Below are 109863 nucleotides of genomic sequence, written 5' to 3'. Positions count from 1 at the left end.
AGGCAAAGCAGGGTCGATGCGGATTGACAAGCGTCACGGCGAACTCGTGACACCTCACACATCTGTGCGGGGTGACCGAGCCTGACAGATGTCCGGACAGGATTTATCATCCTGGAGCCGGTGAATTGTGCTGTGTGCACTTTGCTGCTAAGCTAAATATTAAAAATGATAGCTTGAGGCAGTTATTTTAATCTAACATAAATATGTTGTCATTTAACATAATTTTAGCATATCTTAACAAATAAACATATACATACATCTGTATGTAAATATGTATGTAAGGGCTTTTATGATTGAGTCATTGCACGTTAAACGTTATCATGAATGAACATGGATTCATCCTGAGTTAGCATAGCATAGATTTCGCTTCAATTAAGATGGAGTTAGCATCAATTGACATCGATTTAATGTAAATCAAGCAATCTTTTGTAAAATAACCAGGATTTATTGTGAAATGAACACCGTACCATTACCATGGATTTAAATTAGATGACTGTTTCCAAGATCAGACGCACGTCCCTTTTCAGCAATCAATGAAAAACGGTTTCACTTCTTTAGCGGAAGTACACAGATACACCTTTATTTTTGAAGCCCACCGTGACGGTGCAAGTGCATCCGGTTCTGCCTTTCTCACCACCAGCTTGACTTCGTCTCACGCCTTCTCTCTCTCCCACTCTCTCGCTCTCTCTCTCTCTCTCTCTCTCTCTCTCTCTCTCTTTCTCTCTCTCTCTCACCCCCTCTCTCTCCCTCTCTCCCCCCGCGCTGGTGAACTCCTCTACCTGACACCACAAAGCGTCCGGCGGCTGAGGGGGCGCGCAAGCAGGCGGGGGTCGCTTGGTCCTCTCTAACTTTACTGCACCCCCCCCCCCCCCCGCCTCACTTCCACCCCTCTGTCTTTTCTTTTCTTTTTTTTAAAGCCAACTTCCTTTGCCCCATTGTGGACTTCCAGACATATTTTTTAAAATTTTAAAACCCAATTTGTTTTGTATCTGTTTTGGAGTGAGCGCCCGTGAGGTTGGGGGGGCTTCATGGAGCACCGCGGCACCCCGAGGAGCTCCGGGCGTGCGGCCGTCCCCCAGTGACCGATGGACGAACGCTGCTCCCCGGTAAGACCCACCGGCAACTTTTCGGTCTAATTGTTGACTTTTTTTCGACTCAGGTTTAACGTTTTCAATGTATTCATCCGCTTTCAATGTATTCATCCGCTGGAATGTCACTTTTGGTGCTACACGTATATGTAAAAAAAATCTTTCAAGTGGTTGTTTTTAACGCTTATTAAATAATAGAAGCTTTCATAGTGTTGGGTGACGCAAATTGATTAATTGTGAGTCAAGTAAAATGGCGTTCAGCATCGCCTTCATCCTGTCTTTGTAATAGATTATTATTATTATTATTATTATGTTCGCCCTGTTTACGGTGCTGCTGCTGATGCCACTGGAAATAATCACATATTCACAGAACAGGCTTTGTTTGACTGCTTTTGTTTTTTGGTTTGTTTTTTTGAGTAAGTCTTACAGTTGAAGGGTGCAGTTGTGGTTTTGCCGTCCTAAACAGTTCACGATTCATTTATCGTTTATTAACGTTTTTTTTTGGTTATATACATGAAACTGGATTTATTGCCGGCATACAAATATGTCTTGTAAATTATGTTGGATTTGTAGTTTTACGTGGTTTTATGACAGATTTGTGAACATCATAAGTTATCCTGGCTTTATCGTAACCGAAGCAATACAATAAAAATAATGTAAATTTAGTGTAAAATTCATCGCAATGTAACATATTTCAGTATTCTGACATAAATGTATCATAAAATAAACTGTTTAAGCGGTTGGACAATGATTTGTCTTAAATTGATACCTTTTGCCACACAATTATCGCAAATTGGCTTTATCGTAACCAACGTAGCTTTTTGAAAAGTACCGATTGTTAATCGTAAATTTGATTTGTTGCGCAGCGATTTGGAGTTAGCATAAATTAACGTGACTCGATTGTCAATTTAACGTGGATCTATCGTGAATTAAAATCGATTCATCGCAAATTCACACGGATTAATCCCAAATTAACAGATTTCCTGTTACATTTACCAAAGTTTTTTGTTTTTAAATCTATGAAAAATATTTTTTTGTAAATAAATAGATCTATTAATTAATAAATTCATACAGATTGATTTTAACAGCTTTATTGTATTTAACGTGGAATTTTTCCTAAAATTATTTGTATTTACCGTGAACTGACTGGATTGTAACTTAAAATCGTGAATTATTTGGGGAGTCAACGTGGATTTATTTGAATCACGTACAGATGATCGAAGTTTTTTAACATGGATTTCTTGGCAACTCATATGGAGCTTTTGTAAACTCACATCGTCAGTCGTGGCTTTCTTGTGACCTTACGTTGTTGGGGGCGGGGTGGGGGGGGGGTTGTGCGTAGATGAACAAGAATTTATTCCTAATTGATATTTAAAAAAAATCACCTGGATTTGCAGCCATTTGACACGGGTTTATGGTATATCAAATGGATCCATTGTCAATTAACATTTTGATGATCAATTCATCGCAGATTGATCGTAACGTGGATATTTTGTAAGCTAGCTTTCCTTCAAATTAGCCCGGAGATATCGTAAGTGAGCATTAACGTTTCCGAAATTGGTTTCCATTAATCGTTCATTAACGCGGCTTTATTGTAACCTACCATAAAGTTTGACTTAAGGTAACCAATTTCGTTTGCCAACCTGGAATTTGCGTAAATTGACATTTTATTGTCAACCAAAAATCAGCGGTCATTTATCGGGAGCTAACACAGATTTAGCGCAAATCCATGCGAATCGAGCCTACGTTGACATGAACCATACAAAGCACTTCTTACAAATTCCCACATATATAATCGCAAATTGAGGTGAAAATTCTGTAAACGTGGATTCGCCGGATATCAATCATGTATCGGCCTCGGTCGCAGCGGCTGTTCTCGGTTTCTGCGATGTCGTCGTTTGCTTGGGTGCCGCCTGGGTGCCATTGTCAGCGCTGTTTTTTCCCCAAGTCATTTGAAAGCATTCCTCGGTATGCTTTTAAATGTGCACCAACATCGCATTCTTGTGCGTGTGTGTGCGCGCGTGCGTGTAATGGCTGACTGATGTCTGCCCAACAGTATGCATCACACCCTACCACTACACCCCCCCCCCCCCAAAAAAAGGGAAAAAGCCTCAAAGTGAATCGGCTCTGGAATCCTCACTGGCTTCCAGGCTCCTTGCCCGCTGCATCATACTAACACACACACACACACACACACAGGGGGGGGGGGTGTGCGTGCTCGAGCACATCTCATTATGTCACTCAGTTTTTTTTTAAGTGCCAGCTTTCCTGCGCTTGAAGTTAACTTGCTAATACACCTCACGATCGGTATATACACGTTATATACTACACTGTATATATTATTACTTATCATGCATACTGTATGTACTCTTCATACTGCATATACAGTCTGCACATACTGTCTCTATCCTCCGTATGTTAATATATTCACCGGAGCTGATATGAAAGGGGATAATTTTGCCGATCTTGCCCGATCGGGAGCTGCACACACACACCTCTCACCGCAGTGTCGCATTTGTGACGGCACAAGCAATCTCGATTAGCTCCTATTCGCCGGTGGAGAGCTAATCGGTGGAATTTTGTTTATGTGCAAATGTAAGCTGTGGAGAGAACCAAAAACAAAAAACAAAACAAAAAAAACCCCGCGACGTGCGAATTTTGCAATCATCGTGCCGATTTCAGTATTCGCATCTAACTCAGTCGAATTTTGTTTCGGTTTGTTCAACAGTTTGATGGACTGTGATTTAACATGAATTTAGAGTTAATTGACAAGCTTTTATGGTCAACCACCATTTTATTTGTAGCTAACATCACATATTTATCCGGCCTCACAAATTAGTAAATAATTAAAATCAAATTAATATATCACCAAGTACAGTATTATTTCGGTTTGCCTACTAACATTATACGAAGCTAGGTCATGTGTCCCCCCCCCCCCCCCCCCCCCCCTCATCAGTTTCTTCTCCCGCCATGGAGCGCCTGCGAAGCTTCTCTGTCTGTTTAGTTTCCTCTCCCAATCCGGTTGTGTTTACGTTCGACGTTAGATTGATGCTTCCTGGCAACAACGCCCCCCCCCCCAAAAAAAAAACCAAACAAACCATTGACCGCTCGAGGCCTCACCCCACGTACCAATCGTACGTCCGTCTTTCCAGGTGGCCCCGGTCATGACGGACCCCCCAGAGCCGGAGCCGGAGCCTCACGACGGGGGCCCCTCGCCGGAACGCGACCGGGAGGGCGGGGTCAGGGTGAACGTGTCTGTGGAAGGGGAGGGCCGACGGAGGAGTGACGATGACGAGGTGGAAGAGGAGGAGGTCAAAGAGGAAGAAGAGGAGTTGCCGTACCCCTCGCTCGCCCCCGTCGTTCTTTTGGCGCTGTCGCAAAACAGCCCGCCCAGGTCGTGGTGCCTACGAGCCGTATGTCACCCATATCCTTCCGCCTTTTGCGAGCAATTCGGTTGAGCCGCGGAGGAACACTCCGTCAGCCCAACTTGGCGAAAAGGATTTTCAACTTTCTCCGGCGGCCGGCGAGTGAACGGATTACAAATTTTTAAAAAAAGCTTCAAACGCGATGACGTTGACGTCACTATCGTACGTAGTTTGAGGCGTGTGACATCTTGCGAAGCCGGGCGACGTCATGTCTTGTCTCTTGGGATGTGTGTGTGTGTGTGTGTTCAGGTATTTCCTCAGATGCGTCAGCCTCGGGGGGGGGGGGGGCGTGGGCTAGGCGGCTGGGGATGGCTAAGACTCCCTGATTGGACGTTTCCATGGCAATCGGCCTTAATGAATATCCAGGGTCACAAAATGAGAGACTTTGTTTGAGTGCGTGTGTGTGTGAGTGTGTGTGTGTGTGTGTGTGTGTGTGTGCTCCCACGTGAAATGTGAGTGTCATAATTGAGTTGTGTTAAATAAATGAAAGCCGAGAAGTACTGTTTGGAAAAAAAATGAAAAGAAATTCAGGAAAGTAGTGACTGCGCTGTAATGCATTTTTTAAAATTCAGTTTCAAAATAAAAGCATTGAATGTTTCCTCGAAGCCCTGATTTGAAACACCTATCTTGGTTTCAAAGTTGAAAATTCTTAAACCATACGAATCTTTGTGTCCTTTATCTGGGCTTGAAAACTTATTTTTGAAGCCCAACCCTTATTTGAAGCCACACTTGGCTGCAAACCTTCATTTGAAACCCTAACCCTAACTTAAAACCCTACATTGAAACCCTAACATGTATTTGAAACATTTTTGAACCCTAACTCCCTTCTTGCAACCCTACTTTGAAACCATCACATTAAGGTGCTTCAAAACCTCATTTCAAACCATGCTCGAAACTCCAATTTTATTTTTTCAAACTCCTAACCTGGCTTGAAACTTGAAATTGTAAACAAGGCTTGAAACCCTATCCCATAATCCTGGCTTCAAACCCCGACCTTGACTTTGAACTGTAATTGAAATTCTTCACTCACCCGAAGCCCTACATGGACATTGAACTGTCAATTACAGCTGTTCAAGTACTTTTGGATGATAACGCGAGTTATTCCCCCTGTGACACACACACAAACACACACACACACACACACACACACACACACACACACACGCGTGGGCAGGGAATCTCCCACGGAGTCTCTCTTCGGAGGAATCACCCGGTCGCCTAGCAACTCTGGCGTGACGGCTTCACTCCTGCTTGCCTGTTTGTGTGCAGCTCAGCCGGCACACACACACAAAATACCGTACACACACACGCGCACTGCATTTTAAACCCGACTGAAACCATTGACTTTATGCCAAACCCGAGTTTGAAAACCCTAACTTGCATTTGAAACCTTACCCAGGCTTGAAACCCAACTTTGAAACGAGTCTTTGCTTCAAGCCCTAATTTGAAACCCTACCTTTTGCTCGCAACTCTAATTTGGAACCTCCATTTGGAAACCCGCTAACCTGTTTGAAACCTTAACACCGGGCTGGAAACTCTATTTTTGAACCACAAAGTCCACTTCAAAGTGGTCTATGAAACCCTGACTTTGGCGTGAAACCCTACTTTGTAACCGAAAACCGTGCTTCAGATTAAAATTTAACTAATTAAACTAATCTAACTTTGGCTTTGTTTGCTGATCTGAAAACCCCACCTAGCGGTTGACACCCTACTTTGAAACCCGATACTTCACTTCAAACCATTATTCGAAACCCGATTTTAAACCATCGTTTTCACTTCAGCCCATAATTTGAAACCCCAACAATGGCCTGAAACTTGGTTGCAAACTATCACTTGAAACCCTAACTTTGTCTCTCAAAACTCGATTTGAAACCCTAACCTCCGCTTCAAACACAGCCTCGAAACAATATACAATGCTCCAACTATCATCCATTTTTTTTTCCTGAGGCGCTGTTTCCTTGCACTGCTCCACACGTGAAACGCACACACACACACACACACACACACACACACACACGCATACACACGTGCGCTGCACACATACGCTAAGTTATTCATCAGGTTATGAAACATTCAGGGTGTTTCCTTTTGTTTATGGGAAAAGCTGATTCTGTCACGGCTTTTTTACTCGTCGTCCCCCCCCCCTCATTTATCTCTCTGTCTCTCTCTCTCCATCCATCCATCCGTCCGTCCGTCCATCCGACTTAATTGGCTCGAGCAGAGCGGATGCCGGTGGTCTTAATGAAAACCCCTCCGTGCCCACGCGGGGTGTCGCTCAAAGTAGGCTAAAGCAGCCAACCCTAGTGTAAACCCCCCTCCCTCATGAACCTCCCCCCAATTAAGGTGATTGCAGCATGTTGCCGTGGTAACCGCTTAACATGGGTGGTGCCCCCGAATGCAGGTTCAAAACCCTAACCCTGGCTTGAAACCGTACTTTGATACTTTAACCCAGATTGAAACCCTATTTTGACAACCTAAAATGTGCTTCACACCCTATTTTGATTCCCTAAGCCTGACATGAAAGTCTAAATTCAAACCCTAACCTTATTCTTGAAACCCTACTCTGTGTATGTGTGTGCTTTTCTGATTTAAAAGTAAAAGTATTTTTTTACTTTTTTATAATGCAATAATCGAATGGTTGTTGCTTGTCCTAAATCATCCCTGCGATACTTGGAAACCGGCTGGGGGATTTCCCACAATGCAATTCTGTCCTCCTATTCATCTCAATTGTCGTAATGTTTTGTTTCTTTGCCCTTGTAATTTTTGGCCAAATAGGTTGTCCATTCGTGAGGGCTTATGCATTTGGAAGAACTCATCAACTGTAACTCACTAAGTTGATCTTGAAGATCATGTGTGGGTGACTGACCAAAATAGTCTCATCAGCTCCCCCCGCAGGTTTGGGGGAAAGATGCAATCCCCGAGGACAATTTGACTTACAACATGAAATTTGTCTATCATGAGGAGACTCACAAAAAAGTATCAAGAGGCCATGCTTGAGTAGACAGGACGACTACCATTTGAGGCTAATTTTGAGGCTAATTTTGTCCTTTTGCTCTGATAATCTCTCATCATCGGACATGCAAAAAAGTCAGAAGAAATCAAAGACACGTGAAGCCTGAGGTTTTGAAGCGGACATTTCTGCTCAGGAGCACCCGGGCCTATTTTGAAAGTTCACTTCACACTAAGGACCGTGACATTTGGTACGCATATCAATCATGAGTAGACTCATCCCCAAAAAAGTCTTGGAAAAAAGAGACAGGAAGTCTGCCATTTTGTTTTGAAGCGGCCATCTTGGCTCGCGAACCCCATCCAATATGTTCCAAAGAATTCACTTCCAGAAGCGAGTTCCAGTGACAAACATACAATTTGTGAGGCGTGTCTATCATGAGCAAACCCACCAAAACAGCCCCCGCCCCCTCAAAAAAACTCACAACAAGTCTGCCATTTTGTTTTAAATTGGCCATTTTGGCTTGGTAGCCCTCTCCAGAATTGATCCAAGAATTCGCTCCCAGAAGCCCGTTCCCCTTAGCAACATACAATTTCATGAGTGGACCCACAAAAAAAGTGTTGAGATGCACCAAAAGGCATATTGGTTCAAAACAGCCATATCCAGTTTGGCTTCAAAATCAAATCTTTCCGACGGATGGCCAACCCCAAATGAGGAAACGTGAGCATTTGTTGTCATCGCGTGTGAGTCGAGTACCGCTGCCAAATTGGATGAGATGACACAAAAACACAAAGCCAAACTGACGCCAAAAGCCTTGCGGAAGACTCTTCCAATTGTCTCCCAATCCGCACTGTATCCGTGCAAAATGGCCGCCGCTCCCTCGATGCTTTCAAGTGAAACGACGGCTTCACATGAAAAGCTCTTCAGCGCGAGGGTTGCAGCGCAAAGATCACAAAGTGATGCGAGCGGGTTTGATTCATCATGTCTGCCTGACCTTTCCCACCCGTGCCGCCGCGGTGGGAGGGCTGGGGGTGGGTGAGGGGGGGGGCGTGGATGAGGGAGGAGGACAAGTTTCACAGCGAGCGTCAGGAGGCTTTGGGTCTGCTCGGCGATCGCTGAATTACAAGGCGGAGACCTTTCGCGTCTGTTTACTCGGCTCGTCTTCCTGGCCGTCTTGACCCACGTTAATCCCTCCGTAACGCAGAGATGCCATTTTCTTACCCCCCCTGGGCCGCCTGTTTCGCCTGCGAGTTTGCTAGCTCATCCGTCCTTCCCTTGTTTGTCCGTATGCTAGGCTGTATGCTAGTGGCGTAGCCATTTCATCTCATTGACTTGTACGTTTGTTAATTTTTTGTCAGACGCCAGGTAGTTCGTCCTTTTTAAAAAAATGTTTTTGTTGGTTCGTTAATTTGTTTGTCAAACAGGTCGTGAGTGAATTCATCCATTGGGTACCATGCACGCATCAAACTCCTATCGTGTGGATTGATCAAATCGATTTGAAGAACGCTTTGACTTCCATTCATTGTTTCAAGTTGGCGGCGCAGAAAAAGCGCAAAATGTCAAAATCAGTTTTGATTTGGTTACGGGTTTGGTCTGGAATATCCGTCAAAAGGCGGTTTTTGTTTGCAAATGTCTTATTTTGAAAAACAAAAACCAGAAACAATAAGTCTGCTTTCACTGCGGACGATAGAGATCGGAGAATATTTCCTGCCTAAGCACCGAGACCGAATTTCCAAAGAAAGTTGAGCAAAATCCTGTCAAAAATAATGATCGATTAATTTGACAATCGATTAGTTGTCAATTTATCAATGAATCTTTGCACTTCTCATTTGACTGGAACGTAATCCCTTTTTTTTTTGCGCATGTCATGAGTACAGAGCAGCAAAATTCACTTCGTGTTTGTCCCACGAGTACTTTGGAGTGAAAAATCGGGCCGATGCTCCACTTCGCGAAGTTGGAAATGAATCAATCAGTCTCATCTCGTGTCTCTGATTCGGCAATTTGGTGGGATCACCCTCTCGCCTCGCCGCACCTCCCCCCCAATCATACTACAGCGCTTCTTCCACCTTTGCCTTTATCGCCATCCCCTTGCCCTCGGGCTCTCTCTCCAGCGCTGTGACGGTTTTAATTATTAAGGAAAGTCACCGTTTATCTGTTGGCTGACACCCGGCTTTGCGATACGGCTCTCTAACCCGCGGCTGGAGTACGGCGAGGTGCGGCGAGTGAGATGTGAGAAGTTGAAGACGGCGGGGGGGAAACTGTATGGCGACAAAAAAAAGAGAAAATGAAAGAGCGGAATGGCGAGGAAAGGAAATAATTGGGCCGATCGAGTAAGAGGAGAGCCTTGGCATGTGTAAAAATGGCGGTGAGAAAGTGCGAGGAGTAGAAGCGGGAGAGGACGTTCCCTGTTGTGATGTTGAGTGATGGTCCCGCTGAGGAAATGAGTCCCCACCACATCCATCACTCGCAGTTTGACCCTGGCTTCTCTTTTGTAGCTGGGCGTGAATCTGTGTGTGTGTGTGTGTGTGTGTGTGTATGTGTACTTATTTAAGGTGTTTTATAGTGACATACCAACTGTATACTGTAAGTAAGTGCCCCGTTTCTTCCACTGTTGACTGCATGCAGCAGCAGACAGCACTCTCGAATGACACGTTTTTATTTTTTATTATTATTATTATTTTTTTTTTTTTATGATGGCCACGATGTGGGAAACTTGAGAAAGTTGATGTCTGGATTTGTTCAAGATAACGTCTTGATCATATCCACCAAGGTGTCACCTTGTTTAACCGTTCTGCTGCCCTGCATCTGATGACTTAGCATCGGCCATCTGTCGAAGACAACTGCTTCCAATTTCCTTGTAGGAATTCGCCAAAGTACAAGAACAGGAATGCACCTGCGACATGGTTGCTCCAAAGCAAAATGGCCGACTCTTTTGTTCAGTTAAAATTTGTGTAGCCTGTTATGATTGGCACGTCTGGGAAAGTTGACAGCAGTTGGTAAAACTGGTTTCTGGAGTTGATTTATTAATTGTTTTTTTTGGGGGGGTGGTCATTTACTCATCGTGAAATTGGTGCATTTGTTGCTCAGTTTCCGGCATGTGGCCTGACAACTTTTTGGTGGATCCTGTTAAGATGAACATGTCCACCCAAATTTCATTTTGACGGGTGACAGGGATTTCAGGGCCTGATTTTGGTCAATCTGCTAGGCCTGAAATTTTTCTGAAATGCCTGCCTCTACCCAAAACGACCAGCTTCCTGTTCATTTCTCATTTTGAGTACCACAGACCTTATTTTTGGTGCATCCTTTTATGAGAGACTTGTCTGCCAAATTGTAAACCCGTCGGTGAACCTTTTTTTCCTAACTGTCGGAAGGCCGCTACAGAGTGAATGCCCACATTGACATCGGGGCACAGGCATTTGAGAAAATTTGGAGTTTTCAGGAATGCGGAGCCCCACCAAAACGGAATCGGAATAAAATGCCTTCATTCCGAGAGACCCTTTTTTGCTTCCTTATCGTGGGCGAATGTCTGTTTGTGTGTGTTGACACGCATCCGTTGTGGCCCAGACGAAGGCGACGGTGAAACTCACAAGTCAGTTCTCACGGTGAGAGATTGGGGGCGGGGGGGGGGGGGTGTTCCCATGGCAACCTGAGCACAGGATGACACTGGATTACCCTCTCTCTCTCTCTCCCATTTGCGCTGTCTCTCGAGCTTCTCTCGCTGTGTCTCAAGGGTGATAAAGGATTGTGCTCTCATTAATTTTTTTTCCCGCCCTCTTGAGAGCAAAGTGTCCACAAAGGCGTGTGTGTGTGTGGGGGGGGGGGGGGGGCAATCCAGTGTGTTCTGCACGTGTCCTTGCGCGTTCTTGTTTTTGGTTGGACTCTTTTGGTTGTTCCCTTTCAGTTGTTGTTTTCCCCTCTTGCGTCGATGACAGTTTGGAGTTGAACTCTCGTCTCCGCTCTGACAGACCCGACTTCAAATGTCCCTGGCACGCTCGCCCCCCCCCCCATCAAACGCCCGGCACGCGCTTCATGCCGGCTGCCTTTGGTAGGCGTGAATATTAAAAAGGTGTCAGAATGTCTCGTCACGAGTCGGAAAAAGTGGGGGTGGGGGGGTTTCCTCATTGGCTTGGATATATGGTTTGGCGACCAATCAAAAAGAGAAAAAAAAACGCTGATGAAGTGAGCAGGGGAAGCTTAATGAATGCAGATGCTCGGGAAGCAGGTCAGAGCGGGTCACGGAAGGCTTTGAGGAGTGTGAATAATAATGTGATGAAGCGTCTTTTGCTAGGAGCCGTCGCCAAAAACGATCGCCTCCGCCGAGGAAATCCGTTTGCCAGCTCAAGCAAAAGAGACTTGGTTGATTGAGGGTCAGGTTTCAATCAAACTTCCTTTTTTGTGTGTCCGCATCCATTTTAGCTCTTTCACCGGGCGGCCATTTTGCCACTTCCTACTTGCTGAAAATGCCCTCACGGGTGCTCAGGGAACGACCAATCATGGCTCACCTCTTTTTTGGCTGCAGCTGTTTGTTAAATTTACAATGTAATTGATTTTATTGCTCATGTTTATCGTCCGGAATTTTTCCTCCATCGCAGAAAAGTAGAAAGCGCTTTCAAACGACTACCCCTGCATGCGAAGTGCATGGAGCAAAAATGTGTCGGACAAGACGATTAGGCCCAAAGAGAAAGACGGGCTTCAGTCATCACGATGTTTTTGTTTTTTGATCAATATTGCGCCGGTTTGTCTTCATCGTTGTGCTTGACGTTGTTGCCGCTTCCCCCATCTTTGTCGTGATCAATACTGTATTGCAATTGTGACCCTTGACCTTTTCGCCACCTGGTTTGAGCGCATCAGCATCTTGGCCATCCTGCTCAACTGCGTGACTCTGGGAATGTTTCAGCCCTGCGATGACACACACTTCCTGTTGCAGGTAACACACATACAAATGCGCGCACACACGCTAGGGCATTAAAAAAAAATAAAAAAATTGGTAGGCATGTCGATCATCCAAAAAGTCTCAGCAAATCCGACATTTTTCTTTTTGAACTTGATTTTCACTCCCCGATGCCATTTGATTTCTGCAACACAAAATTTGTTTGGCGTGAGTAGACCCGCAAAAAAGTCTCAAGAGGCCATGCCCAAAAAGCCATTTTTTGAGTTCCGAGCAGTCCTTTAAAACTTAACTTCTTGGAAAGTTCAGCCCCAAAGGCAATCTGAAATTTGGTTGGCACGTCCATCAGTGGACCCAAGAAAAACTCTGAATTTAGAAGCCACCGGAACTCTGCCATTTTGGTCCGAAGTGGCCATTTTGTTTTCTCCAAATATCCACCCCTAAAAGCCGCCAGGACTACAATATTCAATTTGGTCAGTATGTCTATCATGAGTAGACCCACAAAAAAGTCTCCAGTAAACCTGGCCCAAAAAGCCATTTTTTTAGTTCCGAGCAGTCCTTTAAAACTTAACTTCTTGGAAAGTTCAGCCCCAAAGGCAATCTGAAATTTGGTTGGCACGTCCATCAGTGGACCCAAGAAAAACTCTGAATTTAGAAGCCACCGGAACTCTGCCATTTTGGTCCAAAGTGGCCATTTTGTTTTCTCCAAATATCCACCCCTAAAAGCCGCCAGGACTACAATATTCAATTTGGTCAGTATGTCTATCATGAGTAGACCCACAAAAAAGTCTCCAGTAAACCTGTCCCAAAAAGGCATTTTTTGAATTCCGAGCAGTCCTTTAAAACTTAACTTCTTGGAAAGTTCAGCCCCAAAGGCAATCTGAAATTTGGTTGGCATGTCCATCAGTGGACCCAAGAAAAACTCTGAATTTAGAAGCCACCGGAACTCTGCCATTTTGGTCCGAAGGGGCCATTTTGTTTTCTCCAAATATCCACCCCTAAAAGCCGCCAGGACTACAATATTCAATTTGGTCAGTATGTCTATCGTGAGTAGACCCACAAAAAAGTCTCCAGTAAACCTGGCCCAAAAAGGCATTTTTTGAATTCCGAGCAGTCCTTTAAAACTTAACTTCTTGGAAAGTTCAGCCCCAAAGGCAATCTGAAATTTGGTTGGCATGTCCATCAGTGGACCCAAGAAAAACTCTGAATTTAGAAGCCACCGGAACTCTGCCATTTTGGTCCGAAGGGGCCATTTTGTTTTCTCCAAATATCCACCCCTAAAAGCCGCCAGGACTACAATATTCAATTTGGTCAGTATGTCTATCATGAGTAGACCCACAAAAAAGTCTCCAGTAAACCTGGCCCAAAAAGGCATTTTTTGAATTCCGAGCAGCCCTTTAAAACTTAACTTCTTGGAAAGTTCAGCCCCAACGGCAATCTGAAATTTGGTTGGCACGTCCATCAGTGGACCCAAGAAAAACTCTGAATTTAGAAGCCACCGGAACTCTGCCATTTTGGTCCGAAGTGGCCATTTTGTTTTCTCCAAATATCCACCCCTAAAAGCCAGGACTACAATATTCAATTTGGTCAATATGTCTATCATGAGTAGACCCACAAAAAAGTCTCCAGTAAACCTGGCCCAAAAAGCCATTTTGGCATGAAGTGTCCATTTTGTTTTTGTCATTTTCCAGCAGTCCTTCAGAATCCAGCTTACCACACAGAATTTGTCCAATTCAAACCATGTAGACTCGTCGGGCAAAATCCTGAATTACATTTTCACACTGATCCTTTGCGTGTGTTTTTTGTTGTTGTTTTTGTGTTTTTTGTGTACGCAGGCACTGGACGACGGCATCTTTGTATTTTTTGCCGGGGAGATGCTGGTCAAGATGGTGGCTCTGGGGATCTTCGGCCACAACGGTTACCTCGGAGACACATGGAACCGCCTGGACTTCTTCATTGTCATCGTGGGGTGAGTTTTGGACACTTGCGGACGCGTGCGCCGCTGACATTAAATACGAGCCAAAAATGTGTGTGCATGTGTGCGTGCGGAGACGCTTGTTTAATGCCAGTAAAATGTCAAGCATGCGTGTGTGTGTGTTAGCGTTAGCGTCTGACAGCTTTGCAGAATGGCAATGGGAAACACGGAGTCCTGGGAGGCCTCCGTGATTCCCCGCTTAAAAGCCATTGTGGTATCCCAGAGACAGCACGCCGCCTTCTGTTGCGTTCCCGGTGGACCTGACGGGTCAGGCGCTCTCTTCCTCCCCCCCTCCCTGCAGGATGTTGGAGTACTCGCTGGACGGACACAACATCAGCCTGTCGGCAATTCGCACCGTGCGCGTCCTACGGCCGCTCAGGGCCATCAACAGGGTTCCCAGTGAGTTCTTCAGTTTTTCCTTGCAAGAAGCTTTTTTTTTTTTTTTTTTTTACCATTTGCATGTCAAATATTTGCATCACAGCACTTCAGCGCCAGGCTCCGCCCACACAGTTGGCCTGAAGATTGTTGCTTCAAACAAAATGGCAAAGATTTGCTTATGGTATGGCTTCGGGTTGCTTTTTTTTGGGGTGACCTCGTGATCGATCAGAATTCCAAATTTCATGTTGCTAAATGAAGCTGGCTTTGGGGGATGAATTATTATTTTTTGTTGTTTTTGTTGTTGTTCTGTCAGGTGATACCGAGCCAAAATGTCAGATTCAAACAAAATTTCCACCCTTTGTCTTTTCGGACATGGCTTCTTGAGACCTTTTTGTACATAATGTCACAATAAACATGCCTACCAAATTTCACGTGGCTAAAAGACACTTGCTCTGGGGGCTGAATCAAAACCAACACAAAAAAGGTTTTGATGTTATTGAGCCAATATGGTTGTTTGAACCAAAACTGCAAACTTGCTGTTTTTTTCTGGGCCTGGCTTCTCATCGTTTTTTTTATTTTTTTGTGGGCTGACTCATGATTGCCTTGTTTTCACGTTCTTAAGTCAAGCATTTTTTTGGGGGGGGCGGAGGGGGACAAAATTATTTTCAAAATTCGGGTGGGGGTGTGGGGGGGGGGGGCACAATTCAGCCAAAATAGATACTTTGAGCCAAAAGGGCTAACTTCTTTTTGGGGATCGGTTCCTGAGACTTTTTGGTGGGTTGACTCATCATTGAAATGGCTGCCAAATTTCTGGGAATTTGGTAGGCATTTCATGTCGCTTTGTGAAAGTGGCTTCAAGGGCTGGATTTTATTAAATTTTCCTAAATAACGGGGCAACTACTCTCCCAAATGTAAATTTTCATGTGAAATGACAAAAACAAAACAAAACAAAACACATGAACACATTTTCAAGCTACGCAAAGAGCCTCTTAATCATTTATTAAAAGGGAAATGTTATAAATATGAATAATATGAATAAATATGAAATATTAATGTTCCATGTTCCAATTAGTAGCAGGCGCCATGTAAAGGCCGAAAATCCGTCGCCGACATTGGGACGACAGGAAACCAGCGACAAAGCAATTAGCCGCTGCAAACACAATGTGAAATTCCTATTTTCATTTGGGGATTATTCCCAAACATTCCGAGATGGGAATTTTGGGGCGGGAATTTGCGGCTAACGTTTTCGCCAGCTAGCGGCCATCCAACCACGCAATTCTCAAATGTAAGCATATTTGACAAGACAGATGACCTTGACCTTGACCACGTAGCTCATTGGGTCAGCCCCAGCTTTTGAAGGCACGCACACATCCAACGTCACGGATTGTACGGTGGAGAATGTGAGAGGGAAAAAAAATAATAATTTGGTTGACTTGTTGTGTGTGTGTTGTCAGGCATGCGCATCCTGGTCACCCTGCTGCTGGACACGCTTCCCATGCTGGGCAACGTGTTGGCGCTTTGCTTCTTCGTCTTCTTCATCTTTGGCATCGTTGGCGTGCAGCTTTGGGCGGGGCTCCTGAGGAACCGATGCTTCATGGGGGAGGACGTCAAGACGTGAGTTACCGTGGCGACCGCGACCCATCCACGCCAGCCCCTTATTTGGCTTCGTTCGCTCCTTGCCGTCGTCCGCGTCATCAATAAAGTGTTGAAATGTTCCCCCCGGGGCGCACACCCTGATTAAACGGCGCGCTAATCACCAATCAAAAGTATTGGTCAGCGAAGTGATTGGAATAGTGATTGGGCTTCTTTTTATGATTTTTAAAAAATTGTTTTAATTTTAAAATTTTAATTCTCGCGGAACCCGAACGACTTTTCAACGCCTCGCCACCATGAATGCTTGATTCCTCATCTTTTCTACATGTTGCTCCGGTCTGCCCCCCTTTGTCCAGAAACACGAAACCCACAAAGTCATCCGTCACGGCGGAAGCACTCAGTTATTGCGCGCTCTGCTTTCTTCTTGTTACACCAGTGCGCCATTAATCCCGCTAACAAGTGTTGTGGATGTGGAGTGTGTCTGGCTGTGCGCTTACCATTGTTGTTTCGCTTAAATTCTCTATTTTTAATCCAGCCCGCATGGCAGTGGGGGGGGGGGGGTGGAACACTGCTGACTGTGAACATCCATCTCGGAATAGCGCGGCGAGAAGAGGCAATTTCATGAAGCTTCTTCTTTTTAAAAAAATTTTTTTTAAGAATATCCTTCCAGCTTCCGCACGTTATTTTGGCACTTTTGTGATATGGCGGGTTTCTTGCAAAGGGGCGCACTAGACCTGTTCCCCCCTCGCCACGCCCCCTGCTGCGGCTAGACGAAATGGGCAAACTACGGCCCGCGGGCCGAATAGGTCCCCTTTGTCTTTTTAATCCGGCCCCCCGAAGGTTGGTACACAATTAAGGATCGATGTCAACGACTGCATTAATTTCATTTGGACTCGTAATGACGGGCATTTCAACGCCAGGTGGCGCAGTTACTTGAAGTTGCAGAGCATAGGGAGGAAGGGGGAGACGATACGGAAGCCCGCAGTAGCGCCAAGTCAAGCAAATCCTGTTCGATACGACGGAATAATGTACTCTTAAAGTCTGAAAAACGTGCCAAAAAATACAAAATACTGCTTTTTAAATAAAGAAATCCAATTAATATTATTCATTCATTCATTCATTCATCTTCCGAGCCGCTTGATCCTCACTAGGGTCGCGGGGGGTGCTGGAGCCTATCCCAGCTGTCTTCGGGCAGTAGGGAGGGGACACCCTGAATCGGTTGCCAGCCAATCGCAGGGCACACAGGAACGAACAACCATTCGCACTCACACTCACACCTAGGGACAATTTAGAGTGTTCAATCAGCCTGCCACGCATGTTTTTGGAATGTGGGAGGAAACCGGAGCACCCGGAGAAAACCCGCGCAGGCCTGGGGAGAACATGCAAACTCCACACAGGGAGGCCGGAGCTGGAATCGAACCCGGTACCTCTGCACTGTGAAGCCCACGTGCTAACCACTGGACTACCGGGCCGCCCCAGTGTTACCCCCCCCCTGAAAAAAATATTTTCTTGGATTTTCACAGTAAAAGCAAGGAGCTCATTTTCACTTTTTGGGCCCCACTAGATCTGTGACTACATTTTGTCTGCTCATATATTTTGCCGGTTATTGAATCACGCACCCGAAACACTTTTTTTTAATTTTTTTTTTTTTTTAGGATTTCCACATTTCACTTTGTGAGTTACGCTCAATTCATCTTCCAGGAGGTACAACGTCTCTTTCCTGAGCGTTTACTACCGTCCGGGCGGCACGGAGGACCACCCGTTCATCTGCTCGGCAGAGCGAGACAACGGCATGCTGCGCTGCGCCGACGTGCCCCGCCGGCGCGTTGCCGGGACGTCCTGCTTCCTGGCGGCCGAGGACACCCGTCCCGAGAGGGCGGCGGCGGCGGCGGCGGCGGGAGGAGACGGGACGTCGTGTGTCAACTGGTACCAGTACTACAACGAGTGTCGCGCCGGCGAGTTGAACCCGCACAAGGGAGCGATCAACTTTGATAACATTGGATATGCGTGGATTGCCATTTTTCAGGTGATGATGGGATGCGCTCGTGTCTTATTTGGAATGTGAGCATATTCGCGGACTTTAACCCTTTTCGTGCGCCCTGTAACCTGATAACGTGACGCAAGACATGTTCATTTTCTGGGCATTATAAATGACACATGACTTAAATGTGTGAAAGAAATTAATACTCGGCGTGTTGATAATTTCTGCGTATGTAATGTTAGCAAATTGGCTCAAATTGCTTCATTGGGAGCATGAAAATAATTATTGTCGTCATCGGTTTTGTCGTGTGTCAAATTTTTTTTTTTGGTTGTTTATATCGCTAGCGAGTTGCTTGAAATGATTGTTAAGAGTAAATATCTTTGTTTTCAATTAAAAAAACAAAATCCACCGGTTACTTGAAATACTCTACTTAGTTATTCATTTATTTACTTGAATTCAAAATATATACTGTATATGTTTTTTTTTTTAATCTTTACTCGGCTGCCCCCTAAAATATTAAACAGCTACGATGGCCTATAGTCACATTTCAATGTTATTTTGTTTCGTAATATTGAATTATCAGGCACGAAATATGTTTCTTTGCCCTTCTTAAACATGGACAATCGATTCTACTACTGACGTGCGTGTGTGTGTGTGTGTGTGTGTGTGTGTGTGTGCGCGCGTGCGCTCTGACAGGTAATTACTCTGGAAGGCTGGGTGGACATCATGTATTACGTCATGGATGCCCACTCTTTCTACAACTTCATCTACTTCATCTTCCTCATTATCGTAAGAACACACACACAGACACACACACACACACACTATCTGCAGATCCTTGAGACGTGAAGTATCGGACAAGCTTAACGTGTCGCCGGGATCTACTTTATGCGGCGTAAGCTCATTGCCGCCGCTGCCTGTCACATTAGACAAAGGAAGCTTAGTAATGCGCGACGTGCTTTGATGTCTTATGCCAAAGTCTCGAGCTGTTCCGAGCAGACCCGTGCGATGCGCGACAAGAAATGGAAAAAAAAAAAAAAAAGATGTACGCGGTACCTCAACTTACGACTCTCCATATGAAATGTTCAAGTTACGAACCGCCTCAACAAGGAAATATTGCCTTATTATGAAAAATAATATAGTCATTATTATGAAATATTATTAATTTCATAATATTATTATGAAAAATAATAATGTAAATATTGCTCTTGTTATGAAAAAAAAATGGAAAGGTAAAAATAGCAACTCGGAGTTTCCTGAACGCAACATACTTCCAGCTGCTCTGCCATTGGCTATTACTGAGCGTCATCCTGGCATCCCATTGGCTAAGATAGAACTCTAGGAAATATGTCTGTGCAGCTTCGAGAGAGATAAGATAAGATAAGATATCCTTTATTCGTCCCACACTGGGGAAATTTACAGCCTCCAGCAGCAAGAATGTATGTAGAAAGAAGAAAGGAGAAAGAGAAAAAAAACAACAACAAACATTTTTCAATTAAATACAATATGAACACAAATGGATAAATCGCAGTACTATTTACAATTTTCCTTCACATCATTTAATTATTAATCGATAATAGATGGATATGCGTCTATGGAGCGTCGTCGTCATTGGCCCCTCGGGCAATGAGGCGTTCCGATAGTTTGACATAAACGTGAATCAGCCAGAAAAAGATCGCCAGTCATACAGTCGCGCTCACTATGCTGATGTTTGCCTCGGACATTTTCAAAGGATTGTTCAAAGTCGACAAAAGCAAAAGTACTCGGATCAGTTCTTGACAAAACGGCAGGCAAAAACCTCCTCTGAGACAGAATATGAACTACTGAGCGCAAAAAAATGTAATTAAAAATTAAAAGTTAAAAGACCATATTTTTTTAATAATTTATTCTTTGTTTTTTTTTAATATTATACACAACTCTCATTTATTGTGCAATAATCAAAGTCTAACATGCATTTTTATGCTTCATAAAACATTTGTGTCTGAGTTTTGGGGGCCTTGGAACGGATTAGGGCATTTACATGGTAAACGCGCCTCTACTCACAAAAACCTCTACTTAAGAAATTTCTTACAGAACCAAATCATTTCACTGGATTCCGAATCTTTTTTACCACCTCGGGTCGTTACTGTCTGCTTGCATTTTACTGCTCAGGTGGTGCAATGACCCCCATTCCCCCCCCACCATTAAATTCCTAATTTCTCCACCTAATTATAGTATTTTATTGATTCTGCAGTCGATTAGCAGGATGAAAAAAAAATTTAATCCCAGTCCAGATCCTTCGAGTGCCAACGGGCCATTTGACACAAGCGCAGGACTCGGAAAGTCAGACTTTGCCGCCGGCGTAGCAAAACACTCACCGGCCACGGGGGACAGGCAAACATGCTTCGGGCGCGACGCAATTGTCTCCCAAGTGTACATTTGTCCCTCTCAGGTGGGCTCCTTTTTCATGATCAACCTGTGCCTGGTGGTCATCGCCACCCAGTTCTCGGAGACCAAGCAGCGCGAGCACGCCCTGATGAAGTCGGAGCAGCGCGCCCGCCAACTCCACCAGTCGGCGTCCACGCTAGCCAGCGACAGCCAGCCGGGCAGCTGCTACGAGGAGATTATCCGCTACTTGGCGCACTTGGGCCGCAAGGCGTGCCGCCGCCTGTCCCGGTTGCTGGCCCTGGGCGCCGCCGGCCTGCGCTGCGCCTGCGCCTGCGCCGCGCGCCGCCGGGACCGGGGCGTGACCGAGATGAACGGGCTGGCACACCGGCATTCCGGTCATGTTGCGGGTGATCTGTCGCACCTTTGTGAGATGTATCATCAGCGACACCCTCCGCCGCCACCGCGAGTGGAATGTCGGCTGAGTAACGGAGGTTTTAATTACCCCGTCATATCACCTCTCCACCCTCACCCGGATGCAAAGGGTCCGCATCACAAGAGAGGCGGCGCCGCGGAGGCCGGCAACAGGCTCGTCCTGGAACACGGTGAGATGACTTTGACAATCGGTTGGTCACAGAGCAACAATTCTTCTGTAAGCCTGATATGTTTCATAATCCCGACGTGCGCATTTTTGCAAACAAAAAAAACATCAAAGACAAACGAAAAGTCAAGTCAAGAGTATTTCTCGAGCACTTTCAAACAGCCATCGCTGCATACAAAGTGCTGTACACGGAGCGATTTAACATACACAATAAACAGTAAGACGAATCGGTAATAAAGGCGGTAGAAAGCACCAAGCAGTAAAATCAAGAACAAATCTAAGTCATGCTGAGTCGAACGCAAGGGCTTGTTTCTGTCAAAGCTACGACTGACATTTGTGCTTTTGTGTGCAGGCGGTTGCGCGGCCCACCCGGCGCTACCCTTGCCTGGCGAGGTCCCTGTGGAGTCGCCGCCATGTCCGTACTGCAGCTACTACAACCGAGTGCGTGACCCCCAAATCCAGGCAGTGGACGAGGATCATCGTCATTATCAGGAGCAGCGAGGCCCAGTCAGCAACCCCGCGCCGCCACTGCAGCCCCCTTGCAAGAGCCCCGCCCCCCGCCCGGGCGAGAGACACGCCGCCCGGCCCGTGTGGCGGGCGTGCGCTCGATGCTGGGCGGAATACAGGAGCAAACTGGAGCTCATTGTGGGCAGCAGATACTTCAACAGAGGCATCATGATTGCAATTCTGATCAACACGCTGTCCATGGGAATCGAGTATCACGAACAGGTACGGGCGTGCATGTGATGCCGACGTCTCGGGTCGTTTTCGCCCCAAATCTTTGGCGAACACCATTGTTCCAAGATCTCAATTGGATGACAAAAGAGGCTCAAGAAAATGTGAACAAGTGAAGCGCTAATCTTTTTTTGGCTAATGCTTTTTTTGTATGACTCCGAAATTGGATTTTTTTTCTGGAAACATTTGCTTAAAAACAACCATCTTGAGGGCGGCCCGGTAGTCCAGTGGTTAGCACGTCGGCTTCACAGTGCAAAGGTACCGGGTTCGATTCCAGCTCCGGCCTCCCTGTGTGGAGTCTGCATGTTCTCCCCGGGCCTGCGTGGGTTTTCTCCGGGTGCTCCGGTTTCCTCCCACATTCCAAAAATATGCATGGCAGGCTGATTGAACACTCTAAATTGTCCCTAGGTGTGAGTGTGAGCGTGGTTGGTTGTTCGTCTCTGTGTGCCCTGTGATTGGCTGGCAACCGATTCGGGGTGTCCCCCGCCTGCTGCCCGAAGACAGCTGGGATAGGCTCCAGCACCCCCCGCGACCCTAGTGAGGATCAAGCGGCTCGGAAGATGAATGAATGAACAACCATCTTGAAGGTTTTTGCACCGTGGACTCTGAGTTGTCACAAAAACACACAAAAAAATAATCTCCACAGCTTCTACATCGTGAGCAAAACGTATTCATAACGGATTATGGCCCCAAAAAAACGAAATGTTTCCGGTTTGTTGTTGTCCTTTTATAGAATTCACAATTTATTCTAACATAACATAGGCGATCCACTTCCCCCGATAGGAACGATCGCATGAGCAAATGACGGACGCCTCCCTCGGTCACGCCTTCGGTCTCGACGATCTGCGATTGGCTGGATTTATTCACGCCACGGGGGACACCCCAAAAAAAATGGACGCGCTAATGACGTGTGTGTGTGCGGGATTCGTTGAAACGCGCACGGCAATCAACACTTGCCGCGCGACTCTCACGATCTCTCCGCCGAGTGTGTCTGCCTTGCTGTGTGCAGCTCATAAGACCTGAAGTGTTAATTAAAGTGTGACCCTTGGACAAAAGTGAGCGAGAGAGCGAGCGAGCGAGCGAGAGAAGGAGGCAGACGAGCGAGAATGAGACAGTCGAAGTGGAGCCGGCGAAGGTTTCATGATTTGCCGAGGGAAGATTGCCTTTTTGGCCTATTTACTCGACTGTAAGACACATGGCCGAGTTGTCATCTCATCAGAGGCCGCCAAGGAAATACACACCACTCGGACTGTTTTATTAAGTACCGGCGTGAAAAAAAAGGTCAAAGACGATGCCAAACGGGTTCCGTGTTAATCATTTAATGGCGAAAGGCCCACGAGGTCTCACCTGAGTTTGTGGAGGTTTTCTTTTCGACACGATATCTTTGGTTAACGGCGGTGTTCCGCAGGGCTCTGTATCACTCCACTAAAATAAGATGCATACAAATTATTATTATTATTTTAAAGATGACTTGCTAGGTATGCAAAAACCAAGGAAAGGGCAAAGGCCAAATTCTCTGGGACCCTCCACATCCTGTTCACCACCTCCTGCACCTACTTTCATTCATTCATTCATCTTCCGAGCCGCTTGATCCTCACTAGGGTCGCGGGGGGTGCTGGAGCCTATCCCAGCCGTCTCCGGGCAGTAGGCGGGGGACACCCTGAATCGGTTGCCAGCCAATCGCAGGGCACACATAGACGAACAACCATTCGCACTCACACTCACACCTAGGGACAATTTAGAGTGTTCAATCAGCCTGCCACGCATGTTTTTGGAATGTGGGAGGAAACCGGAGCACCCGGAGAAAACCCACGCAGGCCGAAGGAGAACATGCAAACTCCACACAGGGAGGCCGGAGCTGGAATCGAACCCGGTACCTCTGCACTGTGAAGCCGACGTTCTAACCACTGGACTACCGGGCCGCCCAAGATACATACAAATTATTATTTTTTTTTTTTTAAAAAGATGACTTGCTAGGTATGCAAAAACCAAGGAAAGGGCAAAGGCCAAATTCTCTGGGACCCTCCACATCCTGTTCACCACCTCCTGCACCTCCTTTCATATTTGTGTAAATGTCGCCCGGCAATATTTCCAAGTGCTGAAGGATGTTTCGCTTCAATGCACATGCAAAGCGCCCGAAGAGCCGCGGCGCTCTCCGTATCGTTCGCTCAGCCATCAATGGTCGCTGCTGCAGCAGCACGAATGGCACAATTAGATTCCCTTAAAGACGTCCTCTGTTCCGCATTGCTGTTTGTTGCGCATACTACGGGAGACGGCGGCAGGTCATTGCCGATTACGATATTTCGCACAATACGATTCAGATAACTGGTTAATCAGTTGATTAATCGAATGACCGGATTAATCGAATAAATCGAATAATTTGCTTTGTCGGTCTGGCCCTCGTCTCCAGTTATTGGGACGGTACCTTATTGAACGATTCCTTTTCGTCAACGCAGCTTTGCTGTTTTGACAGCTTCCACGCTGCACTGTACTCCACTCGATTCTACATTTCATCGCACGTGACCTCGCTGTCAGTGTTCCGCTTAGTCCGGAACACAGGCATCTCTGGAGAACATCTGCGCCGCTGCCAGATGTCACACGCGCACACACGTGCGCACTAATAAATAAATGTCACCTCCTTCCATGTTGCGTCTCCCACCTCTAGCGCAACTGTTGTTTCCTTCTCGATAGACTCGATACAGTACACACGATATCTAAGATAAGATAAGAAAACCTTGATTTGTCTCACAATGGAGAAATTCCTCATTTACAGCAGCAAAATTATGAAAAGGGAGAAAGTAGAAGAAACGTCAGGTTAAAGTTAAGAGTTGAAATGTGAAATTTATTTCTGTTGCACAAATTGAAATTATGCAAATGGCATTCTGTCCAGATAAAATTAATTGAATCCCAGCTCCCAGTTAACTCCCAATTAATTCCTCTGCTTGCGCATACCTTCACATGCACCAAATTTATGAATTTGTGTGTATATATATATATATATATATATATATATATAGTATGTGTGTGTGTATACATGTGTGATTAATTTAGAAAATCATATTAATTATTGTTCTTGTGTCCATTTTGACTTCCTTTTTGAAAAATAATTGCCTTCCACAAATTCTGCCCAGCAACAGCCTTGTAAAATGAATCAGACTTTTGTTGATCTGTGCCTTTAAGCCGCTTCAGGATATAAATTAAAAACTACAAAGGATTCTTTTAGTACCAAGCGCTTGGCTAAAATTAATTGACTGTCGGTGATTCAAAAAAATGTTTTAGAATGAATTGCGGTCATCTGCACAGTCCGGTTCTTGATTCGGCGCTGCAAATTCTGCCTAGCAACAAGCGATCACGTCCCGGAAAGTATTTTGTCGATGTTTTCCCGCGCCTCGCTAGCAGTCTCAAGCCGTCTCGCCCTCAGCCGCAGGAGCTGACGGATGTTTTGGAGATCAGCAACATGGTGTTCACGAGTCTGTTCAGCCTGGAGATGCTGCTGAAAGTCGTGGCGCTCGGCCTCTTCGGCTACATCAAGAACCCCTACAATGGCTTCGACAGCATCATCGTCATCATCAGGTGGGGCGACCTCACAACGCACTCACGACGTTTTCGAGCGGATTTTGATGTTCTTTTTCCCTTGAATATTTGATGCCCCCCCCCCTCCACGTGTGTTAGTGTGTGGGAGATTGTGGGCGAGGCGGACGGAGGTTTGTCCGTGCTGCGTACCTTCCGTCTGCTGCGGGTCCTGAAGCTGGTGCGCTTCCTGCCAGCCCTGAGGAGGCAGCTGGTGGTGCTCATGAAGACCATGGACAATGTGGCCACCTTCTGCATGCTGCTCATGCTCTTTATTTTCATCTTCAGGTAAGAGATTCAACAATCTTTGGAGTTCAACTTTCCTGTCAGGTCATGTAAAAAAAACAACAACAAAAAACCTGCAGACAAAATGGCTGATGTTGTTTCCATCATGGCTTCTTGAGAGGTTTTTTTTTGGTATGCTTAATCGACGTGCCAATCAAATTTTTAAATGCCTACCAAATTTTAGGTTGTTTGGTAAAACAGAATTTGGGGGCTGATTTAAAAAAAATAAAAAATCTGGATGCCACCACAGAGGTAAAGGGCTTCTTCAAGCTAAATTGACAGACTTCCCGTGTGTTTCCGATGCGCTTCTTGAGTCTTTTTTTGTGTTTTTTTTTTGCTGCCTACTGATGATAGACAAACCTACAAAAGTTCATGTTGCGGAATTAAACTCTCGGGGTTGAATTTTATTTTGCAGCAAGCCAAATGGTCGTTCAAACCAAAATGGCTGACTTCTTGTGTCTTTTTAGAACGTGGGTTTTGGATACTGTTTTGGTTTTTGTGGCTCCATTCATTATAGACATACCTACCAAATGTCATATTGCTAACCGGGGCCACTTCTAAGCAAAATGGCTGACTTTCTGTTTTTTTTTCTGACATGGATACCTGACATTTTTTTGTGGTTCTCCTTGTGATAGTTAAGTGCACCAAATTTGAACTTGAACAAAAATTGCTAATTAGGCTTACTTATTGACAACCAAAAAAATTCTGAGGGATGGGACTGAACCAAAACGAACCACTACAAATCAAAATGGCAGTATTCCTGTCTTGAGATTTTATTGTGGCGCTACAAAATTTTATGATGCAGAATAAAACTGTCTGAATGATTTTGTAGAACAGCACACTTGCCCAAATTACTCATCCAACCTCAAAGGGCCGATTTGAGGTTCAACCGGCTTCAGACTGAATTCTTCTTCCCGACGGTGCTACTGAGATAAAGGGCCGTTGGTTCTTTCGAGGAACGGGTTCGTGAGATTTTTTGTGGGGCCACTCATGATAGACATATCCACCAAATTCCACATTTCTAACTAAAACCTCCTTCAGAAATTCACTTTTTTTAAATTCTAGGTTTTTGATCATCCCTCGTGGAGGTCGCGTATGGATACGTGTGATCACGTGACTAAATAATGCACTCCTCCGTGTTTTCATTTGTTGTGTGCGCAGTATCCTGGGGATGCATTTGTTTGGCTGCAAATTTGGTTTGCGACAAGATAGCGGAGACACGCTCCCCGACAGAAAGAACTTTGACTCGCTGCTCTGGGCCACCGTCACCGTCTTCCAGGTTTGACGCGCAGCGCACAGACGCCGCGATTTCATTTGAAATGAACGAGTAGGACATCTACACCGAAGCACCCTGCGGTGTCATTGGCAGCAGACCAGATACCTCATCTTGATTATTTTTAATCCAATCGAGAGCGGGCTTACTCTCAGCAACGTTTTCCCCTCCCCAGACACAGAAATGACCAAACGCAAGCCAGTGTCAGAGCAGCCAGATGAAAAAAAAAAAGCATTAAAAACAAAAACAAAAGCAAAGGAGTCCCCAAAAGGCACTCGGCAGGAGTGTGTTTAACGGCGACGAGCGTTATTGCCGTTGAACCCGCAGAGACAGATATTAAATTCTGCCTTAATGTGCCTCTTATTACAGCGGGGTGAGAAAGTCGTTTGTTGTTCTCACACCGTTATGTCGTAAGCAGTTTTTGCGCATCGCTTTCTGGCCGGTACACAAAATTGTCTTTGATGTTTACAAACACATGTAAGTTCTTTGAGTCTTGATCTCATTTTTTTTCCTTCTACCTTTCACCAAAAACATATCATTTCACGAGGGGTGTGTAGACTTTTGTATCCACTGTACATTTTGTACCGGAGAAAGATTTCTTTCACTTTTTACAAGTTTGATGGTCCGAGTCAGAGACAACAACAACAACAACAAAACAGGAGTCGAGACCGCTCTCGAGTGCGACAATAGTGCCGAAAACACACAAGTTCAGTTTTTTGAAGACAAAATGATCTTTGGGCTTTGCAAAAAAAACGACGTTAGGCTCGTTTCGGATTCCAAATTGTCTTTGATGTTTACAAACACATGTACGTTCTTTTTGTCTTGATCTCATTTTTTTTTCTACCTTTTTCACCAAAACATATCATTTCCCGAGGGGTGTGTAGACTTTTGTATCCACTGTACATTTTGTACCGGAGAAAGATTTCTTTCACTTTTTCCAAGTTTGATGGTCCGAGTCAGAGACAACAACAACAAAAACACACAAATTCAGTTTGTTGAAGACAAAATGATCTTTGGGCTTTGCAAAAAAACGACGTTAGGCTCGTTTCGGATTCCAAATTGTCTTTGATCTTTCCATAAGCACTCACGCTCGGTTGCTGAGAGTCCTCTTTGACATTTGGAAAACCGTCACGTTAGTTGTGGATCACCCTGCAAGTGTCACCGTCGACGTTTCTGTCGCCTTACAGATCCTGACGCAGGAAGACTGGAACGCCGTCCTGTACAACGGCATGGCGTCCACCACGCCGCTGGCCGCCCTCTACTTCGTCGCCCTCATGACCTTTGGCAACTACGTCCTCTTCAACCTGCTGGTGGCCATCTTGGTTGAAGGCTTCCAGGCCGAAGTAAGGCCCCACCTTGCGGCTTCGCCGGCGCCGTCGCGCGCGGCCTCGGCTACTCGATTTTGCCGGCTTTGTCGTCACGTCGGCGGCTGCATAGGCGGTCTTAGCCGTGTTGATGTTTTAGCGCTTTTGGCTGTTGCGGCGGCGGAGTCGATGCTCTTGCCGGCGTCGTTGACAAAAGCGCTGGCGCCGGTGAGAGGAAAGCTGCCTTGCGCGGAATAATCTCCACAATCCCGCTTGCATGCCTTTGCGTCGCGCTTGCTCACACACACACACACACACACACACACACGCACCCTACGTACACACACAAAAGCCTCCAGGGCAGGCTTGTGTTTGGTATCGCTCTGTCATTCACAGCTGGTGAGCTTTTGTTGTTTAGATTTTGCTGCTTTATCTCCATCATCAGGCAGTACACACACCGATAATCTCACACTGACACACACACACACACACACACGTAATGATAGACACACACCGGTAGACGCGGCCTTGTTGATGCCCCTCCGCCTCAGCCATCCTTCTCCATATCTCCAGCGAAAATTCTAATTAAATCGGGCAAAGCTTTATTGCCGTGACGACAGGAGATCCGCGGCCCAAAAAAGCCCCCCCCCCCCCCCCCCCCCCGGCTCCACTGCCGCCTCTGACTCACGGTTTTTGCGTATCTGTTGTGCGTCTGTCCGCCAGGGCGATGCCAGCCGATCGGATTCGGACGACGAGGGCCAGTCTCTGTCGTACGACGAGGAGGAGAAGTTGCGGGAGTTGTACGCCGCGGGTAACTCGCCAGCTTGAGAAGCTAACGTCGCGGTCTCGCCGCGTACTCAAAAACTTTTTTCCCGTTCTTCACTCCCGACCGGAAGAGCGCAAGATCCAGGCCATGATCAGCAGCCCCAATGGTCTCCTGAACCCCAGGGCCTCCATGCCGCCACCCCTTTCCCTGCCCGTCATCACTCACACAGCGGCCACGCCCACCGTGACTTATGGCCAATCGCGGCGCACCAGTGCGGCCTCCGCCGTGGACAGCCTCGAGCAACTGAGGTCGCCGGTGAGCCTTAGCGCCGCTAATTTCTGTGGAAAATAAATCAAAATAAAGTCCAAGTCCTCGGCCACTCTGTTTAAAAAAATATATATATATTATAATCAAAATATGGTATTAAAAAAAAAAACTTTGTGTGATGTCATGTTATAGTTGGGATTTTTTTTATTATTTAAATCTGTTATATTTTAATTTTAAATGAAATGAAAACAAGTGATATCTTGTACTCGTGTATTGTCGTAATTAAAAAATGCACAAAAAAGTCCAAAAATAAAAGTTAAAAAAATGGTGGTAACTGGTAACATGCAACATTTCTAAAAATTTAAAAACTTTTTGAATACTGAAATTACCAAAATCATTTTTGGCCTTTTTTTTTTGTGCATTTCAAAATAAAAAGTGACATGGCAACATAACAACGAACCAAAAAATTGTATTATTTATTATGCTATAAAATATTCCCCCCCCCCCTTTAGCAAATCACCTTGCATATTGCAACATTCACCATCATGATTATTATTTTTTTTAAATGATTATTTTTTTGGTGTGGTTTCTCCACAGCCTCCGTGGGACAGCCTCCCGCAGAGCCGTCGCTCCAGCTGGACCAGCCTGGGCCGGGCCCCCAGCCTCCACCGCCGGAGCCAGTCGGGCGAGATGGAATCGCTGCTCTCCGACGGCGGCAGCAGAGAGGCGTCCTTGGACACGCCCGACTACCTGCAGGTGCCCCCCTTGCGCTCGCCCGACTGCAACGGGACCGCCGCCTTCCCCATGCCCGAGCACGCTTACGACGACGCGCTCCAGACGTCGCTTTACCACGCGCAGGCGGAGGACGAGGACGCCGAGGAGGTTGGCAATCTCAACCCGGGATCCCATTGACCAATAAACCAGATTCGTTGGACTTGTAACCGCCATCGAAACCAGAGACAAGTGTCATGTTGAATTTTCAGACTTTGTACCAGAAGCTGAGGAAACTGCTGGAGCCGTACGAGCCTCAGTGGTGCGTGGAGCACGAGGATTGGTCACTCTACGTCTTCGCTCCGCACAACCGGTAAATCCCCTTGCGTGCGGGCGGCGTGTCCAAACACATACGCGCGGTGTTGACAGGAATGTGTGTGTGTGTGTAGCTTCCGGCTGTGGTGCCAGAAAACCATTGGGCACAAGATGTTCGATCACATCATCCTGCTCTTCATCTTCCTTAACTGCATCACCATCGCGCTGGAGAGGCCCGACATTCATCCGCGCAGCATGGTAACGCCCGCGCATGCTAACATGCTAACACACATAACGTACAGTGTGCCAGCTAGCGGGATGCTTCATCATACAGCGTGTGCATCATTTCCTTCGTGTATGCTTGTTAAACGCAAGACGTCTGAAAAACAAAACGAAACAAAACTATGCATTCTAATATGTGTAAATATAAAAAAAATGGGTTAATTTTTATTCAGATTTTTTTTTTTTATGCATTGGGTTGTCTCGGGGCAATGCATTTGATTTGATCGGATTTCTTCCCAAAGAAAATAAGAATGATGATGAGAATAATAAACAATAGCGAATCGTCCCCCGGTGTGGTTGTGAACGCCAATGGTTCTTCCTTGATGCGTGTGTCCCGCGATTGGCGGACAACCATTTCGGGGTGTGCCCCGCCCCCCGCCTACCGCCCGGAAAAAGCGAGGAAGGGCTCTGAGCACGCCCGCGACCCACGTGACGATAAGCACTTCCGAAAATGCATGCATGCGTGGATCTTTGAACTTTTTCATCTACGTTAGCCATTTGGAGGATTTGATCTACTCCCCCCCCCCCCAACCCCCTTTGGGCAACACGTGTAACAGCCAACCCTGATTATCACGAAGGCAACGTCCCGCTATCTTTTTGATTATCCTTTCATCTTCCACAGTGGTAATTGTTTTTTTTTTTTAACTTGGAACGTGACAGCAACTTGAAAGCGGTAATGCGTGACAAAAGTGTGTGTGTGTGTGTGTGTGTGTTATTTTTTACAGGAGCGAGTGTTCCTCAGCGTGTCCAATTACATCTTCACTGTGATCTTTGTCGGCGAAATGATGGTCAAGGTAAGTGTGATCCGCAACCAATTTGCATCGTCACGTTTTTGGAGACACGTTTATGACCTCACCTGAACGTCGCTAATAGCAATTGACTTGTTGAGTTTGTTTTTTTTTTAATCATGAGACAAATTGGACGCTCTTGTTTTAATTCTCTTCTAATGTGACAAAAAAAAACTATGATTTGCGTGTCTTAACCATGATTTATTTACTGCCTAGCTATCGGATTTGAGGGGCATTTATTACATGACCTTGACTTGTCTGCAAACACGTTTTTCATGTGTTGTGGGGACCTCAAACATTGGGGGAAGGGGCAGGGGGGGCATAAATTCCATAACCTTGACAGCCATTGTACTAAAGGTGGAATTGCTTAAGTGAAACTCACCAATCATTAAGAGAATGTGATGTGTGTGTGTGTGTATAAACCCGTCTTAATGTTTCTCAAATCTTTAAGTTGACATGATTTATGAAAATGTAGAATCGCGTGAGTAAAATATTTCGGATTTGAGTGCCGCTCATCACATAATCTTACGCGAATTGGGACTATTTGACTTTATTTTTCTTGCAAGACAACACAAACTATCATTTCATGTTCTTCAAATTTGATCGGAAATACCACTTAACGGGCATCTGTGTTCAATGTTTTCTTCTGATGGTGCTAGCAATCATAAGCTAGGAATCGTAAATCGGATAAACTTAACAGAAATCATACTATCGAAGATCGACTCGTTTAAAATTTGTGACTTAAACCAGAAACGAATATGATTTGTCTTGCAACATGTTTATCCGAGTTGTGGGGACCGGATGGAATTCACACAGCCGCAATCAAGAGGGAGCATTAAATCATGTAGGCTAACGACAAATGCAATTCATTGAGTTGTTCAAACATATTTCCTAATGTTGCAAAAATGAAACCTTCGTAAAAAAAAATGTCCAAGAAGTGGACTTCAGCACAAGTCACAAATCAGGAAAAGAACTTGATAAGTGTGTATGCAGACTTGTCATTGGTGTGGGGTCCGAAATCTGTCACAATTAGTGTTCATAAATCACGTTCCTATTACAAAATCGGAATTCTTAAATAAGATGACCAACGTGATTTATGTGTGTAACCAGTTTCTTTTTCCAGTTTTGTGGGGACCTAAATCTCTCATAATTGGGGTTACGTAATCTTGAAACCTCACTAGAAATGTTCTTGATCTTTCTTGTAGCTTCTTTAAAGTCTTTGACGTGCATGTGTGTGCCTGTAGGTGGTAGCCATGGGCATGTACTTCGGCAAAGGTGTGTATCTGCAGAGTAGCTGGAACATCTTGGATGGGGTCCTGGTGTTGGTGTCCCTGGTGGACATCCTCGTGTCGGTGGCGTCGGCGGGTGGCAATCGAATCCTGGGCATCTTGCGCGTACTGCGGCTGCTGCGCACGCTGCGACCGCTCAGGTGCCAGTCTTCTTGACCTTCTGTCCGACCGACCATTCTCCACTGTCACGGACAATGCGCGATTCCAATTGAATGCAAAAATATGGTTTCTGAACCCACTTTTTGGGGGTCTCATCGCGCTCTGAAACGGCATTTTTGCAGGTGTGTATCCTGGTGAACACCAGTTGTATTTTCATGTCTGAAATTTGATGAGGAAGGCGGCCAAATGAACCGCAATTGGGAGCAGGAAAGTCGCCTCCATCTATCTATTTTTCATGGCGAGTCATCACATTTTTCTGCCATGCATGTCCAAATGCTCTGACAAAAAAACCTGAAATTCTCCTTAGCATTGTTGAGCCATTTGTCTATTATGTGGGTTTCAAATTTGTAAGCAATCACACAAAACCTTGAGATTTTTTTTGGATTTTTTTTTTTTTGTGGGTCGACTTAGGATTTCCAGGTCCAGCGTATTGCGAAATGAAAGTGGCTTCAAGACAACAAAATTAGAGACTGCTTATGAGTGAGAGTCTGGAAACATGTTTTGTAGCTCTCCTCCTGATTGACATTTCGAGTTCGTGTCATGCTGTTCGGTGAAACAGGAGGCAGAGGTTTTTAAACTAAATGATTGAGTGCGCTAAGAATGTCTGTGCCTTTTTTGGTCTTTTTTTTGTGGGTCTACTTGGGTAATTTTTTTATTATTTTTTTTAGCAAATCAGGCTTTCAAAAACATAAAAGGAGGCTTCTAATGAGCTAGAAGGGGCTAATTCAAATCAAAATGTTACACTTTCTATGTCTCTCAGGCATGATTTTTGAATATTTTTTTTGGTGTGTGTGCCTACTCATAATTGACATGAAGTTTAGTTTAAAAAAAAGAGCATGCTATTAAGTCAAAATGATTGCTTCAAACTAAAATGGCTTGGCTTCTTGACACTTTTTTGTGGGTCAAGTCTTGATAGACATGTCTACCAAATTCCACATTGCAAAGTCAACTGCGGTTGAATTTGGAAAGAACTCAAATACCAGAGGTCAGTGATACCCAGATTTGGTGATATTTAGAGCCTGGGAAAACCCAAAAACAACGTTTTTTTTAACCATGACGTTTATCTCACTCGGGCCTTCAGTGAGCCCACAAAAAAAAAATTGTCAGCTGCTACTAAGCGTCGGTGTTGCCGTTCCAGGGTGATCAGCCGAGCCCCCGGGCTAAAACTGGTGGTGGAGACCCTGATCACATCGCTCAGGCCCATCGGCAACATCGTCCTCATCTGCTGTGCCTTCTTCATCGTCTTTGGCATTTTGGGGGTTCAGGTAAACACCCGCCAACCGTCAAGATGCGCATTGCCACGCTTGCTGTCCAGTAGAAGACAAACGAGGTTTGGGATGACAAATGAAATGCGAGCACAAAGTGAAACATGCAAATCAGCTGCTGATGAAGCATCATTTTCGGGGCGCTGTGTGCTTTCTGCAAGATTTGCTATCGATCCGAGGGGAAGGGCTGCTCTCACCGAGAGCGATCATTGTTTTCGTTTTTGTAATCGCGCAGGGGGGGCGGGATCTTATAATTGTTGAATCTGAATGTATCCAAGTTTTTTTTTAAGAAATGCAATTTTTAATGACCATATCTTCACGCCGGTCAACAATGATGCAATCTGGTCTGGACTACGATTCGATGAACTATTCTATGAACGAGTCCCTGGAAGGATGATTCGATTCACTCCAGTTACGACACAAATATGCGAGGCATCGATACGGGCCAATCTTATGATGATCCCGATTTCTTCTGCGACTCAAGTTTATTTCCACTTTTATTATTCACTTCGGGGCGGCCCGGTAGTCCAGTGGTTAGCATGTGGGCTTCACAGTGCAGAGGTACCGGGTTCGATTCCAGCTCCGGCCTCCCTGTGTGGAGTTTGCATGTTCTCCCCGGGCCTGAGTGGGTTTTCTCCGGGTGCTCCGGTTTCCTCCCACATTCCAAAAATATGCATGGCAGGCTGATTGGACACTCTAAATTGTCCCTAGGTGTGAGTGTGAGCGTGGATGGTTGTTCGTCTCTGTGTGCCCTGCGATTGGCTGGCAACCGATTCAGGGTGTCCCCCGCCTGCTGCCCGAAGACTGCTGGGATAGGCTCCAGCACCCCCCCCCCCGCGACCCTCGTGAGGATCAAGCGGCTCGGAAGATGAATGAATGAATGAATTATTCACTTCTATTTGTGATGAAACAGACTTTTAAAACAAATCGCCGTTGAGAGGGAACGGCACCCCCCCACCCCCACCCCAAATTTTATTTATTTATTTATTTTACACACCCGAGCGCTTTTCATTCATTTAAAAAAAAAAAAACTTCCATTTTAACGTGATTATCAAAACTCGACCAGGTGGATGAAAATGATGACAGCGAATTCGATTCACTTTTATAAATCAACCGCCGTACTCCCTTAGAGTGCGGCATGTGGTCGGTGGTCTTTTAAAGGGCTGCACGCCAAAACAAAAATGTTGTTCCAGTTTACCTTCTCTGTGATCTGTGTGTGTGTGTGTGTGCGTGCGCGCGTGCAGTTATTCAAAGGCAAGTTCTTCCACTGTGAGGGCTACAACGTGACCAGCATCACCAACAAGACGCAGTGCTTGGACGCAGGACACCGTTGGATGCGCAGGAAGTACAACTTTGACAACCTGGGACAGGTGTGTGTGACACACGCGCATGAGCGCTGGCGCCCGCGTGCGCGTGCATACACACACGGCGAAGTAAATGAAATGTCCATCTGGCAGGCGCTGATGTCTCTGTTTGTGCTGTCGTGCAAAGACGGCTGGGTCAGCATCATGTACGACGGCCTGGACGCGGTCGGCGTCGACCAGCAGGTGCCACGCCCGCCGTCAATGGCCTTCCTGACTTGATTTTTTTATTTTTTATTTTTTTATTTTGAGGGATGTGTTTGAGTGAATTCGTTTTAAGCACAAAATTTTATTTATATTATTTTAATTTAGTGATTAGAATGAATTGAAATACTTTTATAATTTTTTTAATCCGTTATTTCATTTTTTTAATGCTTTTTTTTCAGAATGTATTAATTCGAATTAATTTGAATATAATTAATTCAGCAATTAATTAATCAAACAAAAGATGCATGTCAAGTGAAACTCTTTTTTAAAAATATATTGTTTAAAGGGAATTAAATTGTGAAATTTTCTAAAAAGGTAAAAGTATAACAAATCAGTCCAGATAAAAGAATATGACAACGATTTTAGGGGCGAAATGGCTAAATTAAATTAAATTAATCCAATAAATAAGTTAATAAAATAAAAATGTTAAATATACAGATAAAGTTGGTTATTTTTGCCAGATATTTTTTATAGTATTAAAAATGTGTTAAAAAATACAATTTTAAAAACTTTTTGAGGAACAAAATGGAATAAATGAATGCAAAACCCTCATTTTAATATGAAATGACTGATTAGTGCTCATATTTCATTTCATCATAAACAATTTAATAAAATTGACATGTTAAATGTACTTCAGTAAAACACTCATTTTTATTATTGTTTAAACATTTCAGTCTGCAATTTCATGAGAAATGCGTTTTGTTTCATGAAAATGTTTGGTGGGCGGGGACACTAAGTTGTCATTAATTATGACGACAAAGTCACTGCAATGCGTTCGTTTCGACAGCGTCGTGTGATCTGATAATAAAGAGAAGCCAAAACAAAAACAGAAAAAGGAAAAGCGAAGACATTTCAGGAGAAGAGAAGGAGGTGGGGCATGGGTGGGGGGTGGTGAGGGCAACTGCGGCTGATGAATCGATGCGCCATGACGGCTGCGCCACTTTGACCACTGACTCGGGTCTCCCCGCCTGTTTTTCCTTGGGCAGCCCGTCCGCAACAACAACCCTTGGATGCTGCTCTTCTTCATCTCCTTCCTGCTCATTGTCAGCTTCTTCGTGCTCAACATGTTCGTGGGCGTGGTGGTGGAGAACTTCCACAAGTGTCGGCAGCAGCAGGAGGAGGAGGAAGCCCGACTCCGCGAGGAGAAGCGGCGCAAGCGCCTGGAGAAGCGCCGGCGCAGTGAGTGCACGAAAAGGAACACGAAAAGTTTGGCCTTAATTGAGTTTTGGGGAAGAAAAATGTGACTGTGATTCTCCAAATGTGGCACGTGGGTTCCCTCTAGTGGTACGCCAAAGAATCACCGCCTAAGTCCAGTTTAGTTGTATTTAACTTTTATGTTTGACGCAGTTGCATAAATTTAGTTTTAAGAACTGCTTGTTTTTTTAAAAACATTTATTTGGAGACAATTTAGTTTTAATTGACATAAACTAGAGTTAATGGGGAGAACATTTTGAGTTAAAATTGCTCCATGTAACGTAAAGCTCAGTGGGATGCGGGCTTAAGGTGCACAAAAAAAAATAATGAAATGAATATAAATCTGGGCGCCCCGTTAGCCAAGTGGTTAGCACGTCGGCTTCACAGTGCGGAGGTACCGGGTTCGATTCCAGCTCCGGCCTCCCTGTGTGGAGTTTGCATGTTCTCCCCGGGCCTGCGTGGGTTTTCTCCGGGTTCTCCGGTTTCCTCCCACATTCCAAAAACATGCGTGGCAGGCTGATTGAACACTCTAAATTGTCCCTAGGTGTGAGTGTGAGTGCGAATGGTTGTTCGTTTCTGTGTGCCCTGCGATTGGCTGGCAACCGATTCAGGGTGTCCCCCGCCTACTGCCCGAAGACAGCTGGGATAGGCTCCAGCGCCCCCCGCGACCCTAGTGAGGATCAAGCGGCTCGGAAGATGAATGAATGAATGAATATAAATCTGCTGAATGATATTTCTTATATTCCCTGCGCACAATCTGACAATGAGATTGCCACTGTAGTGCCACCTACTGTAGTGGATGTGCAATGACACTTTATTCTAGTGCAGCAAAAAAACATGTTCCCTGGGGTTATATAGAAGAAAATTTTGATCTCGCAATCTTTAGAGAATTGATGTACTCAGGGGTATTTATTCCGGGGTGTATTTATTAAATCTACTCAATTCCCCCACCGCACTCGGCCCATGCTGCTTTTCTCTTACAGTCACTCGCAGCTGACAGTTTGGCCCAAAGACACCTTCAAGTGTGTGTGTGTGAAGAGCAAAATTTATGAGGCGGTGCCATTTTTCTGCACACACACAAACGCACTTCATGTCACCTGCTTTCATCAGTGACTTTGCTTCCCATATCATTTTGTGTCCCTCTCTCCGAAGCATTTTATTAGCCGGCGCGTGCGCGCACGCGTGCCTGGTTATTCTGTTTAGTTCCCGTGAATCATTGGGACATAACTCTTGAGCGCGGATAACTTTGTAGATACGCATTCATCTCCGGGGACACCTCGTCTTCTAAGTGCACATTACTCACCCGCCCAGATTTACGACGCCCACGAGCACACCTTTCTCCGCGGGGACACTGACAATTTTAGTACGGCTACATACACTCGGTGCGGACACGTTATATCTGCAAGTCCGCACGAGTCTGTTTGAAGATCGAGGTTGATCGGGTATTGGATGAGCTGCAAATCGAGACGTCCCCACAAAGTTGTGCGTCACCCACGGAAGTGTGTCCTTGGAGAATAATGTGTTCTTTCAAAAACTCGGTGCCATTGTGTGTCCCAAAAAAGTCATATGAACCCACAAAACTTGATGTCTCAGCAGATTTGTGTGTAGCTGCAAAACTAGTGTCCCCTCCCTCCCACACACACACACACACACACATGTCCCCACAAGGTAATGTAAATGTACACATCTCTGTCTCCCCAACCCTAAAGTTGCGTGTCCCCAGAGTTATGCGTACCGGTGTCCCCACGGGAATGGTGTGTCCCTACAAATCCAAACGTGTTCCCCCCCTAGTGAAGCTCACACACTCATGCGGAGACAAAAGCTTGTTCAAAGCGAAATAAACCTTTTGTCCGTGTTTGCGTGCGCACAGAGGCCCTGGAGAAGCCGTACTACGCCGACTACTCGCCGCTACGTCTCTCCATCCACAGCGTGTGCACCAGCCACTACCTGGACCTCTTCATCACTATCATCATCGTCACCAACCTGCTCACCATGAGCATGGAGCATTACAACCAGCCCCAGGTAACCACGGCAACAGCCCCTCTTCCATCACCACACATGACAGGCTTTCATTGTGTGGGTGTGTGTGTGTGTCAAACAGTACCTGGTGGAGATCCTCAAGTACTGCAACTATGTCTTCACGGTGGTGTTTGTCATCGAGGCCATCCTCAAGCTCATCGCGTTTGGCCTTCGTCGCTTTTTTAAAGAAAGGTAGCAACCGTCTCGCATTATAAACATACAAGGAAAAAAAAAAGCAAAACATTTAAGATTTTTTTTTTCAATATTACCAAAAAAAAAATATTTTAAAATATGACGAATACAACTGAATAAGGCGGCCCGGTAGTCCAGTGGTTAGCACGTCGGCTTCACAGTGCAGAGGTACCGGGTTCGATTCCAGCTCCGGCCTCCCTGTGTGGAGTTTGCATGTTCTCCCCGGGCCTGCGTGGGTTTTCTCCGGGTGCTCCGGTTTCCTCCCACATTCCAAAAACATGCGTGGCAGGCTGGTTGAACACTCTAAATTGTCCCTAGGTGTGAGTGTGAGTGTGAATGGTTGTTCGTTTCTGTGTGCCCTGCGATTGGCTGGCAACCGATTCAGGGTGTCCCCTGCCTACTGCCCGAAGACAGCTGGGATAGGCTCCAGCACCCCCCGCGACCCTAATGAGGATCAAGCGGCTCGGAAGATGAATGAATGAATGAACAACTGAATAATATGATCAAAGAGGTCCTGGCAAATCCTGGAAACATCCGTCACTTGAGTCCACGGCCACGGCTGCTTTTAAAAACATTCGGAAGACCACAACAACAATAATGGGTTCAAAAAAATTCCTTTTTACAGTGTCCTCAAAACCACCCAAATCATGTTTGTCCACAACTGAGACCTGTTCTTAGCCCATACAAACTTGAGTCGACTTTCAGCCACCAAATTGTCGCATGGCGGCGACGTCTGAAAGAAAACGCCGTCAGTGCGCATGTTGCATCGACTGATGCTCTAAAAAAAAAAATACAAATTAAAAATAAAATCCTAAAGCTAATATGAAACATTTTTAAAAAAAACTCAAGTAAAATGGTGCATTTTTTGAAAAAACGAGCTAACTGGATTCTTGTTGCCCAGATGGAACCAGTTGGACCTGGCCATCGTGCTGCTCTCCATCATGGGAATCACGCTGGAAGAAATCGACCTGAACGCCTCGTTGCCCATCAATCCCACCATCATACGCATCATGAGGGTGTTGAGGATCACGCGGGGTACGCCACGCGCTTTTCCAACCCACTAGCGTGCAATTTTAGCGCGCCGGCTATTTGGGATCTTAGCAAATCGGGCCCCGAGCTGTAGCGACTTCCTGATGTGCGGTGCCTTGCATGTTGCAGTTCTGAAGCTGTTGAAGATGGCCACGGGAATGCGAGCTCTGCTGGACACGGTCATGCAAGCGCTGCCTCAGGTAAAAAAAAACGCATAGCCAAGGGAAAGCCGCCTTTGAAGATGAATTCCAAAATCGATTTTGCATTTGCAACTAAAGCAATTATTTTGGTCGTCGATGAATCGGTTCGATTATTTTGCGTTCAACGGCTGAATCGGATTAAGAATTTATTTCCATTCATTTGGACGGTTTTGGGGGTAGCCGAACAATTCATCCAGTGTCAGAACAGAAATCCGGATGCATTTGAGCATCGATTATTCGTCGATTAATTTTTGCACAGCTAATGAGGAGAATGGAGTCATGACCTGGACCGGGCATGAAGAGCACAAATCTGTCAATCATCCATGCTTGTTATTAGGGAAAGCGGAGTACTGATATCAACATTGGTATCGGGCCTTATTTGAAGGTATCGGTACTTGCGACAGCAGCTGATTTCAGTTTCGTCAACGAAAGGTTTTTCTGTTTTCACAGCATCTTTTTCTTTTTTTTTTTTTTTTTTCAAGCAACCTTGTCAAGATAAATTATTACAGTATTTTTTTAAGTAAATGGTTGTAATGTTTTGGTTGGTCCTTTCAATATTTTTTTATTTTTATTTATTTAAATCCCCCAAAATATTCATTGTCACTAAAAACTATCCTTGTGCTTTTTTTGATCCCTTTACTGGAAGATAAATTCCAGCGTTTGGAATGATTTTAAATGAAAGGACATTTTGTTTGACTGCGATTGCAAAGAGGCATGAAAAAATCAAGATATAAAAAAATAAAATAATAATTTCTATTAATATTAATTAATTAATATTAATTAAAAATATTAATAAATTAATATTTAAAAAAACATTTCCATCAAGTCATTTTGGAGTGTCGAGAAGAGGCCAAAACGTGTCGAAGAAAGTTCTGTTCCTTTCCTTTGAGCGTCCTTTGCGTCCTTCTTTCATGATGGATGCGTTCCGGCATCGTGCGTCATTGAGTGCTGGATTTTTTTCATTTTATTTTATTTTATTTTTTTCATTTCTTTCACGCTTAAGCAAACAAACACGCTCGCTGGTGTATGGCAAATGAAGTCATTGTACCTTTGCATAATGGCTCCCGTCGCTGCCTATTTGTCATCAAATATGGAGGAAGGACGCTCGTACGAGCGTCGGGTGCCACATCAAAGAGTCGCGTTGATGACGTTTGCCTGCGGAAATGAACAGCATTTGACTAATTTTCCTTCATGAGAAACAAACACTGAAAGCAAGCAGAAATTTCTCTCGGGTGCTTTTATGAAGAGGAGAAAAAAAAACATTGCAGAGTTTGGTGGCTCCTGAGTTTGGAAAAGTTTGGAATTTGGTGAGGGCGAAACATTTTTTTTCATTTCAAAAGTCATCTTTCAAATATCATGAAATCATTCCAAAAAAATTGATGTTTTGAATGGTTCATATTTTTACAATTATATTTGTGATCTCTTTTTTTTAGACATGTAATTGTTTGCGTTTCTTTCGATTTGTTTTGCATTTTATATTCGGACTTTCTCAGCTCATCTCTTGACCTGTCAGTACGGTAGTAATAGTAGTCGTTCCTCGCGGATGATAAAGAATACATGCCTTTCAGCATTGTAGCATCGGCTGTCTTGCGTTGTAGTTGTAGACATTATTTTTATATATTTTTATATATGACATTATTTTTTTTTTAATTACAATTTTATTTGGCTTTTGTTACGTTTTTCCCTTAAAGATTTTTGGGAGATTTTTTTTTTCTTAATTATAATTTCTTATGTAGATGTGTGTGTGTAATGTGAGAGAGAGACATTTTTAAAAAAAAATTTCTTAGCTACTTACATTTGCAGGTGATCTTTGAACGACTCCTAAAACATGCGTTAATGCACGTGACCCGCTAATCAGTATTCGTGCTCCTCCCTTTTTGTTTTCCCAGTCAACTAACTGCGCGCATCTTTTGGGATTTCAAGTTAATTTAGCGCGCTGGCACGCTCCGTCTGCTTTGTGTACGCCTCTCTCTCACTCTCCCTCTCTCATGCTCTCACTCTCGCTCTCTTTCTCTATACTGTCTCTTTGTGTGTGTGTGTGTGTGTGTGTGTGTGTGTGTGTGTGTGTGTCAACGTATCCATGTACTGTATATGTGTGTGTGTGTGCCGTATGTCCGTCTAGGTGGGGAATCTGGGTCTGCTCTTCATGTTGCTGTTCTTCATCTATGCAGCTCTGGGAGTTGAGCTCTTTGGAAAACTGGGTTAGTGCGCGTGGTGCATGCGTACAGTACGCTTGTGCGTGTTATTTTATTTTATTTTATTTTTTTTTGCGTTCCATGCATTAATGATGTCGATTTCAGCCCACCACCACCACCACCACCACCTTCTCCCCGTATGGCCATCCGCCCTTGTTCTAAGGCCTCTCTGGCGATTGCCTTTCAGAATGTTCCGAGGAGAACCCGTGCGAGGGCCTGAGCCGTCACGCCACTTTCGACAACTTCGGCATGGCCTTCCTGACGCTCTTCCGCGTGTCCACCGGCGACAACTGGAACGGGATCATGAAGGTGATTGGTTGGGTTTGAACCCGTCTGGCTTTGAAGTGAGATGGAAGATGGCGGCGTGCGCTAAGCGTACTTTACCTAGACAGGACACAGTCAGAGCGAGGGGACGGGGAGAGGGCGACGAGACAATTGGTTGGCAGGCCTAAGCTCTTTTGCGCCCCCCGATGAAGGAGAGTGGAAGTACAACGTGATGCATTTTAGGTGAAAATTGGCCGAAGGCAAAATGACGTTTGGATTTATTTTTAATTTGTGTGAAATTTGTTTTTTTTTTTTATGTGTAAATTTTTATCGTCATTCTTTTTTTTTTACTTTGTGAACATTTGACAATATTTTTAGCAAAATTTCTTATGAATTTTTCCAGATCTGTTTTGTCATTTTTATACTTTTTTTTTAAAATCATTCCCATTTTTTGTGCTGTTTTTTCCCCCATTAAAGCATTTTAAATACTCCCCCCCCCCCCCCAGAATATTTTACATGCCTCTCCTGTGAGCGTCATGCTAAACTAAGCGGAGGACAGACTAAAATTCTGGTAACAGTCGGAGGGCCAAAAGACAAGCCCTCAGCAGCCTCGAGGTCTTTTGCGCCCCCTGTTGGCGGACATTGGAAGCACAACGCGGTGCCTTAAACGTGACACAATTACTGTACCCGTTTAAGAGTTGAAGACGATGACATTGGCAAAAGTTTTTTTCAGAATTTGAGACATTCATAAGAATATTTTTGTCAAACCTTGCTTGTATTTTTTTATTTTTTTTATATGAGGACACGCTGCGCGACTGCCGACCGGAGGACCGCCACTGCCTCAGCTACCTGCCGCTGATCTCGCCCGTCTACTTCGTCACCTTTGTGCTGACGGCGCAGTTCGTGCTGGTCAACGTGGTGGTGGCCGTCCTTATGAAGCACCTGGAGGAGAGCAACAAGGAGGCGCAGCTGGACGAGATGGAGGAGCGGCGGGAGCGCGAGGAGGCCCTTCGCGGCGCCGCCTTGGCGGGCGGGGAACCCGCCGCCCCCAACGGCGACGCACCTCCGCAGGTATGCCGTCGGTGCCAACTCTATTCGCCACGTCTCGAAGCGACCCAACGGTTCAGACCTAACAAGTTTATTGCATGCACGGGAAAAATCTAAGCTTGTGGAAATCAGACCCGACGACTTAAGTTGCCTAAACGAGCTGCGGTAGAGATGGAAGGAAACCTACTGAAAGTGTCGTTCACCACACACGGATGGCATGAAAGAGATTTTGTGGATGAAGCCCCCCCCACCCCCCGAGTCATGTGACGCTGATTTGCATCCCATGTGAATCGGGCAGGTGCAGGTGGAGGATGAGGAGCGTTGCCGCGGCAACCTGCTGAGCAACGGCCGCATGCTGTCACTGCCCAGCGACGGCTACGGCCAGCAGCCGCTCAGATGTGCGGCGTACCCGTCGGCCGCCGTCGACGCCTACTCGGCCTACGGCTACTCGGGTGAGGTTTCCGCGTGTTTGGCTTTTTTCTTTGGCTTTCTGGGGATGTCCCACTTGTGTCTACAAAGACTTGGTCTTTGTTGTTGTTGTGTTTTGTTTAGTTTTTTTGCCCTTAGGGGCACGACCTAATCTGCCTAGCAACTGAGCGTCTTACTGCCCCTGCCACCTCTCCCTGTCCGGACTCTGCTCTTTGTGGCAGTGAAGGACCATGGCCCTCTTTACGAAAGCAACTGATAGTTATTGTTATTATTATTTTATTATTATTATTTATATTTTTGCCCATGAAGATTCAGACATGCCGTATTTTGTTTTGTTTTTTTGCCCTTAGGGGTACGACCTAATCTGCCTAGCAACTGAGCGTCTTACTGCCTCTGCCACCTCTCCCTGTCCGGACTCTGCTCTTTGTGGCAGTGAAGGACCATGGCCCTCTTTACCAAAGCAACTGATAGTTATTATTATTATTATTATTTATATTTTTTGCCCATGAAGAGTCTTTATTATTATTATTTATATTTTTGCCCATGAAGATTCAGACATGCCGTATTCCTTATGAAAGTTGCCACGGTTGTATATTTTTTTCTTGCGCAGACTCCTAATCTGCCTAGCAACACGTCATTACCGAGCGTCTTACTGCCCCTGCCACCTCTCCCTGTCCGGACTCTGCTCTTTGTGGCAGTGAAGGACCATGGCCCTCTTTACCAAAGCAACTGATAGTTATTATTATTATTATTATTTATATTTTTTGCCCATGAAGAATCTTTCTTAGTATTATTTATATTTTTGCCCATGAAGATTCAGACATGCCGTATTCCCTATGAAAGTTGCCACGGTTGTATTTTTTTTCTTGCGCAGGCTCCTAATCTGCCTAGCAACACGTCATTACTGAGCGTCTTACTGCCCCTGCCACCTCTCCCTGTCCGGACTCTGCTCTTTGTGGCAGTGAAGGACCATGGCCCTTTTTACCAAAGCAACTGATAGTTATTATTATTATTATTATTTATATTTTTTGCCCATGAAGAATCTTTCTTAGTATTATTTATATTTTTGCCCATGAAGATTCAGACATGCCGTATTCCCTATGAAAGTTGCCACGGTTGTATTTTTTTTCTTGCGCAGGCTCCTAATCTGCCTAGCAACACGTCATTACTGAGCATGACGTCATTACACGTCATTTTCCAAAGCAACTGATTAGTTATTATTATTATTATTATTATTATTTTATAATTATTATTTATATTTTTGCCCATGAAGATTCAGACATGCCGTATTCCTTATGAAAGTTGCCACGGTTGTATTTTTTTTTTCTTGCGCAGGCTCCATGTCGTCACTGGGCTCCAGCGGGGGCGGATCCCTGCTGCAGGTCCCGGGCGCCCTCCCCACCATTAGCCACGCCTCTCTGGGCCACGGGCGCAGCAGCCGCCCCGTGATCCGCCTCAGCAGCTCCCAGAGCATCGACAGGGGCTCGCCTCATCGAGGCCCCCCGCCGGACCGGCGCCGGCTGGACTCGGCCCACAGCGTGGACGGCTGTCGGTTCAGCCCCGCCCGGGTGGCCGACCTTCGGCGACTGAGCTCGGCGCAGAGCGTGGACGGATACAGGGTGGGCGGGGAAAGGGCCAAGCTGGTATCTTGCTGCAGTATGGACAGACATCCCTCGCTTAGGCTGAGTCCCCTGCACGGGGGTTCCAGGGGACCCTCTCATTGGCTGAGCCCCGAGGAGAGTTTGGATCGCAACAAGCTAAGTCCCTCATACATCCCAGAGAGTTCCCACCTCAAGAGACCCTCGTCGTTCCGCGCTGCTGGTCGACAGTTGCGCAGACAAGTAAGTGTGTTTTCATTTCGTCTTTGGTGTGTTCGACCTTACGCGTGATTCTTTTCCTTTTTTTTCCAAGTCTTGGGGCATTCAGGATTTTGCCCCGCAAAGTTAATGGCGCAGGTGTGAAGTCAAAGTGATGTGCCTCACACGATTTTGCGCACAAATTTTCTCTTCTCGTCTCCATGAAAGGGCTTTGGGGCACACTTGATTGTGCCCCACAAATGTTGCCTGGCGACAAGTCTTGATCCCACACACACACACACACACATTTTTTTCTTTCATATTCAAGATCATTGATTGGTTCACACCGAAAGTGTTTGGAAAAGAAAAAGGGTCGGTGGGTCACATGGTAATTTGCCTCATACCTTGGCCTAACAACCACTTAAATCTTTTTTTTTTCACAAAGAAACATTTTTAATGGCTTTGTGGCACACGTGACTCATGAACCCTTGCACTCTACCTAGCGACAAGTCTTCAAAATCTTTGTCACATTCTTTTTCCTTGAGATTCAAGCAAACTGATTTGTTCATAGCAAATAAATCACAATGAAAAAAACAAAACAAAGGACTTTAGGGCACATGCAAATTTGCCCGACGACTTTGCAGAACACAGCATCTTTCCCTTTAATTTCGTTTTAACATTTCACCAAGGAAAGACTTTTTAATGGCTTTGGGGCACCCGTAAATTCGCCCCGCAAAGTCTGGCTATCAACCGGTCTTGAGAATATTTTTTTCCTTAACATCCAAGGAAACTGGGGAATATGACTTTGCCCCAAATACTTTGCCTGGCAACGTTTCCGTGTGTGTGTGTGTGTGCGCGTAGGAAGCCGTGCGTTGTGATTCACTGGATCAAAGCGGCTCGGCTGACAACGTGTCGGACGGCCTCCCCCCCGCGCCCGCCGGCACATCTTCCACTTCCACGCCGCCCCGCCAGCGCTCGTCCAGCGTTCACACCTTGAAATACACCCAACCGCAGAGGGTCATCTCATGCCGGAGTCGCGGCGATACGGCCGGATCGCAACCGGGACCCGATCGGGACCTGGCGGGAAAGGACGCAGGGGGGTCGGAGCCCCGGGTGGCGGACGATACTGACGACGAAGTGCGGCGGATCAACGCGCACTCGCACAGACACCTGGCTCCCGATCCCGATGAGGTTCGCGGCCGCCTCAGCCAATCGGCATCGCCGGTGTCGGGCCGGAACAGGAAGGAGCGTGTGAGCCCGCCTCCGGGGGAGGAGCCGGTTACCATGGCGACGCAGTTGATGGACAGCAGTGTGGAGCTCAGGAGGCGGACGCTGTCGTTCGACGCCACCAATCAGCCCGAGTCAGGCTCTGTGGACGACTGACTTTTTATTTTATTTTATTATTTTAAATTATTCTTTTTTTCTTTTTTTTTTGGGAAGCATAGCAGGACACGTCCACCTTCCTTGTCCCGGCCAATCACAGGGTACGTATTTTCAGACTGCCCCCTGCAATGCAGTTTTTGTTAACATTTTTTTTTTTTTTTGCACCCGAGTTGCACAACTTTCAAGTGGTTTAGCCTTGAGTCGATAGTGACTACACGTCAATTTCCCTTTTGCTTGTTCTATACTCCTGCCTTCATCCCAGCTTCTGTTCCCCTTGCGCCTCAAGCCTAGGTCACAGTACCATCGAAACCAAAGGTGTCAAACTCCGGTTGTTGCATCATATATGGTGGTGTTCAGGATTTTTTTGCTCCGTCGCGCAAAATACAAATTCACGTGTAAAAAGAAGTCCGCCATTGTTCTTCGTCAAATAGAATATGAAGAAAACACTCCTTTTAAAAATTACCTGTCACAAAAACAAACCATGTTAAATAACTTTCTTAAGTTGTTGCCTCGCTCGACTAACCCACCACTATTGAGAGCAATTCTAAAATAAAAGCCAAAGAAAAAGTTCTGTATTTTGCGATGCTTTGGCACATTTTTGCACAGTTTTCAATGAAAATCTTGCTGAAATGCAGAATCAAACTATTTTAAAAGATCAATTAATTAATTAATATTACTTTTATGAGTACAATGTTTAAATCAACAAAATGTTCTGTTGATAGCAAGTGAGCTGACACAAACGTAAAAAAAAAAAAAAAAGCAATATTTTGGAGAATCTTTATTTATGATTATTATTTTGCGGGGCATAGCTTTGATAACGCTTATCCTGAAAAATAACCCCAAAGAGAAATCAAAATGTGCCAAGACTGAATGTTTTAATGGTCAGAGAATTTTGTTTTGTTTTTTTCAAGAATTATTTTTCATTTTTTGTACAATTATTTTTTTTTTCCTCCATCATTAATTTTCATCATCAAGAGTTCTTACCACAACTTATATTGTGACAAATGTGTGATAATTCCATCAACATTCCTGCATTCAAATATATTGTTATATTATAAGCTACAATGTATAACATAAGACATTTTGAGAGTTATTATTTTTTTTTTGTGGGACTAGCATTTTAAAACTCATTCATACATCATGCAGAATTCAATCAATGTATGGAATATGTAGTGTGACCTAGGCTTTAGCGGTCTCTACCTCTACCTGTTTGCCCCCCCCCCCCCCCCCCGCACCCCCAACCCCGCCTGCACACACACAATAATCACTATTACCGCCTGATGAGTTTCACTTCCTGTTTTATGGCTTTGTATTCTCAGGGTAGAAGTAGTGTTAGACCCCCCCCCCCCCCCGCTCTCTGAAGTTGGACTTGAATCGCTTTTTAACCCCAAAACACAACAATTTATGCAATATGTATCCTAGGTGTCAGTGTTTGATTTGTTTACTTGAGCCATGCCTGAGATTTAATCAGAAGGCGGCCATTTTGGTTCAAAGTAGCCATTTTGGGTGAATTCAATGGTTTGTAAGTACGTACAGCATTTGCCCAAAAGATCTGAATTTTGGACTTTGAACTTTATAGGCATGCCTGAAAACGTGTAGAATTATTGCTAACGTACATCCTGACAAAAATATTTTCCTATTTTCAAGGCCCTCAGCACAACGTCCAAGAATTCACTCAGTAACCCAGACGTGAAATTTGTCAGGCATGTCACAAGACGCCTCAAATTGCCTCAAGGACCCACAATTGAAATTTAAGGTGGCCATTTTGGTTTGAGGCGGCCATTTTGGGAGAAATCCCTGCTCTTTCTGTGGAATTTGCCAAAACTGAGCTGTATTAACTCCTTTTTTAGAGCGCTTCGAGTCAACATGCCTGAAACTACACCCATTTTTGAAAATATCTGTATCCTGGTTCCCAACGCACCCAAAAATTCAACCATTTATGCCCCATGGAATCAGTCTGAAGTTTGAAGCAAATTGAGTTGGGTAGCGTTAAAATGCCAAGATTTGTCACCTACGCTAAGTGATGCAGTGTCAAAATATGCAATAAGCCAATCTGTAGCGTCACTTGGAAAATTTTCTTTGACAAAATCAGTCCTGGACACCAATTTCCAAAAATGACTTTCACCTTCGGCAATCAATAGTGGCCACGCGCGGTGTCACAAATTTTCAACAATCTCACTCAGCAGCGCCTCTTGATGATCCATGAACCCCCCACCAATGACCAGTGCGTACAATTGAACAGGAAGGCGGCCATTTTGATTCCAAGCGGCCATTTTGAGGCAAATCCGATGCTTTTGTTGCTGATGAACAGGCATGCAGATAAGAAGGGCTTATTCATGGTCAAATAGAGACGACTCTATTTTATTTAAACAGCAGCAGTAGCGGAGACGCGAGGAAGACAACAGGTGAATTTTTAACACTTATGAATGTTACAGGAAGTTTGTTGTCATGATGATGATGATGATGATGGTTTTCAATGTTGCACATGAAATGGTCTGAGATGCACAAAAAGAGGAGCAGGGCTTTGAACGCAGTCCCTGGAATAAAACGACTTCCTGTCTGACTTTTACTCTCATCCGGTTACATTGCGTACGATGTACCTTTAATTTCTCCTAAAAACATTGAAACCAAACAAATTGAACATTTGATAGGAGATGATTAATCACATAGAATCAGAAATGTGTACAGTATAAAGGATTAGTGTGAAGTAGACACAGACAGCCCTCCTTTGATGGTGATGCTAGTTTTATTTCCTTTTTTTTTTTAAGTTCCATTTTTCATCAGACATACACTTGAGCATATCACAATGAAATATTAAATCACATGAATATTTCAAACAGAGCGGAACATTCAGGAAGCTGCTGACTTGCCTTTTTTTTTCTTATATCCCGCAAATCCCGCCCACCTATTGCTGTCTGTCAATCACGCTGTGAGCCAATGAAATGCTTCCACTAAAAATGTCCTTTTCTTAAGATGTCTTCTACACTAAAAGAACATGCTCATGTGTGCCTGTGTGTGTGTGAGAGAGAGAGAGATCGTGCGTGCGTGCGCAAGCACACAAGAGCAAAGAAAGCAGGTTGCCGTGGCAACAAGATCCTGGCCTTAGTTACGGGCGTTAGAAGGCGGGCGCTACGGGTCTGTGCTGCTGCTGCGTGAGCTTCTGCGGGTCCAGGGTCTCGGTGAAGGACGGGGCTTGGTAGGGCTTGGTGGTGACGATGGTGGCGCCGTTGGCGATGGGGTAGGGCGTGGCCCGGGCGTGGCCGGGGGCGGCGTCCAGGTGCTGCCACGTGAACAGGTTGGCGTGCGAGCCCGACAGGAAACGCCGCAGGGCGCTCAGAGTCAGCACCGTCTGTCAGCGGGCACGGGAAGCAGGCAGTGAGTTCAAACGTGCACGGAAAAACGTTAAGTAAAAAAAGTCAAACAATAACAAGTTTGGAACAAAAAAATAACAAGGCCATTATCCAAATTAGCGCATTGCTGCCGCTGTCAATTGAAAAAAGATTTCGTATCACGTAATAATGTCACATAAAGTCCACATTTTATCAGGATAAACTTCACATTATAACATGATCCATTTCATATTATGTGATAAAGTTCACATTTTATCGCCCTAAGTTCTAACACAATAAAATCCACCTTAAATATTTTTTGAAATGTCACGGTTTAAGGTGATATGAACACATGTAACAAATTATGTCACATTAAAAAACGGAAAAAGTGTCAAAAACTAGAAAAAAAATGATATATATTTAAGAATTTAAAATGGAAGGAAAACGGAAAATTAAACTAAAAAATTAAATTAAAATCATGATGCAACCTATTAATTTAATCTACAATTTTAATAGTTAATATTAAACATTTTAATACTATTTAATTTGATGGCATACACACAAATGTAGTGTTGATATATATTTTTAAAAATACAGGGTATTTATATTTATTTTTTAAAACTCTTTGCTATGTGCTTTTTTTAAAAGTTAAAAACGGTTGTCCAAACAAAAGTTTTCAGAGGGATGAAAAAAAAAAATCACAATTTTGAGCATATGAGTCACACTGATTGAAATTGGGGAGCTTTTCTCCCATCTCACTCATTAAACACTCAAATTAGCATGACGACCACAGGTGGCGCTATAGCGTCTTTCTCGCATGCTGTAACACATTCACGCGGAAAAGAAAAGTTGCCAAAATTCAGCCAGTTTTTTTAAAAAAAATTCTTTTATCACTTTTTTGAAAAGGGGTCACGTCGGGTGACGGATCGGGTTCGACTATCTCGGGCACGTCACAGTTACAACTGGAATCGTGTTGCGCTTGCTTGCCACCGACCCATGTGATGATGGAGAAGAAGCAGAAGGCGATGGCGGCTCGGGCGGCGTCAGCGCCCTGCGACAACGGCAGCTCGTCCGGCGACGTCGCCTGCCACTGGTTGGCCAGGAAGCAGAACCCCACGAACCACAGGAAGCTGGCCATGCCTCCAGGAGGCAAAAAGCACAAACGGCAAGATAGGGTTTCAAGATGCGGTTAAGCTTTTTAATCAGAGTTTCAAATGGGGGGGTTAAGTTCACAAAGTAGGGCCTTCAAACCACGGGTAAGGCTTCAAAAGTAGGGTTTCAAGCCTACTTTTGAACGACGGAAGGGCTTTTCCGATAAGGGTTCCGCAGTAGGTTTCCCAACCTGGGGTAGGGTTTTAAATGAGGGTTTCAAGCATTGGTTAGACTCTTCAATTGCCGTTAGGGTTTCAAATTTGGGGGTTTTTGAAAATCAGGGTTTCATTTTAAAACAAGTAACTTTATTACTAAGTAGTGCTTGAAGCTCGGATTAATGTTTCCAATTAGGGTTTCATGAAACGGTTCGAGTTTCATGGTAAGGTTGCCACCAGGGTGAATGTTTTAAATGAGGCTTTGACTTGGTTTGCTTTTTGAATTTGCAAATTAGGGTATTCAAGAAAAGTCTGGGAGGGTTTTAAGACAGGGATAGGATTTCAAACATTGGTTAAGGTTTCAATGGAGGGTTTTAAAGTAGGGTTCCAAGCCAAAGTTGAGATTTAAAAAATGGGGTTTCAAATATTAGTTGGACTTTTAAATGAGGGTTAGGGTTTCACAATAGGGTTTAAAAGAAAGATTAGATTTTCGCGGTAGGGTTTCAACCAATGTCATGGTTTCAAACAAGGGTTAATTTTAAAAAAGTCAGATTTGTAAACGAGGGGTAAGGTTTCAAAGCAGGATTTCAAGCCAGGTTTGGTGTTTAAAAGTTGGGTTCCAAGTCAGCCTTAAAGTTTCAAACTAGGATACAGATTAGGGTTTCAAACAACGGTTACGGTTTTAAGGTAGGTTGTTTTATATTTGAAAGAAGATTTTAAGTTGCTATTGTTTGGCTTCCAAAGTAGGGTTTCAAGTCCATGCCGGGATTCAAATGTTTTTCTTAGTGTTTTTGATTTTTTTAAATTTTTTTTTTTACCTGAGCAGACGAGGTCAAGCAGCACGGCGCGCCGTCTGTCCGCCAGGCTGCTGAAGGACGGGAAGACGGCGTCCAGGAGGAGGAAGAAGGCGCTGGCCAGGAAGCAGGCCACGCCCACCGTCACCCCAAAGTTGCACGCGTCGGCGTTCTTGTTGAACACGCACAGCAGACGCTCGCTGCCGATGTTGACGTAACCCTCGTTGACGATGCAGCTGAATACCACCATGGAGAACACCTGCCGCCATTCATCAAAACAAAACGAAGCGATTCCGGTTCGGCTCGCTGGCACACCCCAATGTGGGTTTGCGCTTCTTCGTTTAAATCTCAAATCACGTTAAAGACTTGGACTTGTTTTAATTGGACCGTTGGTGTCCAGTTTTTGTACAAGGAACTACTTTTTGTGACGTACCCGAAAGTGTTCACGATTGAACAACTAAGTACAAGTGAATACTGTCCAAAAAAATGTACAGAAATGCTCCAATCTAGTTTGTATAAGATACAAATTACTGATTAAAAAATATTAGCTACAAGTTGACATATTTATCACTCTTCTTTTTTTTTTTACATTTTAATTTTGACATAAAATCGAATGCTCTGCATAATACACAGACAAAATGACAAGGACAGCTAAAATATCGGTCTAAACTATTATAAAAGACACATTTAGAATCAATTGTAGGTATAGATTGGATCATTATTGTACGGATTTTCCAAAATGAAAAGGGAAACCATGGTTAGGTAAGATGTCCAAATTGCAGCTCTGGACAAAAGAAGCTTTCAGCTAAATACAGAAATAGATCCAAGACAATTGTTCATGATACCAAATTACGCAATGATAGCTTCAACCTGAACGTCTTCACGAAATATGAGAGAGAAAAAATGCTCACTTAATGTGAGGAGAGAGACAAAGAAATGGATGTACCCCCTCCCCACACTTTTTTTTTTTTTTTGCTGATGCTCACCCACGATAACAGCCTCATGATGGTCCGCGGATGCGTAAAGAAAGCGACCGGGTCGAAGACGACCTTCCCGGCTTTGGCGGCTCCGTAGACAGCCGCTGGCTCCATTGTGGCCGGCGGGACGAGCCCCTGGCCCCCCACACCCGGCTCCAGCCACCCTTTTCGAGCGAAGCGACGACCTCCACCGGCTTAGCGCGGCTCCTTCGCCCTGCCGAGAGAAGCGGACGAGACGGCGACAGAAGCAGCTGTGCGCCGCTGTGCGCAGCCGCCGCAGCAGCCTCCAGCAGCCTGGCGATGACGTCACAGTCAGACTGACGTCAGTTTCGGATTGGCTCGCTTGCGTCCAATCGTCCCAATAATAGGAACGGTCAAACCAGCTGTGACGTCATTTTAGCAAGCGGGACTTTCCATACACTTGTTGCGTCAGCAAGTATGACCAGTATAATAATAATGACGGTAAAATGTTTTTTTATTAATGAATTCAAACGTAAAGTTACAGTATTAACATTGTTGTAGTCGCTGAAAAAAACACGTCATAATTAATTTGTAAAACATAAGGTTTTACAATTCATTATTGCGTTATTGTAATAATTATCATCCAAATGTGACATTCGAAATGGAGTACATGTGAAATCATGACTTTTACTGTACTACGATTAGTTTTATCTTATAACCCAGTCAACAAAATTGGTCTGGTCTAAGTTTGAAATTAACTTTATGGTCAAGTATGAAGTATCCGGTTTGTATTGCAGCCAACGTAATCAAAATTAATTTAATTGTATTTCAGTGCAGAAAGGGTTCTTTTTGGCAGCAACTCTGACTGTTCAATCACCTACATTTTCACAAGTGATTTGTCGGTCACGAACGAGCCGGTACGAAGACCCGGCTCTTTGAAATGAACAATAACTAAAAAAAAACAACAACAACAATGTATAGTAAGGTGTTTTAGCCGAAAAAAAAGACCATGTATAGTAAGAAGTTTTTAGCCCCAAAAAACGACCATGTATAGTAAGGCGTTTTTGGCCGGAAAAAAACGACCATGTATAGTAAGGCATTTTTAGCCGAAAAAAACGACCATGTATAGTAAGGCATTTTTGGACGAAATTTTTAGCCGAAAAAAACGACCATGTATAGTAAGGCATTTGTGGCCGAAAAAAACGACCATGTATAGTAAGGCATTTTTGGCCGAAAAAAACGACCATGTATAATAAGACGTTTTTAGCCCCAAAAAACGACCATGTATAGTAAGGCGTTTTGGCCGAAAAAAAACGACCATGTATAGTAAGACGTTTTTAGCCCCAAAAAACGACTAAGTATACGAAGGCGTTTTTGGCCGAAAAAAAAACGACCATGTATAGTAAGGCATTTTTGGACGAAATTTTTAGCCCCAAAAAACGACCATGTATAGTAAGGCATTTTTGGCCGAAAAAAACGACCATGTATAGTAAGGCGTTTTTAGCTGAAAAAACGACCATGTATAGTAAGGCATTTTTGGCCGAAAAAAACGACCATGTATAGTAAGGCGTTTTTGGCCGGAAAAAATGACCATGTATAGTAAGGCGTTTTGGCCGAAAAAAACGACGACGATGTATAGTAAGGCATTTTTAGCCGAAAAAACCAACCATGTATAATAAGGCATTTTGGACGAAATTTTTAGCCGAAAAAAACGACCATGTATAGTAAGGCATTTGTGGCCGAATAAAACGACCATGTATAGTAAGGCGTTTTGGCCGAAAAAAACGACCATGTATAGTAAGGCGATTTCAGCCGAAAAAACCGACGCTGTATCGTAAGCCGTTTTTCGCCAAAAAAACCCAACCATTTTTTTTCATTTCTGTTATAATGATTGTTATGTCATGGCGGTGGCGAGGGTAACCAGTTCGGATGATTGTTATGATAATGATAACATGGAATAATACAAATAATTGTCAATGGAATGTGGCATATTTGTGCTGCTCCGATTTATTGTCACATCAAAAACAGGATTCAGTTCTTCAATCATACATATATCACTTATACAATTTTGAAGATGGATTCTTTCTTGCTTTGACCTTGTCTTCCACGTCACATTTAGCCAATGGTTAGAGTTCTTCCTTGGTGGCGTTTCTCTCTTTCTTCTCATCTTCTGCTTTCATGGATTCCACATACTTCCTCCTGTCTTCGTTCTCCTTCTCGCCCCAAGCCCCGCCACAATAAAAGCTTTATTTTCAGCCAAACGTTTTATTCACGTGGACAAACAGGACGTTTACCTTCATTCTGTCTTTTGCGGCTTTCTTCATCTCCTGGTGGACAAAAGCAAGCAGGGCCTTCAGCTTCCTGTCGCCGGTGTAAAACACGGCCTGGGGGGGGGGTGAAAAAAAGAGCTTCTTGTTTATCCTGGTTTTATTGTCTTGATCCGAGCCTTTTTTTAACCAGCTTTTTGTGAACAAAAGACCGACTTGACTAATGTCGGGGATTTTAATTTGTTTCACGCTGTCGCTGGATTCATTTTGGAAGGTTTCTACTTCCAGTTTTGGATGCCTTCATGACTCTCAGGCAGTGTTGGAAAGAAGAAGCTTTTTGTGAACAAATTATTTTGATCCAGATCGATTATGGCTACTGTCGTGCATTTAAGTACATTGAGTGCTGTTATTGGTTTTATTTTGGGAGGTTGCTTCTTCCTATTTTTGTTTTCAGCTTTTTGGGAACAAAAGACTGTGACTGACTGGTGTTGGCAATTTGAGTTTGCTTCACATTTTTATTGGTTTTATTTTGGTAGATTTGAACTTCCTGCTTTTGTTGTCTTGCTGTGAGTTTTAAACTGCGTTTTTTTCTGAATAAAAGACTTTGATTTAATGTGACTGGCGTAGAGGGTTTATATTTGTTTCATATTTTTACTGGTTTTATTTTGGAATGTTTCCACTTCCTACTTCTCTTACTTCATCATGTCTCAGACAAAGACGGAAAGAAGTAGCATAACGTGGACAAATTATTTTAACACAGAAACACCTTCCTATACATGGTCGTTGTTTTTTGGCTAAAAACACCTGATCGTACATGGTCGTGTTTTTTTTTTGGCTAAAAAAACGCCTTACTATACAATATATAGAGTCCTCCGAGCCGGCCGGCCTCAACCGGCTTGTTGCGTTCAACTGACTCGAATTTGTGATCTTTTGCGATCATACCCTCTCTGCATAGAGCGCGGGGAAGAGACAGAAGGCTGGATAGGCGCGCTGCACCGACATGTTGATGTCGTTTGCCGACGCGTCGATGCGAGCCACCACCACGTCGTCGCGAGCTTTGAAGGCCTCGGCCAGCTCCTCCCACAAGGTGAACACGGCTCGACACTCTGGACTGTACGGCACGTCTGAAGTACACGCACACAAACGGGCCACTTCATTAGGTACAACTGTACATACACTCAATATACGTGTAAATGTGTGTATCTGTGTCTGTGTGTGTGTGTGTGTGTACTCACAAAACAAAACAAATACAGTCCTGTTGGGGTTGAAGGCAACCGCCTCAAAAGTGCTTCCGACCAGTTCCTTCACCGGACGTTGGTCCCATCCTTCAGGGATGGGCTCGCTCTGCATTTTGGGCTAGTACACACACACACACACACACACACACACACACGTACACTCCCATTGATTTATGTGACACATCGCACACAAAGACAAGGTACTGCGCGTACCTTTGCTTTGCCATCCAGGTAGTCCCGGCAGAAGGCCTCGATGGAGTCGGCGTCCAGCGTGGCCGAGGGCAGCTGGTAGGTCACGTGATCGGTCAGGTTGACCAATCGCACGAGAGGAGCCTCGTAGGCCCGCACGCGGAAATACTCCATCAGGCGGCCATTACGTGGCTCCCACACATCCACCAGTACGAATAAAATCTAAATACACACACACATGAGTTGAGGTCATTGTATGTGTGTGTGTGTGTGTGTGTGTGTGTGTCACCTTCATTCGGAAGATCTCTGCGGCGGTGTTGAATGCGGCGTGAACCGTATGGAAATTGGCGGAGCTTTTGTTGACAAAAAGGAGGGCGTGGCTAAGAACCGGCGACGACAGGATCCGAGTGGCCGTCTGACGAATCAATTGATTTTTCAATTATGTTCCGTGTTTAATTTGTGACAAACTTCCACTTGATTCAAAGCCATTTGTGTTATTTAATTCAATGCGTTTAGCATTTTAAAATAGATTAAAATCAAGTCAAAATGACCTGAGCAAATTTAATATCAATATCACCTACATGTCTTTCTCTTTGTTTTTGTTTTTCAAATTTGTTTGCATGGTGAGGAAGTGAGTAGCCACCACCAGGAACTGAATGACTCATCCTTGGCTACCTTTCCGGAATATTCTGTGACGGCCTCCATCTGGTATACACTGACAAAAGTCACCAAGTCTTCTTTAGAGGTCTGCGGTGTCATCTGGTAAGCCTGAATCAGCTGTGACTGTGGACACACACACACAGCAAACACAAACACACACACACACAGCAAAAATGTAACCTTCTCGTACCTTCAAATCTCAAAAAGGATCAACAAATATAAATATCGACAATTATCAAGGCATTTTTTTCCATATACACAGTTTGAAATCCTCATATGAAGCCTTAACCCTGGTTGAGAACCCAAAATTGAAACCCTAACCCTAGTTGAGAACCCTAATTTGAAACCCTAATATGAAACCCTAACCCTGGTAGACATCCCTAATTTGAAACCCTAACTCTAGTTTCGAACCATAATTTGAAACCCTAACCCTAGTTTGAAATACTAATATGAAACCCTAACCCTAGTAGACATCCCTAATTTGAAACCCTAACTCTAGTTTCGAACCATAATTTGAAACCCTAACCCTAGTTTGAAATACTAATATGAAACCCTAACCCTAGTTGGGAACCCTAATTTGAAACTCATCTGAGTTTGAAATCCTAATATGAAACCCTAACCCTGGTTGAGAACCCTAAATTGAATGCTGAACTCTAGTTGAGACCCTAAACTGAAAACCTAATCCTAGTTTAAAATCCTAATATGAAACCCTAACCCTAGTTGAGAACCCTAAATTGAAAACCTAACCCTAGTTGAGAACCCTAAATTGAAACCCTAACCCTAGTTTGAAATCCTAATATGAAACCCTAACCCTAGTTGGGAACCCTAATTGGAAACTCACCTGAGTTTGAAATCCTAATATGAAACCCTAACCCTGGTTGAGAACCCTAAATTGAAAGCTGAACTCTAGTTGAGACCCTAAACTGAAAACCTAATCCTAGTTTGAAATCCTAATTTGAAACCTTAACTCTAGTTTAAAATCCTAATATGAAACTCTAACCCTAGTTGAGAACCCTAAATTGAAAACCTAACCCTAGTTGAGAACCCGAAATTGAAAACCTAACCCTAGTTGAGAACCCTAAATTGAAAAACTAACCCTAGTTGAGAACCCTAAATTGAAACCCTAACCCTAGTTTGAAAATCGAATACAAAACCCTAACCCTGGTTGAGAACCCTAAATTGAAACCCTAACCCTAGTTTGAAATCCTAATATGAAACCATAACCCTAGTTGAGAAACCTAATTGAAACCCTAACCCTAGTTGAGAACCCTAATTTGAAAACCTAACCCTAGTTGAGAACCCTAAATTGAAACCCTAACCCTAGTTTGAAAATCGAATACAAAACCCTAACCCTGGTTGGTAACCCTAAATTGAAAACCCAACCCTAGTTGAGAACCCTAAATTGAAACCCTAACCCTAGTTTGAAATCCTAATATGAAACCATAACCCTAGTTGAGAACCCGAAATTGAAAACCTAACCCTAGTTGAGAACCCTAATTTGAAAACCTAACCCTAGTTCGGAACCATAAATTGAAACCCTAACACTAGTTGAGAACCCTAAATTGAAAAACTAACCCTAGTTTGAAATCCTAATATGAAACCCTAACCCTAGTTGAGAACCCTAAATTGAAAACCTAACCCTAGTTGAGGACCCTAAATTGAAAACCTAACCCTAGTTGAGAACCCTAAATTGGAAACCTAACCGTAGTTGAGGACCCTAAATTGAAACCATAACCCTAGTTGAGAACCTGAAATTGAAAACCTAACCCTAGTTGAGAACCCTAATTTGAAAACCTAACCTTAGTTCGGAACCATAAATTGAAACCGTAACACTAGTTGAGAACCCTAAATTGAAACCCTAACCCTAGCTTGAAATTCGAATACAAAACCCTAACCCCGGTTGGTAACCCTAATTTCATTCCCTACTTTAAATCTTCTGTCACACATTCTGACAGCATAGGCCTAACCCCAAAACGCATTCGCTTATTTATTAGCTCAACCAATTCCTTTCTCACACAAACCTTCCAAAAACATTTCATAAGATGTTGATTGGTATTTTGTACCCACGTTTTTAAGGAGCAGCACGACATCATGCGTGACATCAAAATTCCTGATGACATCATCATTCTGCGTCACTGCAAACCTGACATCCGGGAGGCTGACTGCGGTCGAATAAAACACTCGAACGTACTCGCTCTCCAGCTCCTAAATTTGCGTGCACACACACGCACACACACGGTAATAATCTTATTGATGAGAAGAGAACAGCGAGGGCCATCTTGACGGCCATCACCTGAAAGAATCCGACCACGCTGAGCTCCTCCTGCGCGCTCTCCAATTGGCTGAGATCGGTAATGAGGTCGGCAGCGGACCCCGCCCTCCTTTTCAACCACGTCACGATGGAAGCTGCGCTCTGAGGAACTTGAATCGCACACCGTCGCCGTGGAAATTGTACATTTTTAGTCGACTAGATTTTTTGGGAGATTTCAACCCACAAGCAGAAAAAGTTGTATTTATGTTTGTTTGTATGCAGAAAACCAACCCCGATATTTTAAATATTGAACAAAAAAGGAAATCTATGCGCTTCAGATTAAGAAATTTAACTCACCAGGGCAGGACACGAAGTTTAGTTTCTCTCCGAAAAGGTAGAGCCTGATTTTTGGTGGTCCTGTCGCGTTCAGTTCTTTGGCTAGCTCTTTGTCTTTCGTCACATCTACCATCGCCAACTTAATGTCCGAGTCCCGCAGCTCGCCGGCGGCTTCTTGAAACACTTCCGACAAATGACGGCCATCTGCGGACAGCGGAGCGTCTGGACGGGGGGACAAACACATCAAAGACGATTTGGAGTCTTCGTTGACCCAAGTTATGTCAAAAACAAGATCATTTGGAATTTAGGAAACCTAAAAAAAATTTTTTTTACAAAAAACATCAAAGACGATTTCAAGGAGCCTAGCGTATTTTCATCAAGATGCGTTTGCTAGCTTGCGCAATTTCAAAACAAGGCAAGGAGGGCCCAAAGATCCTAAACAAATACACAATCTGCAATCAGCGAGTAGTTCCGATGATGTCACTTCGTCCAATCTAAACAGAAGCACGGGGTTGAGTAACTTACAGAAGTGTACCAGTAGCTGCTTGTAGGTCTTCAGCGCGATGTGGAAATTTGTCTTGCTCAGCTGAAAAATGCCATCCTTCTCCGGGAGCGTTTTCGCGTCCTGCCCGCTAGCAACTAGACACAAGACCGCCGCCGCCAGCAGTAGAAACAGCCGTCTCGCCATTGTTGCGAGGCGTCGTGAGTTAAGGACGGGAGTGTCTCAGGGCCGAACGGGGTAGTTGTGAATGTTATCAAATCTGTCTTGTCGCTCATTAACTCGTTGCTATCTGAGCGCCCCGTCGTTGGCGGTTGCTCATATCAAGACAATTGCTAATAGTTGCCTAAAAAAAAACAAGGTCAAAGTGGAGGAAGAAACACTTAATCAATCATTGTGTCCAGGAAGAAAAATACTCCAAAGTAATATTTCTGTTCAAACGTTTAATGCCAAAAATGTCTTTACTGTTATGAGTCCCAAGAAAAACATGTTTTCTGAACATGCTAATTCCGTTTTTGGAGGTATAGTAGTTGTTGTTTTTTTTGGTCCACGTTTAATGTGGTCTTGTTTTCTTTTTAAGTCCCCCCCCCCTCACTCCCAAAAAGAGTTCCTTGATCTGTATACAAAAAGCGTCCAAATAATCCAGAGTGGATCCACGTCAAGATTTATGATGTACGTGTAGATGTTTTCCACACTGAGGACAGTAGTGATGAACATCCCACAGGTCTGGAATCATGAAAGGAATCAGGCAGAAGCCACAAACCAGCCTGGGAAAAATAATAAAAATAAATACAGCAGAAAAATGGTTAGTAAAAAAGTGGCCAGATGCTAACATGTGGCCAGATGCTAACATGCTACGATGCTAATTACCCAGAAAACGACAGGACGCAGCATAAAGTGAAAGCCCTCTTCGAGGGCATTTGTTTGATTTTGGTGACAATGTCGCGGCGGCAGTGCGGGCACCGAACGCTGCCCGGAGAGCCGAGCAGGTTGGACGTCGTTGAAGTCGCTTCGGACCTTGGCTGGGACACCACCGCTACAAATACGGACACGAAGGATATTAGAGTTTGAATTTTTGGGGAGTGAGAGTGGGACATCAAAGTTTAGCCCTGTTTTGATGTTGGTCGGATTCTTCTTGAAGCCCTCAACCAACTTTTTGCCAACCAAGGACATTGACGTACAGTCGATTTTCCGTGACTTGAACTCGGAGGTATTCAGTTGGTCACGTACCCGCCGGTGTTGAACGGGTGACTGGAAAGGTCTGAGGGGCATTGAAGATAGTTGGCATCAAGGCAGGAAACGGATCTGGACACAACAATCGGCGTTTAAAAAGGCTCGCTTATCCTCGAGACTGGATTTGTTCAACCCGAGTCTTACTGGTTTCTTGATAAGGAGGCGGGTTCGAATGCTGGCAAACGGAAGCGTAATAAGAAGGCGGAGGGCAAACTTCAAAGTCTTCCACGGCCACAGCGGAAGGTAGCATTGTGGCTTCGGTGTACGTCGGAGGCTCCATCGAGGTACTGACCAACCCCCCCCAAAAAAAAGCTGACAATGAAGACAAATAATACACAGGTGTCAAAGTCAAGGCCCGGGGGCTGGATCTGGCCCGCCGTATCATTTGATGTGGCCTGCGAAAGCAAATCAAAAATGTTGACTTCTGTGATGCTTACTAAAATGTTGACCGAGACTTCAAATTCTCATATGTCAAATATAAAAGAGCTATTTGAACTTTTCTTGTTGCCAAAACCCTCATTACAGTAACTTAAACTATACTTGAACATCCCATTATTCTTGACTTCCTGATATGGTTTCACAGAAATGAGTTTGGTACCCCTGTAATGCGATAGTTCACGGAAACTGACAAAAATAACCCAAACTAAAATGATGAGATTTCCGTGAACAAAACGGACCGAAATTACATTTTGCATTTATAAAGTACCCCGCCAAAAAACAACAAAAAAACTAGAATGACAGCAAAAATGTCCTCTTCTTTCATGTCTGTCAATGAACATCACTCATGAACTTTCCGAGTTGATTATTAAATGGATTTATTTGGTTTCATTTTAGTTTTGAATGGTCATGTACTACTTTGTAGATTCTATCAAATTTGGAAGGATGACTTAAAATACTGAAAAATGTGCATTGTTACAACCAAAACATTTCCAAACTTCATCCAATCCATCCATTATTTGAACCTCTCCTCCCAATAAAAGTCGTCCATATTTTGTGAACGATCCATCTTCAAGCATTGACCTTGTGTCATTTGGTCACCTCACAAAAAAAAATCACCGCAAGTCCACTTGTTTGAAATGGACGCAAATGCGTCTTTCATATCCGTGCCGTGCGTCCGTCAGGACCGAAAGGAGAGTGTGCCGAGATCCGAGAGCGGCGGTCTTACCTTGGAGAGTCGTGAGCTCGACTGTGACATATGCGACATGTAAGTCGTCGGTAATAGCTGCAAGATCAAAGCCTGTCCAACCAGTTCTTTACTGCAATTACAAAATAGTTACGACATACGGACATCCTATAATTACAGCAGATGTTACCTAAAGTCTATAGGTCATAAGTAGGTTTAAAAAAAAAATCCAAGCTCTGAGTAAAACAAACGAGTTGACGGCTAGCCTTTTTCAACCAACAACACACAAAAATAAAACATTTCTATTTTGTGAATTGAATCACACGAATAAAATTACAGGAGCAAGCGAATCTCTCCGATTACGATACATTTGGCACGAGTTGAATTCGCTCCAATTGCCATATCGTAAAATTCACCCGATGCGATACCATTTGATTAAGTCTAATTTTGATACCATTCGTTAAAATGTTTGATGCCACACAATGGACTGGAATAGCAATGCAATATGATAGCATTCAATTATTCCCAATTAGGATGCGATGTGCGGTTTGGACCAAAGAGCGGCACAGAGGGACGCTCCGAAAAATTGCAAGGAGGAGCGTGGGAAAATCACAATTACTAAATTAAAGTCCCAAAAAGAAGATTTGCTAATTTGTCAAGGTGCCGCAATATTGCGCCATCTACAGCAGAGGAAGACCAATTTAATGTCAGATTATTCTTATTTATTTTTTCTGCTCTATCAGTGGCTGGTATCGGCAGCCTCGGCGAGTCCCCGATACTTTATAAAATAAGCCCGGTATCGGCCCGATACCAATTCCAGTGTTATCCATTTGACTCCAGTCGCAATGCAATATTATATATAATGAAAATTATGCATCATTTTTTTTAACCTCCCCGCCAAATTATTGGAAAAGATGCTAAGGAACCACTTATAAATATTTTCCAATAAAAAATTTCAAAAATTTGAAGATCAACAAAAAAACAACAAAAAACAGTATGTAGTTTTTATGGAACAGTATGTCCCACTTGTACCTGTATCTGTGCATGAATTCTTCGAAACGTGGTTTTCAAGTGTCTGACAATCGAAATGACGTGACCTCTTTTTGACACGACAGGGGCGCGAACGTGACATGACCTACATTACAAATCTGACATTTGGGGAGGTTAAAATAAGTTCACATTCGCGTCAGGAGCAGGCTATGCATAGTCAGTCTATACATTATCCACCAATCCAAATTATTCCCGCATGCTCACACACAATTGATTGTGCTCGCTCGTCAGTTAGCGCTTTTGTTGCAGACTGAAATGCAACTTGTGCAGCTCCAAATATGCCTCCACACGTTCATTATTGCACTTGCGTAACACTCACGGAGCTGTGTTTCATAACATCCAATAATGTCACGAATGACGCTCGAACCCTTTTAGGGGTGCGGCACACGCAGATACAAGAAATATTTAGCTTCAACTTAGAATACAACTTTTAATGGGGACAATAAGAAAGTACATGCAATGGAGACCAAAAAAATATATATTTTTACAGGGTGTTTTCCAGAGCTGGCAGTTGTTTTGAGTAAAGAAAAAACAAACAGTACAATATAACCTAAAACTAATGACATTTTCAAGAAAGCAAGCATTTTCTTTCTCAATGATGAAATAAGAATATCAAATCTGTTACTTAGACTGGAACTCAAGAATAAGCAATTCACAAAAGCCGTGAGATTCAAGCATTTATGAATTATTTGCATGACTATCATTGCTGATGCTGAGAATAATCATAAAAGTGATTGAGTGATAACTGCCAGCCGCATGAAAACTCAAATTTTATAGAAACAGATGTACACATAGAAAGACCCTGATTAAAAAAAAAAATTGGAACATAATTTGATGTTATCATAGCGAAACAGCGGAGCCCAAACGGGGAAATGCACAGAAACACTTTTTTGAAACAATAACAATTATTTGTTATTATTGCGTGCAACAACAATGATATCACAATGCAGTGATTGCACGTGCAAATAAACGCAATCTCTTCTAGTGCCGTCTCCCTATCAGCAGTAACGCCGTGGCACTGCTTCTTCTTCAGCCTCAAAGTATCAAATGTGTCTCCTGGGCGATACCCCAAAGTCCTGGATCCGTCTTCTTATAGGCCCAAGGTTCTGGATGTGCCCCCTTCCTCACTCTAGGCTCCGGATCTTCTCAGCTAAGGTCCTGAATCTGCATCGTTGTTTGGCCAAGACTCACAATCTCCTTCCAAATCAGCCCAAGGTCTCGGGTCTCAGGTCTCACTCCTCATCTAGCTAAGCTTCTGGACTTTCATTTGCCCAAGGCCCTGGATCTCGTCTCGGCAACCATCATAAACATATGTGTAAAATTACAATTACACATAATCATTAAGAATAAAACATACAGTTGAAAACAAGAATATAATTTACATGCAAAAAAACTCAAGCTTTGCATATTTTATACCAGCAATCTGTCCCGTTGCGAGGTGCTGGTGGACCCCAAAAAGTAGGCAGGAGGGAGGAGCAGGTTGTACTAGAGTTGTATTGATAAAATACAGAGAAAACCACTGTAAATCCAAAACAAACAAAGTCCAAAGTATCAAACAAAAAAATCATGACTGAAGCTAAAACATAATAGTGACCGAAACATGACAGAAGGAAACAATGACCCGCGTCAATGAGTGGTCGGGTGGGAGTCCTTTTATACAGCTAATTAGCTAGCGACCCACAGGTGTGCAGCTGCAGCGAGAGCCCAACAGTGCCACCTGTTGGTCACAAGCCGAAACTTGACACAATCAGAAATCATGACACTTGATTTGTTCCTCAGTGGTTTGACAAACTAGCAAAAAGGTCCGCACAGCGGTTGATACCAGTCATTAGCCCACCCGTGAGCCATCGGCTATGGCTCACTGCGCTTCCTAGATGCGTCGAAGATGTTTCCGACAATGAGGACAGAAGTAGTGCGTATTCCAGCATCCGGGAATGAAAAACGGAATCAGACAGCAGCCGCAAAAGAGGCTGAAAGGCAAGCGGAACAAAATGTCAAAAGGGGTGACAATGAACGAACTGAGAATTATTTGGAGGTTTTATGCGGAAGCTTTTACAGTTTAAGGTTGTGTCTTTGTTAGCTTTTAGAGTTTGGGTTAGAGGGGTTCGATTCAAGGTGGATTAGGGGCTTCCGGTGAGGGCTAAACAGTCAGGTTAGGGCTTTGGGTGTTTGTCGTTGACCTACCTATGGGTGTGTCGGCTCCCAAATCTATATCGGTTCTATTTCGGTTCCCATTCTCCAAACATTTTTAGCTTGTCCGAGCCCGGCAAGGAAGCTGTGTTGTTTCGCCTTTTTTTTGTTGTAGGTGGACCGCAATGACATTGTTTTTATTTCACAAATCATCATGTATGTGACTCTGTTTTTTTTTAAAGCTTTATTTGACTGCGCCTCCCCCGTGTTGTGCCTCCCTGATGTAGTAAAAAAGTCATTATGATCCACGAGATGGCCGTTCAAAAAGAGCATCGACAAACTGTAATTTATTGATGACGTCAGAGCGGTTACATTTATAATGACGGACTGACGATGACGAACGGGAGGTCCGGTCTACGGCGAATGACGAATTGGCAACATTTACCTCCGGTAAATGGCATTATATTCCCGACATCAAATAATGAGTGGCACAAGGTGTCACGTTTCGGTTTTGCGGTCTGGCCAGCAGGTGGCATGAGCGGACTTTCTAGCGCACTTGCTGCCAATCTGTAATCTATAGATGCACTGTTTAATTAAAGACGCCACCGTTTTACACCTATTGTGGGATTGTCCATGGCATTGCTGTTTCGCTGGTCCTTGACTAGTTGGCTTTTGACCTTGTCGTGATTTCGCGTTGTATTTCTCGGTACCCATTATAGAGTAAGTACTGTTTTGTTTTGGTGATGTGGCTTTTGTGCGTGTATTGGTGATACATCGTTTTTCGTTTGTATTTAGGGTCTTTATTTTTCCTTCCTTGCTCTTTTTGTGCAAGCGCTTTTTGTTACTCTTTTGGATTATGCCTTTTGGTCCTTATTGTGGACCAGCGCTTTATGTTCTCTCCTTATTCGGGGCGATTGTTGCGTTGATTAAGTCTACCCCACCCCGACTCGGTTTCCCCGAGACATAACACAAGGCAACGTTATCAACAAGCCAGGAGCGTACCATGAGAGGATGGTCATGGTACAGACGAAGATGGCAGCTGATGACGGGCAAAAGACTTTTCTGGGCTTGACTTCCCGCTGACATTTTGAACATCGAATATAACCGTCAGAGTTCGGCGGGTCACTGACGGGAATGGTCGGCTGCGGCTGCGTCACCACCGCTTGCGCTGCGGGCACCGTGCTGACTGAGGGAGAAAAAGACGACGAATGAAACGTACAGTGAAGCGGGCACCCATGATGCCGGGAACGAGATATTAAGTAACAAGTTAAGTACTTCCCTAAGCAAGTACAGAAAGACGTTACTTTGTAAAGTGTACAGATTATTGCACACTAAATGAGAGTTGTGCATCATGTAAAGCATAAATGATGAAAACGATGGTCATTTCACTTTGAACAACCCCCATCGGGGTTTTTTTTTTTTGCCCTCTTTAGTTCACGTTCTCTCTCAGAAGTGGATTTTGCCTGCCGTTTTGGAAGGAACTGATCCGAGGATGTTTGAGCAATCCTTCGAAAATGTCCAAGGCAAACATCAGCATAGTGAGCGATCGCCCGACTGGCTAATGAGCCGAGGGGGCTATTGACACACAACGACAGTTCGGTAGAGGTCCCGCCCATGCAGCAGGAAGATGCTCGGTAGTAGCCAATGACAGAGCAGTTAGAAGTATGTTGCGTTCTGGAAACTCGGAGCTGCGAGTAGCGGCCCACACTGTATTTGGACCTTTCGTATCTTGAAATTGATTTCGTCACTCGAGGCGATATTATGACAAGTAACAAAGGTGACTGTGGCAAAGCAAAAAATAAATAAATAGCCAAAGTCGAAGCAGAAAGGTGAATGTCTGCTTGAATTACAAATTGGTGCGAGGTTTGCAGTATTCCAGGTCCCACTCGGATTTTGTCTGCCCGTGAAGCGACGTCAACATGACAAAAATGATGTAGGTAAGATTGACATACCCGCTGCCAGTTGAGGGACAGAGAATCGCGGTGTCTGGGTGGTCGTGGCGGTGGGCGTCGTCAAGATGGGAAACGGATCCGGCTGGACAGTTCCTGCAAAACAGCCACTCAGATCGATCACAGCCTACTTGAATTTATCGAGAGAAGAGAAATTTTGCCATTGAATTGATATCTTTGCCAGGGGGGGGTTAACTATAATTTTAAAAGTTTAGGCTGGGGTGACTTTGGAATGAAGTCTCCATTTTTGTACAATCGGGTTGAGATTGACATAAGCATACCTGGTTGATCGCAGGTGACTTGCGGTGTGAGGATGGGCGTCTCGGTGGGTGCGCTCAAGATGGAAGTTGGACCCGGCTGCAGAGTTACTGCAAAAAAATTGACTCTTTGAGTACCCATCCTGAACGAGTACCCGATACCTTAAATTTAGGACCGGCCCCAATATTGACGAAAGGAAGTCCACTTGCAATATTGGATGCAAAAAGGGCTTGATGAGTCGTCACTTAACTTGTCTCTTCATAGGACGGCGGAGGCTGTCGTTGGGCTGTCGCCTCTTCATACGAAGGCGGTTCCATCGGCAGATCGTTCGCTCAAGCGGGAAGCTGCGGAGAAAAACGGCCTTCAAACGGGAGGATGTCATTTGGGGGAGAAATTGCGTGCGAAGGCTGAATGACATTTTGTGGAATGATATTGGATGACGCAGGAGAATAGACTGGTGAGCTGGAATGAGCCCAACAGGTTGAAGTCAATTGGGTCTGAAATGGTAAAGGCGTGAAATATTTAATTCATACGGGTACGGAGAGCCGACGACTTCCCGAGTCACGACTCGGTTCGAAAAGAACACGATTGCTCGGCCATTTCACCGAAAAACAAGTGACTTTATCATCAGAAGGTTTCGGTTGTCATGCAATCAGTCGTCACCTTATCCAGGTACAAGAAATCTCTTTGAAAAGCCAGACGTATTTCCATGACCGGAGTCCGAGGTGCAGGGGCTACTTTGCTAATCTTATGTGGAGAAACTCAAATCGACAACATCCCTCAGCGGCAGCTTTTCGACTGCGACAAACTCTCCAAAGCTATGAGGCCGGTTTGCGAATTCAAGAGTGCGAGTGCCGGTCTTACCTTGGACAAAGGAAGAAAACATGTGAATGGAAGAACATCACGACGGATAGTCACATGACGTCGCAACCTGCCGAACTCGTTTTTTGGACAGGAATGTGAAACATTTGATTTAGCGATTGCAAACCCTCCGTGCGCGTAGTTGAATGACGACAATAAAGCAACAGTCGAACAAGGTCAGGACAGATGACGCTTGTCTGGCACTGAAATTACCAAACAGCCATCGCTGCATACAAAGTGCTGTACATGGAGCACAATAAACGGTAAGACAAATCGGTAAGAAAGGCGGTAGAAAGCACCAAACAGTAAAATCAAGAACAAATCCAAGTCATGCCGAGTCGAACGCCAACGAATACAAGTGAGTTTTGAGGAGGGCTTTGAAGATGGGACCAAACAATATCACCTCCAATCAATATCACCTCTGTTTCGTTGAATTTCAAGAAATTTTGTGCCATCCAGGTTTTGATTTCTTCCAGACCGGATGGGAGTGGCCTTAAATGAGAAGGCGTCTTTCTTGCTCAGTGGGACATAGATCTGGCAGTCATCTGCATAGCAGTGGAAGGGAATACCATGTTTCCTTAAGATGGAACGGAATGGGAGCAGATACAGTGAGAACAGCAGAGGCCCCAGAATTGAGCCCTGTGGAACACCACATGACAGGGGAGCAGTGCCGTGACTCAGAGCAGCCATCTGCACAGCAGTGGAAGGGAATACCATGTTTCCTTAAGACGGAACCCAATGGGAGCAGATACAGCGAGAACAGCAGAGGCCCCAGAATTGAGCCCTGTGGAACACCGCATGACAGGGGAGCATTGCGTGACTCAGAGCAGCCATGGCTGACACAAAAGGTCCTGTCAGCTAGATAGGACCTAAACCACTCAAGAGCACTGCCGCCAATGCCCACCAAGTGCTGCAAACGAGTCAGCAGAATACTGTGATCCACTGTCTCAAATGCTGCAGTTAAGTCCAAAAAAACCAGACACACGTGGTCTCCAGAGTCATTTGCCAGGAGGATGTCATTAGAAACTGGCGTTATAATGTGCCGATTTGGTTTTGTCTGTTAAGGTACGTTATAATGAGGTTCGACAGTATCTGTCCGAAAATAAATTATGATTGACTATCATGGTCATGAAACGGTCATCACTAAGAATAGCAATCAATGAAAAATCGATGGCTTCGATTCTCCCGATCAAAGGAGTTTTATTGAGTTAAAATCTCATCAAAGTTCGTCTTTATCAGATGTTGCGTTGGCAGGTGTCTCCAAAGACTCGCCCTCTTTCTGTACAAAAACAAAAAAAAAATACATGATTTATTATCACGATAATTAGGAAGGAATATTCATTTTGGGGTTAGCATGCGAACACAGACTGCTTCATCGTCATCATCTTCATCGTCATCGCCGTCTTCCTTGGGCAAAACTCCTCCGTTGTCCAGAAACCTGGACAATGTTTCCAGATCACGGTTCCCAGAGTACTCCACCGCCTGCGGGACGACAGTGGCGAATGGCGTCTCCGGCGATCGCGTGGTGAAATACGCGCGTCGGTACCTCCTTTCCACCGGCGGGGAAATATTTGAGCGTGGGGAAGCCGTTGATGGTGACGGCCTCCAGCTCATTGGCCGTGGAATCCATCTTGGCGATGATGATGTCATCATGCCCGGCGTACTTTTGGCCCAGCTGGTCCCAGATGGGGGCCAAGTCCTTGCAGTGGCCGCACCAGGGAGCATCTGCAATCGAAATGGTTTTTTCTTCTTCTCCCGTTTAAATTAAATCTCAGTAAGGATCTCACATAGCCATGATGACATCTGAAAAATTTTGAGGAATCTTCACGGAGAACAACGGAACTCACAAAACTCCACAAAGACGTTCTTTGCTGGATCCAGAGCAACAGACTCAAAATTCTTCCCCACCAGGACCTTAACGGGTTCTTTATTCCAGTCCTCTGGCACGTCTTGACTGCGATAGTAAGGCTGCATCACAAATAACAAATGGATGACAATGAGAATACGATAGCATCCAATAATTCATTCATTCATCTTCCAAGCCGCTTGATCCTCACTAGGGTCGCGGGGGGTGCTGGAGCCTATCCCAGCTGTCTTCGGGCAGTAGGCGGGGGACACCCTGAATCGGTTGCCAGCCAATCGCAGGGCACACAGAAACGAACAACCATCCACGCTCACATTCACACCTAGGGACAATTTAGAGCGTCCAATCAGCCTGCCATGCACATTTTTGGAATGTGGGAGGAAACCGGAGCACCCGGAGAAAACCCACGCAGGGCCGGGGAGAACATGCAAACTCCACACAGGGAGGCCGGAGCTGGAATCGAACCCGGTACCTCTGCACTGTGAAGCCGACGTGCTAACCACTGGACTACCGGGCCGCCCAGCATCCAATCATACAGCTAGAAAGTGAGTGAGTGAAAGATTTTTCCACAAGACTTTTCCGTACGCGACTCAAGAGCACAACGGTCGGATACATCCGTACGTATCCGAATGGATGTGCCTGTGAGTTCGCCTGTAAGTATAAGTATGTATTTTACCTTGGCCGTACCATCCAGAACCTTCTGACAAAATGGCGGCAGGTCGGCGGAGAGATCCGCCGTGTCCAATTTGAACTTCTTGCCCGTATCCATGTTGATGATGCGAGCCGTGGGCACGTCGGCCGCCGACACGCCGAAAAATTCAAGCACGAACGACACATCGGCCGACAAATCGATCGTGATGAACAGCATCTGAAGGGAAGCGCAAAAAATGCAAGAGCATTTGGCGTATTGTGTTTCGTCAACACATATATATATATTTTTTGGGGGGGGGCGTTGGAGATATCGAGGGCTACCTTCCCCTTGTAGGCCTTGGCGACGATCCGGACTTGGTCCACGAGTGCCGTGTGGCTCTCCACTGTGGAGTTGATGAAGAGCAGGCAGTGAAGGCGAATGCTGGAGCTGAAGATTTTATCCCCCGTCTACACAAACAACACAAAGCCAATTTTGTGTTGGTATATGTGGGTGCGCACATGTGTGTATGTGGGTGTCTTTACCTCCTTAGTGAAGGGGATGATTAGATCCAAGCTGTTTTCTTGGATAAACTTGGTCAGATTGCTTTTGTCCAGCTTGCTATCGTCGGGCAGAGCGTAATCCACTCTACCGTTGTCAAACTAAAAAACAAAAATCATCCGACATGATCTCGACTCATGAGAGACATCCAACGTACCCAAATTAAGATCAGATAAGAAAACCTTTCATAGTCTCACAATGGAGAAATTGCCACTTCACACTTCACAGCAGCAAAGCTATGAGATTTATGGTTCTAAAATGGCCTAAATTTCATGACGTCACCGGCTGATAATTCTCAGGCATTGCAGCAATAATAAAAAAACGTTTTGATACCTTAATCTTCACAATTTACATATTTTGCACCATAGAGAGCCATTATAATTCATATTTTTGAATGCATCGTAAACCGAATGTGTATACATGCATTTCACGCGATTTTTACGTTAATCGTTTTGTTTTCGCTTGGACAGACGTGTATGCATGCCACATTGTTGGGTTGAGGTCATTCGAATTTTGCAACTTTAGGTGGCGCCAGAGGATCGCAAATGAGTTTGCCTTTTTGCAGGAGGCTTCAAACCGATGCATTTTACACGAACACGTCCGGTCGGGATTGTTAGTAGGGCTTGGTTGGGACCTCCAGACACAATTTTTTTTTTCCTTTTGCAAAAAATAAAGAATAAAAAATCCCAAAGAACGAATAAAAACTATATATGTATGGATAGCACAGATGCCTCTGAACATTTTGAGTGTTTGAAAAAAAAAAATGTTTTTATAAACACAAAATACATCATTACAAAAATTGTAAAATGCGTAACTTAAGGCCCTTTTTAATTTGGAGCACACAAGGGTTAAGTTGGCAATCAAAACCACATTGGGTGCGAAATTATTATTTTTATTATATATATATTTTTTTTTAATCTAAAGGAAGAAAAGTGCGCTACTGATTCAAAATGGCTGCTTCAACCCACATTGTTTGACTCCTGGCGCCTTTTTGGGTTGAAAGCTTTTTTTTTTTTGGGTGGGTCTGCTTACATATGATAGACATCTACCAAATTTCATGTTATTAAATGAACTCTTTTTTTGCGGGGGGGGGGCGTGTACTACTCAGTCAAAATGGTAACTTCAAATCAGGTTTTTTTTTGGTACACATTATTGCATCACAACATAAGAAATGCAGAATTTCTCTGTTATGGAGGTAAAAAAAAACAACAAAATACGGTAATTAATATCTTGATTGGTATAAGTTTTAAGGGACCCCAAAAAGTTATTTTATTGTTGATATATTTATGAAATCAATCAGACAATTTTAAGGTACTGGAATTTTATTCAGCTAAATATTAGAATCACAATCATCCAAAAAAAATCAATATTGGTCGGGTCCTACTTCATACCACAATTATGGACTCCTTCTGTCTTTTTGGGTATAGCTTCTTAAAACTTTTTTGTGGGTCTACTTGTCATACACTTGCCCACCAAATTTCATGTTTCAAAATGGCCGCTTCAGACTAGAGCCCAACCGATTAATTTCTCGGCCCCTTTTCAAATTGGACGTTTTATTTATTTTTATTTTTTTGAACACAGTAACCCATTACAAAAACATACAAAAATCTAAAAGATAACCCAGACTATTTGTAGTTTTTTTTTGAACGCCCAAATCATTTTGTGCTTATTTTGCCGCACCCTGTTGCGCACTTACCTTTTTGAAAAGCACGACCGTGTCGGATTTCAATTCATACTCCTGGAAAACCTCCGGAGACGTCGTAATGGCGAATTCCGTATCAACAATGTCCATAACCACCTCAGAAAACTCCTTAGCGGCGTCGCTTTCTAAACTCTGGGCGAGAAAATTGGGTATGAAGATCCATCTGTACGGCAGAGTATCAACTCGTCCTGGTGAGGGCGTACCTTGAAAAATCCCACTACGGTGATGTTGTGGGCATCAACAAAGCTGGCGGCAGAGCTAGCATCGGCCAGGACTGTTGCGCCAGGACCGCTGCGACGTTTCATCCACTGGATGATTCCCGTGACTGTCCTCTTACCTGAAATCAGTTTGGAGTTGTTAGAATTTCCTGTTTTATGCTTTTGGAAATGGAGGCTAAAATGGCAGCTTCAAAACCAAAACGGCAGGCTTCCTGTGTGCATTCGGGGATGGCTTTTTGTGGGTATACTCTTTATAAACATGCCGACGAAATTTCAAGAGGCTAAATCCACCTGGCTTCATTCGAAATTCAAATAAAATTCTGTACAGTGATACATGACTGGAATGGCCACTCCAACCAAAAATGGCAGAATTCCTGTCAATTTTTGGACGTGGCTTGTTGATCTTTTTTTGTGGGTCTACTCATGGACAAAATTTCAAGTACGGAAGTGAAAAAGGCTTCAGGGGCTAAATTTTCAGAGAAAAAAACATCTAAAGGCTGTTTCCAATCCAAAATGGCCGCTCAAACCCAAAATGGCCGCTCAAACCCAAAATGGCAGACTTCCTGTGAATTTCGGGCATGGCTTCTTGAGACTTTTTTTGTGGGTCAACTCGGGAAGGAGATGCTGACCAAATTTCACGTAACTAAGTAAACGTGTCAGTTTCAAGTCTGAGAAAGCATTCAAAATGGCCGTTTATTTGACGAAGAAAAACAACATAATAGTAAAAAAAAGTCAAAGTGACACTAAAACGAATTTGAATTGGATTAAAAAAAACAAAAACAGATTAATCTGATATTGAAATTCAACCGCAACAGAAAGCCCCCCCCCCCCTCCCCCCCAAAAAGCTGTTATTTTATCGTCTTAGGCTTTATGCTTTGTGTTGATTCTCGAGTTTAGCTTAGCTTTAGCTACAACAGTTTTCATATTTTTTTTGTGCGTACCGGTGAAGTCAATGGGGTTCTTTCGGTCGCCGTGGACAAAGAGTTTGAGAACGGGGAAGCTGGACACGGCAAACTCCTCGGCCAGCTCTTTCTCGTCGGTGGCGTCCACTTTGGCCAAAGCCACATCCGACCCATCCTTCTTCAGCTTGTCGGCCGCTTCGGCGAAGACGGGCTCCAGCTGCTTGCAGTGGCCGCACCACGGCGCGTCTGGACGTCACAACATCAACAACAAAAAAACCAAAAGAAGTTTAAAATAAAAAAACACTTTGGACAGACTGCATGTTGCTGATAGGACTTGAAACTTTGCTCCCGGCACACGTGGGAAAGTGGAAGCTGGAGCGCATCTGGATGATGGGCCGCTTTCCACATGGAGAATTCAACCCCCGAAGATCAAGTAGCTCCTGATACTAAGATGAACAGTATTCATGTAAAAACATATTTTTTTAAGACAAACTGAAAAGCAGCATTACGCTACAAATTATTCGAATAACAATAAAAGTTGTAGTTTAGTCAATACTTCAACAATCTGCATCAGTATTCTTAAAAGAGATTTTTTTCCCAATAATGCCATGAAGCAAAATATTGAGATTTTTCTTTTGTAATGTAGTTTTTTGTATGGAATAATAATCCTTGTTTGGCAAAACAGAATTGTCTTTTTTTTAATTACAAAATTGTATTATCCATCGTCTAATATTTTGTTTTTGATTTTCTTTATTGACGCGAAAGATTTGTTATTTAATTCCTTTGACAAAAATGCGGTTGCTTTTTGTAAAATTAATTAATTTCAAATTTGGGGGAAATTGTTTAAATACTTGGAGATTAATTCCCAATATAAGTAAAAATAATATTCATCAAGTTTTTTTTAGCAGAATTAAAAAAAATACAAAATGAATATAAAATATATTTTGAAATGTTTTAAATTCAAAGCCATTGTGTTTCTTCAAACACTTAAAATGAAAAATCATTAAGAAATAAGTATTATTATTCTTTTGAGGGGGGGGGGGGTTAAAATAATGAAAACCGCCTCAATGCTTGAATATGCATTTGTGCGCGTTTGCTACTCACAAAATTCCACCAGCAAAAAGGCAGTCTTTTGGAGCGCCCTGGCAAAGTTGTTGCCATGGAGCACCATCACGTTGTTGTCCTCCCGGATTTCGCTGCCCTTCTCATTCTTAGCCGCTTCTTCGACTTCCTCCCGGGCATCTCGGGGGCTCTTCTCCGTGGCGCTTTCCGTCTCGCCTTGCTTGTCGTCGGCCCGGCCGGACGCCAGCAGCAGCATCAGCAGCAACAGGCTTGCGAGCACCAACGTTGGCGTCCTCATTTTAGCTGGTGGCTTGGGAGCCGCGGGTCACGTTTGGACCCTTTTTGACAACATTGGAGAGAGCGTGTGGCAGAATTCTACTGGCCTGGCCCTCTCAGCCAATCAGGTGCACTCCCGTAGTGCTCTCAGGGTTTTTGTTCCCTCTCATGAAAAGTTGCGCCAGAGGAGCAAAACTGTCTCTTTGCCAAGTGATATTTTGCATATTTCTGCTTTCCTTGAGCCTTCATCTTCTTTATCACTTTTTTTTTTCCATCGTGCCGCCTTGAAATTAAAACTAAATTGGTTCGCTTCCAGTTCCTTTCCGGGAATGGTGTCCTTGAGACTTTTTCGTGTTGTCTGGTTATCACAGACACTTCACGGAGACAAGTTTCATGTCAAATCTATCAAACTGGTGTGTGGAGCTGATTTTATTTATTTATTTTTTCATATTCCAAAGTCTGGAATTCCCTCCAAAATATCAGCTTCAAACCAAATAGATCGACTTCCCGTTCAATTCCCAGCATGGACCCTTGAGGCTTTTTTTGTGGGTCCTGTTATGACGCACAGACATTCATTCATTCATTCATGTCGATTCCCGAAACTGGTGTTCAGGTCCATTTTTTTTTTCTTCTCATAGTCGTAGCTCTAGAATTATTTTGGCGAAAGGTCCGTGAGACTTTTTTGTGCGTCCTGCAATGACAGACACCAAATTTCCTGTCAATTTGTGAAAATTGTGTTAGGAGCTGATTTTTTCTTTTTTAAATTTTTATTTTCCAGGGCCCTGTTTTTTTTCTCACTAAGTTCTAGAGTGGGCGTCATATTAGGATCACAAAAACTCAACTAAATTCTCACCAGGTTATGCGCGCTTGCAAAAATGAATGAATTTTTGGGCATGTGCCACATGTGGCAAAGCAAACACTTACGGCATGAAGTTTGACAGCGATGTCGAGACAAAAAAGTCTTGAGAGGTCGACCGTTTAGCTCTGATGCGCCCTTCAAAGTTTTAGAAATTCAGCCAAAAAGACAGTTTGATTTAATCGCAGGAAATTTGGTTAGCACTCGAATCGTGAGTAGACCCACAAAAAAAAAAAGCGGACATTGAATGCAAATTAGTAGAAAATTTTTAAATTTATTTTTTTTCACTCATTAATTACACTTCTTTAGTTTATTTTGACACTTTTGGGAAACTTTGTGACAATTCGTGACAATGATGCTGATAAAATGCCACCAAAAAACAGATTTTTTTGGGGGGGGGGGGTCAATGCAACACGTTCGCGTCGTCCGGATTGGGGTCCCAGTTGGCCAGCAGGTCACTAAAGTCTGGTTGGGAGTTTTCCAGAGTGTGCAGGCTGTAGTTCATGTGGGTGTCCTGTGGGGAGGCGTCCCCATCGTAAGGGTCCGGCTCGGTCCAGAAACTGAGCGGCAGGTGCCTGGCGTTCATGGGGCGGCCCTGGTCTTTGCCCCGGGACTCAAACAGCTCGGCCAGGGGACCCAGTTCAGATGAGGGGTGCCCCTTGTCCACTGCCTTTGGGGTCCCTTCCCTCACCTCCCCGGCCGGCCCCGGCGGGTCGTCGTAACGCGGGCGCCCCCCAACGGCGGCGGCGGCGGCTCCTTCGCCGGAGACGACCTGCGCCTCGCGCCGGCCGAAATATCGCCGGACGTCTCGGCTGATGATGTCGGCGAACCTCAGCAGCCGCTCGGTGGCGTCCTGCGGGTCTGACGAGACCCGGGGGTCTGAGGAGTCCTCCTCTTCATCTTGATCACTGGACCCCTTTTCTTCCTCCTCTTCCTCATCCTCGTCTTCCTCCTCCGGGTGGAAGTAAACTGGGGACGCCAGCCGCAGCTGGAAGTTTCGCAGGACGCCCGTCGCCATTGTAGTGAGTGATGACTGCTCTGTCAAAAATGCTGACGCTATATATACGCCTCGCTGTGTGAGGCGTGTGCGTCTGCGAGCCTGCGTTTTGTGTGTGTGTGTGTGTGTGTGTGTGTGTGTGCGTAAATATTTGTGTTGGTCAAACAATCTTAAATTTACTTTAGCGCCAGGCAACAGGGAAGGGGGTCTACACTTTAATGGAGCTTCTGCCAGCGGCACCATGGAAAGTTGGCGCGCACTCACACACACACACACACACACGTAGATAAACACATGTTGGGTTATGAGGGTAGTTAAAGGATAAAAGGAGCGTAAAATTGAATTTCACGCCGTTTTGACTTTTAAAGAGAGGCAAAAAATAGCCCGGTGCATGGCCCCTAACATGCGAAACGGTGCAATGTAATATTTTGCCTTGTATGAGAAAACATTTTTGATGAGGAAGAAAAATAAAGCGATTTGGTGATGTCAAAAAAGGTTTCACGTTGAAATATTTTTAGATTAATGTTGTGGTACGTTATACATATTACACTGTCAATTATTTTTTTAAAAATCAACATAATGTTTAATATTAAGAAAATATACAATAAATAGTTTAATTTTTTTCTACAGTTGTTGATTTAGACACTGTTCATTTATTGTTAGATTCGTCTAATTATTCCGCCAGATTTTTTTTTTTAATTCACAAAACAATAATATTGATTTAATGCCTATTTGCTGACTCATTTTGGATAATTTCCTCATTTTTAAGGATACTTTATTGCATTTAAAACGCCCAAACTGATATTTTCGGACCTTCCAACAGAAACAAATGCTTTGCTTTGCCATAAAGCGTCATTCGAAGTGCCACTAAATCCACACAAGTCAATTACATTCTGTTGATGTGCTCGGGCTGTATTTGTGCGCGTGTGTGTGTGTGTGTGTGTTTGCGCGCATTTGTGTGTTATCAAGACCCCTGCCTGGCCACCCCTGGTCCTCAGTATCCTGGCTTCCGTGTTGACTTTAGGCCTCAAGATCAATAGCGGCAATATGGCGGCACTCCATAGCCTGATCGCAAATTACACGCTCTTTTAGCCACACGAGCGCTATGCACACACACACACACACACATATAAATGTGCAGACGTCATTATTTTTCCATCGCTTTAAAAGCACGTTATCGTTTCTGGTTTGTTTCGTCGTCATCAAAAACCTTTGACAAATCTTGTTTTTTTTTTTTGTTCCTAGTAAGGTGATGAGATGCATGACCCCCACAAAAGTGACAGATTTAGGTCCCCAATATGCATCTTGAAACCAAAAAAGTCAATCGAGTGTCTAATTTCTTTTGTCAATATTGGTTATTATTATAATATTGAATATTGTATTATATTATAATTGTATAATATATATATATAATACTATTTAATTATATATATATATATATATATATATATATATATATATACAGAAATATACAGAAATTGTATATAAAATATATATACAGAAATTGTAATCAGGATGACAATATTATATATATAATATATATATAATATTGAATATTGTCATCCTGATTACAATTTCTGTTAAGTTCACGGAATTTGTGACAGATGTAGATCCCCGCAACGACTGAAAACATGTTTAGCCACGACTAGCTCGTGTTCGTTTCAGCTCATTTGTGTTACCAGGATGAAGAAAATCTATTCTTAGTACCATTTTGTTAAAAAGATTTATGTCCCCAGAAATTGGCGGATGATACAGATTTAGGATATGCTCATTACTTGAACACACAAAACTCAAGTAAAGTTTTACACAATCACGTTAAACGTGACTGTGTAAACCGAGGACCCGCCACTCCTCCAAAACATAAAACTATTATGGATTCCAAAAACAAAAAAGCTGTTAAGACTCTGGCTATATGCTCCTTATTTGGAATCTTTGTCTAAAAATCCCCTGGCTTCATTCTTTTTTTGTTTAAACGTTTGTAATATGTATGTATTGGTAGCACGTTCGTTTTGTTTTCTGTTTGCTGAGAATTGTATTCAGACTTGTTCAATAAAGTTTATAAAATTTAAAAAAAACATAAAACGTGTTCGGGTACCTGCATTCTTTCCAATGGCCGGTAGAGGGAGACTCGACGCTTCTACATTCCGTCTGAAGTCTGTGAGGGACAATTGTCACAAGTCAGAGGAGGATTTCGGTACTAAACAAAGTCAAACTCAAATCAAGAGTCAAAGTACAATCAAGTAAAAACTACTCACCAATTCAAGACTGTCGACAGACGTCATGGGGGTGGCAACAGGAGGGGGCGGGGGGGGGGGGCAGGCTGCTACTGCTACCAAGTGGCTATTAGTGGCTAACGCTAAGCTTGCCCTTTTATCACTTTAGTACCACAAATACAGTATTAAACTGAAGTCAGATTTAACGCAACACTATTCCGTCATATTTTTTTCAATTTAGACTTATAGAAATGTCAGGGGGGGGGGGGGGGTTGTATAAAAAGTAAAAACTGCTTAAAAACATGACCATGTTAGTCCCTCTATCCCCCCATTTTTTAAGATACATAGATTTTTATTTTAAGATAAAAAAAGGACATTTTCATTTACTACCCACTTTTGTGACTTAAAGAAATTATGACATATTGTATGAATACTTGATTAAATGTTGCATGTTGATTTTGAAGACAATAAATAAATGACCAAAATAAAAATGAGGTGAAATTAGGACAGGTTCAAGACTTTTTTTTTTCACTTCACTTTTGCGAATCTTTCCAGAGTATTTAACTGGTAAAAAAAAATATATTTTTTTACAATTTCACATATTTCTGTAGTAAAACATTCCTGCAAGGCTAATTTTCTTTTAAACGACTGAAGTAATATTTTTTTTAAAAAAGGATGCAATAAAAATGGGACATTGTTCAAGTACAAAACCTTGTTTTTAATTTTCTATGATCAAAACATCTAGAAAAATATACAACAAATGTCCACAACGTTTGAAAATGGGAACATAAAAGAAAATTCACATTTTCCCCCATTATTGATAAAAGAACTTTTTTTTTTAAACTTGGTGGTATATCGCCATGTTCTATATGTTTTTGCAATTATGGTGTTGCATTTCCCCCCCTCCTTTCTTATTAACCATCGCCGCAGTAGCCCGAGTCGTTTGAAAGCTGCGAGTTGGAGCTGCGGTTGGATGAGGAGTTCCAGATGTCCAGGTTCATGTGCGGGCCGAAAGGGTTGAAGCTCGAGAACGGGACGCCGCCTCCTCCTCCGCCGCCGCCGGCAACGCCGCACACGGGCGCCTCCGCCGACTCTCGGGCAAATGGCGAGTGTGGCGGTGTGACGGGCGACGCCGGCGACATGGGCGCCGAGCGTTCGTGCTGCAGGTGGCCGTGGTGGTGGTAGGGGGCGCTCTGCGGCGTCCAGATGGAGCCGAAGAGGCTGGACATGGGTGACAGGCTGCGGGTGCCTGAGAAGAAAGGCTGACCGACGACCGATCGTTAATTCAAGCGCGTCGGAAGTCAACGCAGTTATTCTTGTTATGTGACAACAAATTGTTTGGCTACAATTTTTTATTAAGGCCGGACGCATCATGGATATTTTGAGGCTGATGCCGATTCCAAAAGTTTTGCAGAATAAACTTATCATGAATATGTTAAATAGCATCTTTTTAGGCTTCCGTAATGATTAGTACGACAACAAAGATATGGATCCAATATTTTGCCCTTCATTGGTTTGACAACCAGAGTGAAGAAAAGGCAAATATTGACAAATTATTTTTCTTATTTTTAGCAGATTGCTTTTGGGGGATTGTTGGTTTTAAATGTCATTATCTTGGTTTTATGAAGTAAGCTGTGAAAAAAAAAAATTGAACCTATACAAGCACATTTGCCTGTTTAACTTTTGTTTAACAACAGAGAAAAAAAAATCAGCAAATATTGGCCGCCGCATGTTCGAATAAAACTACCTTTATCTTTTTTAAGTAAAAAAAAAAAAACACTTCTGCAAAAAAAGTGCCCGATTTATTCAGATTTTAAAACAGGCAACATGGGCTGATGAAATGAGCCAGTCGATTCATCGCCCCCCCCCCCCAGTAATATTTTGGCACAACTCCTGGGTTTCATGTCAATTTTTTGCATGTAGATCATATTCTGCGAGTGACCAAATGTGGTCATATACTGGCAAAAACATGACGAAATATCATCATGACCAAATATGGTTAGGTCATCATTCCACTCCGGCACCTCATAAAACACCAAGAAAAACTCTTACAATGTGTTTTAAAGAGGCAAAATAGCGCTATACTTTACCAAAATATACATTCATAAAATAAATATAATCAAATGTAGGGAATTCAGCATCATGATTTACGCATTGATTGTGCCCCTCCTACTGCTGTGTGTGTGTTACGCCACCAGGGGGCAGTACAAGAGATGCAAACGTGCGCACTAATCGGTTGGTCTTCTGGGTTACTTCCAGACTCGTTTGAGATGGACCATCTTCCGCTTGATCCTCACTAGGGTCGCGGGGGGTGCTGGAGCCTATCCCAGCTGTCTTTGGGCAGTAGGCGGGGGACACCCTGAATCGGTTGCCAGCCAATCGCAGGGCACACAGAAACGAACAACCATTCGCACTCACACTCACACCTAGGGACAATTTAGAGTGTTCAACCAGCCTGCCACGGATGTTTTTGGAATGTGGGAGGAAACCGGAGCACCCGGAGAAAACCCATGCAGGCCCGGGGAGAACATGCAAACTCCACACAGGGAGGCCGGAGCTGGAATCGAACCTGGTACCTCTGCACTGTGAAGCCGACGTGCTAACCACTGGACTACTGACCAAACTATTATTATTATTTTTTTTTTTGTTTTAAATTATTTTAAAAGCAAGTCTAAAGTGGAGGTAGCACTGTAAATGATGAGAGAACACACGGAAAGCTCGTCAAGTCACCTTAGTGCCCACGCAGGCGGCCGAGTCCCAAGTGCAGGGGGATTCTTGGGCGTGTTGCTCCCTCCAGCCCGCCTGACTGGCGGGCGGGACGCCGTGGCACTCCTGATGTGGGAATCCCGCCGGGAACGCCGCGTTTCCTGCCACACACGCAGAGAAAAATGAGGATGGCGCTCATCATTGGTGGCAGCGCACCAGGTGGAAGTTGAATCGCTCGTCTACCGATGCAGTTGCCTTCCTCGCTGTAGGCGTAGGGATTGCCGCAGTGGTTGTTGCCGCTTCTCCACGCAAACCTGCGAGTGTAAAGGCAACCCGGATTTTTTATTTTACCACACACTATATGGAAGATGATTTTCCTCATTTCATATCGGAATACTTTTTTCCGCGCCGCGACGTACCCGTTATACGGCCTGGGTGGGGTCGTCTGCGGTATGAAGGGCAGCGCCTCGGCAATGGTGGTGTTGTACCGGAACTCGTTGGTGAGCGGGACCGAGGGCGCCGACCAGGTCTCCTCGGGCAGGAAGTGACCTGTCAGATCTGCAGATGGGGGGGGGGGCAATAAAATATTTTCAACATCGAGAACTTAATTTCTTTGGCTGTTAGCGGGGGAGGGGGGGGGGGGAATGGTCACCCGTGTTGCGCTCCACACCTGCGGCGACGGCGGCAAAGCTCGGGGCGAAGCTGGACACGGCTGGATCGGGACTTTGCCGTTGGTCTTTGCGGTAGGCGCTGCCGGGCGGAACGTTTGGTGAACGAGTGAAATGGGAAAAGCGCGAGGAGCGACTTCCAGTGTGAAAAGAAGGACAATCGTCCAATTACTTGAGGGGTTTGCAGTTGGCGTTTGCAGGCTGGTAGGCGTCTCGCTCTGTGGTGTAAATGCTGTACTGCATGGGGTCCCCTGGGGAGGGAAAAAGAACAAAAAAACAAAAGATCTGTGACAAATGCTGCTGCTAGATGAAATCGCCTGTCAAAGTAAACATCAAACTAAAGACAACTTCACATTCATTTCAAACAAACAACGGTGTCTTTGGAATGGCCTTCACTAATGTCTATTCGAATTGGCTATTGATATGCTAACGGTTAGCATCCGTTGTTGATTTACAAATCTAACGGGCATTTGAAGACAAATGTAGAAGCTCAAAGGCAAGGTACTTCCGACTTATACGCGGATTTTAAATGATCAGGATCCAACGTTGGCCTTCCGTACTTTTTCTGGACGAGGTAGCGCAGGCGTGTCTGGCCTCCTTGTCCCCCTCCACGCTGCTGGCGCTGCTCCAGCTGCCCCAGCTCCCCCTGCTGGCCCGCACGCTGCCCGACGAGCTTCCCGAGTCCGAGCCGGACTCGCACGCGCGGCGCTCGGCCACGCACTTTCGCCGACTGCGGGCGGGACACGCGGCGGCAGCTGGAATCCGAAAAAAAGCACCCGTCGGGGGTTTAGAAATTCAAGACCCCGTCCGTCCACGCGTGCCGGAAGAGGAGCTTTGGCCCACCGTTCTGTCTGACGGAGTTGTCGGCGCGCAGTCCCGGTTTGGGCGCGTCCGGCGCGGTGGTGTTGTTGCAGCAGCGGCTTTTGTTGCGGCACGCCGCCGGGTTTCGCTCTGCCGCGCTCCAGTCGGGCTCTCGCTCCCTCTCAGGAAGCAGCGGCGCTTTCTGCTCTGGAACGCTGGAAGCGGGTGGGCGGGGCGTTCCGATTAAGGCAATTAGACGGGGATAGGGCTGTGATCAAAAATGACTCGTGTCCTACCTTGACACGTTGTCCATCTTCCGGCGACTTTTCTTTCCCTTATTATTGTTACTACTACTACTACTGCTCGGGTCTACAACCGCTGCCTTTTTCTTTGGCCCTTTGCCGTCTTCCCGTAACTGAAACAGAAAACAACAACAATGTTATGATTGGCACTGAAGTGAAGAATTATCTAGTGTGAAAGTTTTGTTTTTTTCTAAAATTGCTATTTGTTTTTATTTGTGTTTTTGATATATTTGGAAAGGGCGGCCCGGTAGTCCAGTGGTTAGCACGTGGGCTTCACAGTGCAGAGGTACCGGGTTCGATTCCAGCTCCGGCCTCCCTGTGCGGAGTTTGCATGTTCTCCCCGGGACTGCGTGGGTTTTCTCCGGGTGCTCCGGTTTCCTCCCACATTCCAAAAATATGCATGGCAGGCTGATTGAACACTCTAAATTGTCCCTCGGTGTGAGTGTGAGCGTGGATGGTTGTTCTTTTCTGTGTGCCCTGCGATTGGCTGGCAACCGATTCAGGGTGTCCCCCGCCTACTGCCCGGAGACGGCTGGGATGGGCTCCAGCACCCCCCGCGACCCTCGTGAGGATCAAGCGGCTCGGAAGATGAATGAATGAATATATTTGGATTTTTTTTTCTCACATTTTAGGGAAAGAGCCTTTTTGTTAACGCCACCCTGCGAGTCATAACACAATTCAATACAACCCCAAATAATGACATCGTTTTTGTCCCACTCTTGCATCAACCGAGTCGCAGTCATGCTGCTGAACTGCCTCGGCAGCTTGCGTCCAAGTACAAGACAGACCGAAATAGTGACGTTTGGAATTTTCAGTTCCTCCCAGCTTGCTTATCTCCTCACAGAGGACCGAAAATACCCAGCTAACTACTCTTAAATCGAATTCCAAACGTGTTGCTCAACAGTTTGTATTCAAATATCAACGACTGAAAGTGCGTTTCTCATGATGTGTTAGCATTAGCATTGAGCTAGCGCTGGAAGAGCTAAACTATGCAATTTGCGGTTTGTTTATTTTTTTTTTAGCATTCTTGCTCTGTGGTGCTTGTGGAGGAGAAGCGGCTCGACTCTGAGCCGCTTCGAGAGGAGCCAGATGAGGTGGCTTGGGCATCTGATTCGGATGCCTCCTGAGCGCCTCCCCGGTGAGGTGTTCCGGTCATGTCCCACCGGGAGGAGACCCCGAGGAAGACCCAGGACACGCTGGAGAGACTATGTCACCCAGCTTGCCTGGGAACGACTCGGGATCCCCCGGGGAGAGCTGGAAGAAGTGGCTAGGGAGAGGGAAGTTTGGGCTTCCCTGCTAAAGCTGTTGCCCCCGCGACCCGGCCCCGGATAAGCGGTAGATAATGGATGGATGGATGGATTCTTGCTCTTGACGAGACAACGCAAATGTACAAAATGCCGAGCAGATCATTGCTCTGTCTTTGACGCCAAAATCTATTTTAATCTCAAGTAGAAGAGCGAATCGCAACGTGCCGACCTGTAGCTCGGCGTCGGGCACCACGGCGGCGGGTTCGTAGCGTCCGGCGTGACTCATCTCCATCGGTTTGCACAGCAGCAGGCCCGGCCTGGGCCCGGGCCCGAGCGCGACGTTTTGCGGGAAGCCGGCGGGAATTTCCACGGGAAACATAACCGCTGCCGGCACGATCTCTTCAGCTTGAAAGTCCGCCGCCGCCTTTTTAGCCATCTCGCTGACAAACGACGGTTCGTTGTTGTTGTCGCATATGTCCGGGTCCGGTGTCAGAGGCGGTTCGGGGACCGGTTCGTCGTGCTGTTCGTCCATGGGCGCGGACTGCGCCGCGGCCCCCCCGCCGGGCTTGTACTTGCTGTAGTACAGGGACACCTTGTGTTTCTTTTGGGGCTGCGACGGGGCACCGGAGGAGCTCTTCTTGGACGACTGAGGACGCTGAGCGGGCCTGTTGGACAGCGCCGGGGAGCCGCGGCCTTTGCCTTTATCCGAGGTGTGGCAGGTGTCCACGTAGCTCTTACAGCTGCCCTTGGGTTTACTTGGGGGGGGGAGACGGAGGAGGCAAAACTTCAGGACGTCAAGAACGTTTGTTCTGCATAATCAAGAGGGAGAGGGGGGGGCATACCTGACGCCGTTGGGTGTGATGTTGTTGACGGGGCCGTTGTCTCGGGACAAGTTTGAGTTGTGGCTGCTCCGGATGGCGGGCATGGAGAACTCGCCGAGAATATACTGCGCCTGATGGAAGGCCATCAAGCACACGCCGAACAAGGAGATGCTGCAAAGATGACCACACCCCCCCCCCAAAAAAAATAGTTTTTTTTGGATAATATATTGGTGTAATAAAATTGATTAATCATTAATAAAAATAATAAATAATGATCTTTTTTCCCCTTCACACAATTTGCTTTATTTCTTAGTATTTTGCATTTTTTGTCAGGAATATTTTAGAATTTCCCAAGTGGCCTTTTGATTATTTTCAAATGTTTTTAATCAGATTGTTTAATATTTAGTATTTAAATATTTGTGTTGTTTTCATTCATATTTGAAAAATATGTTTTGGTTGTTACTTATTCATTCTTTCGTGGTCAATATTTCTCTCCTTTGGTCATTGTCATATTTTTTTTTCCGAAAATTCTTAAATAATTTCATATTTTATGATTTTTATATTGTTTTGTATTTCTTGTCAAATATTTTCCTCCTTGAGTGACAAGTGACGCAACTTACAACTTTTTTTTTTTTTAAAGCAGACCAACATGTAAAGTCGTAACTTGACAGTTGCGGGCACTGACCAGGTGAAGACGAGCGTGACCACCCAGAAGGATTCCTCCCAACTGGGGCCCGGCACCACTTGGGCACACAGGGGCAACATGTGGTGGGGCAGCGTGACGTTGAGGGTGAACGGGAAGGTGGTGCCACGAGACGTCACCAGCACCAGGTCGCGGATCACCCATGACGAGGTGAAGTCAGGCGTGAACCTGGAAGAGAACATGTCTCGTTCACTCGGGTCACTTTTACGTTTTCCCGTGAAGACGTCCACTGCTTGCGCTAACAACATGGTGAACATTGTTAGCGCAAGCTAACCTCCTAATTATACTAACCTCCTCGCCCACGACATCAAAACCTGACTGTCTTCAACATGGTGAACATTGTTAGCGCAAGCTAACTTCCTAATTATACTAACCTCCTCGCCCACGACATCAAAACCTGACTGTCTTCAACATGGTGAACATTGTTAGCGCAAGCTAACTTCCTAATTATACTAACCTCCTCGCCCACGATATCAAAACCTGACTGTCTTCAACATGGTGAACATTGTTAGCGCAAGCTAACTTCCTAATTATACTAACCTCCTCGCCCACGATATCAAAACCTGACTGTCTTCAACATGGTGAACATTGTTAGCGCAAGCTAACTTCCTAATTATACTAACCTCCTCGCCCACGATATCAAAACCCGACTGTCTTCAACATGGTGAACATCGTTAGCGCAAGCTAACCTCCTAATTATACTAACCTCCTCGCCCATGACATCAAAACCTGACTGTCTTCAACATGGTGAACATCGTTAGCGCAAGCTAACCTGCTAATTATACTAACCTCCTCGCCCATGACATCAAAACCTGACTGTCTTCAACATGGTGAACATTGTTAGCGCAAGCTAACTTCCTAATTATACTAACCTCCTCGCCCACGACATCAAAACCTGACTGTCTTCATTAGCGTCCGAGGTTATTCTGCTTAATTGCGAGTTACTTGGTTATTGCTAAGTCCAAGCCTGCTAGCTCACGAGCTAGCATCTCTCGTCACGGTGCTCTCCGTGCTGTGACCAGAGGCCTTAACACCTCATGACGGCCCGGTGAAGTGTATTCTGGCCATTTTCCATATTTTCAGGGCTCAAAACGTGAAGGAGCATCCATTTTTTTTTTGCTTAAATTTTGCATGGCTGTCGACACAACATTTAGATGACTAATTTCCACAGGACAGGGACTTCAAAGATTGTGCTTCCTTTGACATTTTTACAAACGGGGACCTTTTCTTGAAGGAAGCACTTGTTTTATTTTTGCATTATATAAAAGTAAAAAAATCAAAAAAATCTTTACTTTATCCATAAATTGATGCAATTTATATCTGTTTTTAAAAAAAATCATATTTTCTGATGGAATAAACCAAAATCCTAATTAGATTTTTTATTATCATGTTTTTTTGTTTTTTTTTTAAAGAAGAGATTTGATCTACCTAAAAGCAATGTAGGGGGGGGGGGGCAAGTCAAGTCAACAGTATTTCTAGAGCACTTTCAAACAGCCATCGCCGCATACAAAGTGCTGTACATGGAGCGATTTAACATACACAATAAACAGTAAGACGAATCGGTAATAAAGGCGGTAGAAAGCACCAAGCAGTAAAATCAAGAACAAAACCGAGAAGCCGCGACCAGTAGGACTTACGCAACGATGATCTCCGAGGAGCCGTTGTGATCGAGGCTGAAGGAGCGACACTGCAGCACCTCGAAGCCGAAGCCCTGACACTTGTACCCGTTGACGTTCATGGACGTGACCGTGAGCGGAAGCTCGCCAACGTTCTCCACCTTGAAGCTTTTGCGGATGGCGAAGAGCGGCTTGCTGCTCCCGCGCAGGCCCGCTTAAGAGATGCGATTGAAACGTGATTAGCCATTGGCTCACAATGACGAAAACAAACGTATTGAAACACTCACCATCTCTGCACTCCATCAGCGTGGACTGAGGGACGTTGAAGCGCAGGGAGGCGCCCGGACCGGGCAGCTTGCCCCCGACTCTCAGCAGCTCTTTGGCTCCGTAGCCCTTCACCGTGACCATGTCAAACACGGTCAGGTTGTTTCTGAAAACGGATGCAAGCGTACGTGCTGAAACTTGTTGAAAATCCAATTTCAGATCTTTTAATTCTCTCGGTTGGATCATCCCAATGGCACAAAATCAGGCCGTTTACCTGATGATGAGGATGGTGGTGGTGGGTTTGTGTTCGGATGGCGTGAACACCACGGCGACCTCCCGGGACTCCCACGGTTGGAGCAGCAAGCGCAGGACACCCTCACCCTTCACGGCCTCCTCGCTCGCCTTCAAAATATGCAGCAAGTTGCCAAGGAATCATGTTGGTTTAAAAAAATATATATAAATTTCACTCACCTTAGACGGTGCATTCAATAGTGAGAACTCTGCAGTGCTGATGTTGACCGCCAGGGGGCTTATGTTAAACCTGTAAAGCCAAAAACATTCACTCCGTGTAAACAAGATTTATATTTATCCCCAAAAGAATAAAACAAACTAAAATACAACCCAAAGTACTTCCCCCCCACCCCTACTGTACCATTTGGTGAGAAGGTCCAAAGCCCCAAGTGGGGAAGGGTACAGGGAAAGAATCTGGACTTCCACTGAAACCACAGACGGGGAAGGGTTCTTCAGCAGCAACGTTTTCACCTAAATTACACAGACACACATTTCATTTTTCGCTGAAAAAAATGACGCTGTTCTCGGCAACTGCGTTCTCCGCTTGCCTTGCTTTCGTTAATGGGCGTGGCGCCAAAATCCAGGGGGGAAGATGTCTCCGTGGGGAGTCTGGGCCACCTGAGCAAAAAAAAAAATTGGGGTCATGAAATTTTGCTGATCATTTGCAACAAGATAATCAGCCCGTGTGAATATTTTCAGAATGCACTTGGGATGATTTGCGCCAAAACGATTTTGGTATTTTTGGTATCGTCATGATTGGATTATTCGGCCACAAATATATGGGGTGCGGCCCACTTGTGATCCCAACAGTGTGAATGTGGCGCCTAACCTAAAATGGGAGCTCTTTTTTATTAAAGACAATCATAAAATAACGGGAAAAAAAAAAACTTCAACGCTATCGAAGCCTATAGCCCCCCCCCCCCCACCGTTTTTTTTAATTTTTTTTTTTTAAGACTGACCTGCAAGGTAACTTGCCAAGATGGTTCTGCCACCGGGAGAAGAGTTCGCCGGCCAGCTTGCTGTCCACCGTCCAAGACGAGCGAGAGAAGTCCGGGAGAAGCGTGCGCTGCCACTCCGAGCGTCCTGGGCCGGGGGGGGGGGGGACAATTCAAGGAATTGTCAAAAAAGACAACAGTTATCTGTTATTTGGTGAGGAGTTGTTTTGGACATCTCACCTGCTTCGGACAACTTAAGCGGGCACGGTCGTCCGCATTCTTGCTCCGATTCAAACTCCGAGTCTCCCTGCTGAGATTGCAGACAACGAAATCATCTTGAAATAATCGACGCAATTATTTTGATGCTTCTAATGGCGGAATTCACCCGGCGTGGCGGCGCATTTGCGTTTTCCTACCTTGGAAGGGTCGGTGTGGAAGTAGAGTGGGAGGCGCACGGACGTGCCCAGTCGGGTGTGCAGACCGAGGGTGAAGGAGTGGCTGGCCGGTAGCGCCCGGTTGAAAAACTGCAGGGACAACACGGGCCAACAGCCCGGCGGCACCGTCAGCGGGCTGTGGAAGTTCACCACCTGGTTGGTAGAGGGCGACAGAAAAAAAAAAAAAACGCACTCCATGACTACAAGTTACGGCAACTCTGGAAGCCATCTTTGATGCCAGGGTTCCTTTATAAAAATCTTTTGGGAAATGGCGGACCTTCATGGCTCCTTGGAGTTGGCGTGAGAGGCTGGCGCTGGTCACCGTGAGTGGAAGCGCGAATGGGTTGGTCAGCCACAAGTCCACCTGCTCGGGGTTTTTTTGTTTGACTTGGAAAAGGCTGGAAAGGTCCTCCGTGCGCCACCTACAGGCACGTATGAAGAACGGCTTCAAATTGCAGTCCCGTCGATTTCCAGCGTTCAAAGTGGAGCCGCTGCCGTCAACGTACTTTGGCAGGTTTCTGACTGAGCATTTTATGACTGAATCATTTCTAGAGCCCCCCCCCCCCCCAACCCCGTCATAAACTAAAACCTCAGAAAACCATGCAGGTATTTTGAAGACCTCTGAATAGCAGATTTAAGGCTTCACTGACATTTTGAAGGATAATTCGTGTTTGATAAATCATCTAAAACTCTTCTGAAGGATATGCGAACAGAATGGACTTCACTAAATTGTCCAACGCGTCACACTCTTACCGCTGCGCGACATGAAAGCCAGCCAGGTTGTGGGTCATGTGGTTGCCGAGAACCTTTAAACTGACAGGACTGACACACTTGCTTCCGTGGCCTGACATGGAACCTGGAATCGCGTATAGACACGGCGCGGTAAATAAACAGTTGAAGACGGAAATGCGGTGGCTTCTCCAAAGTGAAGTTGACCTCTGCAGGTGAGGGTGGCCACTTCAGTGAAGTTTTTCGCTTCTGATCGCAGAAGAGCTCGATTGACATCCAGACTGGCGTCCACTTTGGAGAGCAACTGCATGTCCTGCGTGGATTAAAAACAAAGCGTCACATATACATCTATTATATATAGATATATTTATACTCTGTATATTACAATTGATAATAGGTCCAAAACACAAATAATTTACCTTTACATAGAGCTTTTTGCTTCCGGAATTTTGCATATAAACTCCAATTTTTGGTTCCCCTGCAGCAGACGTGAGAAGGCAAGCCAAAAAGAAAAGAGAGGTTAAAACAAATTATTACATTTTTTTTTAAAAAAGGGGGGGCTTTCATCCCAATTTAATGTCTGACGTTCCAAATGTATGTCATACAGGGATGGCAATGGCTAGTGATGGAAAAAGCGGAAAGGGGCGTGGCCTGGACAGGGCGACCAATCACAACAAGTAAGACATCATACACGTCCAATCGCAGGGCTGTTTACAATCGGAAGATGGAAAGACTGATCAGGAGAAAACTCGACGATATGGTACCTGACCCCCCCGCCCCCCTAAAATTGTCTTAACGGATTTAGACGATTCACAAAAATGATCAATTTAAGAAATAAAACGGCGGATTTCCGGGTATTTGCGGAAAATTGCCATCCCTGGTCATATCAAGTACCTCGTTTCAAAAAAATTGCTCACGTGTACAGCGCGGGAAAAACTTTTCAAGTCCACAGGAGCAACAGTGGTTCGTGCCGCGGTCAACTTTTATTTGAAGTTGTTCCCGGCATCAAGTCGCGGCAGAACGGCCGACTTCATTTGTTTTTCCGAGTCACAGCTGGTGAGCCGATTCGCAAACCGTTCAATCGCTAATTAAGGACGTCAAAAAAAAAAAAAAAAAAAAACGAACCAATAACGCTGAACATTGTATGCGATGGCACCTGTTGCTAGCGTTTAGCGGCGACTCTGGCGTTAATGGTTAGCAGTTAACTTCCCAGCAAGCAAGACGGCGAGGAGCCTTCGGATGACTTTTCAAACGCATCTTAAAAGATGACAATGATTCTGCAAACTTTAGATGATGTCATTCATACTGATAACTTTTTAAGACACTCCAACGGGCTGTGTTACGCGCGGCATTAGACGGTGGCGATCATTTAACGACATAGGGCAACACCCACCTAGCACGGCCCGTCCGGCGGCGGGGACCATGAGCAGCAGCAGCATGTGCTCAATAACGTAAGGCTTGAGCTTATCCAGGTCGGCGGGCTGCTCGCCTCGTGCAGACAGGTCCATCTGCAGAATGAGGCGCTCCTCGCTCTGGAGGCAGGACCCCTAAGGGGGGGTCGGGGGGGTGGTGGGGGTTAAGGAGGGGGAGGGGGCTGGTTAGTGCCTTCCTTTTAGCGCAGGGGTCGGCAACCCAAAATGTTGAAAGAGCCATATTGGACCAACCCCCGCCCACCCCACCCCCGCCAAATACGTCTGGAGCCGCAAAAAAAATTAAAAGCCTGATACAGTATAAGCCTGACAATGAAGGCAACACGTGCTGTATGTATCTCTATTATTAGCCTATTATCAAAATGACTAAATTGGCTAAAAAAAAAAAAAAATACACAATGAGCCTTCATGATTACATGAAACACCTTTTTTTTTTAAATTTAAAAACAGCCTGGCACCTCGTCCTGCAAATTGTAACGTGTGTCGCAGGCTACGATGCAAATCTTCGTTGACAGAAATGTTGAATTTTAATATTTATTCTTCACATTTTTACAGCATTGGAAGACCTTAAGAATATTTGTGTCATGTTTGTCATCCTACAGAAACCACATTAAAAAAATATACATATTTTCCTCCCCCATTTTTTTTTCCTTTTTCAAACATTTTTTTTGAAAAACAGCCACAAGAGCGGCGCTAATGAGGCGCAAGCAGCCCCGGAGCCGCAGGTTGCCGACCCCCCCGTTCTAGAGGAACAATAGGATGGATTCCGAAGGTACCTGTGAGTTGATGAAAAAACTCTTGGGTAGGCTGCACTCCAGCAGTAGACCCAGAATAGTGATGTTGGACACATCTTCCTGCGGGATTTAAAAAACACGAGTGTTAATGGATCAACACTGCGACAAAGCATGTCCACAAAATTGAGTCAAATATCTTTGACTCCATAATTTTAAGAAATATATATATTTTTTTACTGAAACCAACACATTGAATAAAATGATAATTATTATTTTATGAAGAAACAAATAAATGCAGCGTTCCCTCACTTTTCGCAGGCGATACCTTCGAAAACTATTCAAAATAACCGAACGGCAAAGTTGCAATGCAGCACTGATTTGATTAAATCAATAATAAAACGCAATCATTCATGATTTGAAGATCTGCTTAATTGTTGCATAAGCTCGTATAATAACATACTTGTCTGTCAAGTCTGATTGATTATAAGAACGATAAGGAGTGTGTGAATTATAAATTTCCCCAGTGTGGGACGAATAAAAGATATCTTAAGACTTTGTCAATCAAATACAGTAAAATTATGTAACAGCTTTCTTTTGAAAGCAGAAGCAGAAATGCGGAACGACCGAGTGTTTAGGGCAGGCCACTTCCTCTTGCGTGGGCTACGTCTTGACTTTCAAATAACTCAAGACGCATACTTTCACTCCGTGAAACACACACACACACACACACGTATGTGCGAACAAACACACACACGCCGACCTTTGAGTGTCATTTCTAATGCTAATGATAGCTAAAACGGAGTCTGTGATGTCTGTCAAAAGTGAGTGGGGTTGTGTACTCTGGACTGTGGTTGTGTCATCCAGGCTGCTGACTTGACACTTTTTGGCGTGTCACAAAAGCCTCTTTGTGCACATGGAAAAAATGTTCAGTCGTTTTAGGAAACGCGCCCCCTTTTCAGCGCGGATGGACACATACCTGAGTTTGGGTCAACTTGATGCTCTGGATGTGAGGGAACACCAGCTGACTGTCCTTTCGCTGGACAGATTTTAATGAGCCCTGGTGGACACCGACACCAAAGACCTGGGAGTGGGAAAAAAAAAAAAAAAAAAAAAACATTTGTGGTCAAGTCTTTCCTACCCCCCCCCCATAATCATCGCCAAAAAAAAAAAAAAAAACTGGCTCAGAAAGCAGCTAAAGGAGTACGACACTGCAACTTCCAGCAATGCCTCAAAATGGCCACTGAGTAACAATCAGGCAGGTTAGCTTAGAACGCTAACAGATGAAAGTGGTTCTAGACGCTAGAAAATCTAGAGTTTTATCATCCCGTACAAACAAGGTCACACTGCTGATGCGCGAGGATGAATTTGGTTCTCGAGTTCCTAAGGCTTGAGGCATGCTAGCATACAAAGCTAACATATTAAAAGTAGATTCAGTTGTACAGTTTCAATGGCTCGAGTAAGTTAGCTTAGATTGCTAACATAAAATGATTTGGGTTGTACAAAGGCTCAGGTAAGTTTGATTCGAGGGGTAATGTTATCGTTATCTTTGTTGACTATGATTTCTTAACCCTTGTGTGTTCATATTTTAAAAGGCCTTAAGTTACGCATTTTACAATTTTTGTAATGATGCATTTTGTGTTATAAAAACATTCTTTGACTGCTATATTTTGGGGATTAAAACAAGGCATAGGACAAAAACTGATACTTTTTATTCATTTCATTTTTTTTAGCTTTTCCATTTTCCACAATTGTGCCTTGGGATGTTTTGGCACGGTCACAACTTTGAGGGCTAACTGCTAACATGAAACTGTCGAGATAAACACCGAGAGCAACCCAACCAGTCAGAGTGGATTAACAACCCTCATTTGTTTACCACAAAATTAAAAGTACTCACTTTCTTGACACCAGACGTATACGCAGACAATACAAGTATATCGGGGAGTCTTTTGGCAATTTCTGCATTTCATAAGCACATGAAAAGTGCATTGAATGCTTGGAGCAAACTAATTTGTGCGTGTAATTGATTTATGGCTCGTACTTAAGCAGCCCAGCACGATTTGCAATTCGGCGGTTATCATCCCGGGTACCCTTTAGTGGTTAAGAAAACAGAAAAGTAAGCATAGAGAAAACCCAAAGAATCGTAGACTTGAGCTAATCACTACGCTTAAGCCTCCTGAGATTAAAAAGTAGATGTCTTAAAAAGTAGACAAAAATCCACCAACCTGATATGAATGCAGCCCGTGAGCCGATGTGTTTATAAATAATGTGTTTTCTATGTTGCCTTCCACAGATGGAAGGAAAATGAGTTTAAAAGATGTTTTCCCTCTGGGGGGGATCACCTGCAACAAAATAGGAACAAATGTCACTTCAAGAGGCCGACGGACGGAGAGTCAACATGATACTCGGCAGGCACTTACTCTTCTGTGGAAGGAAGGTATGTGCAAGTGCCTGCTGGACGTAAACATAGACAGCAGCGTCACAGGAACCTCCTGGCTGGGGTTGTGGACATGTATGGTTTCGGCTCTGGGCAGCCCCAGCGGCCTGCGAAAAAAAAAATAAAATAAAATAAGTGATTTATTTGACACGTGCAGCAAGAATTTTGGTTTCTGGCATTTAAAAAAAAAAGCTGACCGAAGCGGAAACGTTGACCTTTCATTGTGCCGGTGCTGCATTGGCAGGGCTTTGGTTTACATTGACGATTCAGATGCAGTATTGTTGGATGTAAAAATCGACCCCTGGTAATTCTTCTCAGGTTTTATTCAAAATTTGCATAATCCTCCAAAAGAGTGCAAAATGAATTTTGCAGTGGTTTGACAGACGCAATTCTGGGTGAGCCCAGGTTTGGTGCGGGCAAGGCGTTGCCGTTTTAACTGTGAAACTCATTTCAAAGACACTGCCAACTAACTGTTTTGTGAAGCCCCCCCCAGCCCCAAAAAAAAAACACAACACACAGAGCGCATAATTATATACAAACTCAATTCCAATGAAGTTGGGATGTTGTTTGAATGAAATAAAAGTAGAATACAATAATTTGCAAATCATGTTCAACCTATATTTGAATATTCTACAAAGATACAGTATTTAAAGGTTCAAACCGATCAATGTTATTGTTCTTTGCAAAAACAAAACAAGTCAAGTCAAGAGTATTTCTGGAGCACTTTCAAACAGCCATCGCTGCATACAAAGTGCTGTACATGGAGCGATTTAACATACACAATAAACAGTAAGACGAATCGGTAATAAAGGCGGTAGAAAGCACCAAGCAGTAAAATCAAGAGCAAATCTAAGTCATGCCGAGTCGAACGCCAAAGAATACAAGTGAGTTTTGAGGAGGGCTTTAAAGATGGGCAGCGAGGAGGCTTGCCGAATGTTCAAAACAACAAAAACCTCATGAACTTCAAATTTTATAGCTGGAACACGTTTCCCCCCCAAAAAACTGGGACAGGTCGCACAAAAGTTGAGGACTAAGATAAGATAACCTCTATTTGTCCCACACTGGGGAAATTTGTAGTCAAGAAAAGAAAAAAAGTGTTGCATACATACACAAAATAAACGTTTCAGAAAAAGACCTTGTACACAGTATAGAATGCAAAATAAATATAAGATATGGATACAAGCATATATGCAACTGTATATATGAAGCATAAGGCGCTTATATAATTATAATAATAATGCTCATCCAACACCTGTTTGTGAACAGTTGAATAGTTTAATAGGTTCCTCAACGGACAATTTCAGCATTTCATCAATCGGCAGATGGATGGATAAATAAAGAAACGGAGAGAGAGGAGAGCTAGCTAATTATCTAGCTAGCTAATGTTCTAGCTAATGTTCTGTCTAGCTAGCTAGATAATTAGCTAGATAGGTCGATAGCACCTTTATTTTTGTTGAACACAACATCCCAACTTCATTGGAATTGGATTTGTAGCATTTCCGCAGCACATTTTGTAAGGTTTTGGGCCATACATATAAAATATGTCACCTCAGAGCAGGAAGTGCGTTACTTACTGATTTCCAAACTTTAATATCGCTGGCTGGAAATGCAACGGCCTCCCATTCTCCACGTTAAATACGGAAGAGCTGCTTGAGAGAAGGAACAACATAAATACGCAGGAACCTCCGACAAAACATCTGAAGAAGTAATTATTTAACCGGAATTTTAAACTTGACCAGGGGTAACAGAGAACATCAAAATGGACATATGATAAAAAAGAAAATACCCCAAATATCCCACAGCCTTCAGTCGAAAAAGACACGAGGCCAAAGTCCCCGTAGTCAGGACGAAGAGGCAAAGTCAGAGGAACTTTGAAATACGCGCAAGTCGCAATGCATCCAAACCCTGCATTCACGATTAAAATGATTATTTTTACGGTATTTCTAAAAACTATCAGTCATTTGTACGAAAACGCTTATATTTGTTTGTTTTATTTAAATTCTATTGTATGGTATTGCATTGAATGCTAATTGTACAAATAAATAAAACCAAGCTGACTAATTCACAGATTTCACCTATCACATAGAATAGCATCGTATACACAAGTGTCAAAATATTTAATGATATGTCGTTTTTCATTTCTTTGTTTTGAAAAATGAACAATTCAGTTACATAATAAGGGATAGGACTAGATAAGTTATTTACTTCTTCCAACTCCTTTCAAGCATATAACTGTGATGTGTGGTTTTTTTTTCTCTTTTAACTATTTCTTAATTTTCCTTTTAGAATTTTGTTTGACATTTTGTCAACCTGTTATTGTGTGTACTATATATGCTCAAACAAACAAACAAACATGTTCTTTTTGGAACGTAACCCCTACGATAAACGAGCGTTCACTCTATACACACACTACATTAAAAACAATGAAAAATATTTGGCGAGGCTAACGACAGCAAATGTGACCGCTATGTTAGCAACAAGAAGCCAGAACTGCACGTCAGTGTTTCAAGAAAGAAAAAAAAAAGCAACAGAGGACTTCCCTGCTCCAGAGTGAAAACACAGCCTCGGCTGGACAAGTTTCGTGGGAAGGCCAAAAATAAATGACACGTAATGCAGGGAAACGTCAGCGTAGCTGCACTCGTGAGAGGGTGTGAGATGCGGTGCTAATGAGAGGAGGGAAGCAGCTGATTTGCGCTTGTGTGCGCGTGGAAAACTGGGTCAAACTTTGTTGATGGACGCAGCTGCTGAACAACACCCCTCCTCCACCCCCAAAAGTTTGAATGAACAAAAACCAAACCAGGAAGTAGAGAAAAATAAGTCAAACAAGGCTAAGCCTCGCTAAGCAGTTTCAACGTGCCACCTGGTTTTGTCATCATGACACCACGATTGATCCGAATCGTTTCTCCACAAGCCGAGCCACGCTCACCGACGGCAGGAGATGTACCCCCGCGTCGGCTTGTAATTCGAGAGCGCCAACGGTGGGCGTTGCCTCCGGCGGACGCCTCATGCGCGAGGCCGTTTATAGCGCGGATGAACCAATCGCAGGATAACAAAGCGGAATATCATAAAAATGCTTGACAGACGACAGGTGGGCCAACATATTCGACCCCCGGCGCGACTCGGGCGCAGCACAAGAGACTTGACGGTTACGGCGCAGGTGTCAAATTTGAGGCCTGTGGGTTGGATAACGACTATCCGTCACGGGCAATTCGATTATAGGATGGGGTGATCATGCTGCCACAAGCATTCTTGCTAGCCGTCTTTTTTTTTTTTTTTTTTTGAAACCAGTGATGTGCAAAAGAAAGTGCGCACCCTTGAAACCACTTCTCGCTGACTCATCAAATGTCAAAACAAATGCCATTATTGGGTCTTTTTATAGAATCAAAACTGTGAGCGTGAACCGGACTGTGTGGTCATGTTGCTCAAATGGTTTTAAACGTTAATAGATGGCAGAAGCACCATCTAATTTTAGCGACTTAAAATAAACGGCATTGTTAGGTCGCCAGGAAACGGTGAGTTTTGGCTGACCTAGCTCGCCTTGCCCAAATTTGAAAAAGAATTCAGTGTGACGCACAGGCAAAGTTGCGTTTTGTTATTTCCAAAGGACAATTTTTAATTTTTTTTAAATGAGACGTCTCCGAGTTTTCGGTTTGCGTCCAAAATACAAAACCAATTGTGCTTTACATTAAAAATATACATAATCGGCGCAGCCCCCATTGATATCCACTAATTTTTGAAGAAATCATCCACTTCGAATTTCAACATTGCCCCCCCCCCCCCCGGGCTTTACCGAGTTACCGCGACCATAAAGGAAAATGTGCCATTGAGGAAAACAGTCAGCTGGATTTTGCTGATGTCACAAGTCGCGACCGCTAATGCAGCAGCGCAGTTCTCTCGCTGCGGCACTTCCTTAAAACAGACGGGGCAGTCCAAACATGGTTAGAAATGCAAACAGGGGGTGAGCGCTGCGAGGGAGGAGAGGTAGGGGGGGGGGGGGCGCCCGTGTAGATGGCCCATTTGAAACAGCGAGCCCAACAAGCAACTCCGACGACGACTCTTTACAATGCGGAGCCGTGAAAGAATGTCAACTTGGGAACAAGCTCAAATTGGGACGGAAGGCTTTAATTGTATTCAAGCCGACGTCGTGATGGAGAAGAATTTTGAATTGGGGGGGGGGGGGGGGGGGGGGGCATGGCCGTAACTTCTCGTGTCACCATCTACCCTTCCGTCTCTTTATCAAGCACACACATACACACACTTCCCCTTGGAAAAAAATAAAATAAAAATAAATCGCGATTGTGAATAATGGTGAGGAAAACAAATGACAAAAACACAACTGCAAGTACATTATTTTACAAAACGGCCCCGGGTTGAGTTTCAAGATCATATTTGGGTTTGAGGGTTTCAAGTAAGAGTGGAGGTTTCAAAGCTTTGGACAGGTTTTCAAATAAAGGTCTTCAAATAAAGTTTCAAGTTGGTTTTTCGCGCTAAGGTTTCAAGCTAATTTCAAGCTAATTTCAAGCCAAAGTGAGGTTGTCAAGCTTGGGTCAACGGCTCAAACGCAAGTTTGGGTGTCAAACTTGGGTTAGGGGTTATAAGGAGGACATTAAGAAATGTGTACCACATTAACTAACTAAATACATGAATGTTAAGCTTCAGTTTTAATTCTTAGTGAGCCACGGTGGGCGGCCCGGTAGTCCAGTGGTTAGCATGTCGGCTTCACAGTGCAGAGGTACCGGGTTCGATTCCAGCTCCGGCCTCCCTGTGTGGAGTTTGCATGTTCTCCCCGGGCCTGCGTGGGTTTTCTCCGGGTGCTCCGGTTTCCTCCCACATTCCAAAAACATGCGTGGCAGGCTGATTGAACGCTCTAAATTGTCCCTAGGTGTGAGTGTGTGTGCGAATGGTTGTTCGTGTCTGTGTGCCCTGCGATTGGCTGGCAACCGATTCAGGGTGTCCCCCGCCTACTGCCCGAAGACAGCTGGGATAGGCTCCAGCACCCCCCGCGACCCTAGTGAGGATCAAGCGGCTCGGAAGATGAATGAATGAATGAGCCACGGTGTCCCATCATTGATGAGCTACTTTTAGAACAGACTTGTGGGCTACCGACTTCCAGGTTGAGTGAACGCTGGCGCGTTTGGCTGCTGCTGCTCAACCCGTATCGTTTTGTTTTTTTGTTGTTGTAAAGTGTCCTTGGGTGTCTTGAAAGGCACTTATAAATAAAATTTATTATTATTATTACTCATGTTGTCCTTAGGGCTAACTAGTATCTACTGGTGTCTTTTTATGTGTATTTTTTAGGACTATTTAGGACTTTTATTCTTTAATCAACTGATCTAAAAAAAAAAAATGCCTGCGTGTTTGCAGGCTTGCTGCCTCCTTCTTCCTTCTCCTCCGTGGGTAAACTGCTCACCCCTCGCTTCTGTGCTAGCCGAGAATGGAAAACAAAAACAAAAAAAAAACGCGAGTGGGCCCAGTTAACTTCAAAGAGGCGACTCTGCAAGCAGCCTATCATATCGTGCGCTGCTTAGAAGTCCCCCCCCCCCCCCCCCCCCCCCCCCCGAGTTCATTACCGGTGACAGCCAGTGTTAGCGCTTATTGACACAGTGACATTTTAAACTACAGTCGGCCGCCAAAGCGGTATTCGGCCCATGTCGAGTTAGAGCTATGGAATTTGGGATCAAGTCGGGGTTAGGGCTACCACCCTGATTTGAGTTTCAATGCATGGTTTCAAGTTCGGATGAGGTTTTTAATCAGGTTTCAAATCAGGGTTTTTAAGCCAGGGGTACAGTTTCAAACCACAGATAGGGTATCAATCGATACGTTAGGGTTTTAAGAATGGGTTCGAGTGTGCAGCATTGGTTGGTCACTTTAAAATATAAAAGTTCAAGTTTCAAATTGAAGTTTGAAGCCCGGATGAGAGATTTAATGGAGAGTTTCAAATTTAGGTTTCAAGACCGTAGTCAACTTTCAAAACAAAGACTTGGGGGTGAAAATTGGGGTTTTAAATTCACATTCAAAGCCAGGATGGAAATTAGGTTTTAAAAACTGGGTTATGATTTCAAAAGTAGGAAATGGATCTCAAGTTCAGAAAGCCATCTTGGAGTTAGGTTTTGAATTCAGGTTCCAAATTGCATCTGTCTGTTTTTTTGTTGTTGTTGTTTATTTTTATTTTCCCCAGTCATCGAAAACGCCTGCGGGCTCGAGGGGGGGGGGGGCACCACACAGGTGTCACGACACCTCTACTGTCGATACCCAATCACTTCGAATGCCACTCCCGCTAGCATGAGCGTAAGCGTATCCGCGCTGCTGTTTTGGTTAGCAACACAACGCGAGTATTTACTGTGAGCAGGGAATGGCGAGGGTGGTGTCCACTGCCGCGATACAAAAATAACATGTTACGTTTGCCGCCATTTGATCCCCCCACCCCACCCGACAAGGATCTAAGTCACATTAAGTCAATGTTTGCTGTGATGTGGTCCCTCGGAGGCTTTAGGGGCCACATTTGGTTTTCCAAGTGGCCCAAATTTTTTTTGTGTGTGAGGTTAAAAAAAAAAATGGCATGACATAATAGTCTATTTTGATAACATTTTTTTACATTGGATTATTGGCAATTTAATTTTATAAACCAATTACGGAATCCATTTTAAATCGGTAGATGGATCCAAGTTTGTATACATGAGGCAGCTAATGTGAGGAGCAAAGGAAAATCTAAAAATAACACATTTTTATATTCAATGTCATGATGAGATAAATGGTGGAACCCCCCCCCCCAAAAAAATGATGGAAATGCGTTCATTTTACTAACAGGTTTGCATTTTATCATTGACAACGAGTCTACGGCGGAGAGCTAGCATTTATGCTAAGTCTGTGCACTACTACCACTGAAATAAATAAAAATACAAAAAAAAAAGATTAAATTAATGCAACAAAAATCGTAAATATACCAAATTTACTATCAGTTTCATAAAACAAAGAATGGGCAGGTATTTATTTTTTTAAATAAATCTACTAATTAAATGTGTGTGTGGGGCGGGGTGTGACTAAAATTTGCCTTTTCAAGAAACTCATTCGGATGATTCGTGATTTATATTGAAAGTAATTTTGAACAAACAACAAGCGAGAGAAGCGCTAAGTGATGCCGAGTGGCTGATAACGCGGGCAAACCAGAGAGATTACGCAGCCCGAGAACCCTGGAGGTCAATCAGCTGCTTGTCACCTCCCGTGGGCTCAAAATAGTCCACTGGCGCCGTTCAACAGGTTGGGACGAAAACGAGACGGACTTCATTGACTGGTTGCCGGCGGCATCGACTTTTGCAGTGCGCCTGCTTCGTGACAGTATTGCCAAATAAATATTTATGATGGGGAATTTTGGACTATGTGGAAGCTGCTCTGATTTATACCAAGGTGTTGAGGTCAGGGTTCGGGTGTCAAATTACTATTTTGTGTGTGGGTGAGGGTTTTAAAAACGTTTATGATTTTTTATTAAATGGTTTACATTGAATGCATGAAGAAAAAAAACATGATTTCAAGAAAGGTTACCCAGTAAGCTGTCAAGCTCGGTACATTTTTTTTATTCTGGTTGAGTTTCAATAAGAAGGGTTATGATTTCACATTAGCTGCCTTTCAATAAGTTTTTGGGAGTGCATGAGAAAATCCAGAAGGTGCCACGGCGGGGAGACGCCGTGATGTTATATCCCACCAGAAACTATTGATGTTTCCGTTGGAAAACCAAACCAAAAAAAATAAAATAAAATAAAAATGTTTAAAGAAGCATTTTCTTTCGCCAGGGGAGCAGCTGGGAACGACGGACCTCCCCTCCATTTTTAAGGAGTTCTAAAATTAGTCAGGAATTCTGTTCTGTGCCTCTCGCTTACCCACGGCCCCCAACCTCCCAGCATAACCCCCCCCCCCCAGCCCACAACAGCAATATAAACAACATAGCTAGCCTGAACACAGCGGAAGGCCCTTTACAAACGGAATTATGAATCGAAAGCGCACCACAAAAAATGTTTGGAATAAGTAAAAAGCTGCTTCAAAATAAAACTAATTCTGGGTGAAATCAAAAGCAAGACCTTGTTTACTTGGCAACAGTTGTTTTTTTTTTTAATACTCAAAACATCCCCCGAGGGTCTTACAAGAGGTCTAATCTAAAAAAGAACTTGATTGCTTTTTTGGGACAAATTCAAAAGATCACAAGAGTCTTATGAAGTGTGATATTAGAATCAAAAACACTTTTTATAACACAGAAACAGGTCCGCCTTTTTTCCTCTTCAAAACGTCACCCCCGCAGAGTTGAAGCACAGATTTCGAATACGAAATCAAGAACCCGTCTTAAAAATCGTTTGTGGTGAATGAACGGGGACTGTGACGGGATTCTACAGATGGGACAAGTTTTGATCAGGCACATTTAAGGCGCGCTACCTCGTGGACGCGTTTTCTGACCAAACGTTGAAACGAACTGCCCGCGGAACAATCAAGAGCATGCGATGACGTAGTGGTTTAGGCTAACACCGCGAATCGTGAACAAACTTACCTGTCTTCAAGTGGAAGACCATCTTTTCTTGGCCCCCTTTCCACCTACGGATGAGAAAGGATGGTTAGCATAGACTGCAAGCGATCAGAGTGATCTGGGCTCAGGTATAGCCTTTGCCCAGTGTCGCAAAAGATTTGCAATGGTTATATTCTGGGGCTTCTTGCAACATGAAAGTGCTACAAAAATTTTTTCTCAAACACACCGAGTAAGGTACAAAACATTTGGCATTTTGGAGCAAAAACTGGTCCACCCGGTTTCAGCAGTCATGGTCTGCTTTGCGAAAATGACATCTCAAGACTATCGAACCATCATGAAGCCAAATGTGTCAGAAGGCATAGTCTCAAATAAGATCAAGAACCAAAACAGTGGATTTTATTATTTTTTTTTTTAAGTTCAGGAATTGAACATTGACCACTTTAGCGATCCGAAATCGAATGTGTGTGTGAAGAAAAACAAAGAAAATTGGTGTTTTGTCACATGCTAATGGATTACGTGAGCACAACGGGAGCTGACGGAGCACAACAACGCACAAATTGACAACTCATGTTGATGCTGCCCCGTTTTGCGGCAAATAAGTTGAAGACACCCAAAAATATTCCCCCATTGACAACGGAGGGAATACAACGGCGCTCCTAAAGTCGAACCCAACGGGTGACCACCATTTGGCTTTAAATAACGTCCCCTCCATTCAACTTTTAATCACCGTACAGCATGTTGTGAGTAACAATTTACGACTGCTAGCTGTCCTATTCACGCAAAAAGATGTCAACTAGGTATCAAAAAACACAGAAAGCTAGTTAGCCTAGCATATTAGCAGGCGGCCTGGGAGGACAATTAAGGCAGGAGGACTCCCTTGTCATTATCTTTTTAATATTCTTAACTGTCACACAACGTGTAAGAAAAACTGAAACCAACGTCGGGGGGGGGGGGGTGCGATGTAGCATGTAAAAGGATTAATTGACATTAATTGGAGTGTAGCACATGAGAAGGATTGTTTAAAATGTTGTTTGCCTGTTGACTGCAACTATATTGTCCCGGGGAGCAGGGGGGTGGGGGCTCCCCAATGACCTTCCCTGCTGTCTTAACCAAGCTGGTTATCTGAGCCTTAGATTTAACAGTTAGGTTCCCAAACCGACTGGTTATTCCGTAGCGCTGGACTCACTCAACGGTTGCTCTATAAAAGATCAACAGAATTGTAACAGAGTCGTTTGAACTTTGTGGATCGAGTCATCAACTTTACTTTGATTTTTAAACCAGATTTTCTTCAAGTGATGACACACGAAAAACATACTCCTCTGACAAAAAAACAAAACAAAACTGAATTTCACCGGAAACCATCTTGCCAATTTCCAAAACACTTGAAGCGTTACACTCAGGGGGTTATATTCTAACCAATTGTTTGGCTCCACCGGTGGTATCGACGCATGTCTATTTAGGTGGGATTGGTGGTAACGGCAGGGGTCCCTGTCCCTCCCCAGGCACCTATCCCACGCCCCCTCAGGTAACATGACAGTCAGCTGTCGCGACCTCACTGCGAGTTATCGGTTAACGTGCGCTTACGTAATCGCTGGCTCGCTCAGAAAATGTCATCGCTTTAGGGTGAGGCCAAAACATTAGATACACAACCCAATGAGATGATACATTTGCCATTCATTTAAATTAAAACACAAATAATTATAATTTAAAAAAAAATATTCAACAAAGTGTTTTTTAAACATTTCTAAATAAGATGAAATCTCAATTTTTTTTCCATTCATATAGTTAACTTTCATTTATTAAAATTAAATAATGACAAAAATACAATTTAATCGACATATATCGACGTTGTAAATTTCCCCATTGTGGGACAAATAAAGGATATCTTATCTTATATATGCATGCAGGCAAACATATCCAAATATTCAGGAAATGGTCTGGCCAAGATAATACACTCACGTAATGCCTAATATTAATAACTGATTTTATTGCTCCCATTACAGTGACAAAATGCTATTTTATTCACATAAATCAAATATTCTTAATAAATGAGTAGGAAAAAATAAAATAATCATGGCAGGGAACAGTATTGTACAGTACCCCCCCCCCGAAAAAAAAATATATATATCTTTGTATCAGCGTTGAACTCTGAAACCGGTGTGTGTATGTCTTCCTAATATTATGGAAAGCGAATATAACAGGAGCGTTGCAAAGTGTCGTGGGTCGCCTGCTTCCATGTGCAGCCTGTTGCACCTCCATGATGTAGTGAAGACTAGAACGTTGCATTTAGAGAAGCCGCATGGTGGAGGGGCTGACTAGGCGCAGTTTGCACGACAAAAATTTGACATATGCATGATTTATAAATGCATAAGGTCCTTGGAAAACTAAAATTGCGATAATCCTCAATGGAGTACGGGGACAAAAGAGGAGGGGGGTGGTGCACATGTGCACCGTGAAGACAAACAATGGATGTCACACACGTGCTCCCGGTTGGAGCTCTTTTTGGGGCTGATTTTTAAAAAAATAAATGAATAAACTACTTCTGAAAAATAATATTTACAAACGTGCATAAATAAGGTGTGGCGTTTACCTGCAGCGGGATAAGCGTATCTGCATCCTCCGGCTGCCAGACCTCAACCACGCTGGTGGCCATTTGATTCAGAGCTTTTGAATGGGCGAGAAAAACAAAATATCAGGTCAGACGTAAGGGGAGAAGTTTCTTCAGCGGCGATCCGCGGATTTATCGGCGGTAACGAAAGTAGCTCCTCGTTCCGAGCGAGCCCATGAACGAAACGAAAAGGGTGACATGACTTGGCATCGCCTTGACAAAAGCTCGCTAGTTAGCAGGAAGCATTAGCACGGCGGCTAAGCCAACTTGCTCACACAAACGAGGCTTTTGTGTGACGTTTGCCTTCTAAACTGTTCGGAGCTACAAGTGTCGAAAAACACTTGAATAAGCGCGCGGGTGTAAAGAAAGCGTGAAGCGGACTATTAAAGCCCCATTCGAGAGTGCTGTCAAATGAACGCCTGGCGAACTTGACGTTACGGGAGGAGGAAAAAAAAATGATTGTTTTGTTTTTGTTTGTTTTTTTTTCCCCCGGACGAACCTTGTCTCTGAGCTCCTCCGTTCTGCACGCAGTGTAAAATTAAGTGCGATATTCCCAGTAATACGTTGAGCCACGTCTTCCGGTGACAGTAGCTGCCCTGCTGGAAGTCCTGCGGCCCCGCCATGCCTTGTGTTTCACCACACCGCCGCCGCCGCACTCGCTCGCTCGCTCCGCGCTTCCTTCGTTGTCTCGGCGCACAGCAGCCACAGCAGCCGCCCCCCCCACCCCAGCCTCCTCCGCCAGCGAGCTCTCCGGCTCCCGCCTCCCTCTCTTCCACGGTCTACTCCGGCGCATGCGCAGTGCGCAAGCAAGCGGCGACGTGGTGGTCGACCGAAGTGAAGTCAATTGTAATACAGTATTTAGCGTATTTAAAAATAAAACAACAGTTTTTTCCCCACAGTTCCACCCAAAATTGCCAATTTAGTCCCAACGTTACATTCACCGTCACAAAGTCACATTGTTGTCATTCCACATTCTAAATGTCGAACCGTCCTTGGGAACGTTTTTCAACAACCCCGAAATTTCCACATGCAAAGATTTCCGCATTCTCACAATTCCAAATCAATCAAGATTTTTTTTGAACCAATATTAATTCCAATCATCCCACATTACTCAATATCAGTCAACACTTCCCACCATAATTTCATCTCATTCAACATTCAGCAACATGCCCCCCCCCCCCCCCCACCCCCATATCATTTCACACGGTATTGCAACACAAAGTATTGTACATTATCCTGGAAGAGGACTATTTTAATCTCGAAAGATGATGACTTTTCATCTAAAAAAAAACATGTTTCTGTTCTTGTAAACATGACATTTCCTCAAAGAAAAAAAAAGTGAGGACATTTGAGGACTACACATTTCAGTGATGCT

At 44.3% G+C, this 109863-nt stretch overlaps 9 protein-coding genes and 1 long non-coding RNA gene across 13 annotated transcripts; 2 read left to right on the top strand and 8 right to left on the bottom strand.

The window, feature by feature from the left end:
• The first annotated feature begins 786 nt into the window (after nt 1-786).
• On the top strand, nt 787-4775 carry LOC127613415 (voltage-dependent T-type calcium channel subunit alpha-1G-like). The gene is made up of 2 exons (XM_052084435.1): nt 787-1106; nt 4241-4775. The coding sequence occupies exons 1-2, from the start codon at nt 1086-1088 to the stop codon at nt 4544-4546; spliced, it is 327 nt and encodes a 108-aa protein (XP_051940395.1). The 5' UTR covers nt 787-1085; the 3' UTR covers nt 4547-4775.
• Nucleotides 4776-11571: 6796 nt separating this feature from the next.
• LOC127613400 (voltage-dependent T-type calcium channel subunit alpha-1H-like) lies at nt 11572-50134 on the top strand. The gene is made up of 33 exons (XM_052084413.1): nt 11572-12387; nt 14184-14317; nt 14625-14722; nt 16156-16315; nt 17996-18320; nt 18972-19064; nt 20707-21244; nt 21593-21969; nt 25397-25548; nt 25648-25833; nt 26992-27109; nt 28291-28446; nt 29131-29218; nt 29304-29488; nt 30038-30322; nt 30424-30524; nt 30601-30724; nt 31474-31542; nt 32781-32965; nt 34123-34249; nt 35494-35619; nt 35707-35796; nt 36804-36996; nt 38882-39033; nt 39113-39222; nt 40124-40257; nt 40381-40451; nt 42574-42652; nt 42834-42955; nt 43712-43981; nt 44256-44409; nt 45722-46227; nt 47044-50134. Exons 1-33 carry the CDS (start codon nt 12349-12351, stop codon nt 47563-47565), a joined length of 6069 nt encoding a protein of 2022 aa, XP_051940373.1. The 5' UTR covers nt 11572-12348; the 3' UTR covers nt 47566-50134.
• Nucleotides 50135-50292: 158 nt separating this feature from the next.
• Nucleotides 50293-54304, bottom strand: LOC127613414 (synaptogyrin-3-like). The gene is made up of 4 exons (XM_052084434.1): nt 53982-54304; nt 53020-53254; nt 51889-52034; nt 50293-50914 (listed from the first exon to the last, which is right to left on the bottom strand). The coding sequence occupies exons 1-4, from the start codon at nt 54084-54086 to the stop codon at nt 50681-50683; spliced, it is 720 nt and encodes a 239-aa protein (XP_051940394.1). The 5' UTR covers nt 54087-54304; the 3' UTR covers nt 50293-50680.
• Nucleotides 54305-55915: 1611 nt separating this feature from the next.
• zgc:136472 (uncharacterized protein LOC678514 homolog) lies at nt 55916-61597 on the bottom strand. Its single transcript, XM_052083710.1, has 11 exons — nt 61400-61597; nt 60896-61096; nt 60581-60708; nt 60355-60492; nt 58303-58410; nt 57917-58042; nt 57652-57849; nt 57436-57556; nt 57143-57324; nt 56228-56317; nt 55916-56146 (listed from the first exon to the last, which is right to left on the bottom strand). Exons 1-11 carry the CDS (start codon nt 61560-61562, stop codon nt 56060-56062), a joined length of 1542 nt encoding a protein of 513 aa, XP_051939670.1. The 5' UTR covers nt 61563-61597; the 3' UTR covers nt 55916-56059.
• Nucleotides 61598-61796: 199 nt separating this feature from the next.
• Nucleotides 61797-63362, bottom strand: LOC127612886 (lipopolysaccharide-induced tumor necrosis factor-alpha factor homolog). Its single transcript, XM_052083711.1, has 4 exons — nt 62751-63362; nt 62604-62678; nt 62244-62409; nt 61797-62140 (listed from the first exon to the last, which is right to left on the bottom strand). The coding sequence occupies exons 1-4, from the start codon at nt 62989-62991 to the stop codon at nt 62032-62034; spliced, it is 591 nt and encodes a 196-aa protein (XP_051939671.1). The 5' UTR covers nt 62992-63362; the 3' UTR covers nt 61797-62031.
• A 1816-nt stretch (nt 63363-65178) lies between these two features.
• Nucleotides 65179-70184, bottom strand: LOC127612887 (lipopolysaccharide-induced tumor necrosis factor-alpha factor homolog). Of its 3 annotated transcripts, none has more exons than XM_052083713.1 (6): nt 69981-70184; nt 69367-69460; nt 69140-69226; nt 68862-68954; nt 67912-68095; nt 65179-66749 (listed from the first exon to the last, which is right to left on the bottom strand). In XM_052083713.1, the coding sequence occupies exons 2-6, from the start codon at nt 69431-69433 to the stop codon at nt 66650-66652; spliced, it is 531 nt and encodes a 176-aa protein (XP_051939673.1). In that variant the 5' UTR covers nt 69434-69460; nt 69981-70184; the 3' UTR covers nt 65179-66649. The 3 variants fall into 3 exon arrangements, with proteins under 3 accessions (XP_051939673.1, XP_051939674.1, XP_051939672.1); XM_052083714.1 differs by lacking the exon at nt 69981-70184 and adding an exon at nt 69780-69970; XM_052083712.1 differs by lacking the exon at nt 69981-70184 and having other exon boundaries at nt 65180-66749; nt 69367-69736.
• An 871-nt stretch (nt 70185-71055) lies between these two features.
• Nucleotides 71056-77299, bottom strand: pdia2 (protein disulfide isomerase family A, member 2). The gene is made up of 11 exons (XM_052083709.1): nt 76957-77299; nt 75892-76098; nt 74936-75069; nt 74727-74864; nt 73015-73131; nt 72814-72939; nt 72518-72709; nt 71825-71945; nt 71524-71702; nt 71346-71459; nt 71056-71256 (listed from the first exon to the last, which is right to left on the bottom strand). The coding sequence occupies exons 1-11, from the start codon at nt 77210-77212 to the stop codon at nt 71197-71199; spliced, it is 1644 nt and encodes a 547-aa protein (XP_051939669.1). The 5' UTR covers nt 77213-77299; the 3' UTR covers nt 71056-71196.
• A 1149-nt stretch (nt 77300-78448) lies between these two features.
• Nucleotides 78449-79796, bottom strand: LOC127613040 (protein PERCC1). The gene has a single exon (XM_052083915.1). The coding sequence runs from the start codon at nt 79284-79286 to the stop codon at nt 78450-78452; it is 837 nt and encodes a 278-aa protein (XP_051939875.1). The 5' UTR covers nt 79287-79796; the 3' UTR covers nt 78449.
• Nucleotides 79797-82157: 2361 nt separating this feature from the next.
• Nucleotides 82158-109240, bottom strand: tmem131l (transmembrane 131 like). Its single transcript, XM_052085251.1, has 34 exons — nt 108988-109240; nt 108471-108544; nt 105905-105948; nt 98946-99020; nt 97355-97478; nt 97160-97276; nt 95914-96018; nt 94980-95057; nt 94167-94320; nt 93193-93251; nt 92981-93086; nt 92798-92900; nt 92322-92466; nt 92027-92197; nt 91851-91920; nt 91635-91758; nt 91224-91293; nt 91037-91146; nt 90856-90925; nt 90659-90786; nt 90408-90550; nt 90142-90334; nt 88487-88672; nt 87823-87972; nt 87210-87735; nt 85728-85846; nt 85474-85646; nt 85191-85385; nt 84803-84881; nt 84615-84712; nt 84382-84520; nt 84206-84276; nt 83987-84123; nt 82158-82518 (listed from the first exon to the last, which is right to left on the bottom strand). Exons 1-34 carry the CDS (start codon nt 109109-109111, stop codon nt 82171-82173), a joined length of 4608 nt encoding a protein of 1535 aa, XP_051941211.1. The 5' UTR covers nt 109112-109240; the 3' UTR covers nt 82158-82170.
• Nucleotides 88726-89920, bottom strand: LOC127613938 (uncharacterized). 2 transcript variants are annotated; one of them, XR_007966373.1, is made up of 3 exons: nt 89377-89920; nt 89234-89293; nt 88726-89067 (listed from the first exon to the last, which is right to left on the bottom strand). It is a non-coding gene; the product is annotated as an uncharacterized LOC127613938 (long non-coding RNA). The 2 variants fall into 2 exon arrangements; XR_007966374.1 differs by having other exon boundaries at nt 88726-88984.
• Nucleotides 109241-109863: the final 623 nt, after the last annotated feature.

The sequence above is a fragment of the Hippocampus zosterae genome, chromosome 13 (genome assembly GCF_025434085.1).
Source record: "Hippocampus zosterae strain Florida chromosome 13, ASM2543408v3, whole genome shotgun sequence".
Lineage (NCBI taxonomy): Eukaryota > Metazoa > Chordata > Actinopteri > Syngnathiformes > Syngnathidae > Hippocampus > Hippocampus zosterae.
Note: the sequence above shows the minus strand (reverse complement) of the source record. Positions and strands in the feature narration are given on the sequence as shown.

What these genes read in the sequence shown, in the direction of transcription:
- pdia2 (XM_052083709.1), bottom strand. Translation starts at nt 77,212, where the DNA reads ATGAGGACGCCAACGTTGGTGCTCGCAAGCCTGTTGCTGCTGATGCTG. An exon ending in CGGTCGTGCTTTTCAAAAAG is followed by an intron (nt 73,132 to 74,726) that starts GTAAGTGCGCAA and finishes TTTGTTTTTTAG; the next exon opens with TTTGACAACGGTAGAGTGGA. An exon ending in CCAAGGCCTACAAGGGGAAG is followed by an intron (nt 72,710 to 72,813) that starts GTAGCCCTCGAT and finishes GCTTCCCTTCAG; the next exon opens with ATGCTGTTCATCACGATCGA.
- tmem131l (XM_052085251.1), bottom strand. Translation starts at nt 109,111, where the DNA reads ATGGCGGGGCCGCAGGACTTCCAGCAGGGCAGCTACTGTCACCGGAAG. An exon ending in CTTGGCAAGTTACCTTGCAG is followed by an intron (nt 91,294 to 91,634) that starts GTCAGTCTTAAA and finishes TTTTTTGCTCAG; the next exon opens with GTGGCCCAGACTCCCCACGG. An exon ending in TATTGAATGCACCGTCTAAG is followed by an intron (nt 90,787 to 90,855) that starts GTGAGTGAAATT and finishes CATATTTTGAAG; the next exon opens with GCGAGCGAGGAGGCCGTGAA.
- LOC127613040 (XM_052083915.1), bottom strand. Translation starts at nt 79,286, where the DNA reads ATGGTGCCGCTGGCAGAAGCTCCATTAAAGTGTAGACCCCCTTCCCTG.
- zgc:136472 (XM_052083710.1), bottom strand. Translation starts at nt 61,562, where the DNA reads ATGGCGAGACGGCTGTTTCTACTGCTGGCGGCGGCGGTCTTGTGTCTA. An exon ending in CCGCGCTCTATGCAGAGAGG is followed by an intron (nt 56,318 to 57,142) that starts GTATGATCGCAA and finishes CCCCCCCCCCAG; the next exon opens with GCCGTGTTTTACACCGGCGA. An exon ending in CCGCAAAAGACAGAATGAAG is followed by an intron (nt 56,147 to 56,227) that starts GTAAACGTCCTG and finishes TGGGGCGAGAAG; the next exon opens with GAGAACGAAGACAGGAGGAA.
- LOC127612886 (XM_052083711.1), bottom strand. Translation starts at nt 62,991, where the DNA reads ATGATACGGCGGGCCAGATCCAGCCCCCGGGCCTTGACTTTGACACCT. An exon ending in GCCTCCTTATCAAGAAACCA is followed by an intron (nt 62,679 to 62,750) that starts GTAAGACTCGGG and finishes TGTTGTGTCCAG; the next exon opens with ATCCGTTTCCTGCCTTGATG. An exon ending in CACCCGTTCAACACCGGCGG is followed by an intron (nt 62,410 to 62,603) that starts GTACGTGACCAA and finishes CCGTATTTGTAG; the next exon opens with CGGTGGTGTCCCAGCCAAGG.
- LOC127613414 (XM_052084434.1), bottom strand. Translation starts at nt 54,086, where the DNA reads ATGGAGCCAGCGGCTGTCTACGGAGCCGCCAAAGCCGGGAAGGTCGTC. An exon ending in GCTTGACCTCGTCTGCTCAG is followed by an intron (nt 52,035 to 53,019) that starts GTAAAAAAAAAA and finishes TGCCTCCTGGAG; the next exon opens with GCATGGCCAGCTTCCTGTGG. An exon ending in TCTTCTCCATCATCACATGG is followed by an intron (nt 50,915 to 51,888) that starts GTCGGTGGCAAG and finishes GCCCGCTGACAG; the next exon opens with ACGGTGCTGACTCTGAGCGC.
- LOC127613415 (XM_052084435.1), top strand. Translation starts at nt 1,086, where the DNA reads ATGGACGAACGCTGCTCCCCG. An exon ending in TGGACGAACGCTGCTCCCCG is followed by an intron (nt 1,107 to 4,240) that starts GTAAGACCCACC and finishes CCGTCTTTCCAG; the next exon opens with GTGGCCCCGGTCATGACGGA.
- LOC127612887 (XM_052083713.1), bottom strand. Translation starts at nt 69,433, where the DNA reads ATGGAACCGCCTTCGTATGAAGAGGCGACAGCCCAACGACAGCCTCCG. An exon ending in GCCGTCCTATGAAGAGACAA is followed by an intron (nt 69,227 to 69,366) that starts GTTAAGTGACGA and finishes ATTTTTTTGCAG; the next exon opens with TAACTCTGCAGCCGGGTCCA. An exon ending in TGTCCCTCAACTGGCAGCGG is followed by an intron (nt 68,096 to 68,861) that starts GTATGTCAATCT and finishes TTTCTCCCTCAG; the next exon opens with TCAGCACGGTGCCCGCAGCG.
- LOC127613400 (XM_052084413.1), top strand. Translation starts at nt 12,349, where the DNA reads ATGTTTCAGCCCTGCGATGACACACACTTCCTGTTGCAG. An exon ending in TCGGCGAAATGATGGTCAAG is followed by an intron (nt 31,543 to 32,780) that starts GTAAGTGTGATC and finishes GTGTGCCTGTAG; the next exon opens with GTGGTAGCCATGGGCATGTA. An exon ending in TGAGCTCTTTGGAAAACTGG is followed by an intron (nt 42,653 to 42,833) that starts GTTAGTGCGCGT and finishes ATTGCCTTTCAG; the next exon opens with AATGTTCCGAGGAGAACCCG.